This window comes from Diadema antillarum, unplaced genomic scaffold, assembly GCF_040938485.1.
Source record: "Diadema antillarum isolate AM-2024a unplaced genomic scaffold, OU_Dant_1.0 scf00000003, whole genome shotgun sequence".
NCBI lineage: Eukaryota > Metazoa > Echinodermata > Echinoidea > Diadematoida > Diadematidae > Diadema > Diadema antillarum.
In genome coordinates, this window is record NW_027270892.1 from 1921691 (window position 1) to 2065869 (window position 144179).

The window sequence follows — 144179 nt, forward strand, 5'->3', positions numbered from 1 at the left end:
CTTGTTTTTCACATAAGCCCCGTTGTACACACAGTGCTGGTTTCAGCACGATATCTTGGAATCATTATCTTGGAATCAAATGTCATAAGGGTCTTTTTAAAAAAGAAAAAGAAAGAAAGCTAAACCAAAAGAAAAATCACATGACTTAGGGACTTCTACATCATTGGTGGTTGCCATGGTCAATAGTGATTCAGGACATTAAACAGTATATGTTCACATATCAGACCTTATAGCAAAACTCTTTCAACCTTCAGCTTTACATCTTTGCATACACGATTAATTTCTGTATTATTGTTATCAATCACGGGGCATTTATTAATGCTATTACAGAGTCCAACTATATCACAGCGCTTACAAGATAGTGTATAGAAATAAATGATATACATAGAATTATTACAACTTGGTGAGGAATAAGACATGTTTTCATTTCTTAAGAGTGTGTACTGAACGTGCAGAAGTTGGTTCCATTGGTTTTTTTTTTTTGTTTTTTTAAATTTTTTAAATAGTGCAAGTACGATACCCAGCTTTACTGATACGAATTCGGAGACAGGAAAGATGAAAGGTATCGGTACTAGAGAACGTGATTCCTTCTCGCAGAGGACTATAGAACAATTCAAGAGTTTTAAAGGCGATGCTGCATGTGTTTTATCCTGCATTCATTAGAGCTGTATACACGTGACTATACAGGGAGGCTGTATTATTCCTTTCCCTCTTGTCGTAAAAATGCAGATATGAAATCGAAATCAAGACATTGACGTTTAACATACCTCTGCAACAGTTATCATTTTATTTCTGACAGTATTTACCTCTGACATTTTTGACTTTGGTAATCTTACCTTCGCATTCCTACATGGAACCTGTAATAGACTCGCAACGATACGTATAATGCCCATTTCATATGTCTCATTCATGGCCGGCGCAGCCGTGGGGGCCGTGCATAGGGGCTCGGGCCCCCACACTTTTTGTGCGCCATATACAAAGGAATACATAAGGTGTCATCACTTTGGGCCCCCACACTTTTTTTAACCCGGAAGTACGTAAGTGGCACTAAAATAGAAATAGATAGAGATCTTGAAGTATGGCGGCGGTAAGGTTATGTTTTTTCTCTGAAGACCTTTTTTTCTTTTTTTTGCTTGTCAGGTGAAAACACCCGGAAAGGGGAGAGAATGAGCTGAGGACCATTTTTTTTTTTTGCTTGTCAGCTGAAGAAACCCGGATTCCTTCTCGCAGAGGACTATAGAACAATTCAAGAGTTTTAAAGGCGATGCTGCATGTGTTTTATCCTGCATTCATTAGAGCTAGAAGAGATGAGCCGAGGTTTTTTGTTTTTTGTTTTGTTTTTTGTTTTGTTTTTTGTTTTTTGGTTTTGTTTTTTGTTTTTTTGTTTTTTTTTGCTTGTTAGCTCATGAAACCCGGAAGTGGGCCCCTACACTTTTGAAAACGCTGCGCCGGCCCTGTCATTATATACACCTCCTTCATTTCTCTACAGGCAAGTGGAGACCGAAATCATTGACAATAAGTCTTGTACCAATAGTGATTTTTCGGTAAATCACTCTTTTCCATTGTATCGCTGTTTACTAGTATTTTTTGCCACCATTGCAAAGCATGCATTGTTTCTCTCCTCACGAATTCCTTATATTTTGCATTATACGTTTTACAAATTGTTGACCAAATATTTTGTCAAAATAATGTATATACTTTGTATTATGTATCACATGCAATAACAGTATTGTTGGGTAGAAATATAGTGTAACGCCCCCCCCCCCCCCCAAAAAAAAAAAAAAAAAAAAAAAACACGCCCCAAGTCATCCACTTTTTCTTCTTCTTTCTGCCGGTACGTGAGGTGCAAGTCACCAATTCATAAAGTATGTTTTCATGACGTCGCTTTCACATAACATTCTCTTTTGATTGCCACCTACATTTTGCCAGTCGTCAATTTTTATATTTATCATGCGTTGAATATTTTCGTTGCGAATTATATAATGGTATGAATTTTGATAGCATCTGTCTTCATGATTGCCTGCGCTCACAATAACGCATCGTACAAGAAGACAGTGGGCTTTGTATGAGGAGAGTTAATGATGGTCATTCAATAATTAGTCCGACAAAGACTTGTTGCTATAGTATGGAATCAAACGTGGATGCTTGGGCGTAGTTTAATAAGGTCTTTCTGAGAAATAGGCTATTATGGCATAATTTGCCTCGGCGGAAACCACGCTTCTGTTGCGTGATAGGGCCCCATTTCATAAAAGAGTTGATATGATAGCAACTCTTGCTGGAATGGCAATTGACATACTCGAGTATAGTAACAACAATAATCTAGCTTCCTGATTGGCTGTTGCTATTGGAAGTTGCCATTCCGGCAAGAGTTGACATCCTAACATCTTTTATGAAACGGGCCTATAACCACGGAGCGTAGGTATCATTATGGGAGGCATGTATGGGGCCTTTTCCTTAATACATTGTACTTACTTTACTCGATATTTCGCCGAATATACAAACGTGACAAACCAGCATAGTACAAAGGGATAAAGACATTCAAGGTGAGCTTAAAAAAATATACTATCAAAGTGCGTTTTCACTGGGATGCTTAAGAAGACAAGCTAGCCATAATCACGTTTTATGAGCTAAGTCTGTCATCTTTCTCTGCTTACACAATATCTCCCGGTCATCATGAGATGTTGATTCTCTCTTGAAATAATAATGATAATCTTTTGCCCATCGTCGCCACTTGCTTTAACCTTCCTGGATTCCACGTAAAGGCTTTCTCTCCCTCCTCCTTCATACTCTCTTTCTCTCCTATATTTTTCTATTATAATTTCTCTTTCTTGAGCACAAACACATTATGACCATAATTGCATTTGTGATTGACGTTTACTTTCGTTTCTTTCTCCGCGCATTCTTCAGAGTGGTCATCCCAGGACGAGACCGACATCCACGAGTCATACAGACCACGAGTTCGACATTGACAAAAAAAAAAGGTGGGGGGGGGGTCCGTGTTTCATACAGCCCATGCGTTCGACATTAGGCAAATAAGGCCCATGAGTTCGGCATTACAACACGGCGCCTAATGTGCCAGTCAAGTGGGTCCTGATTGCTTAATGTCGAACACATGGGCTGTATGACTCGTGATGGGCTGTACGACTCGTGGGTGTCGGTCTCATGACGTGCACCCTTCTTCAGAAGTGTAAGAGTGCATGAAGGATTCCTGCAGTGTGGATGATAATGATTGAAACACATGAAAGTTACCTGCATAATACACTCATAATTTACATACATTTACTTCAGGAAATTAAATAAAAGGATAAGTCCAGAATGATTCCCACAAGCCATTGGGCTGACAAGCTGGATTATGATTGTCTGATTATTACGTAAGTCTACAAATTATATCACTTCTACAAATATACAACGTGCCAAAAAAATTGCCATACTGTATGCAGTGGCGGATCCAGAGGGGGCGCACCGGGCTCGCGCCCCCTCTTTATTTGTTGTTCAAACAAAAGAAATAAAAAGAAAAAATAAGATGAAACCCGAAAGTAGCACCAGTAATATTGTTTGCGCCCCCTTTACGGAATTCCTGGATCCGCCCCTGGTATGCACCTCATGGCATATATATACGACAGCTTAGACTTCGACTGGCTATTGCCTTGGAGAGAAATTATAGGTTGTTTCCCCACTGGCGGGTCCCTTTAATCATCGACGGTGGCAGTTAATGCCAGGAGGTGAATATACTCAGTATGAGGTTTTGGTTAGCCGTCTTCAATTAGTTCTTTCGTTTATTTTATTTTAAGAATAAAATATGTTTTAAACTATACTTATTACTAGAAAATAATCAAGAAAAAATAGCTAAGATTAGATTATCAAAGGCATAAAAATGTGGCAGAGTTAAAAGGTACAAGAAAAAAAGGCAAGAGATGAAAAAATAATAAAAAACAGCGAAAATGCAAGATGCTAAAATTCCAGAGGTGTAAATATCAGAGGTAAAAAGAGGGTAAAAGTGAGAAAAGAGCCAATCGTTGAGATCACAGGGTGCAGTGCATGGGGTGGTGGTGGGGGGGGGGGCGTTTGTCTCCATAACTTAAAAAATACCTCAAAAAGGATTTGTCTTTATATAATGGATAGACGTTTTCCTTAATAAAGGGCATTTCCTTTTCTTTGTCTATCTCCATTTAGGGGTTCTATTTCACAAGATATATAGGTCTTTGCTATTCAGAGAGGTAAAAATGTAAAAGAATAATAATCACTTATTTTCCACGTGTTTAGTCGATGTTTAATCCCATGGTGGTCATCTTCTGTTATTCGACCTACTCAGAATGGTTCGTGCAATTCTGAGTGCATTGCAGCACTAAAACACGTATGCAGCCTGTATACTTGGCCTTCTCATGGATGCCATAATGTATATGGATACTTCATGTATACCTCATGTATACTTCAATGTATTAGATATCCATTAGCCCGCAAACAGGTATTTTAGGGCAGGAAAACCCATGTGTTTTGTCAAGCCCTTTACCGGAGAAAGTACACACCATAAGTATTATAATACTCTATTTGAAATCTAAATTAACATAGCTCTGCAAAGATCATTACTATTATTAGATCTGATAAAACATGACATCTATTCGTGTCTAAGTGAATCCCTCATTGCATATCAGGAAAGTGTTAGACGTGTTAGTTTGTTGTTATTTTCCAACTATTGTAAAGAGCATCTATTCAAAACGCCATTTAAGGTGTTGTTACGTGTTAGTTTGTTGTTATTTTCCAACTATTGTAAAGAGCATCTATTCAAAACGCCGAAGGTATTGTTTATTGGCCTACTTGGTATACCATAACCAATTTCGCCATTATGGGTATATAGCCTATACAATGTGATGCCCTGATGGTGACGCCATTTTAGGGAATGTATTGAATTTGAAGGTGCGGCGCCATTTAAAGGGTGCAAATTTAATGTGCCCTATTATACGCCATTAAGGTACATTATGCATGTGGTGTTTGCACCATGGTCAGGACCGCGGTAGTATGTAGTTGACCCCCACCCCCGTGGTAAAAAGCAAACTGTAATTCTCCGATTCCAGTTTTGTTTTGTTTTGTTTGTTTGTTTGTTTGTTTGTTTGTTTGTTTGTTTGTTTACCTTACAATTATTTTTTTATAGTATCCGTTCTTTCCAACTTACTACTCCAAGTCTAGACATGATAACATGCTGGATCACCAAAGCAACCTTCCTTTCGACCGATAGCAACTGCAATGTGAGAATCAGTTGCTGGTATGTGTGGATCTGTGTGCAACAAGCATCCTGTAGTTTTTCTCAAGGGGGGAAAAAGCTTCACAGGAATGGTATATAGGCATTCGGACAGAGTTGCATGGATCCAGTTTTTCAACTCGTCGTGTCATGCCACGTAAAGTAATACCATGCAGTCGATTTTAGGCATGGACACTCACCGAGCTATAATTATCCACGAAAATGTTTATATACTTTCCTAAAATATCAATAATAAGGCCTATATTGGGTATGAATCAATGAAATTGTTGTCGGTAATTTTATTGAATGTATGTTAATTTTGTCAACATTTCTCTCTGTTCGTGTAAATTCTGGTACAGCATTTTCGTGGGCAAATATTTTCTTGATTGCATTGATTATATACTACATCTTTTCTCTCCCTCTCTAATCATCCCTCCCACCCCTCTCTCTTGTTGTTGTTGTTGTTGTTGCTATGACTATCAGTCCTCGTGCGTTCAGTACCGTTAATGACGTTTCCGAAAAAAAAATGAAGGTGAAGGACGAAGCAGTTTAAAGCTATAGAACGCCATTGCAGATTCTCGCTATGTGTGTGAGGGGAACTTTCAGGCCACGCTGATAATGCTGATGAGGTCTCGCCTCGCATACGGGTTCTCTGATTCGAGTCCCGGTGGAAATAGCTGACCCAGTTGTTGTGTAAGAATAATTCCGCACCTTCACAAGTGAAAAGAAAGAATACTCTGCACCCCGCAGCGAATAAATCTCTTGCGATACAGAGAATGAAGGGGGTGGGAAGGAAAAATAAACGGGGGGGGGGGGGGTTGCGGGAGAACTTAGAAATTGATAATTACGTAATTGAAATTTCCGATGGACGGGATTCACGCCTGTCCCCTCGTGACTCACGTTTAATCTCTTGCACAGGATTTGATACCACTGAATCAGTTGTCGCTTTTAGAATCTTAAGGGGCCGGGATTTGTGCCTTGTGCTAACATTCAACTCACTTACGAGTGAATAGCAATTAACTGCAGTCCGTCATCTTCTAATGAGTTCTTACAAATTACTACGCACGTCTTAAAAGGAGCTCTTGCCCTCATACAAAGACCCTATTATTATCATGGAACTGGTATTGGTCATGTCTTCTTTATTTTTTAAATAGACCCACTCTCGAAATTATATCACAGCTATATAATGACCTAATGACCCTTTCTCTCCCCCTTCGACGTTCCAACTTTCCATCTCTTGTTTCCAGTCCTCTCTCTCCCTCCTCTCTCTCTCTCTCTCCCTCTCAGACACACACAAACACACACACACACACACAAACAAACAAAGACACAAACAGCGCGTGTACACTCTCATAAAACACACACGCAAGTATCACGAAATTTGCCTCATGTTCTACATTAAGAAATCAATAAGTATCCAGCAATAATCACTAATCTGTCATCTGTTGGTAGAGTTTAATGTATTCCTGTATATATATATATATATATATATATATATATATATATATATATATATATATATATTTTTTTTTTTTTTTTTTTTTTTTTTTAAAGTAGGGCTACAAGGTCCTATGGCTGAGATTCTTGTTTCTATGTTTTGTTTGACACTATGTTAGGTTTGTGCGGGTGTAGTGTACCTGCGACTTTTGTGCAATATTTCATGCAAGTGGCACAATTTCTTACTTTTACTGATATTAACATTTGCATTTGATCCTTGATCTGTATTCTTTGAATGTCATTAGCAGGGGAGTATCTCTTGGATTCCCTATTGTTGTCGCACTGAATGAAAAGTTTCCCAAAGTTTCTACATAGTTTCAAGCTTAGTGGGTGAGGAGCTGAAGGGTGATTCGAATGATAATTTTAGCACTGATGACCACTCGTTTCCACATCTTTATGCATAATCCCTCCGTCGTATGATCTTGTTTTCTCTTTTTACCTGTTTGTATGTCTGTTTGTCCGACTGACTGACTGCCCCTTCCCTCCAGTCCATCCATCTCTATCATACAAATATAAGCCTACTTTGAATTGAGAGTTTCTGGTTAAAACTATGGGCAGAAGTGACTCCAAAAGAGCCATTCCCTGAGGAGTACCGAGGCCTATTGTTTTAACAAGAAACTCGAAAATTGTTTTATATTTTGGGTTTCAAAAAGACAAAAAACAAAACAAAACAAAACATAACATAACGAAACAAAAGAAGGGGGAATGGGTAAAATGAGAGACGAGACGTCGTGTGGTGAGGCGCACGATGTCAGAACTGCTTTGTGATGTTACTACAGTACTTTTTTGTTTAAAAAAGAAAATTACATTTCACAGAGTGACGGTACAAAGATACTATTACTTAGTATGCGCAATGTCAGATTTGCTTTATGACGTCACAATTGTTTTTTAGAAATACATTTCACAGAGTGACGGCACGAGCAGTGTGCAATGTCAAGATTGTTTTGCGGCGTCACAATTATGTTGTTAGAAATTGTTACATTTCACAGAGTGACGTACAGCGAAGTACGCGATGTCAGAATTGCTTTGTGATTTCATAATTATTTTGTTAGAAATTGTACATTTCACAGAGTGACGGCACGAGCAGTGTGAAATGTCAAAATTGATTTGTGACGTCACAATTGTGTTGTTAGAAATGCCATTGTTGCATTTCACAGAGTGACGGTACAGCGAAGTACGCGATGTCAGAATTGCTTTGTGATGTCACAATTATTTTGTTAGAAATTGTACATTTCACAGAGTGACGGCACGAGCAGTGTGAAATGTCAAAATTGATTTGTGACGTCACAATTGTGTTGTTAGAAATGTCATTGTTGCATTTCACAGAGTGACGGTACAGCGAAGTACGCGATGTCAGAATTGCTTTGTGATGTCACAATTATTTTGTTAGAAATTGTACATTTCACAGAGTGACGGCACGAGCAGTGTGAAATGTCAAAATTGATTTGTGACGTCACAATTGTGTTGTTAAAAATGTCATTGTTGCATTTCACAGAGTGACGGTACAGCGAAGTACGCGATGTCAGAATTGCTTTGTGATGTCACAATTATTTTGTTAGAAATTGTACATTTCACAGAGTGACGGCACGAGCAGTGTGAAATGTCAAAATTGATTTGTGACGTGACAATTGTGTTGTTATAGATGCCATTGTTGCATTTCTCAGAGTGACGGTACGGCGCAGTGCGCGATGTCAGAATTGCGTGGTGTTGTCACAACGACACGTGCAGTGGGCAAGATCAAAATTGATTTGTGACGTCACAATTGTGTTGTTAGAAATTGCTACGTTTCACAGAGAGATGGTACGGCGCAGTGCGCGATGTCAGAATACTATTGCTTTGTGATAACTTTAACACGATTGTTAAAAAAGAATGTTACATTTCACAGAGTGAAGGTACAAAGGTGGGTACAATTTCAGAATTGCTTTGTGACATCATTTTGCGAATAGTATACCACACTATTTGCAAAATGTGGTCATAGAAGTGACGGTATATATTTTTCAAATAGTACTTTACGGAGTGTCAAACATGCCAAACATGATATAGCTGAAAACACCTTTAATCAATTAAAGCTCTTTCAACAAATCACTAGAGGATAAGTTTTATATTAGTTAGCTCTGTCAAACTAGCATTATGCCTTGGATTGTATTTACTGCCTAGTTCATTTTAAAACAAGATTGATTATACTTCAGTAGGCCTATACCCACAAAGTATCTTATACTGTAAGGTTTCAATTATTGTTCTTTACTCTCTTCAATTCATATTGCCTGATTTACATTATTTCTGTCACGAAAGAAAACGAGATGTATATTACGTTATTGTCGAAAAAATGAAAATAAACTTGAAGTTCAAGAGCAAAAACAACAGAACATATTTTGAAATTCAACGTAACGTTCATTATTGATCTCCATCGACAGTAATCAAAAGACATGAAAGAGGGGAAGTGACGCATGTGACTGTAAATTGGGTGACATTCAATGACGGGAGCCATATTTTGGTAGTGTAAACCACAAGAAGAGCTTTTAGGGTCGGCAAGAAATCTTTCATGACTAGACGTCACTGTCCTAAAACGTGTGCACAGTAGGCCTATAAATTTATCATACAAATCAAATACTTTCATCTATGACATGAATGTATGATATGATAGATGATACATTATAATCGTTTATCTATTTATGTTTGCATTTCAGGTCTCGACACTCCTGACACTAAACATAGCGGTGGCCCGCCGGTCAACTACTGAAAAGTGAAGTCGGCAACAAAAAACAAACAAAAACAAAACAAAACAAAAAAGGTTATCTTTAGATGGCCCGACCGGTCAGCTTTAGATGGATTGTTATGATTCCTTTCATATCGGGCTACTACACTACTTAACCCAATTTCAAATTCAAAGGTTTAAATGACCCTATAAATGGACCAGCAGATAATAAAACTAGTGTCGACTCCCGCATAAGTAGAAAATGCCCTGCCACATGATGTAATATAATAATATGAGTGTCAAGAAGGTAGGTCAAAGGAAAAAAAACGCTCCAAGAAGTACACAGGAGACCTTAATAGAAATGTAGCATAGTATCACTGTTGTCTTCCTTTCTTTTCCTCATTAAAATATCTCGCATGGCAGGGACATGTTTTGTCTCTTTTTTTTTAAAGGGATGGTATAGTTTCGGTTGAGATGGGACTTCAGGTTGTTGTTTCCAACTTATTTTGTGAGATAATGAGAAATCTCTTATGAAATATGAAAACAATAATGATTCTACCAGAACGTCCAAGTTTATTTAATCAAAAATGGTTTTGAAATGGTCGAGATATCCAAAACAATGAGATCCTATATGATAAAACGTGGGACCCATCTTTTAATAGGATTGCTTTGTTTTACTTTGTTTGGGGATATCGCAGCCATTTAAATACTAAATATTTAAATACCGATTTTCAGCCATTCGAATACATTGTAGCAATTTTGACCCTTGTAGAGTTGTAAGATCCGTAACATTTCAGATGTGGTTTCTAAATATCTCGCATGAAGTTAAAGGTTGCAACCTCATCTCAACAAATACTAAAAACCATCCCTTTAAGCATGCGTGCGACGACGCGAATAACAACGATTTCGTCCATTAATAACCTAAATATTATCAAAACACATATTATAATGTCTGACTTATTAAATGTTGCTTCATCATTCTAAACCCTCTTAAGCCTTAATGTTCGTGAAACATATTTCCACTTAGACCAGGAACCGGCGGTGTAAGAATAAAACAGATTTTTTTTTTTTTAATGCAACGAATTGTGATTAAACCAAATGGATCAACAAGAAAAAAAATATTCCAACGAACGAAAGATGATTAAAGCAAAAAGCAGCGATAAAGAATAGATTGGCAAGTTTGCCCAATCCGGTACGTATAATAATTGTCGAATGCGATTTATGACAGTCCAGTCTAAAATTATGTGCCCTTATAAGCAAAATCAAGACATTATACTCCAGTCGTCATATTGTTATTGCCTCCTACCTATAGTTCTATACTAATTGCTTGACGTCACATTTCAAGTGTTTTTGCTGCAGGGATGGTGCATTTCAAGAAAGCGTGATGATGTAAAATCTGAAACCTGATCAAATGTTGTTTCCTCGATGGGTTTCGAGTCACGTGGGCAGGACATAACATCCACTTCCATCCATTTCCAGTCCGCTTGGACACTTGATATACGAGAAGGGAAAGGATGAATATCTGGGAAAACTTGATTATATATATGAAGAGTTTGTTCGCAAAAACCGATAAGTCCATTTTTGAAGATTTTGAGGTACGGTCTCTGTCATAAAGTACAAAATAATACCTTTAAAATGATATATTGGTCACTACATATTATAAAGGTATATTTTTGAAGTTATGGTCAAAAGAAGCAAAAATTTTCTTATCATTCTCTTTATTTTTCTTGACCTTTAATCGCAATATCTCCATTTGGCAAATATGGACTTATCGGTTTTTGCGAACAAACTCTTCATATACAAGTTCTCTTGCGTAACATATACACTGTAGCTATATACTATTCAATCCTTTTTGAATCACCATCACACTCCATTCGCTATGTATAATATAGTCAGCTCCAATTCTATACGATCTTTATCATAACAAAGCATGATCTTCTCATTGCATTTTTTTTTCTGGCGAAAAACTCTGCTCAAGTGTTAGTATTTATAACCTCCCCATATTATAAGAAGGTGGTAATTATCAAGAGACCAAGATACTGTACATTAAATTCTCCCCACCGTATATTGTATTTCCTCCTTCATCTTGTTTTCATCCTTTCATTATACACTGTACTCAAAACATATCACTGTTAAAGGGGACCTCCGTATGATTTTCAGATTTTTACACTTGAACAACTATAAACTAGTTAAACTGAGTACAGAGTTTCAGAATTTATAGTGATTGGGATGAGGAATGAGAATGTTTTCAAAATCTATAACGAATCGCAATGAACAAGGATGATGACATGGCAGCCTCACCATAAGAATGTGTGAGTTGGGGCTCAAGGAAGCAGAACAAAAGAAGAAGGCATGCATAGATTTTTCACAGGTGAACTTGTTGAGCAAGCGGTATTGTAATGGAATTACCCTGCTACATTTCTGAAATATATGAGGCTCTGATGTCATCAACACTGTTCAATGTAAATTTGTTTAAAATTTTCAATTTATTGGTTTCTCTGATCGAGGACCACAATAAATTCCAGGAATCTATACACGGAGTTGTCGATTTATGCACTACATGATGTGAAATTATGAAAATCGTCCGGAATGCCCCTTTAAGGGATGTTGCTGATGCAGAAGATAAACATCAAGAGGATGAATTAGGCAGAGGACTGGCGTTGACATTCTGTATCTACATCTACCCAAGATGCCACGTAAATGTCACGCATGACTATCATACCTATTAATCGTGACGCGCAGATTCCCGGAGCAATCCGCTCGTGCACGGTAGATCCTTATAATGTATGAAAAAATGAATATTTTCCGACGTTTATAAAGCTTGTTGCTTTGACATTGCACTGAATAAACTTTGTCAGTTTTTTTTTTTATATTGTCAATTGCAGAAAGCAATAGACTCCCTCCCCGCAGATTTGTTCCCAGGAAACATGGATGTTAAAACCTTGTCACATTAGATTTAAACTACAATGTAAGTACAGTGTAGCAGGAAATCGCCACATGATTAGTGTTACCAGGGAGATGAGTTCACCTCCCTGGTGTTACTGAATCACAACCCGCATAATAATTATTCTCGCTCCCCACCTCCCCATCCCCCCCCCCCCCCAATAAAAGTCTTTGTACCTTCACAGGACAAGGTATTCATATAAGTAGGGGGAGAAAACAACATCATGCTAAAAATAGGGGTATTTAAGACTATATCACAAGGGTTATTCTCTGTTTACCTCCATACACACCGGCAACGTGGACGACACGTGTAGAGATACAAGCTTCAGTGTTATCTGTGCATGTCCACGTGTGGCGGAGCGTGAGGGTTACTCGATATAGTTGTGACCGCCTTGTTCCGATTTTGAAACATTAAGATCAGTGCACCATAGTTACATTTATTGCAACAAAGTATTCAAAAAGAATGGACTGATACATATACCATCGATTTAGTGCTAATGTTGAAGGGAACTATTCTTCACCTTTCCTCATGGTAAATACAAATGCATGATGCGCGCATCATCACACACACGATGGTATGACTATGCTCATGGAGTTCTGCAATAACCAAACATGATTACGATATTAAATCTTATTGATCAGTCTGGTGCGTAGGAGGAAGGACAATTAACCTTCAAGCATTGCATCTTCATGTTTTGACGATATATCACGCCAGGCATATAACGAGATGATGGAGGTTTAGACATCATCCTTCAATCCAGAAGATTTTGTTATTGTCAACCACCAAAAAGAAGTAATAGTTTCATGGCATGCTATATCATGGCACTAGTCAGATTTAATCCATGTTAGACTGAGGCGTATAATGAAAAGATAGTAAATTGAATAATAGGATAGAATATTATTTACTGCTCTGTCGCCATATTAAGATAAACAGAAATCACTGGATATGCATAGGGTCTACATGTCAATCTCGAAAACGAAGTAATTTAGTCCCCCCTCACCTCTCCTCCCCCCCCCCCCCCCCAGCCCCAAGTGGTTCGGAATTGTGGTATAGCTTTTTATTCTGAATTCATAAGTAATAACTGTTGCTGGTTGCTGAGGCCTTGCTGGTTGTCGACGCCGTTGTCGTTGTTGTTTTAACTGCTTAAGCAAGGGGCCAGACTTTACTAGCATTCATGTTATTTTCTGGTTCCTATTTTCCTTGCTTTTCTGTATGTAACTGAATATGGCAGTAAACGTGCATAAACAGATTATTTGCTGTATTGGATGATAAAATTCCTTTATTAATTCCTTCTTTCATTCATTCATTCTGTCATTCAATCATTCATTTTTTTCATCCTTCATAGAAATGATGCCATAATATTGAGACGTCTGTCCAAGACATGTCGATGGTACTTCCTCCCAGTTTTGTGTATTGACAAGTCTGAAACATTAAGAGAATCCGAAATCCATGATAATCTGGTATATATGGGATTCAATTCAATTTCCAGAAGTCGATCAAGATGTATATAGGCCTAGATGTTTGTCATTAATGGTACTCTTCCCTCTTACACTTAGATTTATCGTCATCTCTATATTCATGATTGACAATACAGTAATTATGTGTTATATTCAAATGCTCTGAGAAGTGCTTCCATTTCATCATGCATCAAATAAAGATTTCGTTTCCCTGTTCATAACGATTTCAAATCAATTAAATTATCGGGTAAACACATTGATAAGTGGTTCTGAACAAATACACGGCAATTTGCACTAAGTGGTCATCGATCGATCAGCGAGTTCGACAATCCGTGAAAAATTGAACAAGCAAACAAACAAACAAGCAAGCAAGCAAAGCCGGACAGGTAGCCAGATATACCACCCAATTCGCAATATTCAGCATGCTTCCCATCAGATGAGGCATATATACACCTGCACTTCTTCTCCTGACGTCGTTGAATATCGCCTTCGACGATATTTTGGCGATGTTTATGAGCGACCTGGTCTACGGAAGTCGCTCAAAGACCAAAAATGACACAAAAAAAAAAGCCTCGCGGAAAACAAATCGTGCGCATGGATTATACAAATGAATATTCTTTCCAGTAAATTGCAAAAAAAAAAATCAAATAGTATTTGTGACACGTTGACATATTTATATTCTATATGTTCAGTTGAATTAATCAAGTTAAGTTGAATAGGCGACCTACCTGAAGAGCAAAATTTTTCCTCAATGTTTGTTAGAAAATAATCATACTTGTCCTGGAAGACACATTGGATCCTATAATTCCCCTGTTCATTATAGTTTTAGTAATTACTTTTACAGCAGGCCCTTCATTTTGGAATGAGTTATGTCAACCAAGTCCTCTGTGTTCCTTTGTTCAGAGCCATTTAAAAAAAAAATCTTTATATACGTTTAATTGTTACCCTAATTTGATCAATGAAAATATCTTTGTGTACCCATAATGAGGAAGCCTCATTCTGGTTGTTGTACCAAATTGTTACTAAGTTTTATTACAGTAGGTTCAATTATGAACACTCTATAACGTTGTATTTTTTGTTATTTCTTTACTACTCTATCGACATTTTGTGTTCTCGTATGTTTCGACATTTTTCGTCACATTATACATTCTGTAAAACTCCTCATTACTATGGAGCCTACATTCTGCACGCTTCTACATTTATTATGAGGTTCTACACGTTATTCATACATGTATTTGTTTATAAAATCCGTCTCAAATTGACTATTTTGTTTTGTACTTTCTTGATGATTTATCAAATTGAGTGTAAAATTGTATGAAATGTGGATAATGGAAAAATGGATTTAACAAAAAGGAGGTCAGGCTGACAATATTGGGATTTATCAAACACCTTGTGTACAGCTCTTGCGTAAGATTCTTGCTACCCGATTGTGCGGCTGGTCGTCATATGTAATTTACTGAATACATTAAGTACCTGTCAAAGAATTAGAATAATAATGCTTCTCTTTTCGCTGTAACACTGTATTAGTTTATCTTCACGGATTGGTTACACGTAAATCCACTACAAAACATTGCTTGTGCAATCCACGTTGTTGGATTTAAATGTTAAAACATCTTGATTGAACCAAATTAGAGAGACAATCTTCTCCATTATAACGGATGTGAGATGATACATTTCCTTTCAATCATAACAGCATGTAACTCCAACTTTTCTTTGTGTGGCATAATAACCAATCACTGATGTAAGTACATGACCCGGAATTGCATACAATTTTGTATATGGGGCATTGTGTTTTTGATCATGTTTTTCAATTAAAAAAAATCCTCATTGTGCCAGTCTCCGTCTGTCTCCGTCTCTATCAATCTATTCTTCTTTTTTTTAAATCTCTCTCTCCCTTTTCTTTCTCTCTCGCTCTCGGCTGCATTTATGACTCTCTTACACTGTATATAAAGATAATCAGACCTTTATCGGCAATTGTCAATCTACTGTAAGTTTTATTTTGTCTGTTATGTCTATTTCACCCTCGGGAGTGATTGTAATGTATCTGTGGGTGACCCCCAGGTCTTTGGGCACCATTACGTCCGTACTGTGTGTGTGTGTGTGTGTGTCTGGCACTATCTCCGTCCCCCCCCCCTCTCTCTCTCTCTCTCTCCAATTTTTTGTACCCCTTTCGTGTGACTCTGTTTATAGTGCAGGGCTTTATACACAAGTGTTTATTGTGCTTTTGTTCGTACATGCATTCAAATGTAGTACTAGGTGTTACAAAAACATTTCCCACTTTTGATTCTTAATAGTTCAAAAACTTTGTATCAGATTAAAACTGTCATTGATAAGAGTAATAGCTGAATAGTGTACAATTTAGTTTGAGGTGATTTGAATATGAAAGGCTATACAACGTATTAGTTTCATGAAATTAATGATTTATTTCAATGTTAGATTCCAGATTTTGAGCAAATTTTAACCTTCTGTACAAAAATTGAACTTTATACAGGAACCAATCATGTGTATGTGAGTGTGTGCTTACAATGACCCCGAACAATGGACATGGCTACCACCTGTTCAGAGCTCCTGCTGCAAGGCACATGAATGCTTTATTAATTATTCATGTGGATTGCCCTAAGCACTGCTAGTCTGAATTCATGACACAGGGTGAAATGCATGCACATGAAAAAAGTAAGCACATGTTTCCATGTTTCCATGTGCTTGCATACACCGTATTTCAGAATGAATAAAGACTAGGTGTGATGGTGGAATTCCTCATAAATATGTAATAGAGCATTCCAATCCTGGCCATTGTCCAGGACCATTGTCTGGGTATCAACAACACACTCCTATCCTATACACACCAATAACCCCCTGTGCAAAGTTGAAGTTTTGTACAGAGGGTTGAAAATAGAGCAAAATCTGGAACCTAACTGAAAAATTAATGCTGAATCTAATGAAACTGAACCATGCTTTCATTTACCTCCAACAAAATTGTACACTATTCAGCTATTGCTCATATCAATGTTAGTGTTATCTAATAGTTTCTGAACTATAAAGGATCAAAAGTAGGAAATGTTTTTTGTAACACCTAGTATTTTAGGGGTTGAACACAGGTAAACTATGGAAACATGCAAGGGCATGCATTAGTGCAATTGCAACCTTTTCATTGCTATAAAAATGGATGAGATTTGCTTTGGTTAGTTTTCAATACATTGTAGTACATTGTTCTGTACTTCATGCGGAAATACGTACACTAATCATTTGAGATCTATTGTCAAATCTGCATAAATGCACTCAATGCAGTGTTGCGCGCATGCCTGTGTGTGTGTGTGTGTACATGTGTGTCCATTGGTAATGAAGAGGTCACTCAGAGGTTACACCATAGCTTTTATCACTTCACATTCATTAACCATCTCTCACGTACAACGGATATACCGCAAAAGTTGCTTCCGTAGCAAGCTTTGCTTCATTCAGTTCACTGGAGCAGTCATCAACCTGTTCACTCTTACAACTACATTGTACTGAAATTCCTACACGGCCAGGTACATCACAGATACTGACTCGAGAATGACTTGGGAAATTAGAATGATGTGTTATTGGATACAATAAACTGCTACAACCTACTTAAGAGGCAGAATAGCACACAAAACACAAAAATAGTTCATTTACAGGTGCAATGTACATGTATATATTTATTTCACATCAAGATAAAGCTAGCATATTACCAAATATACCCCTGTACACATCAATGTCTCTACAGAAAAAAAATAATATAATCCATCCATGATGAATGACATCATACTGTTTACTCCAAAATTGTCCTTCCAAAGCTGTCATGTTCCCAGTCCAAATCCCATCAAGATTTTTATGATTCTCACACAAATGTACACTAATGATCTTTTACACTAACACAGATGTCACCTCTTCTGATTAAATCATCTTTTCTCATTAGTTACCTCATTAAAAGAAATACAGCAATAATTGCTTTTTGTTTTCACACCTTACAGGTCACAAAAACAGCTGGAATTTTTTTCTTCCTCTTTCTTTTCTCAGGGAGGCAACATTTGTTCGTTCTTTCTTTAATCACATCACCTTGATTCTGTATGTACAGACTGTACAAATGTAACAAATAACAACAGGCATGTTGACGATGAAAATGATTCACATATCTTTGATGTATACATTTCCTCATCTTTCATTTACCTCTGATGGTCATGATAAGATGTCAAAAAATATATCTATTTTTTGCGATATTAAATGGAGCATAGTTTGGGGGCAATGTACCCTGTAATATTCTTTATTTTCTTCTTTCTTCTTCAAACACAAGTTTTCAAATGCATTTTACAGGAAAAATTGGGAAACATATATATAAGTTATAACAACCAAGAATACTGATAAGGAAATGATATGAACTTGAACTTATGTCATCAACCCACGGGAGCCATCTCAATTAGTAAGGCATATGCACAGGGTGTGTGGTATTGTGGTGAGCTTTGAAAATACATGTACCCTTACCCGAGAAGCTTTTTTTTTTTTATAAAAGGGGGACAACTCAAAAAAATATAACCACTCTCCAGCTGCCCACACCTCTGATCAATAGTTTCACCACTTCTTGCCCTGAGGTGCACAGAAGTTTCTATCACAAAATAGACTCTTCCTGTCTCCAAATAAGCTCATAGAACTCTTTATTTATACAGCAATCTTATTTACACATTATCTGTTTTCTCAAAGTGAGGTGCATTGTGCATGGCAATTATTGTTGTTTACACAACACAAAATCCTTCAAAGATAAAAAAACTAACAAACAAAGTGAACATTCAAACATGTAAGTCTCTGATGAACAATGTACTAACAATCCTTACTAATGTGTTACATGTACTCTGAGGGATCAAGAGGAAAGTTAATCCACCAGAAACAGTTGGACGTACTGGTTCTCAATGCAAGTCCATGAAAGTGTGATGATGTGCCTTTTTATAAATGACAGAGTAGGATTGGTCAAATCAGAGCATCTAAATTGCCTAACATGTGTGTCAAGTTCTGCTTCTTTGGAACAATAGCTCTTTCTTTTCTCTGATTGTGCTGTGTATATGTTGTCTCTTTGATGTTGCAATTGGTTCTAGTTTTTGTATCTCTAATGAAGATGAATGCCTCATCCCATTCACGGTCATTGTTTCAGTATTTCTTAACTCATCAAGTCGTATTTACAACGCTGCCGAATGGCACACACACACTGAAATACTGTTTGAAAACAAAAATATACTTAACCTAATATTCTACTATAGGTGTAGATTTGAGACGTCCGATCCCAGCACACTACACCACCAAGGCACAGATTTACTACAACCACAAGATCTAAAGTCACAATTTCATCATCTGAGAACAGCCCAATGAACCAACTGATGACCAACTTTTCACAAGTTTATGCATCAGTTCTAGCACGAGAACAAACTGCATGAAACATAAGTGGCAGAAAATGAGATAAAACAGTTCACTGCTTTTGTACATTCTTCCTCAAACTGTGAAGCACGACATTGGAGTTACACTTTCAATTCTTAACATGAATCATTTACAAACAACAAAGCTGGTGGAATTGTTCTACAAAATTAAAATATCTTATCAAAGAAGAATTGGACAAAAACTGCACAAGAGAGAGAGAGGGAGAAAAAAAAAAGGAGGGAGTTGTAGCGACTGTATACAGAAAGGACATGATGAAAAGAGAGCAGGATATGCATGTACAATGCTGTTGGAATTGTGTAAGAATACAAAGTTGTATATTGCTTGTCTCAGTAAATGATATGAGCATGCCTCTATCTTTGATTGAACTGGTACGATGTTAGGATTGTCATGGCAGCAGCGATAGAAAAGGAAAGTTGCCATGGCGGTACAGCAGTCCATAACAATGAGATAATTCAGCATTGTCACAGCAGCATCGTCTGAAATTCAAATGCAAAAAGGAACTACATGTACAATCTCCCATGCAGCACAATGTACCTTAATAGCAAAGCACTACCAGTCGTTCTTCCAAGTGTTAAAATTAGCTCTTCTATTTCTGTATTTGAGGGGTCACGTTCATGACTACTGTGCAGCATTGATTTTGGCATTATACGTGTAGTAAAGCACCTGCACAGGGAGGTCTAGCTGGCAGTCTGCACCACCAGGAGAAAACCTAGCTTTCCACGTCAATGAATGGCACCAATACATTGTATATCTCCCACCATGAGCCCCACACGCTCGTGAAAATGGAATGAACCGGGCAGAGTGCTTCATGCCACAGCGACTGCAAAGGGGTGGATGCAGGTAATGTAAGGACAGGAGAAACAAAAGCCACCCTACTGTGCTGTAGTTCTCGGCTATCTTTTGTGACTGACACCTTTATCCCTATCAACATCGACTGCATATGTGACATGCCAAAACATTCCTATATTATCTGGACATTTATTGAAAATGACAGACAGATACTGGTATAGATCTTGGTTAAGGAGAAAGGGCAGAAAATTAAAAAAAAAAGAATGGAAGATACAAAGCCAATTCTTATCAGAATAATCAAGCGTAGGTACACAATGGCACCAACTCATAAATTGTGAGAGCGAGGTTTTAACAGATCACTTTCTATCACATTTGTACACTGACACATAAACACCCATCAGCAAAACTTGGGTGTTAGTGGCAAAATACACGTACCTTCAATGCGTTGTGATTGGATAAAATGTGCCGAATTTGGGTCATCAAACAACAGTCACATCACACTTCCATGAACATCAGGCTATCCAACAAATTATGGACTTGTACAAGAAGACTCATTGGCTATTAAAGATGTATTCACCATGTCTACACAATGTGTGCTTTCACTTCTGTCATAGTCAAAGAGCAATGCTCAAGTCCTTCTGGAATTGGGTGATTGGTGCACACATCTACAATCGGGGGGAAAAAATCTGAGACACCCATACCACACATTAAACTAACTCTACAGCTATCAACATTCACTATGGTGACGTGAATATCTAGTGTATATCCTCATGTACACATACGGTAATCAGAAACACTGAATTACCAAACCAGCTTTATGCAGGGCTATATCAAGCCGACACCAAAATTGTCGGACACAAGTCTTCCTAAATTCTTGGGAACACGAAACAATGTTCTGCCAGCTTACAACAGAAAAATAGTACCAATTTGATTCACAATCTCTGGCAGTTACCAATTTCCTGAGCATTAAGGTGCACTTGACAAAATGTACCACATTACATGTATCTATTTACAAGTGTGCAGGTGTGCATCTCTATAACACTTGATTTATGCTCACTTACTGTGTCTCTCCGCATTTCACATCCATCATCACATCAGATATTTTATCTCCAACCATAACTACAACTCTCTGAAGGACTGCTTGTAAAACAAGCTGTATGAATGTTGTTGTTGTTGTTGTTGTTGTTTCAAAGGGGCTACAACAGAAGGGTGGGGTTGGTAAAGACAAGATGAACATGTTCTATGTCCCTGAATGTGTTAATACAGTATTAAAGGATTTTAATACCGTTATTCTGTTTCCTGTACTTCTTTCTTCTTCATTAACCTGGGCATTCAAATTAAAGCATACTGTACACACTGCAAATAAAATGGCTTGTAAAACAATGCCCATGTACAAGACTGCTTTACTGACAATCCCCTTTCCCTCTTTATTATTTTTTTCTTTTTGCTTTATTTTATTTTGTTGCAGGTAGGGGGAAGGTGGTGTGAGGTTACTCCTGGTCATGTAAACACCAAACACAGATACTTGATTACAGTGTCTGTAGGTACAAAGTATTTACACTTAACACTTTTCATGTAGCTCTCTGACACCAGATTCTCTTGGGTCCTCAAATACTGGTCTGACATTAGCTGCTGGATGAATAATAATGAAATTTTTAAAAAGAGCATTACATAACAGCCCCAACTCCTCAACCTCCCCCCCCCCCCAAAAAAAAAGCAAACAACCCGGCACAACCACATATCCAAATGTGATGCATTTGCATTGTTGAAATATCTTGCTTCAGTCAAGTACAGTTTCCATTAGAAGAGGTTTCAGCTGAATATTATCCTCCCATAAAACTGCAACACAGACTGTGACATACTTCAGAAGCAATACGCATTTGCCATCACAGAAGCTTCATAGCACATTGATAATATGTGTACTGTAACTTGGCTATGTACAATTAACTGCAAAGCACAAGGGAAAATCTTGCTTTTCTGATACACTGTACAATTCGCAGCTCTTTGTGCACTATCACCTCCAACAATCAAGTGCAAAGCAAAATCTTACAAATATGCACATATGTATACACATACTGTATATTCATCGGCATACCTGTAACTCCTGAATGGACATCTTTTTTGTTACAGTTCAAAATCTCACAATAAAAACCAGGAACTTTCTCAAACCCGGCACAAAGACTGGACTTACGTGTAGAAGTTGCAAAATTGAACCTGCTCACAACATAGACGAGTGCTCTCATCTACTCTCTACATTAATCTTCTTTTTTTGGGGGGTGGGGGTGGGGGGGGGGGGGTGAATTAGAAATGTGTCTTTCCTGATATGGACACATGCTAATATGCATTCACATGTGTCAAATGGTAAGACAGCACTTTCTACAATCTAATGACCAACCAGATGCACCAAATAAAAAAAGACACAACTGTGATGCAACATTACGTCATCTTGAAAATGCGTCAACAGGAGTGGCCAATCAAAAATGCAGGGAACTTGCACGCTGGAATGGCATGGGATACATCATTGTACATGTGTAAGTTTGCACACATGATGTGGCTCCAAATTTAAAAAATACCACTGTCTCTTTTTCACAAATTTGTATTTGGTCTTCGCAATAGGTTCTAACATCAGGAAGAAACAAAAACTAAAAAAAAACTGCCTCTGGCAGAAAGCAAATGAGTATCATTTCATTTCATTTCTTACACGATACTACAGTGGAATACCTACATGTAATCTAAAAATGCCCCCTATTAGTCTTTACATTCTCCACTTTGATCAAACTTTGGGGACTTTGTACGCGTGTATGTTGTAAAACTTTTCACAACTTCCCGGGGCAGTCTGCTCACATGGAAATGCTTTGAGTTAAAAAAACAACAACAAATATAACAATATATTTAACAGAAAGGGAAAGAAAAGAAATTGGTGGTGTTCACAAATCTGCTGGTACATGCAGTACATGTAGAACGTGTTGTTATCAGTTAGCCTCATGACAATAGGGCAGGAGACTAAAAGTGCATGGGAGATGTAAAATGTGTGTGATTTGTCTAAATTGTAACTGCCCAATGTGCAAGATTACTGGTGAAACTGGAGTCTGAAGTACACAATGTATTCCGTGACCAGGTGATAGTTGACTTGGTCAGTGGTAGGACAACCATCTCACTGAGATATGGCATGTGTTCATGGACACTTAAGCACTGTCATCGGCTATGACTGTCCAGCATACCAAAATGTCACAAGGGAGCAGCGATCAGCTCTCACAAATTTGTAGGACTACGTAGAAGGGTAATACGTATCCAGTCATCCCGTAAAAAACAAGAAGCAAATTCTGTCTGGAGCAAAGCCTATATGTTAGCTGCATTCTTTCTCAGGATTCACTTAGAATGAAAAAGCGTAATCCAAGAGATTATCTTTCACTTGCTTGTGAGAACTGGGTGCAGATAGCTACCAAAACGACAACTCTTTGGTTGACATAAAGTACACTGTGCTACAGCAATGCTAGTCCATTTTCATCATGTTGAGGCGCTTCTCGTACGTCGCAATTATCTTCTTCAGTGTGGAATTTTCCTTTTTCAAATCGAGGATATCTTCCTTGAGGGCACCATTTTCTTTCTCAAGGTAAGCTGCTCGGATGACGATTTGATTCTCCTTGATGCGGCGGGCGTCCCGTGACCTCTTAGCTGCGATGTTGTTCTTCCGTCGCCTCTCCCAGTACCGCTCGTCCTTCTGTTCATCAGGCACGTACACTTTCTTTGACTTCTTGATCATGGGCTGCGGTTTCAGCTCCTCCTCAGTGAAATTGCACTCCTTGGGGTCAAACTTATCCTGACCTGGAGCTGTGGCCAGTGCGACATCAGTGTCGGTCAAGTTGAATTGCACGTCTATGTGAACTGGACTGGGATCTCGCACAGGACTCATTCCACTTGGGATGACAACTGCAAAGTAGTAGCAGGAAGAACAAATTAGCCACCAGTTACTAAAAAGTCTCTCTCTTTTAAACATATTATGTACAAATGATACTTTTTATCAAAAAAGTAAATCAAACATGTTTTTCGATTGATTATCAGGGGCAAATTTGAAGAACAGTAAGTATCTGGATTCAGATGCTTTGGTTATTGACAAGTTTCTACGAAAATCACAGTGGGCATGCAATATCAAGCACTGCCTTTTGTCCCTGAACATTGTAAGATGATGTTATTGTACATGGCAGGCATACATTGTATGAACACTGTGCTACACACAGCAGTGCAACAGATTTCTTTGTTAATAAAAAGAAAATCAATCATGGGAGAATATGACTTTTTTTTTTTTTTTTTTTTTACAAGGAAGTTTGTATGATATCAGGAATTCATCTTTTGGTTTTAGTGTACATACTGATAAACTCACACTCATATTGTAAGGACATTATTTCAAGACAGCAGAATTTTGTGAATGATGTTCACATGCATAAAAATACACACATTACATGTACACATACAATGTACATGTGTACACAAGCATGCACAAGTTTTGAAAATTACACTGTCACTATCAAGGAATTTATGAACATACATTACTGTGTAAAAAAAAAAAATCTTGGCTAATTGTTCAATGAATGCTTTATTCTACCACATCTGCATTTGGGAATACCCTCTAATGAACATACAGTGCAGGGATGCCAAGTTCAAAAACATTTTATGAGTGAGATTTTCATGACTTGGCATCTCGGCGCGCTAATGTGCGCATGAGAGAGGGTGTGGGAGGGCTTTTTCCCCCCTGTGGCCTCACACGGTAGGGAGCTTTCTCAATTTTAAGCTCTTAATGGTGTGATCAGGTGCATACTAAAAAGTGACTATTTTTTACTTATTTTGAAAGACAAAAGGGAAATACACCTCCGATTGCAACTATCACTTTAATCTTTTGAGCTATGCTCATTATCATAGGCCCAAGTTGCAGACTTCGCCCGATGCGTGAGAAAAATGGGTGCCATGTGTGAGATTGTGAGATGGCACCTAAATGCTTGAGTCTCATGCAGAATGCGCGAGACTTGGTAGCTCTGACAGTGTAGTACAAGTCTGAGCACTCACAGATGTCACACTTTTTTAAGCAATCAGCATTTACAGTACTTAGCTTAAATCCTACTCCTTGTTTTTTTTTAAGCCTCTTTTAAAAACAAAATACATGTATCAGGGAATAGGGATACTGATTTCACGACATGTATATGTACTTAGGTACTATACAATGTAGGTACTTTGGTAGGTGGACCATGCAGCTCAGATGTATATTTTTGTTCACACAGAAACCCTCTTACACAGTACCTTTTAATGCATCTCAGAGAAATTGAAGAGAAAATTGAAGAGAAAGATGAGTGTGAAACTGACAGGCATAACGTACTTTGTGACAAGATCCCTCTTTTGAAAACATGGGGAACATTACAATGCACATGTTCCTCATGTAGTATGCTGGTGACAGCAATTTATGGTGACCAGCCCTAAACGAGTCTGACCTTACAAGAAATTACCTTAGATTCCACTATGAGTGAAATTAATTCACTGGCATGCAACGGTATTGAGACACATCATAACAAGACATGATCTCAAAAAACAAAACAAAAACAAAAACAAAAACTGCTATTCTTGCGTGCAACAAGATATAATTTCAAAGTCCATCAAACTGCTTAAATTCATGTTGTGTAACACAGATGAAAATGGGAGGGAGAAGAATTCTTAAGCACCAAAGAATTTTTACTACAAAATGTATATACATTTGTATATCAAACAAGTTGGATATTACATGTACATGTACAATGTACATTGTAGGCCCTACAATATGTATATCTTATGCAAAAGCGCTGCCAATGCAGTATTACTGGACATCAAACATACCTTCTGGAATACTGTCAGGAGAGCTAGGGGGAGGTGGACTTGGGGTGGGGGATGGGATGTTCAAAGCGGCCTGAATGGACTGAGGGGACGGCTGATCGATCTCGGGGTCTGGTGATTGTGGTTCCTCGGTGGGCAAAGCTCTTTCCTCCTGAGACGACTTCTCACTGTTGCCGTTCTTCCCGTCCATAACAGATATTCCATTTTCGGTCAGGAACTCGTCCAGGTCCATGTACTCTAGCTTGAGGTCGTCGTACGGTGTCTTTTCCCAGAGTGAGGGGCCGAGGAAGGCCGCTGCCATGTCTTCTGAGCAGTAGTCGAAGCTGTCGAGAAGGCCAGCCTCCTTGTCTTTCTTGCCATCTTTGTCCTTGCCTAAGACACAGGAAAGGAAAAAAAACATGAAAGAATACGGCTGAAAGTCTCTGTGTGAAGAACAATCATGATATGAAGTGGTCAAATTTTGTAAAAGCAAAGATGACTGTACAATGATACAGGCATTGTCATACAAAGGTAAATGTATTTCTTGGCATTGCACCCAGTACTATGGTACAGACTGCAGTATGAATTGTACCTGTGATGTACAAGTGATTAAATTCCTGATTGTAAAGTACAGCACTGAACAGAGAAATCTACATGTATGTGTACATGTCATGCAGTTTTGAAGTTTGCAGTGCACTGAGCACTGTAGGTGGGAAGCTAGTACATCCTGATACATTGTATTCATTTTTGCTATAATACAAATTGTGTACACTATATTTCACATTTAGAATGGGCCTTATACATTGTACACTGTAAGTAACAGGGCATTTCAAAAGTAAAAGTGTACATGTACAATGTACATTTCACTATATAGGGATGTCAATTACAAAGATGATGTGTAATTTTCTGTTTCCAAGGTACTGTACATGTACAGTACATTGTACACCCCCATATGTTTTCTTTTAGAACAGTTTAATGTCATGAGACTGAGAGAAACAGATCTGTAACTTTGCCCAAAATTTTTGCAAAGAAGCAATTAGATTTTTCACGAAAATGAACAATTTGGGGTAACATTAATGATTATGCAATGCTAGACAGCCATCTACAAGTTGTGTTGACATGTATCATGTACATGTTACTATGATGGTCACTTTAAATAGAGAATGCTCTTTGAATAAAACATTGTTGTTTTTCAACTGAATGGCCTATTATTGATTAGAAAAGATAACAGCTCTAAAATACCATTGAACATTGTGTTTCATACCCTTTACATGGCCAGCAAAACCGTGGGGGCCGTGGGGGCTTGGGCCCCCACATTTTTTGTGCACAATACAAAGAAATGCATAAGGTGTTATCACTTTGGGCCCCCACAATTTTTTTAACCCGGAAGTACGTAAGTGGCACTAAATAGAAATAGAGATCTTGAAGTGTGAGCCCGGTACCTAGGTTATGTTTTTCCACTGAGGACCTCTTTGTGTGTGTGTGTTTTTTTTTTGCTTGTCAGCTGAACAGTGAAAAACCCAGAAATGGAAGGGGAGAGATGAGCTGAGCCGAGGACCTTTTTTTTTTTTTGCTTGTTACATTGTAGCTCATGAAACCCAGAAGTGGGCCCCCACACTTTTGAAAACGCTGGGTTAAGCCTGCATGTACAAACATGTATAACTAGACAAAACTGACATACACAAGTGTGTAACCATTGCATACTTGCCAACATTTTGAAATCCTGAAGAGGTAGATTTTGCGAGGGAGCGAAGCGACCAAGCCCGAGCACGCTTGCGCGCGAGGGGGGGGGGTGTGGGAGGGGGGTGTCCCCCCTCCCGCGGTGTGGACTTTTTTTGTTTTTCAATATCAAAATATGAGATTTGGTGCACGCTTTTTAACCTTTTTAAAGGATTCTTGGTATTGATTAAAAAAAAGCATATAATCCATGTAAATCTATGAACTATTTTGTAGACTATGAAAATAAAATCAGACATATTGGTAAATAACTTTTGTAGGCTAAGCATATCAATGTGAAAAATCAAACATATCGTTATCACAAGTTAGATATAAAAATACATGTACGTTTAATACAATCACGTACAATGTACGTACACGGCCGGCCGGCTGGGATCATGCCACGCCGTATGCCGCATCGGCCGCACCACGCACACGTGAGCTACCAAAACATTACTATTAAAGCATGGTTCTAGCTACACGTACAATGTACACGTGTACAGTAAGTCTTGCACGCACGTAGATATGATAGACTAGTGCGCCACTGCAGTGTGCATACATGTGTGCATATTAGAAGGCTGAATACGGCGTTTTTGAGAAACGAGTTCCTTGAAATTATTATTAGTATTCTAATTACAATGTACTACAATTTTTGTAGCTTATTTTAGGGAATCAACGCACAATGAAGGGAAAATATGACTTCTATTTCATTTTATGGTAGGTTTGCTACTAAATCGGTAGATTGGAAGAGAAAATCGGTAGCCGGTCAAAATCTCTAAAAAAGCGGTGGTCTACCGCCCAAAGCGGTAGAGTTGGCAAGTATGCCATTGAGTCAAGGGAATATTAAAGGTTCTACTGTTGAATGGCCCTCTACACCAAGTCTTAGACTTTATATGACATCATCATACAAACATGTACATACAGTAGGTATTTTAAATTCAGGTGGTGTCTAGGTAATGATTTTCCTGGAACCGAGTGTAAGCCGATTGCCTGCAATGCATTTTGTGATAGAGCCCTTACGCCACAGTAATTGCTAATTTGTAATTGTATTTGTATACTGACTATGACTTCTGCTTTACAAAATTTCATTTGCATATGGGTAGCCATACTGTCCTGTACTAGACTCCCGTTTGTTCAAGCATACATCATATACAATATAATTATGTTCGTCGACTACTGTATTTCCTCGCGTCGCTATGCTACATTGAATCATTTAATACTAAAACGCCGTATCTGAGGCTGGTTACTCAGTATGCAGTAGGCCTAGGCAGGACGCCGTGCGTGTATGATGCGATTGACACACAAGTGCGTGTGTATCTGTTATCATCAGCTACCCGCGCGCGCGGTTCCTAACTACACACACCTTCCTATACTGAGTACCCAAGGAGGTACAGTGTACTTGCCTAGTACCTCCTTGCTATACCATTATCACATGTACACGTTTAGCGCTTCAGATCTTACGTACCGAGTGTTCTCACGTTGCTGGCAACGTGATTGATCGCGACTCCGCATAGCGCATGCGTAAAATGCAGACACAATTTCTACGCAGTGTACAGTATCCAGTAGTACGAACGTACAATACACAATACGTATGGATCGGCATCATAAACAAGTAGGTTTGAAGCATGAGACCGGCCATGCCAAAGTACAGGTGCAGGTACGAGCGAGCGCGAGCACTTGTACTTGCAAACATAATTCACACTTCCAATTCTGGCTGGTACAATTTATAACAGAACCAGGCACTACAATTAACATGCCCATATAGTAAGCAGAATCATCCCCTTCGCATAAATGCAGTGCACAGTTACACATGTATTTAATACTTGGCTTGATAATCGTAACAGTGCTGAATCGTAATCGTATCTCATCAAACTCCGATCATCAACTTGAATGGCGGTAATATTTAATCAACACAGTAACAGTCGATCAGTCTACAGCTGTATGTAGATACGATTGAGCTCATTTGCTATTTGCTTCGCTCTCCTGCTCTTTACTTGGCATTCACCTTACCAAAATTAGACTCGGATTAAAAAAAAAGGATAAAACAATTAATAAAGGTCCTATAGATCTATAACGTGAAACATTACTAAAAGGGAATTGAGAAGCTACTTAGTACTGTAGATCTACCGTCAAAACGACAAACGTTATAACTTTAATAGCGTGTTGGACCTCAACCACCCGTCGCTGTAAATTTATAGAAGTCGCCCAACAACTGTCCAATGACAATACGAAATGTCATCTCTAACGTTAGCCCGACCAGACACTGTTACGCTATGCGAAAACAGAGTCTGACGAGCGCGGCATGCAGCCTCAAAGTGAGGAACCTCAATACAACTACAAAACTTAGGAAAATGTATACTTTTCTTCTTTACACAGAATACTTTACTCACGTTAAATGCATGTTTCTATTACAAAAGAACAGTTTGCCACACTGGGTCCATGGAGACAACTTGCGAATAGTCCGAGGAAAAAATAAATGACACTTTCTACCGCAAATCCTGACCATCTCAGGTTCGTCGTTGCAGGATTCAAAATGGCGCATTGACCTCTGCGAATTATGCGCATGCGTGACCGGAAGTGCTCCAGAGCGAGCGCGCGGCGTGTGCGTTGAAAGTGTCAAACAAACCTTGGCGTCTGCTACAAAATTAACCGTGGTATGGAGCTCAATGCTCCTCGCCCGACCAGACGCCAGCCGCCGTCGTCAAGCCCAGTACAGTTTATAGCTGTATAGTGTTGTACTAGTATTCTAAACCGTGCTTCGCATTGCGTCTGCATGGTGGTCGACAGCAGGATGACAGTCAGCAGTTACCATGCTCCATGCCATGCCCCACGCCGTGCAACTTTGCATTTCCTGTAAAAACGCGTTCACGCCGAAAAATGGTGGTTTTTACAGACATAGAGTGACAGCAGTAGCGTCCCCACGGACGTTTACTGCTGTCTATCGAAAGCCACATCATTATCATCGGAACGCTTTCATTTGCAGGTCATGCTACAAGTTCCTGATCCCTAAAACGCGCCCTGTGAAACCCGCGAAGGCAGGGAGCAAACGGGGTCATCGGAGGACATTGAAAACTCCAAACCCACATGGTGAGGATAAATATCACGGAATTCTACTAGACCCGTGTGTCAAAACATGACGTTAATTCCAGACCCTATATATAATTGTCATGACGCAACCATTATCCCAAAGGGCGCATTTGCATTTCCGTCAACTGTTTCGATGCACATTATATGAATGTTTTTTTGAAATAGAATGAAAACAAAACAAATCTTCCTTGCCGAAGATGTAGGCCCTATTGCAAAAATTAATGAGAACTCTATCAAAACATGGGTTCACGCTTTTTTCAACACTAATTCTACTCGTATAGGGGGTCGTGAGCTCTTACGTTATTTCGCTTAGATATGAGCGCATCTCATTTCACGTTGTATGTCGAACTACACTGTACTCTCATTCAAGACGGTGGTAACGTGGATATTTCGCCCCATGATGAGACGGAAGGGGAGCCATCCAGCACTCCGTCAGCAAAGCGGCAAGCATTGTTCCCCACACCGGGTCCGCTTCTCCGTTCCCAAGATCGCCAGATGAACCCGCTATGCCCCGTTGTGCCAGGTATACTCAATACCTTAATTATTCCAGTACTAAGACATACTAAAATTAAGACCAGCAAACACCACCCCCCCCCCACACACACACTAAAATAATAATGATAAAAAACAATATATGTATATTTTATGTATATAAATCAAAACATCCACACAATGTACCAAGACCGTGTAGGGGGAGTGCTTGCGCCCATTTTTTTCCTTTTAATTTTGTTTAAACAAAAAAAAAGGGGGGCGCGCACGATGCCCCCCCCCCCCCATCCGCTACTGCTCAGAAACAGATTTTCTTTTCCCTTGTTTATAAGACACAGTTTAAGTTACATTTATGCAAGAGAATTAACGTTCTAAGTCATTGTTCTCAAGCCATTTGTTATGGGGAATTCAATAACAATCAAAATCACTTCTTGTGTATGTAAAAAATACTCTCAGAAGATAAAGATGTAACAATAACAAATAGAAGAGGTGGTAATAGGGCCTATATTATGAAAGAATATAGCACCTACCATATCTGCAGTTAAAGGGAACGCAAACCCAAAGAGTGATGTGGATGGAGTGAAAGCAGCATTATTAGTAAAACACGTCAGTGAAAGTTTGAGGAAAATATAACAATCGATGCAATTGATATATATATATATATATATATATATATATATATATATATAAACGAGAGTATTAAGGAGGCGGTAGACGTTGCTTAATTGAATCCTCACAAGTGATTTTACTTCAAGCTTTCGGGCTTTCTGCCCTTTGTCAAGACTGAGGACAAATCGGACAAAATACAAAACATGGATATCATATATACAAACAATAATGATCAAAACAATAGTAAAAATAATGATAATAATATTTTTGTATATGTAAATATACAATACTGTATATACAGAAGCAACGTCTACCGCCTCCTTACTCTCGTTACACACATTCCAAAAAGATGCGACGACCCAGGGGTTCAGTAGCTGAAGACGCACGTCTCACACTATATATATATATATATATATATATATATATATTTAAGTTTTGGTGTTGGAACCGCTGTTTGAGGAGATAAGAAAAGGTTATGACGTATGAGTGGACAACAAAATACAGAACATAATGAAAAATATTCAACAAAAATTCCCTTTTTAAGTACTATGAAAGAGCACTCCACTATTTACGCTTTCAGAAAGCAGGAAGAATAATTAATACCCATAACATATGTCAGTACAGCAAGTTGATGGAATTTCTAATTTGCATGAAAACAAAATTGTGGGATTTTCTTTTAATTTCCTTATTTTGTTGTCTACTCATACGCCATAACCTCTAGTAGTCTCCTCATCCAGCTGTTCCAACAACAAAACTTCAAAATGTGTTACTTTTGCATCGATTGTAAGATTTTCTTCTGATGTGTTCTATAATGCTACTGCTTTCGCTCAATCCACGTTGCTCTTTGGGTTTGCGTTCCCTTGAGCCTACACTAATCTCGTCATCAATTAGATGCAGCCTAGATGTAATTACCAGAATTGTAGGCCTTAATTGACAAGCGGTAGAAGGGTATCTTGAATTTTCCCGACTCTCTTCTTTAATTTCATTTCATGTATTTTATTTATTTTTTTGGTGGGGTGGGGGCAAGTTTCACAAGATACCTGTATTCTTTAATATGGACTACACATAATGTGTTTGTTGTTGAGAGAGTGATGTTCGCCCTAAGAAATAACGATAGAAAAATCCTAGGAATGGCATCATTTTGGTCTTCGCTAGTTTTGATTATAGTAGACTAAGCGCCCAACGAGATAACAACATCGAGCTGTATGGTGCCATTGTCGTTATTTTTGTTCTTGAGCTGAGATTAGTCTCCATTTAGGCACATACGATTTCCATAGCCCAGATCATACTGGCTAAAAGCGACAGTGATGCTGAAGGTTTGACATTAATGCTATTTGTCATCGAAAAGTCCGTGGCGTATCTGCAAATATCCTCACCTGATTTCGATCTTATACAGACCAAAGAAAACAGACAGTTTTCAATTCTATTGTCTGATCTACTATTAGCTATACGAAAGAAGCATCATCTAGCATCAAAGCGCATCAAGGCTTAAATTCGATAACATGTATAAAGATGTATTTAGACATGTATTAAAAGTAGAAACATTACAGAATCAATCTAGACAGCTTATTGAAAATCGTTGTGAACATGCATAACAAACGCCAATTATCAATTTCACAACAGATGGCGAAATTGCCCACGAGAACGTAGGTCCGCCGACTTCACCTACAGCTCTTCTTCAAAGAAAACAAAAAGATGCCGGCGTGCAGACAAACTATCCGCCCTCATCATTTCTTCCACACGATGGAGAGCAGTCACTCAGCAGTGAACTGGACGATGATCTTCCTTGTCTACTACCTGAATGCACCGCCGGACCAAAAACGCCGAAAGAGACGGCTATAGACTACATCGAAGTATCGAAGTATCGGCTTGCGTTTAGACTCTTATGTTTGAGTTACCCAGCGGCAAAGAAGGCACTGTCAACAGTGACGCAGGAAATTATAAAGGAAGAAGTAAGAGCACAAAATAAAAACAAAGTGCTACTGTATAGTCAAACAAATTTACATGCGTCTCATTTTGATGAACATGCACAAGACAGCAATACTTATTCATTTTGCTCCAGTCGGCCATTTCTTTTCAGTCAAGAACATCCTTGTCATGGAAATTACATTCATAATAATTGGAATTCTGTTTTACGTGAATTGGGTGATTACAAGATTGTAATGATTCTAACTTCGGTCATGTCATTATTTGGCTGCAATTTAGTGAAAATGGTACTTGCCCTGCCGTTTGTTTGTATTTATCAGGTTGGTTTTTTTTTTTTGGACATGTTTTATAGATGTGGTAGGTTCCTACGTGGATGTAGTTTGTCTTAAAAACAAATACTTCACTTAATAGTTGATATAATAAGTCAGTAGTTCACAATGGCAGCTCCCATTCAGTATGCTTTCCATATTTTCACCGACGTCAATTTGCTTCTTCTTTTTTATTCTACATAGGTGAAATCCATGAAGCGAAACAACCACAAAAAGAGTGGTTTCAGCCAGCCAATATCATTGGAACGGGTTGAAGAATTCCGTTGGGAGAAACTCCTTGATGAAACGGAAAAGGTCATGCCGGTTGCCATTAGCTCCATGTCAGCCATGATGCCATCTATCAAAGAGGTCAAGGCAAACAACGGAAAAATCAAAGGAAAGAAAGGCGCAAAGAGGTAAAGAAGAAACGATAGACAAATCATATAAACATGTAATTTAGTGTGGATAACAAATTTGTTATTATTATTCGCAAGGTCAGTTTTAATTGCGTTAGCAAAATCATTATGTTTATGTATATTATTATATATTTGTGTGTGTGTGTGATAGGGAAAAAATGATTCTTGCATGGATATGCCAAAAAACCGCTTGCTCGAGATATAAAATTGCAAAGCACCTTCCAAATGAATTCGTTATAAAGTGGTGACACATTAAATGAATTATTCAGAGTTTCAGAAGGCGCAATGAAGGATGAAAACTGTGACATGCCGTTTCATATTCTGCATTATCTCGATGCACATACAAATAGTTGTTATATTCGCAACTTGCTGTTCTCTACTTTGCCCCTAACCAGAATTTTCAAGTAATTATACTCTTTTGCGAATTGATCGCCTCTTGTACATAGTTATTAGTAAACGAAATGTAAATTAGGGAAAAGAAAACAATAAGGATATAAACAGAATGGGGTGCAATATGAATATTATTTAATGAGAACTTGAAATGCGCGGACGTGAGTCCCCAAAGCGCAGTGCAAAAAAAAATATATATATATAAAAAAAAATAACTTCAAAATTTCGAATCTTCACATTCATGCATAAGAAATAAACAATAGGAGGAACAAAATAACTTTTGTTTATCCACCAAGGTGTGTTTCTGACGATGAAGCCAAGGTATTCATTACTCGACGACTGGGTCAAATGGTAGCAATCGGAATGTTCTCGCAGGCACCACGCATATTCAAGTTTGTGCAGACATGCATGGGCATCGAGCTATGGCGGCAAGGAGTGTCCCAGAAGGTGTTCAAGACACTGAATCATAGTGGTATCACCATCAACGCAAATACCGTGAGGTTACACGTGGATGTTGTCGCGCAAAATCATGACCAGCAGCTGAAAGAGTGGAAGAAGACGGTCGAGGTGATGCGCTCGTGTGTTCCATTATTTTACACTCTTGTTTCTAATTTAGACCCAATTGTTTTACAGCTAATGTTAAACCAGGGAAGTTGAAAGGTAACGTTGAGAATGCACTCAGGAATCCCATAGGAAATACTGAACAAATAGCAACGTACATCTACCTCAATTCTTGGAACTTTGGACTACAAGTACTACTAAAAGGGGCCCAAAAAATAATAACGTAGAATACTAGAATGAAAAGTTTGGTATTGATCAAAATTACCATCCTTAGTGGATAGATAATGATATATTACGCTCTGCCTATATTTTCCCCGTTGTATTTTACCAGTTGCATGTTGAAAATATTGTTATTGCGTGTTTCAAGACCTCCTGTCCATGCGTTACGTGATCCACTGACTCAACTCATGCACATACATGGTATTTGTTAATTTACTCCACAAAAGAAAAGTGAAAAAAAGGGGAAAAAAATGTATTACTTTTAATTGGCAAAATATCCCTCCACACAGGAATTGCCAACGAAGACAACTCGCCGGAAGCTAAAATTCAGTCCTTCTGCTCCAACGTTTGGGCTGTGCATTGATAACGTGCAGAAGGGAACAGAATCAAAGCACCAAGGACTGACACGGGGTAACAAGTTCTTCCTGCAAACCATGTGCTATGCGGCCAAAGACAGGGTGCCACCTCCGATGTCTTCATCCACAGTGCTGGATGCCGAAACCCTGGACCCCTTTGTGTTCTTGCCCTCTCCGGACGTCATGGCCAGGCACCGAATGCGCCTAGTGGATGTAGTGGCCAGCATCATGGGGAAGCATATGACGTACTTGGAGGATTTATCACGCCACCTCCCCATCACCCAAGAGCATGAAGAGAGTGCCGCTATGTCGAAAAAGTCTGAAATGGTAAGGGAATTTGTGGAGGCCCAAGCTCCATCGATATGATTGTTGATATCAATAAATTGAGAAAATTTCCATAAGTTATTAATCAAGGTTTCAATATTGGTTAAAAGAAGAATCAAAACATAGCTTTCTGGCATACATTAAAAGACAAGCTATTCCTCGATTTAAACAGTAGGACGGCGTGCCCCTCAACCACAATAAGAAAATTGTCCGAAGATAAATTTAAACTGTCAATTCACTTTTAAAATTGAAAAATTATATGACAATACTTTGAGGGGACTCATATATTTGCCATTCGGGTAATGTAAACGTCAATTTTATCCCTGTCCTAGGTGACATTGGGTGTTGTAAACGCTAATCCCAGCACAACACAAGGGATGGTAACAGTGTTACAGCATCTGCAGCAGTATGTTCCCGAGAAGAGGGGAAGCCCCATTCAGACCCTCGTCAGCGGCGACGGATTGACCATCGAGCGCATCCTACATGCTCAGCGGGCGAGATCGAATGGAGAGAACTGGAAGGCCCGACTGGATGCATTCACTCCGGCACCCCAGGAATTTCACAAGGAAATTCTACTTCTGCAGGTATGTCTAACTCTCGTGAAATAAAAGCTATGAAAGAATAGACACGAACAACTGATTAATTTCACCATGTTATTTATTATCTTCGCTCCATCCAAGCGAAGAATGATTACGTAAAGCCTGCATTGTACTGATAGTGTACAAAGTTGTTTGGCCTATGTTTGTTTTGACACATTATGATCAAAATGTTATTGGTACTACAAAAGCTGCTTCATAACAATGTTTTCTGAAATTTTTCTTTCGAATCAAAATATAGACGTTACCATAAGAACTGCTTCCCACATTATTGATAGACAGATATTTCGTGTCAGGTCCATTACAAGTAATACTCCGATCTACGTTACACAACTTTGATATCATCAGTTTGTCTGTACTATGTGACATTTCCCAGAGACAATCGAGAAAGGACGAATGAATAATACCGAGAACAATTATGTCTGTTCTTTAACGAACACCGGCCACGCGTTGATACAGCTACGAAGCATGATACACAAACAGATGTTAAAGTCATTATATAGTTTTGGTAGAGAACTAACTTCAAGTTTCTAACATTTTTTTGGGCGACAAAATGCGAAGCAAATTTTGGAATATAAAAGAGCATGTAATTCCAAGAGAATTTACGTGTTTTTTCATGAAAATTGGTCATTATATGACTGAGTCACCACAAACAGCAATCCTAATAAAAGGTGGGATGGCTTTGTTCTACGTTGTTTTTGGATGTCTCAGCCATTCCAAAACAGATTTTGATCGAATGAACTTTCAATTCCTCTTAGACGTAGATATACTCTGTACTCTTTCGTGAAGTGCATGATTTCTCGATATCTCGCAAAAAGGTGAAAGCCCAATCCTCAGTTCCACCAATATGCCAAACCATCCCTTAACAGAGTGACTGTTTCTGCTAACTAATTATTCAAAAGAACCTATCATTTCAACATAATTTCCTCCTTGTCAAGGACTCAAACAACGTCTTCTTTCGAGGGAAAAGCATTTCTGCCAAAGGGACAATCGCACAGTTGAAGTACGATTACAACCACAACTCTTTCCGGAAAGACGTTATGCAAAATGTTCAGCATACCTGGGATATGTATGAGGTAAGACGTTTCATAATTAGCAATTTTAGAGTGGAATGTAGGGATGACAAGACAGGGATAGGTCACAACCTGTATCTATAGTGTGTAATAGAGGGTGACAGTGTATTTTTGCTCTAATTTCAAAGAAAATGAAACATAATGAAATGGATGCAACGGAATTTATATAGTATACTCAGTATAGTAAAGCGAGATTAATGATGCATAGGGCAGAAAATGGGGAATCACAAATTTAATGAATGGTAGCATCATATTGCATTGTGAATGCATGATATACGCGTAAAGTATATTCATTCTTGTGCCAATTTTCGTGCTGAACAGTTCGTGACAGAGGGATACACGCTCCTTTGCGCCCTTAAGTTCTGTGGAACATCGTCTCTAAATGAGGTCCCTTACACTTTTCCGGTTGACGGCAGCAAAATGGAACAGCTACAGTGGGTCAAGGGTGTGGCTCAACAAGTCGTGGACTTCGTCTACCATGAACCAGACAAGTCATCAATACAAGTTGCAGCAGAGGCGTACAAAGATGACGTGGGAGAAGAAACAGAGGATGCTCTGGCGTACTGTCACTGTAAAACTGGTTAGTACCCTATGGCAGTACTCCTACTATAAATCACTTCCCCACCATGATTTAAGGTTTGCTTGTTTTGTCATGTAACGTTAAGTTATCATTCAGAATAAGGATAAACAACCCCCCGCCCCCCCCAAAAAAAAAAACAACAACAACAAACAAACAAACAAACGAACTGGTTAGTACCCTATGGCAGTACTCCTACTATAAATCACTTCCCCACCATGATTCAAGGTTTGCTTGTTTTGTCATGTAACGTTAAGTTATTCAGAATAAGGATAAACAACCCCCCGCCCCCCCCAAAAAAAAACAAAACAAAACAAAACAAAAACAAAACAAAACCAAAAACAAACGAACGAACAAGCAAACAAAACAAAACAAAATTGAAAAAAAGAAAAAAATTCCATGGCGACCGCAATACATCCACTACATATTTATTTATTTATTTATTTATTTGTTTATTCATTCATTTTTGTACAATACACACTGCCATTGCCACAGGAAGGCGACAATCTCAAATGAACGGCAAATAAACAATATCCGGTACACTATGATATTGTACACAGATTTTCGTGACATTGTTGAGCGGCATAATATGGAAACAGACAAATCTAATTACATGTATTCTCACTTGACCGTTCTGACTGCATGTATATGATCCCAAACTTTCCATGTATAATCGCTGAGTGGTAATGCATGTATGAATTCCAAGTCCAACAGGACTGATAAGCGTATATATTCATTTTTTTTTTCAGTATATGGAATAGCGTCACCCGAGCATAAGCTAATCCAATTTCGATACTTTGTTAACATTGACGTAAGGGCTCAAAACTGCTCTTAGATACATGAACGGTACATTCAGGTACCGCATTGTAGGCATAAAGCGGAAAAATGAGAGGAAACAAGTAAATGTGCTCAGGAGTGTACTCTTAGTGTAAATATTTCGATTGAACCGCAGTTTGCATAGTTTACAGAAAAATTCATGTATAATTCCGGAATAAGAACATACATGTACTTTGAAACTTACATCATATCGACATAGAAAATCTGGTAATTGTTCATGTTTCTAATCTTCTCGCCGATTTTGATTATGTGACATGTGCATGAATCCTTTCTCAATTATCTGTGTAGAGAAAGACGAGGAGATGGTTCAGTGCTGCAGTTATGCATGCCACAAAGCCTGGTTTCATCTGGGTTGTGTCGGATTAGCATCTGCTCCAGATGACGACTGGTACTGCAGCGCCGATTGTGAAAGCAGTCCAAGCTACGTCTACTGTGTGTGTAAGCTGAAAGTTGATCCAGAAGGCGGTACAAGAATGGTACAGTGTGCTTTGCAGCGGAATTGCAAGGGTCATGAATGGTATCACTACAGATGCGTTGGGCTCCAGGTCACCGATGTACTACCGGGTGAGAAGAATTATGTTCGTGCATAATAAATGTGGAGATCTATGGACGGTGCCAACGATTTATTTACAAGCATGAGCTGTTTGTCTTGCGAACTGAATCAGGTAGAAAAATTCTCTCATTACAGCTTATTATCAAATATGCGATAAGTATTCAAGGATGGTGTTGTAACACGCTTGATCTAGTACCCATTAAGGCCTATGGAAAAAGGTAAATACTATGTCATTTCACTGTTTCCTGAGACGTGATTTTTTATTACTGTAGACAAATGGTACTGTGGAGAAGCATGTGCCCTTGACTCTGAAGACGACGACCATGTGCTGAATCACAGTAAGGCTATCACTCTGGAGGGACTGCGTCATCAGGCAAGACGAGCTGCAGTGCGGGCTGGAAATGGACCCGTCATGGTTGACGACTGGAAAATTGATCTCCTATCGTTCTGGTCAAAGAGGCATCCGAAATACCTCATCAACGCCCACTACTTCCTGGCATGTGAGTCTAGCACAATGTTTCTGTAATAATATAATACAGACAGACATATATTTGAGATATTCAATCACCAGAGGAAATAACAGTTCATTTCGGAGAAACTACAGGCCGAGTCTCTCGAGCAGAGATTGTTTTTGGAAAATGCAGATGACTGTCAAAGAGTATTTCAATCAGATTTTAATATCTAGAATTTCATTCATTTTTTTTATATCTATTCCAGGTGTAGGAGGATTTGCTCCCCAAAACACACGGACTAGCTTGATCTGGAATAGGGTGATCAACGTTGCTGGAAGACGTGGAGGAAACATTGGAATGGACCTTGCCACTGAGCACATCAACTTGGAGTACAAAGGTATTACGTGGTAGATGTGGGAAAATATGTGAAAATATGTGTGATTAATAATGTGTAATTATTTTTCTACCGATAGTGATACGCGATCTTTCACCATGGAGACGGTACTGTGAGCTGCGTGCATGATTTCGAATCAAATAGGTTAGTGAGAAGAGTCGTCTTGCCGGTATCGGTCATTTTTGCAAAAGCATGCCCGATTCTGAAACGATCCTTTCCTATCCTTTTCACCTTCCGCTCCCCGGCAACTGATGAAGAGGGCGGTGTTTTGGGACTAACCTGTCTTTCAATTTCAGTTTTGTTTTGTTTTTGTTTTGTTTTGCTAACTCCTGACGGGGTGTCGCCGTTTATTTTGGCCAATGTTTTGGTATTTCATTTATATATAATTATATATATATATATATATATATATACAAACACTATATAATATGAACATATTTATTCATTAATTTATGCATGTATTTCATATTCACCTTTTTTTTTGCAGAGACGATAAACCATTGTCGTGGAAATGTGACAGAGAGGCATGCCGACCGATGTGCCAAGATGTCTGGCCCTTTCGGTCGGTACCTGGACGATATGTTCAGTGACGCCGGGATCGTGTCTATGAAAACCCCATCACGAAAAAGGGCAGAAAACCTGTACAAGCAGGACGTGCTGTCATTCGTCAGTGAGAATCAGCGAGCTGCGCTATTTGAGTACTTGCCCTTCAGAGAACACGATGGTTTCGAGGGTTTTGATGGCAGACATGTTGTGAAAGCCCCGTGTAAGCTTGGACAGAAGTTGAAGGCCCTTTCCAGAAGAATGGATGCACAACGCCGAACTGTACAATTGTGTCGGAATACAGACTCTCACTAGGAAAGACCATGTTAGTGATTCACGGTGTCACAAACTGAGCAGCAGGGACCCACTTGCTCTCTCGTCTGCTCCATGCCTGGTACAAACAATGCTTTTAATACAGACTGCCGGATGCAGCATGACAATTTGAGGATGTCGCTCATCTCATCATCAAGCCATCTCTTGTTGACGGAGCCTGGTGGAAGGTACATGATTGCTCTCCCCCGTCTTCCGTCACGGCCACAGCGTCCCGTCTCCTGCCAGTAACTAAGGACGTCGCTTGGCGGTCCCCAGTGAATGACAGTGTCCACATCCGGAACATCCACTCCAAGCCCGAAGGCAATGGTTGCGATCACGCAACGAAGTGTAGAGCCCTTGGAAGAAAAGTTCATGCTTATTCTTTCCTGACTGTCTATGTCCGTGGACGCATGAAACATTTCAGAGAGTCTGTTGTGCACAGTACATGGCTGTTCAGAACCTGTAGAGTGTCCATCTTTCTGCAGTGATTCATTGATCCAGAGATAAAGTTCACTGACGTGGTCGATATGTCTGTAGGAACAAAACAAAATGATGCCATGTGTCAACATTAAAGCAATCTATTTTCTTCACATTTTCTAATTATCTTTTCAAACATAAATTATTGGTTATGAAGAAAATCTAATTTTAAGAAGAAACTGATTTTTCTTTCAAAGTTGATTTTCAAAAGATGTAGGGCCTCAGGTGTAGGTCTTCATGCATTACGGTTCTCGTTTGCTTTATAGAAATTGTGGGTACCATATTAATGTATTTTCTGTTTATCCAAGGTAATGTGCCAAGTATACATGTATATTGGGTATTGGTATGGTCTTCATAATTTAGTTGACGTCGATAAAACGTTTAAAAACTATTTCGGCACTCATCTTTAAACACCGCGCCACCAGAATTGATAAGTCATGCAAACAAAAATCGAAGGCTCGATTTTTAGTTTACTTACCGAGCATATATGATGGTTTTCCGGGCCCTGGTTCCTTTTTGCTTCAGTTCCTCGATGTACCATCCTAGAGCCTCTTGCTTATTGGGGACTCGAGCTATTTCTAGGTGAATGTTTGGCCTGCAATATTTGATAAATGGTATATTTATGAGATGTAATATAGGTGTTCGTGAAACAAGTCTGAAGAAAATCATATTTCATAATTACTGTGATTTACAGCGTAATTGACTGGCATTCAAATGTATCTATCGGAATCAAATCTCCCTTCAAGTTTACCAGGCCGAGTTCTTGCAGTGGTAAGTTTTCTCCCTTTAAAGTAAATTATAATTTATATCAATATAAGTTATAGCTCATAGGAAAACGGGTTGTAATTTACTCTAAACCCAGATCTGGATCATGAGAACGAATGATGACTCCTTTTCATATCAGGGAAAATATAATCGACCGGGCGAAAAAGAATTACATATAGCTTGTAGGCCTACATGTATTCGGATACATGAATTTCACAAACTACATAAAGACGGAAATAAATATTTGGAGAAATGAGTCGTTGTTTGTAGCTTACGGTATTAAAGGGAAGTAGTTGGCTAACAATTTAGAGCCGCGTGATAAAAACACACCGTGTGCATGTGTTCCCGCTTCAAAAACAACAATACATTGCATTAGGCACAACTGAGCCCACATGTTTTCCTTATGTATTACACAGGCGGCGGTATATGATAGGTGGGAGAAACCTTTCTTTTACCAGTTACTACGTTGGTCGTGCAGGTTTTATATGCTCCACGGGACATGTGTCGCTGACGTTCAACTTCAGTTATCTGTCTTAACATCGTGTTCGTGATGAGTGTTATCTGTGCACCGAAAACATTACATTATCATAGCTATAGTGTATCCACTACCAGTAGTAGGAGGATTTTGTTGTGCACATACGTTTGTGATTACGTCACCTGCAAGTATACAGCCATGGCGAAAGAAAAAATAAATGGGGTATAAAATGCGGAAGTTCCACGTGTTGTTTTTTTCTAAAATCCGTGTCATCGCGCATTGAATTGTTGTTGCTGTTGTGTTTTTGTTTGCGTCTCAAAACCACCGTCTGATGACCACAGATGATTTAGTCATAGGTGAAAGTTGACATATTGGTATAAGCACAGCAGAAATAAGAATCGTTCATCTTGCGCATAACTCTTTAGCTGATTTTAGCGGGTATATGTCTTGAAGAGGAGAAGCGAGCAAAAGCCTTATACATGAAAGAGAAATATCGGCTGGTATTAATGCGATCGAAGTATCGGGAAAAGGGGAGGCGTCTGTCCACTTGAGGGCTATGAGCGGAGTAATTTACATGTTATATTTTTGGGACACTGATACATTTCATTTCAATGGATATAGTAGTGTTTCAAACTGACATTCGATGCCTCACATGCATGTGACTTGATCCCTGAGAACGAAAAAAAAAAGTATTAAAGGATTTTTTTTTTACTTCTGTTCATTACCAATAGATTTATGACATTCCGCGGATGTAACTAGTATGAATGAATGAGGCGTCGATGTTAATAAATACCTGTCTGGAGATAAAGCGACGATTTTCACTTCCTCTCGTCGGAGACTCAGATTTTCGCACACAGCAGTAACCATTCTGTCAGTGCATGTAGCGGACAGCATTAAGACAGGGCATGTTAGTCTTGATCGCAAAGTATGAACTCTCAGGTACTCCTCTCTGAATGTCAATCCCCTGCACATACACGACAGTTAGTCATAGATAGGAAGAACAGTACAATAACAATATTTTACTTCCGTTAAGAAAAAAGAAAGAAAGAAAGATTATGTCCGTATACAAGACAGAATGTAAACGGGTCTGATGATTTATCGCGTGTTTATTTCTGTAATGACTGTAGTGTGTACATGCAGTTACAACAAACATATAGTTATAATCAAAAATCCGGCGATCAGTTAAATGTCCTAGCCATTTATCAATCAGAGCGCTAATAGTACAGAATATGTTCTATATAATTCTTTCATGTAGTATGCGTAGTTCCTTGCTTAGTTTGGTCACTATAGGCCCATCCTGTGCAAAATTCTAATGTCAAACATCTAGCAAGAAGTGAATCTCAGAAAGCATAACTACAGTTCCCTCTCACGTGCGCTTGTTTGAAATTTTGATATGCTATAAGGTCATCATCTAACAAAAAAATAAAAAAATAAACAGTTGCATGTTCGACCTCCCCTATATCAAATCAAATTTTAGCTAAATAATAACTATTTCGACATTCGCTACCCCAAAATCACCCAAAGAACGTGGATAGAAAACTTTCCTTTAAATCAGGGCACGGTATACAGCCGATAGTTCTTCGGCAGCTGCGTGTTTTAATTATCTAGTCGTCCATATTCTGATTAGGGCCTGTCCCGACATGTCCATGTCCGGATAGGAGAGGTCGGACTGTATATTCTTCAATCTTTTACCTCAGCTGAAAATATGGAAATACTTTATTTCAGTTTAAATTGGGGTGTCTAGGACTCAGGCATTATGTTCCCATAACATCGCAAAACCATCTCATTTGATTCATTATACATGTATCTGCAATAAGTATGTTCATCGAGTACGTTCAATTATGGTACAGTTTGAAAAATTAATCCAGTTAAGTTGTCAGCAGTTTTATGTATAACATTGCACTTTGGAAGGTATAACGTATAAACTTGCCATTTTGTCAGACAGTGAACTTCGTCAAGTACAAGCAAGCAAATCCTTTCTTGGAACTTCCGCACCCATTTCCACCATTTCGGTGACATGATGGCCTCTGGGGACGTGAAAATGAGATCTCTCTCTCCGTTCATTAGATCTGATGGGTATATAAAGCGAGAAGTTGAAAGTAGAACATAATTCAAACATGCTAATCTACCATCAACTTATATCCCGATTTAGTGCTCATTAAGAAACGATTATCTTTATAACGTACACTGTATAATGGATACATAACGATTTCAACATTGATATTACGTGTTTTCACTTTCAAAACATATCGATAGATTTTTCTAACCCGAACTGATATCTAGTTGCTGATTATGATCATTCTATACGAGAGACAGTTTGATTCACCTATCCATTGCGGAGACTAAAGGCTGATTCCGGATTAAACTTGTTCGACAAGAGTACAACTGTTTTGTACAGGCATTACGGGAAGAAGCGAGATACTCTTTGTGTGTATATCATACATGGGAAAGGGGGGGGGGACAAAGGGTGCAAATTGTCAACAATTATTAGAAAATCGAGAGCAGACTGGGATCAATGAATTTGTTCAAGAACACAGGAAACTTCCGGTAGTTTTCTGAATTACCATTTTCTGTCAACCGGTCCATATCCATCCCGGAATGACCGAGAATGGCCGCAGTTCTTATTCCATGTGACTCCCACCTTCGCATCTGATCCATCATTAGACTTTTTAGCGGACTGACCACGAGGGTCATGTGTCTTGTCTCTGGATTCAACTGTCAAAAAAAGAAAAAAAAATCTACAATGAGCGACAATGACATTGAGATACTGTGACTTTTCATATTGCTGTTATATTTCTATACATTAAAAGTAATGTTAAAATATATAGGCCTATATGTCCATATGACTCGTTATAGGGATAAACTCTCTCTCTCTCTCTCTCTCTCTCTATATATATATATATATATATATGCACCTAGTAGTACAAACTGTTTTCTACTTTATACCTCCCATACACAGCTCCTTTCCACAGCGGTCCTTCCTAGGATTTATCGAACCAGTCACATTGTCACTTTCATAATGCTTATCTTCTTTTTTCCCCTCTATGATAAATATACGCTTGATTATATATAATTCTATGGGATTTTTCTCAATACGAATTAAAAGGGGGATCAGCACACAAATAGATTGATAAGTTTGTATCATCATTCAAATTAGCATGCCATAAAAATTTATATCATAATGTATAATAGGTCTATTAATGTAATGAATGAATTATGTTGCCACTGTAGTGAATTAAGGTTTTGTAGGTAGGCCCTTTGGGCTTGTCAGATATTCAAGACCTAAAGACCTTTCCCTTATTCATTCATCCGTATTTCAGTAATTCAATGAGGAAATAATGATAACCAATAATCATCGACTGCGAGAGCGCGAGGTGTTTATCAAGCCGAGCCGCAACTTGCCAAAGGCTGATAGACACCTCAAGGATCACCGATCGAGGTTATGTTAGATTTTATCCATTACCCGAGAAATAGATGATTATTTGCTTTATATCCAACATCGATTTACAAAGTCGAACGAGATATGATTAAAGAAAAATATTCCATCAACCGTGCGGAATATGTCTACAACTCAGGCATGACAGGTTGCACCGTAAAACCACGGCAATCTGATAAATTAGAGTAGCGTCAATGTACACACACACACACACACACACACACACAGAGAGAGTACACACAAAAAAAACAACAACGACAAATAAACAAAACAACACCTGCCTTGTCCATGAGTGGCCCAAAGAGAACGTACGGGATACTTTTCCCGTATGCGGTAGGCAAAATGGCCAAGGTGTGACTTCCTCCTGCCAGACTGTCGATTATCTCCACTTGTTTTGTTTTGAGTACGAAACTTTCACCGAACATTTCGGTCGCTACTTTACGAATACAAGACTGATTATCCATGTCTAAAATGAGAAGAGTATGTGAGAAGTATACACAAAGGACGCAGGACAAGATGAAGAAGAAGAAGAAGAAGAAGAAGACAAGGGACCGGAGTGGACAGGTGTACGTGTACGCTTGAGAACGTATTACACAACCTATGGTATGACGTAAGTACTGCCTAACGTCGTCTGCTTGTGGAGAGATCTTATGCGTGCGTGCGCGGCTTGAGTGTAGCAGCACGGTCGGCAGCGCGACCTTTTGAAAGGGCATTCACATCACGTGACCACCCGATATCTGAATTTGGCCTGGCGTGAAAGATTGTGTACCGTGTGGACATGCTGGATATGATGATCAATTTCGGTAAGTTTCATTACGTACATTTGAATACTGATAGCATCAGATGTAGAGTAAATATTGAAGAGTGTACTCGATGAGTTTGAGGTGACAAAAATGATCGTAAGTATCAAAAGTCAAAGCTATCGTGATACGATTACGTCGCTCTCCTAGTGGTTGGTGGTCGCACTCGTACAGCCCTGTCGCGACGTACCATGTACAGCGACTGGGCTGTGTATAGTTACTCTAACGTTAACATTTATTTGTCTGGAACTTGTCTATTCCGACAATTTATTGGTCAAGGTGGTTGAAACAGAAGAAGGCACTTAGATTGCCGATTTTTTTTTCTTCGTCTCACCTTTTTTCGAATCATTGTTGCCCGATGGAGGCTGCAGAAAACTCGGATTTTCCAGTAACGATTTTAGGGTTATCCCACGAATGTCGCTCAAGCGCTCTTCCATTCCCTCCATTAGATCCATGACTGCCAAAATCCGTCGATCAGACTCGTATTGTATTGTTCGTCGTTAGTAGTTTCTAGGTTGATGTCTGGCGCAATGACGTCTTTCTTTAATCCTAGCTGGTTACGCTGTAGAAAATCATTTGTTTCTCAATTCTAACTGTTACAGAGGACGAGGTAAGAAGGCAAAATCACCCGTTTCTCGTCATAAAGATAGCTAGAAACACCAAACGAACGCAATGGATCATAAAACGCCCGCGGCCGCAGCATCAGCTCAATAAACTGCTTGTGTTGTGGGTGCACGGTGGCTTCCAGTCCTACGTCAAATGTGTGTAAACGACACTACATGTACTGTCCGGTGCGGCACTATCTTTGCGCGAGCGACCTCTCATCCGTGGATGGGATACAAAGGCAATACATGCAAAGTGGTCGTTTGCCGAGTGTGTATGCGAATGGTAATCAATAAAATCCGTACTACTCAGTATAATACGTAAACAGTACACATCTGACAGATAGGGATCGGAGAGCCCGAACGTACCGTTGGTATTATGTGTGTGTGTGTGTGTGTGTGTGTGTGTGTGTGTGTGTGTGTGTGTGTGTGTGTATGTGTGTGTGTGTGTATGTGTGTGTGTGTGTGTGTGTGTGTGTGTGTGTGTGTGTGTGTGTGTGTGTGTGTGTGTGTGTGTGTGTGTGTGTGTGTGTGTGTGTGTGTGTGTGTGTGTGTGTTGATCTCCGCTGTGTACGTTGGTAGGTGAGACGATCGTAACCTGCGCATTCACTGCGATCTTTGACAACACTCCCTGACGATAACGCCCTCCTTCAAGCTGCCCTCGACTGGTTTATGGCATGTATCAACAAAGTTGGTAGAAAATTATACACAGCAGGGACTCCATGTCATCGTCTTGTATGTGCATACTGTAGCAGTACGTTCATTCCCAAGCAAGAACTATGCATGTCAACTACGTGATTTCGTTTACTGCTGGTTGTCGAAAAAAAAAAGTTGAAGAAAGATACAGCAAAGGAAATTGGAGAAGAAAAAGGGGATGTTGATGTAGAGAAAGATAAAGATGAGGGAAGACGATGTAGAAAATATAGACTTCAGACGAAGATGACGGAAAGGATGATACAAGATGAAGAACGGAAAATATGAGTAATGAGAAGAGAGACATTATAGCTTGGTTGATGCTTGTAAATTTAAGATATACCTAGCCTTTGCCTTTTATAATATACAAACACAATTTTCAAATAAGGACGTGATTATTTTATAGTGTCAAGCCTGAAAATATTACCAATTGCTTGATTTGAAGAATAGTTTTGGTTGAGACGTAACTTCAGGTTTTTAACATTTTTGGGTGAGATAATGAGGAACCTCATATGAAATATGAAAGAGCATGTAATTCCAAGAGGAATTCAACAATTATTTGATGAAAATTGGTCGTGAAATGACTGAGATACCCCAAACAGAGCAATGCTAATAAAATATGGGACTCACATTTTATAACGATCGCTTTGTTTTACTTTGTTTTTGGATGTCTCAGTCATTCTAAAACCGATTTTCATCAAATAGATTTTGAATTCCTCGTAGAATGTACAATTTCATGGTTTCTTGGTATCTCGGTACTCTCTTGGTATCTCTCTTAAAAAGTTCAAAAGCCAAATCCTCATCTCCACCAATACTGTACCATCCCTTTAAGTATATAATTATATTACTTCCTGATGAATAAAAGGAATTGAGAAGGAAAACGGAAAAGTTTGCAGGCATACCTCATTAATTCATAGTCAGAATGTATTGTGCTTTTCATCTCTTGTACGAGAAGGTCTGCCGTGACATTGCCCATTAATTGTGCAGACCGCAAATGTCACACATGAAAATCAGTAGGAGATGTGGCTGGGGTGTGTAAAATATCCAACTGTGTGATATAGCAATCCTGTGTTATACACTAAAGGGACCGCGGAACATTATTATACTACTACTAGTAGTATATAATCCGGTATGTTCCCTTTTCCTCTCCTCCTCCAGCCCCTTCCCCATTTAATGGGAAGAATTATTTTGGGAAGTCATTTCTCGGGTTTCTTTTTTCCTATTTCTATTTTTTCGTGGGTTTTTGTTGTTGTTGTTTCGAGAGAAAAATATGGGGGCTGTATAGCCCCCCCCCCCCCTTGTTCCGTGGGCTATGACAGGGAAGGCGGAACCGGTGGGGGGGGGGGGGGGCTCGGCCCCCTTTTTTTTTTACCAAACAAACAAGCAAGCAAGACAGCCACGTACTGTACAGCGTATAAGCTTTCACGGAAACACAAAAGCCCCACCCCAACCCCTCACCGCGCTCCCGCCCCGCATCGGAGATATCTCTGGCGAATGCCAGCGAGCGGCATCCTCGCAATGCGTGGGTGCACGTGACAAAGGCAAACACTTCTTGGCACATTGACCGGAACGTGACAAGTTGTCTAGTCTATGCAACCATACCCATTGTGAATAGAGATAAAGGTTATGGAAATTAGACTACCTATCCGAACGTTGATGGCGCCAAGCCATAGGCCTATATGAGTATATCATTGACGCCACTCGCCTCAAGGATAATCAGACAGTACTCAAATGGAACCTTAGGGCCTACTGTACACGATTAGACCTTGTGGGCTCGCTGACAGTACCAAGGACACAAAGGTGTCACTGACATTATTGCTAGGCGGTTTTTTAACCTTCATAAAAATCGGACACAATGAAAGATAGTTCTATTATATTTTCAATGATTTCCGATTAACTTCATGTGTTTTCACGGAACACTGATCTGGACATTTACATTATGCACACAATGATGTGACCATGAAATAATGCTAATGTGCAGATGATAATTATGACAAATGGCGATTGTCATTATCTCTCACGAGTCTTTCGCCTGCACAGAATCGCATGACTATAATCATTGATGTTTGTTTGATAGATACTTTGTTTTCCGCAAATCAATTACACATAAGTTACATAATCATGAACATGTGGGAAATATACAAAGTAAATTTGAAACAGAGTCGTTTGACTTGCATAAACAACGATATAAAAGGAAATCAATGATATATTATACAGTACGCATGTCTATGCGGCAGGGATTACAATAACAATATTCATTGTAGTTAAGAAGCGATTATGCAGATAGGGCCGCCATTTTAAGCATTGCTTGAAAAGATGGCCGGCCCGATTGTATGTGCGTACTAATATCTTACACTAAATATAGATTTTAAAATGGGGGGGGGGGAGGTTTCCTGGGTGTTTTTTTTTCTTAATCCTAAATGCACATCTACTTGTCAATAATTGGGTTGAAACTTAAAACCTATTTTTTTATTATTTACTGCTTGTTTCATTGATTTTACTCAAGTGATCAAATTAATAATTTTTAACATAGGGTGAATATTATTAGGTTTTATGATTATCATGTAATGACATATTACATACATGATAACTCTACATGCCCACTTGCAAAGGTTAATGCTCACCTTCCTTGCACAAGAGACGAAGAAAAAGAATTATGTTAGAGAGCTAAAAACATCAGATATAGTTGCATGATGGTTATATTATACGTTCACGTAAAAGATGATGATGACTGCATACCTCTTTTTATTAACTTGTGGTACACAGGGTTCTGTTGATTGGAATCATAAAATTGATACGATAATGCCTGTAAGCAGGTTTTTATTCTTCTATTTATCATTCTCTATAGGAGAGTCTACGATCGGTTGGATCGCAGTTATTGCAGGCACAATATATCAAGCGAATTTCTTGGAAATAGTCTTATTTATGCCCTTGATACATAGAGAAAACCATCAAGCCTCAACTGATGCATCCTACGTCAACATGTTTGCGTTGTTATGCGAACTATGGCAACCATGGCAGCATCTCTTTATAAATAGCTGACCTGTGGAAAAATCTGTGCTATGAAAAATGATAATTGATCACAAAATTACGTCGTAGAGGGAGTAGTTCCGAAGTTTGAATAAGCCAGTTCGGAGTCGGCTCATGCTCACATAGTAATAGGAATGGGTTAAAAAAAAGGGGGGACCACCACGGGCCCCCTTCTATTAGATTTATCATGTATTGTCATTACTTACAAAGTACAAGTCCTATAGTAATTCTGCTCTCGAGTATATTGTTATTCAGTTAAGTATCTTTCTTTTTGAAGGCAAACAAAATTTGCTACTACAAAGTACCGGACACAGTCATTTTCACAAAAAGTGCAAAATAATGACTTTTTTTTTGGGGGGGGGGGGAATTTGTGACATCTCTCCTGTAATACCAGTTTCAAAGATTTAAAGATGCTCAGAAATGGTAGAAAGCAAGAAAATCTTAAATAATATAAACAAAAGTCACGCATCAAATTAAGGATTTGTAAATTTTATTTTTATTTTTTTTTTCACCAGTGAATCTAAAGAATTAACTCCCTCTTGTAAAATCTTGGTGTCCTGAAAAATGCTTACACGAGGAACCTTAGCTCCTAGGAAACACTGCTTTTTGTGTGCTAACTTGCCTCATTTATGGTTTATAATCTTCGCTCACTTTGAAAGGGCTTACTAAATATTATGAAATTAGACTTTTAAACCTACGTTCAACAAAAGGCTGATTTTTTATTCTATCGGCAAAGTAAGCTTGTCACAAGATGGGTACCTTATTTATGGAATTACCCGAGTACAAAATGCCGTGCTTTTGTTTTTGTTTTGTTTTTTTCTCAGTTGGTTAAACACTTCATTCGTTTTCAACCCGACTCAATAAACATAACAAGCTTACATGCCCGACGTAACAATAATCATTATAAAATTCATTTATAATGTTCAAACGAGGAACGAACCTGCGGGGAACAGGTGACCAGAGTGGTCCATCTGGAAGCATTCATTTCATTATTTTGCATTAAATATGATTAACTAAATCTCTCTTTTCCATATTGCCAAATACCAAGCTCGCTCTTGGGTGGAACGAGTGCTGGCAAGCACCACTTAAATGGAATACATGAATCATCATTATAATATTACAGATGCTTGTCTCAGGAAATTTAAAAACCATGCAGCATGCCTGTTAGTATACAATATAAAAAGAATGGCCCTTTTCTGCTCATGTTCAAATTTAAACTCGGACTTGGCTTATCATAGCCATGGAGGTGGAGATTATATGATTCTTCAGAGAGGTGTGGCTCAGTCGATACAGCATATATCTGGCTTGCAATCAATACCATGATTCAGGCTTCGAGAGACGGTTCGAATCTTTGTAGTGAGCCTTGCTGATCAATGTTGTGTGATGCAATGTCGTATACCGTCCAGTCCCCTCATTGACGGCAAACACTCTGTCATTCAGATAGGACATAAAATGGAGGTGCTGTGTGTGGCGGAGTCACAACCCACGCACCTACAAAGATCTCGTTGCAGTTCTTCTATTCATGGCAAAGAACACAATTGTACATAATCCGATGAAATGGTCCTCTCCAAGTGCTTACAATTAGATCAGTTATAATAGTGCAGCTGAATATAAGCTTTCCAGCCATCTTGTCAAATGGAAAATGAAAACAAAGCAATAAAAAATCTTTGTAATCTTTGTCACATCAGTAGGCTCAACCTAAACAAACTAAGTGTAACTTGCTGCAGAAGTTATCTTTTATCATTATTTAAATTGGCATCTATGATTTTGCTGAACATTAGATAGGCCTATTTGAGAAAGGTTAGATGGAAGAATCTAGTAAAATCTGCACAAGCACATACACACACAACAGAAATATGATGTACAGTCATAAATTTAAGAGAGATATATAAACTTAATACATTCCTTTAAAAACAAAATCCGTTTCCAACTCAACAATCACTTTAGGAAATAGTAATAGTAATAATGATAATGATAATGATAATAATGATGATAATGACAATGATATTGATGATGGAAATAGCAATAATGATACTATTACTAAAATCTACTATACTACTACTACTACTAGTATAGTAGTAACAGTAGTAGTAGTAGTAGTAGTAGCAGTAGTAGTAGTAGTACTATTACTAGTAATGATAATGATGATAATAATGATAATGATAATAAAAGAAACCGAACCAAGCCAGAGAAATACTTATGGTTAACGAAACTTAATGACACACAGTGCAATCACATGCAAATTTCCAAACGCTTTGAACTATAATAAATATGTTATTATGTTGGCCTTTGTCCTTGGGGCCTTTGTAAAGTATCTCCACTGAAAATTTCCTTTTCAACATGAAATCAAGAAATTCACCAGATGCGAACCGTTGACCCGATCACCTGCCAAACCGTGTGCAATCCTGTTTCTTTGCTGAAATATTGTAATGGTATATAGTGTTGATTCATTAACATCAATAAGGGCTGAAATAGTGTCGGTTTAGGTGAGGATTCAGCTTTTGACTTATTGCGAAATACTTAGAAACCATTGAGTTACGAAATGTTACAGAGCATAAAATTCTAAGAGGAATCAAAAGTTTACTTGATGAAAATAAGTTTAGAAATGGCTGAGATATACAAAAACAGAGTGAAACAAAAGAATACTAATAAGAAGTGGATCCCACCTTTAATTAGGATCTCTTTATTTTGAATATCTGTGCCATTGCAAAACCAATTTACATCATAAACTTTGAATTCCTCTTTGATATGCTCTTTCATATTTTATAAGAATGGATTCACATTACCTAAAAAGCAAGAAAAATCATCAAAACTAAGTTGGAAACCTGAAGTCCCCTCTCAACCGAAATTGTACCATCCTTTTAGACATTAGTGAATAGTTGTATATCTTGTGGGTATCAGTGTGAAATTTTGTACAAGTCAACTGTATACTTTTTCTTGTTTGTTCTTGTCTAGCTTCGCCATACATCCCCCATTTTATTTCCCACCTCCCGTTGTTTCTCCTGTGTTTTTCCTTTGATATGTGTATTTAACGTCAAAGCCTTTAATTCATTTATGAATGTAAATACGTGTACAAGTGTATTTTGTTTTCACACTGTTGTATGATGGATCTGTTTTTACAACTCGCAACCCACGTGAGAAAAAGAGCGAAAGAACAGATCACCTGACAGTTTAATGCTGACGACATTTGTATCATGTGACCGCTTGACGTGTTGTGGTTATCCCCCACCCACAGAACCGCTACACACCGAGAGTTCTGTGTTCCCACCACCACACGATTCATTGCTTGCCTTCATTGCACTGCGTGCGGCGGAGCTAGCTAACCATTACAAGCCAACAGGGTACATACAGGGCACGTATGTTGTGTGTACAGCGACTGTGGATGCTTTCATCTTCTGGCTGGTCGTCAGTTTGGCATTGCGTTCCAGTAATTCACATTTCTTAGTACTAGTGTCTAGTTTGTACCGCGTGTTTTATCAGGATGGCTGCACAGGTATGTGTATATGAAGAAACGTGTTTGTTTTAATTTAGACATGACATGATGTGTTTGCTGCCTAGCCCGACCAGACGCTGTCGACAGTGTTAAAGTACTTACACCAGGTCTAGAACTCTACATACAGCGACTGGGCTTTGCCTTTGACTTTGTATAGTCTAGTTATCTGCTGCCATTGGCATTGCATTGGCATTGCCCAGGCCATGCCCATGCTGGTCTGTGACAAGACCAGTAACGTTAGTGTTCTTAATCTATGTTTAATTGTTAAATTTACTTCTGGATCTGTCTTTTAAATTCACTTTACCAACTGACTAACTAGACACCTCGCTTGAACTTGAAGAGTCTAGAACTAGTCATCATTTGTAAATAATTTACATAATGGTCTGTAAGTTGTACATGTAACGTGCTAGGTCACGCTATCAAAGTATTAAATTTGTAGTAATAAAGATAAATATATATTTGTAATCATTTGATTCATCATTATGTCTCTTGAGCATGGTCATGTTTAGGCCCTATCTAATCTTGAATTGAATACATTGAAAGACTGAATAAAGTTGAAGAGGGACACTGTGCGAACAGCAAGAGTTTAGAAGCAATTGGATTTTTCCCAAACAGAGGCCTCGTACTAGTACTGTATTACTAAGTAGAGGACTTCAAACGACTGTCTACAACCAGTCACATTGTCAACCATAATTCAGAGCCCCATCGCGATCCCAACGTCAACTAGCAACTATAGAAGTATACTGAACATCACTATATTGCTGTGGTCTGACATTTGTATCCTTACACTACAATGTACTAGTTATCAGGAAGTGATGACGTGCTGTGATGTATAGATTTAATTGTGTAGTGTGATTAATCACATCATAGGGGAAGAGACAATGGAGCCATCTTTGAATGTATCAAAATTTTGAATCTGTTTAATATTACTTGGCAAAAGTTACATAGACCTATATCTTTTAAACTTTGTTGGCTAGTATGAAATGCAGTGGTTGAGCACATTGCTTGATTTCAACCAAATTTTCAGACAAAATGGCTTGCCTGCTTACAACAAACAGGACATCGATGCAAAATGTTACATCAGGGCCTAGAGGTCAGTGCATTTTGCATCGTCACATTCCAATGAATCATTTATTGTTGTTGATAAACTCAAACACTTATCAAATGATAAGATCACTACCTTTTGAAATTCCTATTGATACTACAATTATCTAGGGTGTATTTGCAAGTCATTTTATTTGTGGATGGTACCAGTTGTGTATTTTGATCTCTTTCAGAAGTACGAGTTCAAAGTTGAAATGACTTGCGGTGGCTGTTCCTCTGCTGTGGAAAGGGTACTGGGTCGCATGGAAGGTCAGAAGAAGATTTCGGATTATCATTATGTGTGCTGCCTATATATCAAAGTTTAAAAATTCAACGGCATTTATCGTTGTATACATGGGAGGTGAAGTGAAGGATAGGATGATTATTATGCTGTCAGGCTTCTGTTGGATTTCTTTTTCTTTAGTTGAAAAGAACAATGTACAATTACAAACGTATTTCATGTAAGAGCATGTGCATGTTTATTTCTCCTACAGATGTACATGAAGTTGATTAGCAGCGAGATGGAGAAAGATTAAGCAGCTTTTATTCTCCTTTAATATGCTGACATGCAAGTGTACTGTACAATGTAATCTTGAAGAATCCTAGTCGAAAACACTTTCTCTTTCAATGATTTTTTCATGTCAAGAATATCACATATCATTAATCCAAGAATATGTTTAAAGGAAAATTTAAAAGGTCAAGGGTGTGAAGCTTATCACACATACATGAATGTGTTTTTTAGCTTGCAAGTAAAGGGGTAGTGCCAATATTTGATTCTATTTCACGATAGTATTTATTTATTATGAGCTCCTTCATGGAGACATTATAATTATTAGCATAACATAATTGTATATTTAATAATAATGTTTGATTTGCTTATAATGTATTATGGTCTGATTTGATGTCGGTATTGTCTGGGGCAAATTATTTTTAGATAGGGTTTCATTTTTTTTTTTTTGGTATGAACACAACAGCAATATTTAATAGAAAAAAGGGTCCTTTACAATGACCTCACAGTTTCAAAATGACTCTATTGTGAAGAACATCCCGTGTTTGTGGATACATGTGAAACAAAATGTTAGCATGCCCAATTTTTGTCTCGCCCACCGGACGTGAAAGCGAGACTAAGGGATCCAAATGGCGTCCGTCAGTCGTCCGTCCGTCGTCCGTCGTCCGTCAAAAATGTTAAAGTTTACCTGCAAGACTCTCTTATGATGCATAACTTGGCAACTGTTACAGCAATGGCAACCACACTTGGGTGATAGAAGCACTAGGGTATCTTCATGTTATGGTGTTGTCAGAGGTCATGTGATGATGTCAAAGGTCATTTGAAGTCATATATTAAAGAGTATGTGCAAGACTCTTTTCTATGTTAAAGTTTACCTGCAAGTCTCTCTTTTGACAAATAACTTCACATAAGTTGCTTGGATTACAACCTAATTTGGGTCATAGATGCACTGGGGGTACCTTCATGTTATGGTGCTGTTGGAGGTCACAGGATAAGGTCAAAGGTCATTTGAGGTCATACGTTAAAGTTTACTTGCAAGACTCTTATCACATTTAACTCGACACATGTTGCTACAATGGCAATCAAACTTGGGTGATGGATGCACTGGGGGTACCTTCATGTTATGGTGCCGTAAGAGGTCACATGATAAGGTCAAAGGTCATTTGAGGTCATACGTTAAAGTTTACTTGCAAGACTCTTATCACTGTAACTCAGCACATGTTGCTACAGTGGCAATCAAACTTGGGTGATGGTAGATGTCTCTTGGGAAGTTGAAGGTAACCACAAGGTCAAAGGTTACAGACGGGTCAACGAACTTTTAGGGCCCAATGTGAAGTTTTTAGGGCGCATTTCATTTATGGCTCATAACTTTTGATCCCTTTGTCCATTTGTGACCAAACTTGGATGGAAGATGTCCCTTGGGGAGGTGAAGGTCGTCACAAGGTCAAAGGTCACAGACAGGGGTCAACAAACTTTTAGGGCCCAATGTTATGTTTTTAGTGCGCGTTTTGATTGTGGCTCATAACTTTTGATCCCTATGTCCGTTTGTGACCAAACTCAGACAGTAGATGTCCCTTAGGGAGTTACAGGTCACCACAAGGTCAAAGGTCACAGAAAGGGGTCAACAAATTTTTAGGGCCTAAAGTTAAGTTTTTATGGCCCAATGTTAAGTTTTTATGGCGCGTTTCGATTATGGCTCATTACTTTTGATCCCTTTGTCCGTTTGTGACCAAACTTGAATGGTAAATGTCCCTTAGGGTGTTGAAGGTCACCAGAAGGTCAAAGGTCATAAGCAGGTCAATTAACTTCTGGGAGTTATAAAAAATATTAATTCCTTGTACGCGAATGGGCGAGACACAATTTGGCGATTGCCTTGTTTGTCAATGTATGAAAATATCTGACTGTCATAAACTTTTATGAAATTATGATAATATCACCAAGAATCGCTTCCAACTCTGTGGAACTTGTTTAAAAGTGTTGACAGATGGATGGATGCTCTTTACATTTCTTCTCTTTCCAGGAATCCAGGACAAGAAGATTGATCTTGAGAAACAGAGGGTTATCGTGGAAACAACTCTTCCAAGTGATGAAGTGCTTGCTGCCCTGAAGAAGACTGGAAAAGCCACAGAATTTATTGGAACATGCTAGGTATCCACGTCGTAATGAATAGCAATTAAATTCCTCTTCTGGTGTTTATATGAATAGTGTATACAGGTGACTCCTATAAGTACAAAGTCCCTGGGACCGGCAGTTTTTCTTTCGTTTTATTTAAATTTCCCTATAGCCAAACAATAAAGCATATAAAGATAATAAATATTAAGTTCTGGACACAATTTTTTACTTTGTTTGTGACAAAACTTTGTTATAAACTTGTTCGTTATAACGGGAGTACACTGCAACAATGAATGCAGTATTTTGAGCTCTCTTTAATCTTGTTTCGCTTTGTAGATGATTATTTGATTAAAGGGAGAGTCCAGGTGATTTTCATAATTTACATTATGTAGTACAAAAATCAACAGCCCCATGATTAGATTTGTAGAATAAATTGTGGTCCTTAAGCAAAAGAAAAACAAAACAAAAGAAACGATATCCTCAAAAACCCAGAACAATTTCCACTGCACAAGGTAGCAGCTTCACCATAAGAATACATGAGTGGGGGCTCACCATAAGAATGCATGAGTAGGAGGCTCACATAATTCAGAAATGTAGCAATGCAATCATTACAATACCGCTGTGTTGAATTCATGCATGCTTTCTTCTTTTCTTCTACTTCCTTGAGCCCCCACTCAAATGCATACTTGTGGTGAAACTGCTTTATCATTTTTCATTGTGATTTGTTATATGTTTCATAAAACATTCCTATTCCTTTTCCCAATATGTATGTATATATATATATGATATATATATATATATATATATATATATATATATATATATATATATAACCAATTTATAGTTGTTCATATGTAAAAGTCTGAAAACCAGCCACAGTTCTCTTTTGAGTACAGTATGTGTGAAAGTCTTTATTCCAGTGAAAGGCAGCGTGGGAGGAATATATATTATTAGAAGATATATATATAGTAATAATAATGAAAAATATAATAATAACATTATTATTATTATTATCATTACTTTTATTGTTATATTTATGATCCTTATTATTCGTACCACAATAATCATTATTTTTGTGATTATCATCATTGTCATAGAATATACTTTTTTTCTGCTCTTTTTGGCACATACTATTACAGCACCTATGATATAGCAGCGTTTTGTTTTTTTTTGCTGGATGCATCCATATGTTTTATTTTTTATCTTCTATTAATCAGCCAAAACCCACAGATGCCTAGATCCATTCTCATGGACTTGAAAGGATTATAGATTTCATTTGTAACATGTCACCTTAGCACTTTAATTCTTGAAAGATACATTATAACCTAAGGACAATATTTTCCCTCACCTCAATCAACGTGTCTTTATGGGAACTGAGAAAAATACTTATGTATATACCAAAGAAAAATGTTTAAAATTTTGATTTTTCAGTTTGTCAGGCTGCAATAAAAAAAGAAAAATCTTGAGCATCACTTAAAGTATGTTTTGTACTCAAGCAATATTAGCATAGGCAGGGTTTCATTCTTTTAATGTGTTGTTTTTGTCTACGTGCACAACACTTTCATCTTGCTCATTTCCTCATATATTTCTTCATCACAGAGTTGACTAGATACCACTACGTCCATTCTCCACAACAACTGACTATCACAAGGAGCCATAAAAGTGAACACATGGCACCTCCCCCAGGGTCAAGCAAAAGTGATGGCATATTAAGTATCCCATGATGTTTTGTGGGCATTTTCCCTTAGGTATTACCTTTCTTTCTTTTCTTTCTTTTTTTTTGGGGGGGGGGGGGTAAGGAAGAATGATTAATGATAAGACAAGGGGGAGTACTTGTCTTGCAGAAGTATACCCATCGTTGCTTTTAAATGTGAATCAAATACAAACTGTACTGGCAGATGGTACAATTCAACCTATGATGCAAAGCAATATGCTGCCATAGAATGTCAGCAGTGTTATGCTTATTTCTTTGAGGTACCTTGAGGATAGCAACACACACACACACACACACACACACACACACACACAAAACTAAAGTGAAAATGGTTAGAATGTGCTCGCATCTCAGCACATGTCCAAAAGGCAGTTGTTTTATGCCGAATCTTCAGTAAATTGTTTTAAAGATGAAAGCTGACATCTGCAGATGAAATGATTTGACAACAATGGAAGGTTTCCGGTGATAGCCACCTCTGAAAGAGGGATGACATTCTTAAGATGTATTGTCATAGCTCCAAAAGGATCATGTCATGTTGCACAAAGTTCAATATTTACACTAGATGACTGTCATTCATGTGTAGAAAAATGTTATGAGGAAAAAAATACTCATTGTTCTATTGAATGTGTTTTTGCAGGGGTTTTGCTATTTGCTCTGTGGAATGTTGGAGTTGAAATTAAAGGAATTCAACTGTGGCGGAAGAGTGATTATTCAAAGTACCCATTGTTTATGATGGGAATTCATGTTAATTTGGAATTTGAATTAAAAAAACCCCAGATGAAAGAATTCAGGAAGTCAAATGCACACAATGCCCTGTATGATGTCATGATCCTATTTCTAGATGTCTGTAATACTGTTCAAATAAACGTTTGCCAGTTGAAGGAAGTTGTAGCTAGTATGGCAGATCAAATCAATGAATCTACCTGACCAATATGACATCAGATAACATGGGTATTTGTGTTGGGGTTGTGGGCTGTAGCTCTTTCAGCCCCCATCATCCTTTCCTAGACATTATATTACAATGTATTTCATTTTTTTTAAATACGTGTACTTCTATTTGTTCAAGCTTGTTTGTTACCTGTGGTTTTCTGCGACCTCTACTTCTTATACTAGTACAATAAATCTGTAACTGCATGCTTGCTCAGTCTAGTCTTGCGAAATGTGCTTTGCAGCTCCAGAATAACATGTACAAAACCACCTTATAAACTACTTCATATGTATATATTGTGTATCAGGGCACTTGTTTCTAAGAGGTTGATGGTGTTTTCTGGGATATGTTCTCAATGATGGCGGATCCAGGGGGGGGGGGGGGGTGCACTTAGTGCATGCCCCCTTTAATTTTTTTTTTGAAAATAAAAGAAATAAAAAGAAAAAACATGAAAGGGAGTGCATGCCCCCCCCCCCCCATTTAATTTTCTATTGTAGTAACACCAGAAAATTTGCGCTGAAGCCCCCTTTCTTTTTTTTTTAGCTTGCCAGCTGATGAAACCTAGAAGTGGCATGAGAAATACACAAATTTACACGGGAGCCTTGTTTTTTTTTTTTGTTTTTTTTTTTGCTTGTCAGTTGATTATTCCCAGAAGTGAAGTGGCACCAGAAATATTTTTTGTGCCCCCCCCCCCCTTTACAGAATTCCTGGATCCACCCGTGCTCGAGATAAAATGTAATAACTGTTTTGTTTACTCTCATTTCTCTACTACACTGTGTGTCTCTTAGTACTGGCAATCAAGAGGGGTGTGCAACACATTAAATGTTTTATTTTAAAGGGAACCAAAACTCCATGAGCAATGTGGATTGAGAGAAAGCAACATTATTAGAACACATAATGAAAGTTTGAGGAAAATTGGACAATCGATGCAAAAGTTATGAATTTTTAAAGTTTTGGTGCAGTAATCACTGGATAAGGAGACTACTTCAGTTTATGACATCATGTGTGGACAACAATATAAAGAGAATATAGAGAAAATTCAACATGCTTTTACTTTTCTAGCGTAATGAAAGAGCACTTGACTAACCTCTTTCAGAAAGCAGGGGGAATGATATTACCCTTAACATATGTCAGTAACAAGTTGATGGAATATGTAATTTTCATGAAAAACGAATTTTTGTGGAATTCTTCTTTTATTTTCTATATATTGTTGTCCACACATGACATAATGAACTCTAGTAGTCTCCTTATCCAGTCATTACAACACCAAAAGTTTAAAAATTCTTAACTTTTGCATCGATTGTCCGATTTACCTCAAACTTTCACCTGTGTTCTGCTAATGTTGCTGCTTTCATTCAATCCACATTTCTCGTGGGGTTTGGTTTCCTTTAAGGTGAATTCACTCAGTATAGTTTTCGAAATCAACGTGTTAGCTAAGTTACTATTTAATAATGTTTCAAGTATATTAAAAAATATCTAATAATGTTTCAAGTATATTAAAAAGAACAATATTGGAGCTACATGGTCCTAAATGCCACTAGTATCACTGATATTGTGTAAAACTGAAGCTTCAAAAACAAACCAGGCTTAAAAGTGGTTGTTATTATACCCTGGTAATTGTTCAAAGAGGTACAAAAGCTGTGAGTGAGGAGTGAGCAGATCTACGTTACTTGATTAAATCCATAGATAGAAAGGTTTCAGCAAAAGTGTAATAGCGCGTTGAAATGAGCTGATGCTATTTACTTGGTGTGATCTCAGTTAAAGGGGATGGCTAGTACCTGATCAGTGGGAATCAATGGGAATGCTGGGGAATGATTGTTCCAATCCTTGTGGGATTCATTTAAGAGTACATTATATATCTATTGTTGTTTGAAAATTATTTGCTTCAGAATGGTCTCATATTGAAGTGATGTGCAGTTTAATGTTTCCAGGTTAGCATGCCTGTACAGTGTCGGGGCGATCGTTAACGGGCCGTTAACTATCGCCCCTTCACTGTACAGGCATGCTAACCTGGAAACATTAAACTGCACATTACTTGAATATGAGACCATTCTGAAGCAAATAATTTTAACACATAATGTACACTTGAATGAACCCCACAAGGATTGGAACAATCATCCCCCAGCATTTCCACTGATTCCCACTGATCAGGTACTAGCCATCCCCTTTAACCTGTCATTGTACGTGACTAAGCCACTGATAAGTGTTTTACTTAAAACTGTAAGGTTGTCTGTTATTTTGTCTTTCCCTCTTTCTTTGATGGAATACCCTGTATCAAGAAACAATTCGCTGTGTGTTTGACACGATATCAGCTACTTAGTGAGGTTTTGTATAGCATGTGAACAGGGTATTACAGAGACTCCAACTCTCCCGTTTTCGACGGGAGATCTCCCGCCGAAAACCCACTTTTGCAAAATCTCCCTTTCTATCGTTTGAGATTTGATTCCTCCCGCCCTGGCTCAATGTCTCCCGTTGGAAAGGATTTCTTACTTATTGCTATCGTATGTTGCAAAAATAAGCCTTAGATAGCACCAGAGAGCATCTATAACCCTATAGGAACTTCGCGCTTCGCACACATAAACTTGGGTCTCCTGTTTGCTAGGGGTTTCAGGCGGGAGAATCTCCAGTTCAGAAGGTGCTTGGGGTTGGAGTCTCTGGTATTATAATAATATGAGTAGTCATTTTCACTCCACAGGTGCAAACCAAGTCTGATCAATGATAGAAATTAGTTCTACAGCTTGACTACATAGATGACAATTACACTAGCTGTGTGGAATAAGCCAGTTAACAGTTCCACTTTTCGCATTAGCAGAAAAAAAGGTTATCGTACCAACATGCATGTCAGTTTTTAAATTCACTGGGATAAGCGTCTGTGATACACTGTATAATGATTAGTCATGTACTCCTTATAAATGCTGCTTGCCAGCACATTCACCTGACAGCAAAAGTGGTATTTGGCAATACCAATAGAAAGAGATTGTTAATACATTCAATGCAAAATAATGAAATGGATGCTTTCCCAAGTGTTATTATTGACGGATCATTCTGATTATCTGGTCTACGCAAATTCATTCTTTGTTTGAACAGGATTGATCAGAATCCCATAAATTGTTACCTATAAAGCTTATGCATTATGTCGCTCGGAAAACGAGTGAAGTGCCCCTATAACTGATTGAGAAAAATGAAAGGTCATTCGTACCAACGTGACCATGAGATATATTGTATTTAAAGGAGACCTCCGGATGATTTTCAGATTTTTACATTTGAACAACTATAAATTAGATGTACTGAGGACAGAGTTTCAGAATTTGTGATAATTGGGATGAAGAATAAGAATATTTTCAAAATTTAAAACATAATTGCAATGAACAAGGACGATGACATGGCAGAGTCACCATAAGAATGCAGAGGTTGGGGCTCAAGGAAGCAGAACAAAAGAAGAAGGCATGCATAGAGGTGAACTCACAAGCAAGCAGTATTGTAATGAAATTACACTGCTACATTTCTGAAATATGTGAACCTCCTATGTCATCATCCGTGTTCAGTTTAATTTGTTTAAGATTTTTCAAAGTATTGTTTCTCTGCTCAAGAACCACAATGAATTCCACAAACCAATACATGGAGTTGTCGATTTATGTACTACATGATGTGAAATTATGAAAATCGTCTGGAATGTCCCTTTAACTCCGGACTGGCTTATTGCAGACATGCTGGCCACATTTTCACTTCGCGGAGGCTCATTTTGTTGTCATTTTTTGCCTTCCTGAGAGAACATTTATCGCGCCAAGGTCAACCTCGCACAAGTCAAATGATAAGCCAAGTCGAAGAAAAACTCTTTCGGGATTCATATAAAACATGTTTTAATTCTATTGTGTAACTCGGAATTTACTTACACATACAAATTGTGTGTCGAAGAATTTTGTCTGATCCCTTTGGATTCATTTTAGGCGAGGTTGACTGTGTTTGGACATAAATTCCCCCAACGTCTCTTGTTATGAAGAACTCTGACTTCAACAACTAAGTGATTTCTTTCCGAAATGTAACATTCATTGTTTTTGCCTCCCTAGAAAAAAAAAATCAGATGGAGCAAAAATAGTCCATATTAAGAGGTTATTATAACGTGAGACTACTGTAATGGAGTAAGGAACCAGGGTTTTTAAACTTCGCTCGTATCGTATTGTACATACAGTAAATGGTCCCGGAGCGACCAAAACCTCAAAGGGGTGGGCAAGTTACCTCCGTGGTGGGGGAGTGTCCTTGTAAAATAGAGCTTTGTATGTGTCGCATCGGACTCGTAGTACTTACGTAGTTGTAAAAAGCTGCGTGAGTGTTTCTTTTGATGTCAATATTTCAATATTTCAGACATTCCGTATGTATCGCGAATGTACACGACATATTTCTCCAAGATTAGCATGCTTTAGAAAGATATGAATTGGTTCCGAAAATTGCATCTTGCTATCATTGAATTGTGATTGAATGATGAAATGTCATTTTACTCGTAATGTTACTGTGGCAAATTATGACCTGGTATTCAGTATCTTTGTCATGTTGTAATTGGGTCATGTATAGTGCTAGAATTTAGTAGGTAGCAACGTCTCGATGTAAATTGTTTGAGTCAGTGGTTTTGTTTTCGTATTTTTTTTCTTGCCTGAGAGGACTCTTGTCACTTCAATAAAAAGTAATTGAAATATTCCGCTCAACTCGCAGTGTGTGCATGTGAAGTGTTCATATACATTGTACCTTCCAGTACAAATATGTCTAATACCAATTGTATGTATGTATATATATATATATATATATATATATATATATATATACTGTATAACGTATATATATATATATATATATATATATATATATATATATATATGCAAGGTGATGTGTGAAAAAATGACAATAACTGCTACAGTGACAACCAAAAAGTTTAGAGACTCGAGTTCGTTGCTGGAGGATTTGTCAAGCTCTCATAGATACATTGTGACTATCATAATCATTGGGCCTTACTATAGGAGAGGAAAGAGCATTCATTCTTTGATCTTCATACACGATGACTTCTTATTTGCAGCGATTAAATACAGCCCAGATGAATACAGAAGGTAATCTGTGCAAATATGTCAAAACATTTTGATCTTGTTTGAGGTTTGGTTTGAAGAATCCCAAGGAGGTCCATATACCTAATCCTTGGTTTGATGGCACCCAAACGACTGAACACCGGGCTCCATCATAGATATCCTGTAAACATCTGTGACTTTCATGTACGTGGCGTATAACCTAGTTTGGCGTTCAGGTCCTTCTCGATACTTCACTGTAACTCTGCTCATGAATACTATAGTGTACATGCAGGCAGACTTCATGTCTGCCCCCCCTTTTTTTTTAACTCCCAAATTATCCTGTTTTTTGTGTATCAGCGGTGATACAAATGCAGTCCCTTAAAATCTGACAAAAAACCAAAAACATCCCGAGCCTACCTAGTGGAGTTTGAATTAATTTTTTATAGAGGAATATGCTCACATGAACTACAGCTAGCTATTCCGAAATCATTCTTTTTTTCTTTTTTTTTTTTGCTTTTGTATCTTTGTTGAGACCACAAAAGGCTGAATTGAAAATTACCATTATGTTGTATGCAGAACGAGGCTTATAGTGATGCAAGAGCAGAGCAGTCCCCTAAACGTACACACACACACACACACACACACACACACACACGCACACACACACACACACACACACACACACACACACACACACACACACACACACACACAGGGTCTCCCCACTAGACAAACACCCGCGAGTCATACAGCCCACAAGTTCGACATTTCGACACTAGGCAAAAACAGCCCACGAGTTCGACATCACAACACGGGGCTTAATGTGTCGGTCTCGCGGGCATTGTTTGCACAGTGTCGAACTCATGGGCAGCATGACTCGTGGGCTGTGTGATTCGTGGGTGTCGAACTCGTGACGTGCACCCCCACACACAATATGCAAGATTGAAGAATCTTCAGGATCGGAGGAGGCAGATACGAAGAAGAAAAGAAGGGGGAAAAAAAGAGAAGAAGGAGGGGGGGGGGGAGGAATAGAAGAGGAGACATACTCTCTTTGACTTTTCGAAATGAGTAAAATTTCATAAACTGAACTCAAGTTTCAGAACTTTTTCACTGGGAGTAACCAACCCAAATGACACTACTACAAAGTTGATGCAGTCACATCTATGCGTCGTTGATAAAAATGTCTGAACATTTCTTTAATAATAGTATATTCAAAAAAATTACATAGCAGTAATAACGGTAAATATTACACAAATATTTCACGTGAATGTATATATTACACATATTTTCAGAGTACGTAATTTTACTGACGGTATGGAAGACCCTATTTACTGTTTTACACGTAACATATGGCAGAGATTGTATCCTACAATGTTGCATCACAAATTTATGGCACACACAGGTTAGATGGTTTTATTACTCTAACATCATTATTCATCTACTATAAAGCAGAATATTAGGCTGAATCCAGACAATCTCGCACTGTGTACCGATTTATTATATTGCAAATTCGTGACAGTCGAGTATAACCTATGTACACTGTACCCATATCGAGGAAACGTTGAGTTATGAATACATCACCCATCTTGACAGATTTCGCCTCATTGGTCTGTTGGTAATTATGAGATTTAGCTATCAGGTAATTACTGCATGGATTTTTTTTTTTTTTTTTTTTTTTTGGTCTTCGTTCCTACTTGCTGTAAGGATTGACAAAGCGCACATTGGAACATAACAAAGTTTAAACTTAACGTGTATGGATAATGACCTTTTTCTTCATTCATACTCATAATGAAAGAAGAGCGTACAGATATATATTGATTGCCATGGCAACATTGAGAAACCTTTCTTTGACAGCCATCCATCGGGATCCGTTATCTGAACACTCTGTTCCCCATAAACACCCTACGGCATAACAGCGAAACATGAAGCATGGATATCTCAATAATCAAACCCTCGAAACCAATTATTCGCTGCGGTAATCTCAAGATATGTTTGTCGCTGTTAACTTCAAGGTACCCTTCACTAATCTGCACCGTCTGAAGCATGTTTTCATTCTTGCGTGAAAAGCTATATCGTTCGAGTTACCATGCCGTCTCCATTCGGGAAATAGAATACAGCGAACTTGACGTTTAGCTTTAACCCGAGCGTAAACCATCTTCACGTCATAGTGCACGCAAAGGTCACAGTTTTCAGTTGACCTTCGACCCTGCTTGTAATTTCAGAAGTGACGCGTTTTATGACTTGAGATAAAACAGATAAGAGTAAGCACCACAAGAACGACATAGCACTGACAAGACGATTTCAGAATTTACAAAAATTCTAGTGCAGGCGCACATTTTTTGCGTGCGAAGAGGACCAATCCAACCCCCCCCCCAAAAAAAAAAAAAAAAAAAAATGATGATATTACATGTATGTAAATATGTATATAAAGCTATACTTATTCTCTTGGGGAATTTTTGTCGAATTTTTCTTTTCACTATACATCTGCTGCCAATATACCTGTCATGTTATCATGTTTAGCTTGGGACAAAGTTTTTAGATTAAGAAAAAAATACAACAAAACAGGAAAAAAAACTTTTAAGCCCTGCAACTTCGGCATGAGTATAAAAAAAAAATCACACACACACACACACACACACACACACACACACACCAAGTATATAGAGCAATGCTAATAGCCTGCATGTCACAAATACTGTCCATTAGATTTGGTGAATACAGACCACAAAAGAAGGACAAAATAATTTCTGGCGTTCATCACCTGCAAGTTAAGTACTTGCGCTAATAAGCGAACATTGAATGTTGGCAATTTGTTAAAACAACGACTGGATGATAAAGTAAAACAACAGTAAAGTAGCGCGAAATTGATTTCAAATTATATCACAAACTGCAAGAAAAAACAACATATTACCACGTGAGACGAACACCTTTTTGTAGCACATTCTTATATTGTGTTATCAAATAAACATAATTATGATATATATTTTACATTATAAATGCACCTTATCAATGCTAGATACAATAAAATTTGACAGAATGTTAATCTTGTAACGCCATGTATGGTGGCCATCGCATTAATTTCACGTACGAATCACTTAAATCACGGCAGGGTCTTCAGGGCTCTCAAAAGGTCTATTTTGTAAACACGTTTCTGAAGTGCTTTTAATTCGTAAAACGTGTTCACGAGTACTCAGCCACAGACATAATATCATGAGTCCCCTCTTCAGTCGCTTACTGCAAATTATATCACATACTGGCAATCAAACACATGCAAGACTTAGAGCATAGGTACTTGTTATGTGCACATCATGGCGGAAGTGAATAAAAGGTCACGCTAGCCCAAACTCGCTGCGTCGTGTGGAGGTCAAAACATTCAGATTGCAAACGTTTATTTTGAGAACAGCTGACACTTAACCCATTCACTTCGGGAACCTGGTGGTTTGTGTATTAAGTCTATGGGGATTTCAGAATTCAGTATGGAACGGGTTAACTGATGGCATCACATAAGGCAAGACAGTTCTTACATTTATATTCTTAGTGTGAAGATTGCCAATTATAGAATTAAAAAAAAAAAAAAACAGAACAAGAAATGACTCTTAATTTCTGAATCTGGGATGCGAAAATCTGTTCACATCAGCAGAAGCCAGCATGGTATAAGATTTCACAGGACCGGACTTGAATGTCAAATGGCCCTTTTATGACAGTCTTCCGTATTTTTTTCTGGGATTGGAGTGCGGAGGGTTAGTGTGTGACTTCACGTAGCTCAGAAGTGCAGACTACTTACAAAGTATATACCATACCATTTGGAAGAGAAGCATCAATGCACAGATACGTTTATCTATAATGCTGCGTTGGTGATTGCACGTTTCAAAAATCTTGGTTTCAAAAGGCGCTCAATCTACATTGAGAGAAATTGAGAAGAGGCAAGAGGATATTACATATCTTTCACTTTTTCAATTGTTAATATTGACCTACAATTTTTTTCTTTTCACGTACGAGCTACTAAAGGGCCAACCATATTTCCCCATGCTCACTAAAATAGCACGTTTTGGAATCAAGCTCTAAATCTATCTTATGACAGGTGTTTACACAATGCGCTTTGAACTTATCTAAAATAATGCATTTTAGATGCCCTTCATGCAAAGCTTTATCAATGAAATTTGAGCTTAAGATTTATAGGCGAGTGAGAGAAGCGGGAATGTGAATCGTAATCACAAGGACTTGTTAATATCTAGCTCCCAAAATATGATGTCAAACTTATAGGATGAAGCATATACCCGTCCAAACATTATAGGATGATGTTCCTCCGAAGAATAACATAAGTTTCAAACTTGGTCGCACAAACAAATAAGAATACGAGTACTCTTGTCAAAATACATGCTGCTGTTGAGTAGTATAAAGCCTTTATTGTTGGACGCATCATGCGAATTGTTACTTAAATAGATATCATTTAATTTTTTATACTATATACAATATACAGAATATATATGTACAAGTATTTACACAAAGGCGACAATATCCTATCAAGTATCTCATTGACGACAGCCGAAACAACAACAAGAAAAGTATGCAAGTGTGAGAAAGCGAGAGAGAAGGAGAGGGAGAGAGAGAGAGGGAGAGGGGGGGGGGGAGAAAAAAGTTAGATCCTCTTTTCCAAGAAGTCAAAAGTCCCAGTATATATTGCGATCAAGGTTATGTCTCGTTTTCTTTGTTGACCGCCCTCCTCTGTAAACCGATGAACAGCCACATGGCGGCGAAGAGCGCAAGAATGGCGTAGATGTAGTACTTTGAAACGTGGTAAGTCGTCGTATGTTTTATTGCCATTTTCCCAGCCATTCCGTCAGGCGTCGACGCCGTCTCATGTTTTCGTCCAGCGGAAATCCCTCGGCTTACCGCCGCGTGAGGCCCGGCGGCGATGTCCTCCACACGCGCTGGACCACCGGACGATGACGGCGTCCCTCCGTGGTTGTTCCTGATGTTGCCGCTTCTTAACCTTAGTTCCGCTCCCTTGTTCGTCGACACCCCTCCCTCCAGCTCTCGTTCCTCGCCCTCGTCCTCGTTATCTTCCTCCTCCGCCTCCTCCTCCTCTTCCTCCTCCTCCTCCTCCTCTTGAATGGAGGCGGACCTTTCGAACTTTCTAGCCTTGGTTGCCATATTTCTCCACTTGAATTTTGCCCCCTGTGGTGGTGGTGGTAGTAACCGAAACGGTTCCATAGGAATAAATTTTGTTTAATGATAAAGACACGAATACTGCCGGATTGCTCAGCACGACAATTTCACTCAATTGTATACCTCTATCAAAAACCGTTTGCTCAACAGTTACTCAAGTATTATACGAGTATTCAAAAGGATTATCTCTTTAACCGGAAACTCGAAAATGAGTGTTACAACAAGACACAAAATTTGTTGGGCACATCAAAAAGTGATTGTCTTAGTAATGCAGTGCCTCTCAGTGACAAAACCACAATGGCGACTGGCCTTGTTTTCGAAAGTTTTAACATCGAAGTAAAGGAATTTAATTTGTAATAGGAAGTGCCATTGATTCATGCCGATGATTCAGTTTGTTTTCACCTGTCGCCGCCCACACTTACACGTATATAACGCATACTGAGTATATAACAAAAACAAAAAAAAAGTGATATGCAAAATAACACTGTCATGCGGGGAAAGAAAAGGCGGCGAGGTGTGGATAATCACTTTGAACGAAGCAGATGTGGAAATTGAGTTGACTGACAGCGAAGAGAGAATATTCAATGCTTTTATTCGACTTTGCCATCGACTTCGCGTGAGCTTTCCCTTGATCGCAGAATCATTAACCAGCCATCCTTCTACTCTGGTGATGTTCGTTTTCCGAAGGTTTGTTAATCCGAAGAGGAAAAAAGGTTCGTCATTCCGAACGTTCATTATTCTGAAACACAGACAAATTCCCTCCACCTAGATGTTTGTTAGTCCAAAAATGTAATAGGATTCGTTAATCCGAACATTATTTTGTGGCGTTATTCTTAAGATTCGTTAGTTCGAAAATGAAATTATTTTTGCTATTCTGTTGGTTTATTTCATTTTCGGATAAACGAACCTTCGGAATAACAAATCTTAGGGATAACGAACTGTAACCTGTATAATATACTCACATTTGGGGGTGAAGCGTGTCTGCGAGTCGTAAAGAGGAGACAAGCTGTGGCCTGGATGGATATATTGGAGAGAGCGAGAGAGACGAAGAAACAAACACAAACATAAGACAGAGACAAAACACCGAGAGTTAGAAAGTCCAACAGAAAGATATCAAACGAATGATGTGTATGGAATGAGGATAGTCAAAAAAGGGGGATCGAAATTGTGTCATTAGTTAATTCTGATTGAAAAGGACAAAAGGAAAACGGATGTAAAGAATACGCAGATAACCGTGAGGTGAATGTCAACTGCACGTGACCAATGGCAGAGAGAAAGTTATGTAAAATAGAGGTAAATTATAAGACAAAATTTGTTTGATAATGGACTTGGATATTGAGTTACGGCTTGTTACAGAAAACTGTAGATTCTCTAGTGTATACATTCGTTACGTTCGTTAATCCCCATTATTTTCAAACTTGCCGATTGCATCACACATTGACCAAAATGACAAAGCGCGTATACATCAGTCGTATAATCTTACAATCATCTAAGGGATTTTCCTCTCATTTTTTTTCTATTTTTTTTTTGCCCGTTAGTTTCATGGACATAATAACGAATGCAAATGTTTCCGTAACCCACGGTATAAGGCCTTTATTATGACTAATGTGGGCAAAGCAGTTACAGGGGTGACTTGATATCGTCGTGAGGCAATGAGTCCCGTCTTATATTTAGACTATAGTTATGATCGCACCTTGCACTTGCAATTTGCGCTCATTTTCACTACCATAGCAACAGCCAATATAAATAAATGAATACATTGTATATAGATAGAAATATAAATTATATATATATATATATATATATATCTTTTTTTTTGGGGGGGGGGGTACTTTCAAGATGCTAAAACCGAAGTTACAACTGATGTCGTGAGTTGCGGTTGTCATGGTTGTTGCGGGTCTTTTTATTCTATACGGAGCACAGGATGGGATGCGCCACAGTGTGAAAATTTATAACCAGTACAAACTTATACGTATAATACTTTAGAGTAATATTTTCGTTGCTGTCATTCCAAGATGAAATCAGCTCACCTTCGTTGCAAGCTCATCCAAATATTTCAACTGAGCTGGGGTGGGGGACAATTTCTTTGCTTGGAAGATGAATGAAATTGCCTGAGAATGGCAGAAGAAAGAAATGATAAAGATGTGGTCAAACAATGGAAAAACAACAAGAGATACACATACTTCGGCGAGTTTGTCTCTGAAATGTGAAGGCAGTAACGTTTTTGTAATTCAACATTCTCTTTTTATTCTGCGAACAGAAGGCCAGCGTGTAACGAAGGCAGAAACCTAGAAATGTACCCCATGACCATAATGAAAAGATTTGATTAATATTTCATCTAGCGAAAGTAAAAAAAAAAAATCGTTTTCACAATTGTGGATGCATTGTTAACTGGCATTCCACTTGACTGCACAGAAGTGAAATTATTGATGTCAATGTGTAAAACCTTCAAAACAAGTTTTTAAACTGAATGTACTTTTCTTCCATTGACTGTCAAATATTATACCTTTAACTAGCATAGCTTCTTTACGTTTCTTCTTTCATATCTCTCATGGCTTATCTTTTCAATTCATCATATTTCTTTATTCAATTATCTGTCCATAATTCATATCTCGATGAAATAAGCTTATCTACACATCGTCAGTTGCTCAATGACAGATTTTCATTCAAACGCTTCTCCGACAGTCATACGACAGTCATGTCCTGCAAACACTACTGACAAGGGGGACCAAATCAGTATTTCACGTGCACAATATGTCAACATCTTTATTACCTGCATGTTGTAACCAAGGGCAACGGCAGACTCTGCCCCTCGCACGGTGTACTGGACTGCCTTCTGGACATTGTTAGCCTTGCGCCAATGCGTCACGAGTTGTGGATACACAGATTGCAGAGATTGTTCTCCGCTGTTGGAAGATATACTATATAGACAGCGAGCAAAAAGAAAAAAAAAAGATGTAGAAAATAATACATGATGTGATCAGTGTAAGAGTGTACGAGCCGGTACGTGTAAACGTTACAAGAAATGAAAGACTTTGTCATCAAAATCTAAAATTGGTGCTGGTGTGTCGTCAGTCGGGGGTTGATGAAGGTAGCATGATTATGTTGGAAAAATGCTTAGCCGAGGATATAGATATGCTTTAGGATTAGAATTAGAGTTTACTCAATTTATTACCCTAGGACACCGAGATCAACGTTACCCTAGCTCTTACCCTAACCCTAATCCTAAAGCATATTCATATTCTTGGCTGAGCATCGCTCCAACATATGCTACCGTTGATGAAGGCAATGGATTTCAAGTTCATATATAGGTACGTTTACACATGACATTACAATATTAGAAAGATTACAACAGACACAGCACACACACATACACTCAACAACAACAACAACAACAACAACAACAACAACAACAACAACAACAAAACTGTAGAGAAATTGTACGGCTTTGCAAGCAAAGAGCACTAGCTTGAGAACAGCAACATCAAGAAGACACAAGCGAAGAGTGCTTACTTATTGCTGTTGTCGTCCTTCTGCTTTGATGGGGAACTCGGTCTCTTGCCTACATGAAGAAAAAGAAATCACATAGAGTGAAAATGGACACGATTTTACTTTGTTAATCAACTTACTACACTGTGTGATCATATCGTGGCAAAGCAGTCAACCCAGTCGGAATAACTTGGAGTGATACACGCTTAGTACGCAATGTCTGTAAACGATTCTGTTACATATCTAGGTCTCTTTACATACCTAGGTCTCTTTAATCTCTTTAGGAATATAGATGTACACTATAACAGATCTATGCTTATGTGACATTATCTTTGATTGAAGAGTACAACCTGCAATGTGCTGTTATTATAGTGGCTCCTCTAGACTGCCACTTTTCTGTTACCAATGAATGTGTCATTCATTGACACATTAATACAAGTACCTGGGAGTGACAATCACTCAAGACTTGAGCTGGAACAAGCATTGCCAGAACATCAGACACGGAGCAAGCAAGACACTTGGGCTTCTCCGCAGATCACTATCACTATGCACCAAGGAAGTAAAGGCCAGAGCCTATACTGCACTTGTCCGGCCCCAACTAGAATATGCATCAGAGGCCTGGAACCCACACACAGCAATAATGGTAAACTCTATCGAGCAGGTGCAGAAAACTGCTGCTCGGTTTGTACATGGAGACTACAGGTATTCAACATCTTCCTCAGCGCTGGTCTCAGCTTTTGGTTGGGGTAGTCTTCACACACGACGCCTCCTTCCACAGTGCACCCTCCTTCATAAGATACACTACTGTCAACTTCTACGTTTACCACATGTGATTTTCCCAGCTACCTACATAGGAAGGCATGACCATAAGCTCAAGTACGTAATCCCAACAGCGACCATAGATGTCTTCAAATTTTCCTTTTTTTCCCCCGAGCTGTTACAACCAGGAACCATCTGTCAGGACCTGTGGTCGCAATTACCAACCCATTAACATTCAGAGAGGCTGCTCTTCCAGTCATCCGAGTGATGCAGCCTCCTGTTGGGTCACACATGCTTTAAGCAAAGAGGCATGTTTTTACTTGCACTATGCACAGTCACTTTTATTGTACATTAGTGACATTTAAAATCATCCTGTTCACTATGTCACATCTCACTGACGCATGACACTTCTACCATCCCGGGATAGTTTCAAGGAACTGCTGAATGGGATTACTACTTCAAGGTTCAAGGTTCAAGGTCATAGCAACAGTATCTTTGCGATCGTATTAATGATACATTCCTTGCGCAATGATCAATGTATTATCAGTAAACCCTACTGGAAAGAACACAGTGTCCCACAGTGTATTCACAGTGTGTTCACAGTGTGTTCACAGTGTGTTCATTTAGTCGTCTATATGAAAACACTCAAATTCAAAAGTGTGAAGATGATTTCACACTGTGATGTGGTTTTCCCAGTGTCCACATAATAATGCTTCGTTTCACACAATGAATTGACGACTTACATTGTGTTCACACTGTCAAAACGCTCGAATTTAACAGTGTGAAGAGATTTCACACTGTGTTCACAATGTGTTCACACTGCGGTTCTCACACTGTGTGACACTGTGTTCTTTCCACTTCTATGTTCTTTCCAGCAGGGAAGGGCATTATAGTTACTGACAGTCACACAATCTCGAAAGGCCTGTCACTTAAAATTTAGTCTTTAGGCAGCTTTAATATCGAATGCCAAGAGGCAGAACGGCGTAAATACCAACGTCTTAGCACTGTGCTAAGGCGCCCCCTTTTCCCAATTAACAAATTTAGGTAAACATGGTCTCAAAGTATGAAGCCCCACCCAACCAAAAAACAAACAAACCACAAACCAACAACAACAACAACAACAACAACAACAACAACAACAACAAACCACAAACCACAAACCAACAACAAACACACACACACACACATACACACCGACAGACAGACACACGCACGCATGTACAAATAAAAAAAAAAAAACTAACGAGCGAGAGAACGGACGAACGCACGAACGAACGAACTAACGAACGAACGAGCAAACGAACGAACGAACGACCGACCGACCGAACGAACGAACGAACAAACCAACGAATGAACGAACCAAGTAGCTTCTTGACACTGCTACTCCCCGTCTCCCCGTTGCGTCTGGCAAGATGATAGTTCTCCAGGAATGTGGCGTACTTCTCGTGCAGCTTCCGTCTCTGTTTCTCCAGCAGGAGGGCATAGGCCGTCTCCTGCAAGGTGATGGACTGAAACCGCAGCCACCCGCACCCGGCCGTGCTCCCTCCGGACGTCGAGTCGCTCCCGCCCAAGCCACCGTAGGCGAGGACGCCGGCGGACTGGAGCGCCCCGATAGTCGGGTGGATCTTTTCAAGCGACGCGTTCGGCATGAGGTAGGCGATGACCTCGGGCGTGAAGGAGGAGCCGACCACGGACACGATCTTGACCGTGGTGCGCTGAAGCTCAGGAAGACGGTCGATGAATGCGATCATGCAGCCTGTGTGATTACGATTTAAAGATCAGCAAATCAAAGACTTTTTTAGTAAAGTCATCGTCATCAATTTCGTCAGCTTGCTTCTAGCCCAAAGTTTTGATCTTCGCATTTCTCGTGATGAATGGCTTCTAGAATACTTTAACTATTATAAGAATTTAATAAGATAGACATTTATCACAGCTGCACTTGCTTTCTCATAAGGATACATGGCTGTTGATATCATTGTATAGTCTGTGACTAAGTGAGAAAGAGAGAACCTTACGAAGGAGAAAGATAGGGAGCGAGAGACCAGGGAGGAGACGAAAGATGAGACTCTGTGAGTCGTCATCGTCATCATTTTCATCAGCTTGCTCCTGGTCCAAAATTATTTTCATCTTGGTATCTCTCAAAATTAACTATGAAAATATCATTGAATGTAATAACATCATAACGTCACTTAATTGCTATTTTAGTAAGGACAGATGGCATTTGATATTCTGTGAGAAAGAGCAAACAGAGGAGAGGGAGAGAGCGAAAGAGGAGGGATGAAGAGAGAAAGGAAAGGAGGAGCAAACTCCTCACCTCGTAATGATGGTGGTATGTCGAGCTCCATGAGCCTCACACCTTTAGCCACTCGACACTGGGGGCAATCGCCGGTTGTGTCCAGTTCTAGCTGCCCGTGGTGCAGCATGTTGAAGACACACTGCTTCACCCACGACGGGTTGATGCGAGCCGGCTGATGTGACGTCAGCATCCTATTCATCAGGAAACGAAAAGTTTCAGAGGCTTTTATTGTAAACTTAACCGTTTTCGTCAGCGCCCCTCATACGAAACAACACATTCAGCAACTAACAATCAACCCAGAAACAAAAGTAATAACAAAACAGAATCAAACAAATCCAACGCCTCTCCTTATAATGATGATTCTCGTAATGAAAAGAAAATAATTCGTAAGGGTTCGTTCTAACCGTATTAGTTACAAAGAGAGCGCACCGTATAACGATGTTTCCAACGATAAAAATTAGAGCTTCATCACTCACGTGGTGAGTTCCCTTGGGACGTTCTCCATCTCGAGAAGCTGGCAGAGTAAGGGCTCCATGCAGCTCGGCTCCAGACCCTGTAGCTTGATGTTGATGGTGTTCTTCGACTGCAGGATCCGCGTGGCGGTCGGGGGAATCTCAGCGTCCCGCCGAAAATTACCCATCCCTGGGTCAGACGAAAGAGGGCGTTACCGAGAAAAGAACTTATTGGGGAAAGCTAGTAAACTGAGCTGAGAAATTCAGACTTGGTCGATTCTTAGGATTGCACATGCATAGACGACGTTGGTTCATGAATTTAAAATCATTCAGCATTTCGAATACAGAGTGATTTAGAAGTTCCTTAGTGTTGGAAAGTCAAGATAGAGTAGAGCCATTGATGGAGAAGTCTTCGGTAAACACAAAAATGGTTGAGATTTATACCATGGCTAGGACCTTCCTATCATTCTGCATTATCTGTAAGAAATGGGCCATAACGCTGCTAAGATTTGACATCAAACTGCATTATTGTTCAGCAGTAGGAAATTGGAAGGCTATGCACTTAATCTCTTCATCGTTATTTGGTCATTTGAAGTCACATTATAGAGGATTTGGAGGACATCTGAAACATAAAAGTTACTTTGAATCAAAGTTGTTAGTGAGCTGGAAGTGATTGGAACATGCTACGAGATCACAAAATTAAATGAACAATTTTAAAGGTGATTTGATTTATTCATCATCTGTCACTGACGATGTCGCCAACCTCATCAATTCACTCTTTTGATCTCGGGCTGCATTCATTGACTCTTAGCTAAGATTTTCACTGACTTTGTTTGTAAGGTGTACAATATTGCTTCAGATAAAAGGTTTGATGCGGAGGAACGAGACGAGATGAAATATTATTGGTTGACGTTATCCCTGTCAAAGTTAATGTTAAAAGGAAAGTTAGTGTTCTCGGAATTTCTGTGATCGTACCCAAAGTCACGATACAATGTTTCGACGGCAGTGCCTCCAGGTACGTCCACGAGTCCTGGTCGATGTAGTGTGCGTCGTCTATGGCGATCAGGGTGCCCGTGCTCTCGCGGTTCATGGTTTCCGATACGATGTAGGCAAGCACGGCCTGTCGGGCACGAGTACGTTCCCGCTGGGAAAGTTCGGCAATCTCGTCAGTCACAGGAATCTGCGTAGAAAATTGGTTTGGTTTGGATAGGTTATCATTATAATTTCTGAGAATACTTGGGTTTACATGGGGAAGGAAGGAAAAAATGTGAAGGGAAAGAAAGTGAATGGGAGAAGAGAAGAGAGAAGAGAAAAAGAAGAAAGATGATAAAAGGAGGAATGGGAAGAAGATAATGATGAGGGAGAAAAGAAGATAAGGATGAGGATGAAACGAAGGACCAAGAGAAAGAAGAGAAAAAGAGGAATAAAGAGAGGACGAGGAGGAAGGAAAATTATCTTGAAGAAGGATGAGGAGGAGCAGCAACAACAAGGACTGGAGGAGGAAATGAAGGAAAAAAAGAGTGGTATTAGAAGAAGAAGAAGAAGAAGAAGAAGAAGAGAGGAGAGGGAGGAAAAAGATCATGATGATGGAGGAGTGATCAGGACTGATGATGATGATGAGTCATAGCATTTGTATAGCGCCATATATCTGTTGTAGAAACATTCAAAGGCGCAGACTCCTCCAAGAGAGTTAGTAATAAGAATAAAGAATGCCTGGTGAAAAAGGTGAGTCCTCAGTGAGGCTTTAAAGTGATCCAGTTTGTCAATGTCACTGAGAAAAGATGGGAGGGAGTTCCATAGGCGAGGAAAGATAGACAAATGAGAGAAGGAACAGGAACACACACACACACACACACACACACACACACACACACACAAGTAGAGGACGAAGAGATGGTGAAAAGGAGAAGAAATAAAAATCGATACTCTACCTGGATTCCGAGAAGATCATTGAGGAGGCAAAGATGCCAGAAGAGTTCGGTGTCCTCGAATCGCTCCTGGAGTCTCTGCTCCCTCTCCTGGGGACTTCGGACCTCCTGGAGGTCCAGTAACTGGAGCACCACGGAGCAGATGGTGTGGTAAGGGGTGCTGGACTGGCCCAGACTGGGTAGACAGGTGATCACACTGAAAGAGTGTGACAGACACAACGTTATGTCATCTGAACCACATCTTATGTTTTCATAGGTACCAATAGTCGGGTCGCTTAACGTCAAATTTTTAGATTACCGTTACACGGCGGACAAAAGCACCAAATTTGGAGAGATGATCCCTTCAGAACCTACTCATTGATATTAGAGTGGGAGCCCTCTGCGTTTATTTTTTTTTTCTATTTCATGGTACAAATGCTGAATTTCATTTTGCAGAAAATTTCGCGTGCGTGAAACAATTTCGCAAATTTCGCGAGGAGTCAAGATTCGCGAATGCAAATTGCGCACGATTCTAAACAACGCCTTGAATGCCATTGACAATTCGCGGAAGTATCTTGCAGCGAAAAAGAGCGTCGGCTCTAATTCGCGAAAGTTTCATGTCGCGAAAATAGCACCGTGCTTATGTATCTCAGGTAGTATAGTCACAAAAAAAGAGGTTCAGATTTATCCGCCGTGTAACCGTGATTTCACTAAGCGACCTGACTACAAGGGGAGAAAGGGTGATCACAAAATATGACATTTCACACTCAAAGATTGGGGCTTTGTTATATGCCAAGATCAATTTTCAACTCACGTCATATTCAAGCCCTTTGCGGCGTCGATGATGGCTCGCATGAACCGCGTCTTCCCGACGCCGGGATCACCACCGACGACGATAAACCTGGTTAGGGCGTGGACACTCGGCGTCGGTGTGGACGTCGAGAACATGTGCCAGAGAGCCTTCCAGCATCGTTCGAACTCCTCCACGTATGCTTACAGAGAGAAAAGGTTAAAAGGTCAAGAGACATACAGAAAGACATAAACAGTAGCAGACACCCTATTACGAACGAATTCTTAACTCGGAAATACAACAGATAATTCAGTTACATATCCCATGTCTTCATGAATCTTGATATTAATAACTGATATTCTAACGTTCAGTGCTAAAGCTGAGAGTGAGAGTGCAGTGAAGAAAACACACAAATTTTCACTGTATAATAACAGTGATTTAGTCATACACTGGATACTTAAGGACGGAGCAAAATACGATTGTATAAAAACGAGTCTTTTTTTAATATTGTGATGAAATCTGCATATATTCCGGAGACGAAAAAAGATTTTTAAAAAAAAGATAAAAGATGTCATAGACTTACCAAGAAGCGGATATCCATATTCAGGAATAGAGTTATCGATATTTCTAGAAGGAAGATGAAAAAAAGAAACAAGGGTCAGAGTTGTTGCCTGCACAACGACAAAAACAAAAGGAGCTCAAATCGAAGATAATCATAACATCCAGGTTAGAATCATAACATTCTAGGATTTCTGTGGCCTACCATGTTTCCTTTTTTTTTTTTAGTTTAGAACCGATGATCTGAATAAAGCATACTCAAATATGAGTCCCGATTTTACTTAATTCACTTTATATTAAGTGTTTGGCAAGCGAAATTCACTTCATATTAAGTGTTTGGAAAGCGAAATCGTGTCTCGATACCATTGATGTGATTAAGCTGCTAAAAGCATTGCTATGTTGTGTATTCTTCTATCAGAAGCCATTTCGTAACAAGCCAGTTCGTAATTAGCCCATGTGCACATTAATTTAACTGATGTTTCTTTTTCTCAGTTGGATAAGGCAATTCACTCGTTTTTAAAGCAACATTAACGCATATAAAGAATGAAATTGCGTAAAGCGAATTCTGGGAATGTCACTGGCAAAACTTTATAAATTCCATCTTCCTCTTAATTTTCCCTTGCACTGACGTTATTCAAAATAAAGTCACAGCGTTACAGTCTAAAATTTTCTCCTGATAGTTACAATTAATGGCCGTCATGAAGTGAACAGACTGGTAACTGAACTCTCCTTCACCACAGAGAAAATACTTAAACTTATTTAGCGGTTGCGAAAATTAAAGCAAGATCGCAGTTCGGCAGTTCAAGGAATTGAAATAATGAGACGCCAAAATTAAAACAATACTAACAAACAAACGAAGCTGTACGGCCTCTTGTGCAGAATGCTACCTGTAATTAATTAGACGAATTCCCGGCAGGGTTTATTAGGTATTGTTAATGTCTAATTGGGGGAAATGAGACTTTGACACTAGTTTAGATTGATGATACCGCGCCTGTCCTTGCTCCTAACCGTGTCGTCTCATTTATGTTCAAAGCAAAACTCTTGGGGCTTTGATAGAATGCTGCGTGGATTACTCCGCCAAGTTGATTAGGCGGGGATGACCTAATGTCACTGCTTCAGCACTGAACTTTCTGGAGATGAATAGAAGACAAAGTTTGCTTACTACTCTGAATGTCTCCCTTGAAACCACTTGCAAAGAAAGAGAGTAAATTGCATTTAGAAGCCGTAATTCTCCAATCCATATCTCCGTTCCCGTTCTTTTTAATTTTTTTCCCCTCATTTGCTGTTCATTGATTTCGCACAGATAAACGCATGTTTACAGCGAAGTAAAACCTGTACATGCTTTACTTGCTCATCTAATCTGTAGAGTATTGGTATGGATATGTGACATTGCGTTATGTTGCTGTAGATATCATCGCATTTACATGATCAAATGCATACATCTTTACAGATTGTGTGTGCGCACGCGCGTTGCTGCAGCTAATTGAAATACATGCAGTTTAATGAGAGGATCAGGGAGAGCGTATGAATTGCTGTGGTAGTCACGAGAAAGTGTTTCTTGCGGCAGGCTCAAGCACACAACACAACACTGATGTTAACTTACCCACAGATTCCCTCTGCATTGTGATACTCCGGTGAAGAAAACAACAACTTCGTCAAGGTGAAGTAAATTGAATTTCTTCGATAAGGCACAGTGGTGAAACGCCAAATGTTTATCACATGATAATTATTGTGGCTACAAGATTCAGGGTTTTTGTTTTTTTTCAGTGCTCAAACTCAGAAGAAGTATCCAAAAGTCCAATAGGAAATTTATTATGTAAATGTATCAGGGGTCAATCATGGGTTGTTTCGGAGATTATAGGCGAAGCAGTAGGCTAATAAGTTTCTACTATACGGTATACGGTACTATACGGATGGCTTGAATTTTGGTGTTTTCAAGTTTTCAAGTCAAAAAATGTGTACTATTTGCCCCATGAACGTGCATACTCCGAAATATATTAACGGGGGTAACTTTCCTGTTGTTACCCCCCCCCCCCCCCCCACCCTCTCCAGATTCTTTCCACCTCCCTGCTGGGACCATGATGGACCCACGTAGATCCAAGGTACGAGAAAGGAAACCGCGACATTCGCTAACCTGACAGCTGACGATGGTGGCGGGCTTCAACATAACAATGTCAGTGCTTTTTCTTTGCTAGTGATGTATGTTTTGTTTTTGTTTTTGTTTTTGTTTTACTTTTTCTCTTCCTCCTTTGACAACCGCTGGTTTTATCATCAACAAGACGATAATGTGATTGGAATCAACTCGCAATCATCACGATGTTTTTTGTTTGTTTGTTTGTTTGTGGTTTTTTTTCGTTATCTATCAAATTTACAAAGGTACAAAGCTATGCCATCTCATAATACTAGTACTCGATTTCACAAAGTGTTTTAGTCCATGTTGCTACGGACAGGAAGGTCATGAAATCCCAAGTTTTGTACGATGATCATTATGTTGAAAAAAGATGAAAGTGGATACGATTCTCGAACAAACATGCTACTTGCAGCTATTTCGTCGCTTGAAAGCTTATCGTTTTATCATACCGTTAAAAAGAAAATCACTTAACACACTCCCTCCCCTCTTGTTTTTCTTCTTAAAGCCATAAAGCGCCCAAAGCATCTTTTAGGTGGATAGTTGCGCTTTAGAAGTGTTCGCTATCATCTATCGTTACGTGTGCGTGTGACCTACCCTGCCCCTGTGTACTCCCACAGTGTGCCGGGGTTGTCGATCCCTTTCAGCTCGACGTCGGGCACCCTGATGAATCCGCGCGAATCGTTACGCGATCTCTTCTTTGTCTCCTCATCACACGACACTTTACCCGTATAGTGAGTCATTAGTCGGGCCGCCATGTTCACTTTGGGGCCGATCACTGCAGTTGTGAAAACAACGCAATTGTAGTGTTCAAGAAATAAAATTGACACGAATAAACAAGATTAAAGACAACTTCTTCCACTATTTTCACATTGATTATGTTTATCATCACCGTATACCATTACTACTACAGCTGTACAACAACAACTACTACATAATACTACCACTACTACTACTACTACTACTACTACTACTACTACTACTACTACTACTACTACTACTACTACTACTATACTACTACTACTACTACTATACTACTACTACTACAATATATACCACTTGTTATACTTCCGTAGCTATTGAACAAGACAATATACTCAATAACTACTTCAAATTTCCACTGCACACTACATTAAACAGTTAAGGACCTTCATTGGAAAATTGTGTGAACACTTAACTGAGGACTTCAAGTTCTTCTCGGAAAAATCTTTCTTGCCATTCGAACCACGGACCTACTCACCAGTGTACTCGTGTCTCTCCGCATGACCGACGACCCCGCAGAACACTTTCCCCGTCGTTACACCGATTGAGATTTGCCTAAATTTAAGAAAAGTATCACAAATAGGTAGCATTTTCTTTCGAGTTGACGGAGATCAGCTAGTTAATATCAAAACAATTATGACATAGATCAATAAACAATTACTAATAGCTACAATATGATATGGTATCAAAATTTAACGACATAACCCCTGATGATTAAGTATAAGCGTAAATATTAGGGACTCGTAGAAGGGTTTTCATTTCTTCCTATCTCCCCCTCCCCCTCTCTCTCTCTCTCCATCTCTCTCTATCTCTCCCTGTCTATCTATCTCTGAGTATCTGTAGTATGTATATTATGCGTATGTACGCATGCATTGTGTACGTACATAACTTTTTATCTTTATATCCATCCATCCATCTATCTATCCATCTATCTCTTTATATTCCTCCATTAATTTATTTATCTATCGATCCACCAAGCTATCAATCTATATCCATATACCTACCTCTTTCCCTATCCATCTGTCAATCCATAAATCTATCTCTATATCTATCTAGATGTCGATCGGTCTGTCCACCTAATTATCTATCTATCTATCTATCTATCTATCTATCTATCTATCTGCTATCTATCTACCTATCTATCTATCTATCTATCTATCTATCTATCTATCTATCTGTCTATCTGTCCATCTATCTACTTATTAGTGTCTTGCCTCAGTCATGTATCTCAGATAATAAGATCCATCTCCATTCCACTTTTTTTCTTTCCAATCTATTTCTGGAAAGCTTCCATCATTACTCTTCCAAAAAGCAAGACTCGGCGAGGCCTTTGAAAGGAATAATATACGCTCAGCAATTCAATTTCATTAAACGACCATGGAGGTACGTCAGCTCCATGGTGCGAGTGTATTCACCACTTTCTACTGCTTAGGTAGAGCTAGTAGCAATACGCGTATCCACGAATAAAAGAAGAAAGAAATCTTTATGTAGTAGGCCTATGTGGAAGGACGTGCAAGAGTCGAGGACAAGCTCTTGAACTATAAAACGAACCATGTGAATAACTTCTTAATGGCTCGACATGATCGTGCACCTTCCTGCTATTCAAACACCAAGGGGATAATCGTGTCGATGGTTACCGGCTTGCACCTGTTATCTACCTCCCCGTAGACGCATGAGTTCAAAATAAAGTTGAATAGTTTCAGAACAGAAAGATGTGGTGGACTATATAAAACATGTCTACTGCGTCATATATTATTTAGTATTTTATGTAAATCAACTTATATTGGTTCGCGCCACCCACCAGCCTCTAACCTTCTTCTTTTCCCAGGGAACTCAAAGGTAACTTAACCCAATGACGACTAATCCCTTGTATACTCGAGCAGGTGTCTATGGTAAATGTGTGTTACAGCAAAATCAGCCTGTCCTCAACGGATTAATGAGCCTCGTTCATCTCGTAAACAAAACTACTGCATGTATGCGTGGCTATGCAGGACTAACAATAGGAAAATAATCTCATGCGCAACGGAGTGTATGAATTCATAAACTTCCAGTGGGATGAAATTTGAATGAGAATTCATCCTCATCAACTTGAGCTTGCTACATGGTGTAGTTGTGAAACTAGACTCCCCCATCTCAATTCTCTGTCTTTCTCTCATAACAAGCATTCCCAAAATTTGCCACGAATATTAATTAAAGGCTCTGTAAAAACACTAGCTATGATTCTAAAGGTGAGAGAACGTATAATTATGCTTCAGTTAGAATCTGTACAGGGACATGAATAACTTTGTGCTGGCATCTGTGTTTTTGTTTTTATTGTTGTTGTTTTTTTCACCCGTTTTCCTTTGAGGGGAGATGTACGTACTTGACTTCGATCATGGCGCTGACGACATCTTTGATCTGGCCTGCACACTGCACGGCATGACACGCCTCGTGTTCGTGTTTGAATCCCGGGAGGCCGAACAGCACGAGGAAACTCGTTCCCTTGGAAACGAAGACAGAGAGAGAGGGGAAAAAATAGACAGTCGTCTGGCATGACTGATTGTCTGACATGATATCTGATTCTTTCTCTTGATTTTCGCAGGAGCTCATGCTTAGTGCGCATCCATCTTATCATTGCACAGGAGTCGCGCGCCTGATCATACTATTAGAGGTAAGACTGCGAAAATAATGTCAACGACAACATAAAAGACGGCCGCGTTATCTCCAACTGTCATTATGCGAGCTTTAAGCTTGCTATCGTATAACATATCAAACCTGCATTATAAACGGTGATTTGCATATCAACAAACAACAAAAGCAAGTTCAGATCAAGCACAATCCATTGTATCATGCTCAGGAAATATACGGGTATATATAAAATACAAGTCCGCAAAATCAGATTGTGCCGGGTAGACTGATAAGCATAAGGGTATACACACGAATATCGAAAAATCCGCGTCCTTGAACGTCAATCAATATATTCATGAACAATGAAGTACTTAGAAAACACACACACACACCAACACATAATTAATATTGATGTGATAAACAGACGGCTTTCTGGAAGTCAATATTATTGATGTGGCCATTATACCATTTTCTTTAATTGATTAGTGGTAACTTATCAGAATATCCCTGATCTCAATTCCTCCGATGAAAGCAACAGGGAGAGTACTAGTCCAGTTTAAGTGGACTGGCGATCCAAGTGACATTATTTTGTAAAATGTTAATCAATGAAGCACTGGATTCCTGCTTCACTCTCGCTGGATATGATTTGTCTTCTATCAACTTTGCCTATCAATTCCCCCAAACTATCAATGAATAGTTAAGAAATACACATGTGCTGTGTCATATACACTTCAATATCAGGACATTAAAATCAGTTTTGCTAACAGGTGATATTCAAACCTGATATCACTCCTTAGCAGGCGCGCCGGAAGCAGTTTTGGATTGGGGGGGGGGGGGGCAAATATTGGAGGGGGCTCACGATAGACCATTAATATGTTACACAATATACACATACACACACACACACACACACACACACACACACACACACACACACATATATATATATATATATACATATATATAAAGTGGCGTACGATGGGTCGAAACATTGGGGGTGGGCACCTTGTGGAAAAATAATTTTGACGGTGTGTATGCTTGTGCGTGTGTGTGTGCGCAATAATGGGACTACAATACATTACGGAATGTGATACATTCAACAACGCAGTCATTGAGCAACATTGTAAGTTTTCCTTACATGGATTATGGAATGACGGTGTGAAACGACAAATTATGTACTGTCAGCAACATCAGGAGAATTGCATAACAATAAAATGCGAGCGAGCGGAGCGAGAGAGCTTGAAAATTTTGACATTTTACAGTCCCAAAACTGCCGTCTGTAGCTATATCTTTCGCTTTGGAAATTAAGGGAGGGCATCGGGCGCAACTGCTGGCAATTACTGGCGGCAACATTAGGAGAATGGCATAACCATTCAATGCGAGCGAGCGAAGCGAGCGAGCTTGAAAATTTTGACATTCTACAGTCCCAAAACTGGCGTTTGTAGCTGTATCTTTCGCTTCAGAAATTAATGGGGGCGCATCGGGCGCAACTGCTGGCAAGTACTGGCAGCAACATTAGGAGAATGGCATAACCATTCAATGCGAGCGAGCGAAGCGAGCGAGCTTGAAAATTTTGACATTCTACAGTCCCCAAACTGGCGTTTGTAGCTATATCTTTCGCTTTGGAAATTAATGGGGGGCGGCGCAACTGCTGGCAATTACTGGCAGCAACATTAGGAGAATGGCATAATGATTCAATGCGAGTAAGCGAAGCGAGCGAGCTTGAAAATTTTGACATTCTACAGTCCAAAAACTGCCGTTGTAGCTATGTTTTTCGCTTTGGAAATTAAGGGGGAGGCGCACCGGGCTCAACTGCTGGCAATTACTGGCTGCAACGTTAGGAAAATGGCATAACGAACAAATTTGACGATTAATTTTGACATTTTACAGTCCCCAAACTGCTGTTTGTAGCTATATTTTTTTTTTTCGCTTTGGAAATTAAGGGGGGGGGGGGCGAGCGAGCTTGAAAATTTTGACATTCTACAGTCCCAAAACTGGCGTTTGTTGCTATATCTTTCGCTTTGGAAATCAATGGGGGGCGCATCGGGCGCAACTGCTGGCAATTACTGGCAGCAACATCAGGAGAATGGCATAGCGATTGAATGCGAGCGAGCGGAGCGAGCGAGCTTGGAAATTTTGACATTTTACAGTCCAAAAACTGCCGTTTGTAGCAATGTTTTTTCGCGTTTATTCATTTATATACATATCTATCTTATTTTATCTATTTTTATTTATTTGTTTATTCATTCATTTTTTTTTTGGAGGGGGGCTTTTTTGGGGGGCAAAAATGCGTTTTGCCACCCCACTTTTTGGATTGGGGGGGGGGGGGGGGGGCGGCCGCCCCCCCCTGCCCCCCCCCCCCCCCCACTTCCGGCGCCTATGCTCCTTAGCCTCTAAGTAAAGACGTAAAAGAGACTACTATGTGGAAAAAAAACTAAAGAATGAAAAAGAAACCAACTTTTCAGAGGGAGAAGATGAGAAAGAAGGAGAAGAAGGAGAAGGAGAAGAAACAGGAGAAGAATAAAGAGGAGGAGAAGGAGGAGGAGGATATGAAGAAGAAACCCGAGAGAGTCAAGTGGAAAGAGCTCGAGTTACCCCTCACCGTCTCTCCTCCAACCCTTCCCCCCCCCCCCCCCCCCTGCAAATCCGTTTTTCCATTTCCCCCTATAGGCGGAAGCGGAAAGATCGGCGCGGTCAAATACACTCGCTACCACGGGGGAGAAATAAAATCTTGCCGCTGTTCTAAATATGTACATTTTCTCTGAAATAGTGCCACACTCGTAGGGGAAAACGTCCCACGGGAGGTAAGAAATGAAAAATGAATACGTATAATATATGACGACGACTTCTCCTTTTTCATTCCATTAGCGCGCGCCAAAAGAAAGATGCGGTGATTCGGGAGCTAAGCTGGACAAGTGGACTGAAATCGATTGTCTGCTACGCAGAAGAAGAAAAAGGAAGACTCATACACTGACAGATGTGAGCGCTACAAATAATAAAGTTCGATATCTAGTTATCTCTCCCTCTCTCCTCTCTGATTACACGTATAACATGTATGTATGTCATATATATATATATACATGGGGCCTATTAGTATTGACGAATTTCCTTTTATCAGCTGTACATTGCAATGGTCCTGTGGAACTTGTTCACTGTGGACTCGTCGTCGCAATGTCGGGTGGGCCTGGGCGGGCTTTTGGACTGCCAAGAGTTATTTTGTCCTATTTTCGAAATGGAATTAAATAATTTACTATGTTAATGAAAAATACTCTTGTCTGCGCTACGGAGGCGGGCTGGTCATAATCAGCTGCTTTCGTAGGTCCCTGGCGAACCACTTTTGGTTGGATGCAGCCATTTGTCTGCATTACTGTGTACCCTTGCACGCATGATATAAATAAACATACTAAAAATAGTTTTCGGTATGATATCCATCGGATAATAAGATAGCATTTATGATGAGTTTATGTATTGTGTATTGATGGTAGGAAATATCATAATTATAGTATATCCCTTCATTGTATCTTTGCTAGTAAGGAGTTACTTGAATATTTGAAAAAAAAACATGAAAAACACAGATAAGTGTTTCAATTGTTTGTACCAAAGAAATGGCTTTATATGGTGTTGAAGTAATAATTATGTAGTTCATCCATCCTCTGTATGATTATGTTGCTTCGAGAAATCAATAAATTCTATCATTTGAAAAAAAAATATATATATACAGGGTAGTGGAAGAGACCTCTCTTGTATACATATATACATTTATCTTTATGCATTTGTATATATACATTTAAAGGGTTGCACACATACGCGTATATAGATAGATAAATAGATAAATATAGATTGATATATAGACAGATATATATACATGATATATATATCTACATATACATAATATAGAGAGAGTGAACGAAATAGACACAGATAGACAGACAGACAGACAGACATGCGAGACGGAGATTGAATGCACGAAGAAGAGGATGAGAGGTTAAAGTCAGAGAGGAAGGATTGCACGGATTTCTTGATAACGATTATGAATGGACACGCGTGATGGTGAGAGGTGGACCGGCTGGAATGGGCGGAATGAGAGTGTTGTGTGAGAGAGGGGGAGAGCTGAGATCAACAGCAGGTGAGTTGATGAATGGTGTGGCGTGCTGCTCTAGAAGTGATGGCACACAGATCAATCTACCTCATCAGGAGTGGACATAGTGGGTATCTATTTTTTCGCCCAGAAAGAAAGATGGGGGGGGGGGGGGGGGGAGGGTTCTCTTGCTGTGGCAAGGTGTCAAGCAGCTGCTATATCTAAAGTGCATGCGACATCTTGACCCTCCAGATCACGTGTTCATCAGCTAGTGAAAGCTGATGATTGGTTGAGAGTTGATATTGAAAATTATCATGACGATACAAGCAATGCAGCCTCATACCCACTTGAAACAATGCCCAAAACAGGTGTTATCACAATTTGGCGCACATTGTAAGTTGATATCATAATTATGGCGATGGATGATGATGATGATGATGATGATGATGATGATGATGATGATGATGATGATAATGATAATAACGCAAATGATGCTACATTTTCTAATGATAATGATGATTTGGAAAACAATAATACTGATAATGACGATGTTGTTGTTGATGATGATGATGATGGTGATGATGATGATGACAGCATAAGGTACATTAAATTGATTGAATTGCCCTGCGATTTTTTTTTATACTAAGCTAGGCTACTGCTATTGTTTACTTATATCACAACATCCGACATTCTATTTTTCACAACGTCATGCTTTTCGGGCACATCGTCATTTCGGCAACTACAACAGATGTCTATACTGCAATAAACATCAAGAGCTTTCTTTAAGACCATTAGATACTTTAATCATCCTGAAATAACATGACATTAATTCATTTTTGTTCTTATCAAATCTACGGAATCTGGGTAGTGTGCCTTTGTTGCTGGTCTTTTTTTTTCTTTTTTTTACAATCACATTTCGTATGCTTCAACAGATATTATTGTTATTCCATAAAAAGTCTTTAACGGCCTATGACTGCTTTCGATAATGCCAAGTGGCCTAGGGACGCTGTGTGTTCAAAATAAAATCGTCTGGTAATCTCAAGGGTTGCGTCATTCTCACATGATGATACCCTCCGGAAACGAGGGTGGACAAGAGCGAATCAAATCAATAGCGACCCTGGGAAATTCGATGGGACCCCTTGAATTTTCCTGACTCCTGTGCAGCTAGACACTTTACCCTCCTCCTCTTCCCCAAACCAGTCCCTCCCTCCCTCCTTATATATTCTTAAACTGCGGTACTTGACTGGGTAGAATATTTATCTATCTATCTATCTTTCTATCTACCTATCTATCTTTCTATTTTCGTACAATCGGCGCATTATACAGCCGCCTCAATTAACAGTGATGCATATATGCACATCATACATAACTATAATGCCTATGAATTACATCCATGCGTGTGTGTGTGTGTGTGTGTTGCTGCTACCAGTGATACTCAAACAAAGGTACACGCAAACAAACAAACAAACATACAAATAAACATACAGACACAAAGTAAACAAATAACTGCATTGCTCTTACAGCGCGCAACCACTAAAGAACCCGACAAAGGATATATGCACAAACAAACAAACGTTTTCATGGCATGAGTACATTTTGATCACGTGGTGTCATACTGAAAAGGAAAATATTTGTAAGGCAGTGCTCATCATTCGTAATGAGTGAGTGATAGAAAAGCATCAGTAATAAACACACGTGTAATATAATAATATGGTCAGACATAAGTACCATCTGCAGAGTCGGGTTTAAATTACTTGCCGTCAGAACTTCGAGCCTCTGAATGAGTATTCATTAGTAGTCGCTATATCCTATACAATGCACTCCCTCGTAAAGTCAAGAATTGCACGTCCCTCCATTCTTTCAAAAAAACATCGCAAAGCTTTAGAATTTGACTTGATGTGATCGGAAGTAACTGCATTTCTAATTTTTTTCTGCTTTTGCTGCGTTCATGCAGTTTCTTCCCGCTTTTACTCTTATGGTATTTGATATTCTGACTTTGTATTTGCATGATACATGTATATTGCTTGATTCACACTCTAGTTGTATAAAACTTTATTTGTGTAGTTCATGTATACATAATATGTTCCAAGTATTTTCATGATGTGTGCTTGATTCACACTCATGTAAAACTGTAGGACCCCCTTTGGAAGGCAGTTTTGTACAACTAAATAGGCCAACCCGGAAGGATGATAATAAAAAAGAAAGCAAATAAATGAATACATGAATACATTTGAATTGCTTTTTAAATTCTTATGGACAACAGAAATGAGATAAGTGACAAATCTGCTTACCTTGTCAAACTCGAAGATTTTGTTGATCATCCCTGTGAAAAGAGCAGAAATGACAAAACGATCTTTTTTTTTTAGCTTGGTGAACAGTTAGCAGCAGGACAAAAGACGAACAAATTTCAGACCAAATTGAGCGGAAGATCTCGGACTTCGAAAGATAAACGGGTTAAGTAATTTCCATTTGAAATCAAAGTCCGGATTCAATGGTATGTAATATGAAATAGAATAGAAATAAAGGAAGGATTTTTCTTTCTCTTTTTTTTTTCGCAAATTGCCACTTGTCAGATTGTCTGCGTCAGAGGAGGCAGGGTGGTGTGAAAGAAACGGTAACCTTGACATTTTCTCGCGCAGAGCAGTGGCCCGAGCTTTTGAGCTCTCTCGTCTCATCCTTAGACTCAATAATAATAATACCTCCTCTTAATGGCGGCAAAAAGTGAAGCGAAACCATCTCCCAGACTCCATGGAGGGAAGACAGAGAGACAGACAGACAGATAAACAGACAGACAGACAGAGATAGACAGAGGGGGCAGAGAGTGAGGGAGCGTAGGGGAGGGAGAGAGGGGTAGCGAGGTAGGAGGAGAGGGGAGGGGGTGGGGAAAAGAGCTGAGAAAGATGTATACACACCGATGTGCAGTATGCCGTGCAAACGACAGACAACAGCGTAATGCCGTGGCATCTTGCAACAAAGAAATTGATACAAAAGATTGAAAAACATGAAAGCATGGTACGTATGGCAGAGGAGCATCCATGCATCATTCTGGCGTAGACCTGACTGTATGCTAGTGGCGGATTGTATGATGAAAAAGGTCGGAGAGCGCAGTACATTATATGCATCTCAGTATTATTAAGAGTACTTCAACATTTTATCGATATAAATTAATGTTTTCAAGGCTGCCACCGCTATGCGCTACCTACTGCACTTGCTGCGCGGTTTCTGTAGTTACTAATGCTTTCTTCATTGTGCGCAATGACAAGCACTGCTAAATTGTCTGGCTTGAATTTAGCTTAGATCATAAGGGGGTAGTGATACAATGTACCTCCTTCGGCTGTACAGTGGCACAGAATTCACCATGACAACTTTGGTGGTTGCCCCGGTCTTTGTTTTTGTAGTCGTTTTCTTTTTTAAAGGCTTGTCCAGCAGAGCTATGATGCACCTAATCAACCTGAGTGCTAATTATCTTTAAACATACTATTTTGTTAATTAGGGAAAGAATGTTATCAGATGATAGTACTAATTACCCTGTCCATTAAGTGAGAAACATATCACTGATAATGGAATATATATATATACACACATATAGAGGTAGATGATATGTAAATAATGATAAATAATCCACATCTGTGTCATATCAACATTACTGGCAGTCGACTTACAAATACCTATACCGATGTGTGTGTGTGTGTGTGTGTGTGTGTGTTTGCGTGTGTGTGCCTATATAAAACACACAATTATTGTTCATGTGGTTGAACCCTATGTTCGTTCATTATAACATTGTTTCCAAAAGCCTCTTAAGTGATTTTAATATCTAAGTGATTCCTATAATTGATTTTAATATCTAAGTGATTCTTATAATTGATTTTAATATCTTATATATAGGGGCTGCTGTAAACGAATAAGCATGCTGGCTTGTCCGGTACCTTGGAACTGGGAGACGGAGGTGTGTATCTTGTCGTAGACTGCCTGGAGGCAGGACGAGTGTTCATGGGCGGCGTCGAGATGGAGGCTGATGAAGACCACGGTGACCTCTCTCATCTCGCACAGGTAGTCCAGTGACTGATGCTCGTCGAACTGCGAAAAATAACGCATCAGTATATAATTACTTTTATTTGCGAGATAATACGTAGAATGTGGCATTGATATGGTATAGTGGATGAGACTCTTGGCTTTGAAATGGAGAGTCCCGAGTTCGAGTCCTGCCAAGTACTTTACGTCCTTGGACGAGATGTTTTCACCCACCATGTCCCAGGTGTATCATAATAGGCCTAAATGGGTGCCTGGCAACACTGCATGGGGTGACAATAACGGCAGGGCCCTCTATAAGAACAGTGCATGCCTATACTAAAGGGGCTACCTTGGGTAAACAAGACTACATAACTATTATTGTTATTACTATTATTATTATCATTATTATTATCATCATTATTATCATCGTCATTATTATTATCATATATACTATTATTATTATTAGTAGTAGTAGTAGTAGTAGTAGTATCATTATTACTATTATTATTATTATTATTATTATCATTATTATTATTATTGTTATTATTATTATTATCATTATTATTATTATTATTATTATTATTATTATTATTATTATTATTATTATTACTATTATTATCACCATTACAATTACACTCTGCCGAGGTCCATATTATAATACAAGACGCACAGTATGAAAGTATTATGCCAAAGATTCAGTCCACTATAGAATTTTTCCGCTCACATACGCAATGTACTCGCATAACCATGATTGATCGTGAAAGCGCTGTCTCCAGGGATGGTTAATGATATTTCTTTTCCTGCTATAGATATGGCCTAATATTTCCCTTTACCCGGGCCACAGTCACTTATCATCTTATCCTCTTTCAATAGTGTTGGACTATCCATATTGATGTTATCTAGATTGGCAACAGCCAATACTTGCTACTCTCTAAAAAAATCGAGTGAAAATATTCACTCTTAAAAGAGTGAATACATAAAAAGAGTGAGTTTAGAGTGAAATTGGAGTGAATTTTGAGTGAAAATGTTCATTTTTCACTCGTTTTAGAGTGACCTCAGGGATCACTCCAAAATTTTCGAGTGATCCCTGAGGTCACTCCAAAATTAGTGAAAATGAACATTTTCACTCAAAATTCACTCCAATTTCACTCTTTTTTGTATTCACTCTTTTAAGAGTGAATATTTTCACTCGATTTTTTAGAGAGTAGGCCTATATCGTCATCTGCTCACTTCAGTACACAATATGAAGAATGTTTTGTAAGAGCTGGCGATGGTGGAAGGGGTGTCTACCACGCCCCCTCTCGAGTGGGTGGTTCTATTTTAGTAGTACAGTTTGATTTGGCTGGCGATATCTGTATGACGACCACACAACTTTGACTCTTATTTCCCAGTCCTGCGACAACCCATGTCGTTTTACATTATATTTATTAAGATAAAATGAAACGATTGGAACACGAGTTCGAAAAAGAAAATAAAACAGCAAAATCAGGCAATAAAAATAGCTGTATGGACTAAATTGCTCCATGGAGAATGGCAGCTGTACAGCGCATGATTTGTGCATTTGCGATCATAAATCAATCCCGACGTTTTATGCAGTCACTTTAAAAGAAAAAAAAAACACTCACACAGAGGAATAGATTATGACAGAAAAACGAAAATTAAAACGCACAACAAAAATAGCAACGACCGCAGTAAATAAAACTGATCTCATGCTATCATCTGCCAAGACTCGACGCCAGCGCCTGGCGCGAGTCCATCGCCACATGCTCCGGCCGGGATAAACTGGAGACCCGTGATGGATGGGAGGTCAAGCAGGCATCCGTGTTTGGGGAAGTAACAGGACACTCGCCATTTCCTGAACTTGTATTTTTTTACGAGAGTGAGTGCTGCCTATATACGTAGTGCCAGTCCGTTCATTAGTTTGACATTGACACGCGTTTAGCAGCGCTGAATGGCCAAACAAGAAGATGATTAGTTCACCGTGCGGAGAGTGGCTTCAACGCTTCTACAGAGGAAGCAATAAAGCTCTAGTTTGTAAACAACTTGAGGGTTTCGAAAGAGTATTCGCTATAACTGTGTCCTATATCTAGACACAAGGCAGTGTTCAAGTTTATGATTGTAAACACATCATCCGAGTATCTTTCATCCAATTTCTCGGATCTTCAAGGACAATTAGAAAGAAGACTTTCTCCTCGGTGAATTTGGACGAAATCTTACGCACTGCGCAGTGCGCGGGGAGATGCGATAAAAACAAAACTGCTTATCAATTGATAAGGAAATGAACTTGAACTTGAACTTGAAGAGGTAAGGAAGTGCTACGGTCTGATAAAGTTGTTCTCTCTCATCAGACTCATCAAATTAATCTTGTCTGCACTTTTTTTTTCTCCAGGTTCTCGATAATTAAAGCGCTCACGTCGAGTCACCTTGGATAGCTAGGGCAGAGTGGCGAAAAGGTGATTGTCCCACTTACCTTGCTTAGTACAGGTGGTGCGATGAAAGGTCGCATCTTACATCTATGAACGGAACTCGTCTTGATTTGTCGTATTCTTGGGTGCAGCTCAATTCTCTGTGTCAAAAGAAGAAACGTGATTATACAAGTCATATATAAGGACCCTATGTGTTAGCATCTCCCTTAAGAAACAATCCACACACACACACACACACACACACACACACACACACACACACACACACACACACACACACACATACACATAAAGAAATTAACTAAGATAGTCGCATGGGCCATACACAACCAACGATATCTTATAGAATATTTAGAATACTTGTCTAAAGATTTAAAACCCTGTTGTGTGCAGATTACAGAATTATTTGTTGGTTCAGACTTTTTTAAAGGCTCCGTCGTTAAATTGTGTTTTTAGATATCAAAACAATACCTATATAGGGCATGCGTATACCACATTATGTTCATTACAAAATGTATTCGTTTCATCAAGGGTGTAGATAAGGCTCAGAATGGAGAAAATGTTTTGAGCGATTTATACCACCCTCACTGTGATTTTATGCTCGGTGTAGGGAAGAGATATTTCCATTACACCCTGCCCCAGCTTTTGTATCCTATAACTATTCAGAAGGTATAGCATTCATTATAGCTTAGCTTTGCAAAATCGACAACTAGCCTTACGGGATGACCTGTTCATCTATCACGTCATCAAACTTATCCTGATCATTGAGAATGAGTCTTTCGAAAGTCGACCATTATTCGCGTAGACTAAAAAACGGCAGATTTAGTTTGAATTTGAACCACATCATTCGACACCCGGACGACATACTGATGGGTATGCGGTTAGAGTGACACTTTGGATGGTTTACAAATTATAGGGGTGTTCTTCCTCTAAGTTGCAAACTCAAGGGATACACACTTCAGATCTATTATGAGCTCAATTCTATAAAACTGACAAAGAGCATGCGACTGGTCTCAACTGACATCTGGGTGTAATATTCAGTTGAATTTTGGATGGATGAGGTCTAGAAATTGTAAAATAATCATACGGTTTTATTTTCTCCTCGTCCACAATTTCACAGTTTAAAATGCTGAATAATAACTTATGCGATGCTATGCTTGTGTGATAAACGTTGCTCTTTGCTTCGTTTGAGAATTAAGGCAGATCTTAACCACTTAAAGCTTGATTGAGGAGAAGGAAAATGGAGAAAAAAAATCGACAACAAATACAGACTGCAGCCATTGGTATTACCTGTCCAGCCTTTCTTGAATTGGGCGCCTGGGAATCCTTGCGTACTGCGAAAGTTGACAAAGGAAGTGTGCTTAGATTGGCAATGGCGAAACGTCCCCGATGAAGAAAAGGACGAAGGGCAAGGCAAGAAGCTATCGAGGGATGAAATATGTGCGTGGGCGGGTTGTCTTTTGTGTGTGCGTGTGCGTGCGTGCGTGCGTGCGTGCGTGTGTGTGTTTAAATTTAAAAAAAAATACATACCGGTATCTTGTACTGTATGTTAAATTTCAGCAGCACTAGTGAGAAGAATCAGCTGCATACTGTGGTTCATAATGATTTCATTGTGAAAATGAGCCTGATTATGTAGAATGAAATTCAAACAAAGAATATCATTAAAAAGCGTGTGTGCGTGTGTGTGTCTGTCTGTTTGTGTGTGTGTGCGTGTGTGTGTGTGTGTGTGTGTGTGTGTGTGTGTGTGTGTGTGCGTACGACGGTGGTGAAGAGTTCGCTTTGATTGTGTGGACTATGAATGCATGATTGTATCGTATTCTAGTCATTATACCATGTGCGTGTACGTATGTAAGTGTGTCTGTCAGTGCATGTCTCCATTGCTGCATGAGTTTGTATGGCTGCAGAGATTTAAAGCATCGGGGAGAAAGATCCCCGCACGCAGTGACTGTGCAATAAAGGATGTAGATTAGACTTTCACCGAGTGTGCATGCAGAGTAATGCATTTCAGATGATGTGGTTTGGTCTTGCCAACTTGAAAAAAAAAAAATATTTTGTGGATATTACAAGCGATGATGAATTACGACAAGAGTGAAATTACTGTCAAATCACACGACACAAAAACCCAAACTTCTACGTAGATGCAAAACTGTGGCTTTCACACACCTGTTGCTATGAGTAAACCATACCCGTCTTTAAACAACGGTTTTTAAGCAACACTTTTTTTTTTTAATATACCAGGCTTAACTTCCAAACTCTCTGTCTCACAAACATGAGCGTTTATCAGAGCGTTTATCAAATGCTAATGAAGATCTGACTTTAATCTTCCAAATTTTAATGACTTTACTCTAAAACACAAGGTGGATAAAACAAGTGAAAGCACAAATACGATGCTCCATGATCGCACGCATTATTAAGTAACATGAATTGTCATTCAGTTTTCTTATGATTACTATCATGCAGGATGACCAACGCGGTGGGTTGAGACCACATTAGTCATCATCATGTGTGGTGAGTAGTCAACCGCAAATGCGAAGAGGTATTCACGTATAAATATAGCATCGGGCATATCCTGGTGCACGGTCTGAAACTAAATTCTCGATTAGTATAACGAATAGACTGGTTGACCAACATATCTTTATTAAGTGCATGGCAACACAGTTTGCCCCTGGCAACCGAAAGACTTGTCGGAGTCCTGCTGGATATTATAGCGACAACGTGTGCATGCAAATTGGAGCTAAGATAACGGCATCTTTCTACAGGAGCATCAGGTGAATGATTGATTTCTACCATGATGATAGATCTCTACCATGTTTTCGAGGGAATCATATCCATTAAAAGGATGGTATACTATTGGCGGAGATGAGGATCGAGCTTTTGACTTCTTACGAGATACTTCATAAGAAACCACTTATGAAATGTTAAAGAGCATATCATTCTAAGAGGAATTCAAAGTTTATTTCATGAAAATCGGTTTTAAAAAATGAAGTAAAACAAGGCTATCCTTAAAAAAAAGGTGGGTACCAACTTTTACCAGTATCGCTTCGTTCTGGATATCTCCGCCATTTCAAAACCAAATGTCCCAAAATGAACGTTGAAATTCCTCTTGGCATTACATGCTCTTTCATATTCCATAGGAGGTTTCTCATTTGTCAAACCTGAAGCCAGGGGGGGGGGGATTTCATGAAGCATTTTGGTCGGATATTTTTCTGACAAACCATTAGAAGCTACTGAAATCTTTGCATCTGATTGGCTGAGAGCAAATTTGTCCGATAACTTTGTCAGACAAAATGCTTCATGAAATGCCCCCCCCCCCCCCCCCGGTCTCAACCAAAACTATGCCATCCCTTTAAGTTGGGTGCATTAGCAAAGCGGCCTATATTACAATGAATCTTGGTTTCACGCAACGCTATAAGAAAACATGACACTATTACAAAAATCACTTAGGCCTATGGGGAATTCCAACATACTCGACACATGTTGTAGATAGGAGGATTTCTTATATTTATACAGTAAATACATCTTGCATCATATCAATATATACATGACAGGAAGCAAACGAATAAAATGTGGTATCTTACCTGAACTAAGCTCTTTGTCCGCCCAGCCTCTGTCCACCGCCAACAACTGTGGAATATAAAAAAAATAATGTCCATAATACCGCTGCCATGGTAACCATCGTAGATTGATCTTGTATAGATGATGACATAAGTATGTACGTGTATGTATTTAAAGAAGGACAAAGAGATATTTATACATACAAAATTACAAATAAGTAGTATTATCCCAGGTGCGCTTTCAAAATCCTCCCATTTTTATGTCCCTTAATTTATTCAGGAAAATCTCATTCTGACAGTACTACACTATATTATTATATCATACTTTATGGAAAATTGCCTGGTCAATTCTAAAGAAGAATGGGAGTTATCAGCAGAAATGCCATGGATGATTCAGTATGGCAATATAGCAGCTGCGTTGTGACTTCCCATGAAAACTATATTGTTGATGATAATATTCTTTGTGGGGGAAAAAAGAACGTGTATATGAGTAATTTCCGCCTACGCCATGTGTCATAGAGCATAATATTATCAACTATGGAAACATCATTATGATTATCCTATCCGCGCGTCTCATGCTCTAGCTGCGTAAGAAGTGAACATCACTTGGAGTAAAAAAAAAGAATATACATATGCAAATTGACTCTTACATAATGTTGGTAGTAAGGGGCGTGATCTTAGTGAAATATTCGGTCACATCTCGTTATTCCGAAGGTTCGTTGTTCCGAATTTCATTTTCGGATTAACCGATCTTGAGAATAACGAACCTTCGGAATAACGCCACAAATTTTCGGATTATCGAACCCTTTTTCATTTTCGGATTAACGAACCTCTAGGTATAGGGAATTTGCGTGTTTCGGATTAACGACCCTTCGGAACAACGAACCTTCGGAATAGCGAACCTTCGGAATAACGAACAGCACCCAAATATTCGGAATCTATGGCCATGCATTGCTACATACCCTCACCAATGTCTAAACACCATTCTACTGATAACGCCACCGGTGACAAGACATTTGCTCCTGCGACAATCGCTCCTGCCTTATTTTATCCAATGACTTCTAGGGTTAGAGTTAGGGTTGTGATAGGGTTTTCGGTTTAGTTTGATGAGAGGATTAGGATTGGGTTAGGGTTTTGTAGGTGGGTTTATGTTTGTGGGTAGGTTTTATGTTTGGCTTAGCGTGCAGATATATCATGGGAGCAATTATCGCAGGAGCAAATGCCATGGAACCAACGTCACCACATGTTTTTAGTTTCGTTTGAATTTCTCTTCTTCTCAGAAGTAATATCCAAAGCATGACTTGAGCTGACCTGTCTTCAAGATCGAGTCCGCTTTGGGAAGAAAATATCCGCAATCCATTTCTTGTCAACTGGCTGGGCTCTTCAAAAAATCAAACAAACAAACAAACAACAAATCGATCATAGAACAATCTGAGGACCACCATGAGGTTTCTCTTAAGAAGTTTGAACAAACCTTCATCTCGCTGTCGCCACTGGGTATTTCTTCCGCCGTCAGACCGGACCTATCGGGGCAGGCCTCCCACGCCCCGGGGCTAAGCACGATGCTGCCTCGACTGCAGCGCTTCTCGGTCCTGTTGGCGTCGATGACGGCCGGCCCGCTGGTGCTGTAGTGCCGACAAGAGTTGCTACCGACGTACGTGATGGAGATGGGACCAACAGACAGGGCTGTGGCGGGTCGTTTGTAAAGTTGAACCCAGCAGACAAAGAAATGCATAAAAATGTCTCAATCAGTGAACCCTCAAATGCCACCACCGGGAAGGATCATCCAAACATGTCAAAGGTCCATCTTCATTTGGACAGTTGCCACTCAGATAACATGTTATCACCTAGGGTATAACCCCTCCCGTTCAAACACTCACACATATACACGAACACTTGATTATTAAATTACTTGTCTACCAATAGTGTGTGTGTGTGTGTGGGGGGGGGGGTACTTTTCCTACAGACCAAATTTGAAGATGAACAAATTACGAGAACATATCATATTCAACTACAACTGCGACAACCTGGCAGCGTTCATAACACTTGTCAACTTATCTTATAGGGAAGGGATCAATTCTTATTTGAACTGTAACGATGCTATTATAGGATGTCACAAAATAGAACACACTATGAAGAATCTACTTACGATATCGTTAGGAAAGATTTGTATTTTATCTTAAGATGTTATTTTATTTCACAGCAGATGAAACAAGGCATCAATGCCAATCCCAAATCTGGGTTTGACAGTTGAAATTACGATAAAAGGAGATGTAATCATACGGCACTGGGAGTATTACATGAATCAATCAAAGCGGCAGGATTAAAGAAGTAAACATTATTTTACAGCGGATGAATTGCTTTCCGCCACGTCATACCTATTTTTAGAGCGAGGGAAACACCCGATTCGGTCTTCCAGTCGTGACACTCCCCCTGAATTTGGCGGGCGCAGCGAATGGCTCTCGTCATAGCCCCAGCCTCCCCGTAAGCATCGGCGTCCCACACCACAAGTAGGGCATCCCCTGATAAGGAGGACAGGCGGTGAAGTTAAAACGCAAGTTGATGAACACGTACATCTTTTCACAACACAAAACCTCTGTATAATACAGACGTCAAGAGACTATTTTTATAGATTTTTTTTAACGCTATAGAGGTCTCCAAGAGGAGGATGTTTTGAGGGAAAGTCGTACTAGAATGAGTTAGTTTGGAGGCTGGTGAACAGTAAATATCCAAGTTCAGTCGGATAATCTTTATCGTTTTATCTAGACCTTAACGTGTCAATCGCCACGAGCCTCCCTTTATTTCTGCAAATCTTTCCGAAGGAAGTATTTTTACAAGGCCGCAAAAGAGACACATAAAACAATGTTTTATGGAAATATGAGCAAGCTACCAACGATGGATGGCTTTAATCCCCTTGGAAGGAGTAGGTATTTAGTATGTTTAGGATAAAGTACCTTGCCTAGAGGGGCACTATCACTGCAACCAGGAGACTTGAACCACGGACCTTACGAGTAAGAGTCTGCGGTCTCACCCAATGGAGCCACAACGGCTAAATACTACTGTCTGCACCAAATCCAATGATCACAAAACTTAATCTACAAGACTTTAGCTAGCTTTTGAAGACACGGCATTAATATTTATATTATCATGTGAAATGCTATATGAAGGGCCATTAAGAATTAATGCAAGGCCATCAAATTCTTGAAAAAAAAACCTGGCTACCTGATAGTTACCCGATCAGACAACTAAGATTTAATGTGGATTTTTACGTTTTTTATTTCGGGCAACTTCGCTTCTTTGGGGCCACCAGAATTTCAGATTTCATTATTTTAGTGGCCCAATCGGGCCACAAGAGAAAATAGTTAGTGTCGAGCCCTGCTGTATATGACTACATAAATGGTTCTTTCTCCGCAATTTAATGACTGATAGTCAAGCTGCATGGTGAAGTCCTCGGGAAGGACGGGGAACATCAATCGATCGAACCTGCAAATTCGACGACGTCTCCGCCGTTCTTCAGGATGGCGTTCTCGATGTGTCCGAGGTAGTCGTTCAGGGTCTTGGTGAGGATGTCGACCCCGAGGTTGAGCTTGGTGTGACGCTCACAGAGAGCAGTGAATCCTGGATTGGATGGTCATCATTTGAAAGAGAAGAAAAACAACACAAAAAACAAACGCAAAACAATGACAAAATTCAACTCCGCTAAAGAGGGTCTGAATTGGAGCCGACACCCAATTTAACCCCTGCTTCTAGGATAGCTGTATAACTTACTGTTTACTCGTTATTGTACACGATTATTCAAGAGTTGTTGTTCTTGTTGTCTTTGTTTCATGTTATTTGTATTTTGTATGAGAATAAGAACAGTGTTATGATACGGACTCGATATAATCTTTTTTTTTTTTGGTCAAAAAAGATTTATGATTGAACACTTTATATTTTATTTTTCGTGTATACTCGTAGAAACAAAGTAGAAACAAAATAAAATCAAAATCAACTCAAACAAAGGCAAGATCTCACATGGGAAGGGTAACAAACAAATTTACACTCGGTAACAAGCAGAGAGCAAACATTTCATTAATACAGTGACGGTTGCCCTAAATCAGCATACTAGTAATAACAAGGTAACAATCGAGTGACAATGATGATAGTGGCTACAGAGAGGAAAATGCATGAACGTAAGAGGATATTAGGTACAGGAAACTTGAATCTTTATGAGCACTTACATCAGTGCAGTGGAATATGGTCTATTGCAGCCATCTTGTCAGATAGAGAATGAATTAAGCCACACAAAAAACCTACCTACAAAATAACCTTAAGTAAAAGAGTACAAATCAACGTAGAAAAGATGATCATTAACTTGTTCAAATACGATTAACAAAAGAAAAGGGTGTTACAGAAACACAAGCGAAATCCGCTTGTAAAATGGAAAGTAGAAGAGGATCGGAGTTAGGAGCTGATGGATCGAGGCATTCGATTATACAAAACTGAGTACAAAACGAAGAGCGAAAGTCCTGCATGAATTGTAAATGGTAAAGGAAGTGACAGCCGAATATTAGACAGGAAAAACGACAGGAAGCAGTGTAGCAGTGTAGCAGTGATGGGAAGTAATAGATATCATTACAGTTATGTTGGCAGTGAGAGCGAGAAAGGCTGCCAATGACAAAAACTGAAGTAATGTAAACTGAAGTTTATGAAAAAAAAAAGAAACAAGAAAGAATCACGAAAAGAGTGGGCCAGTGAGAGAGTAACTAGGTTCTTAAAGAAAAACCCATTTGTGTGTACTTTTCCTCTTTTAAGGTATAGCACATGATGAACACTATAAATCCATGCTGTTTGGGCTGTTATCGAAGTTAGATATGAAAACACAATATTATGTCCCCCTCTAAGCCTAAAGCTGTACTGTCCGCCAAGCTCAAAGAGATATTGATATCCTTTTAGAAATAAACCGACTCATGTCATAAACATGAACTCCCTCAAGTTCCCCGCTATTTATGAGTGCGTCACATGTTGGCGTTCATGTTATGACCTCCTGGCGAAGCTCAATGGAAAAAGAAAGACTGAAGGAAAAATATGTTAGAGCATCTTTAAACGTGGCTGAAGGAAGAACGGGACTTCCGTCAGGAGAACGTCATCGCTGTTGTGAGATATATGTCGTCAAACAGGACTAAAATTTCTGCACGGCTGTAGGGAAAGTGCGATGCTAACAACAAGGCAGGATGTGTCTCGAACCGAATTTTCGCGCCGAAGTCACGCCAACATATTTGACGAGTAATCGTGTTTTTAGTCTCGAGTTTCGTTAGCTCGCGAGGAGCCGTAAACTACGATAAAAGACGGTGTACGGCGCGTGTGTATATAGGTAAATCTTTGAATTTATGCCAGCAAGCGTGGGCATTATTGTTAGCACAGTTCGGTCAACAGGAACACAGACAGAAGAGCACCGCAAAAGTTTGGACATGTTCTCAAGTGAGGCCCCTAAAATGCCGAGATTCGAATTTAAAAAAGGGAGAAAATAGCAAGATCTATATTACGTGCGTCATTCTTGTACAAATTTAATGTAAAGAAGGGCAATGAAAAAGAAAAACTAGAAAGTGGTTTCTATAATCTTTATGTTTGAAGGCAAAATTTTCTAGAGTACATTTATACAGGTTCAGAGCATCTGAGCACCTTACGCGCATGCGCAATTTACTGACTAAATGCGTCGTATGATGGTGATAACAAAAGCGGATGAATCGCTTCCAAAACGATATCAGTGATAGTATGGTATTTGTCTATATAATACATGTCAGCAAGTTTTGGACGGCAACCATCCTGCGGATAAAATATGCCCCAGAAAAAAACATTTCATGACATTACTTCTGATGGGTGTAGGTTCATCACTCGTGGAATGAAACGCCTCGGCTATAATTTTCTCGCAGGGTAATGGACAATTAGGTATATAGCCTAATGTCGGGTAATAGGAGATTTTTTTTTTTTCCTTCTGGTAGCTAAAAATTCTATTATGGTTCATTATCAGCGGGTTGGTTATGGCAATGCAGTATATACATACAGAGGAAAGTTGTTCGAATAATATGAAGTCAGGTAAAACGACCAGGAGCTATATAAGTATCTATCCGCTACAGCTCAATGATTGAAGAACAACAAGAAGCATACGGAACAGAAAAAGGATACGAAAAACAATGATTATCAGAGCGAACAGAGAGAAAAGAATCGAAATTGTGCTATTGCGAATACTCCCATAACTGAAAAGTAAGAGTTGTGCATGTCCGCGTTTTGTTTGGATGTATGTAATGTTGCGCTTATACCGGCTCAGACAGGGTCGCTTATTTAGTAATGACCAGAGTCAGGAGTGGTAAGTTTGGTTCAGTTTTGAATCAAGTGCTTTTGACACACCGACGTCACGGCGCAATCGGAACGGAAACATTGTAGAGCAATACATCTAACGAACTCTGCGTCTCTGAACGTACTCCCCTTTATGCCATGCATGGATGCTTGAAATAAAAGATGACAAACTAGAGCGCATATAACCCATATCTCACCTCTCTCTCTCTCTCTCTCTCTCTCTCTCTCTCTCTCTCTCTCTCTCTCTCTCTCTTTCCTAGGGTGTGCAATCATTATCAATATCGGTAAAATTTAACACACAAGATAAAGAAAGAAAATGGCAAACACTGCCTTTCCTGATCTTGTCATTAAGATGTTGATTATAATTATCATCCCAGCGTTGTTCGTATAAACCAATCATGTCACATGCATCTAAGAGACATCCATTATGGGTTTTATAAAAACAACATTCAAAGTGTCTTCAATGATAAGACATTTGGACTGCACGGGTGTATCACTCACTTTACAGAAGAATGCATCGAAACACAAACATAATCTTTCTCTCAGCACTTTACATTTCCATCCGTTCATTTTGATTTTGTATCTTTTTACCTCCTTGCTGTCATGGCTGTTGAAAAGTGGTAAAAAGGGGATCAGGATTCGCAAGGTCACATACAGGTTCATTCATAGTCTCCCTCTTTCTTCTCCGCGTCGTTCTTAAGTGGAAGAACGCTTTGAATATTTCACTTTTGATCAAACCGCGTTGAAGCCGTGAGAGGAAACATATAATGATCGCGTTGGGAAAGATACCGCCTCAGGCCTAGGTGGAGTTAAAGTCTTTTGTCGTCGACAGACATTTGTATCGAAGCAGTGCGTCTTAACCAAGAATATTCTTCGGAGAAAACAGCCAAAATAAAACCCTTCATCCAATAAACGCAGTTTCCATTCCAATTACATGTAAGTAGTTTCCCATTACGGCTTAATCCCAAGACACTGCCAGCGGAACAACAACAAGGAGATGTCTTTGTGTTTTTCTAACGCTGATTGTTCAGACCTGTCCACAAATACATTGACACAGTTATCAGCGCAACAGACGCGCACGCCTGCATTTCGTGCAATTTTCGTTACAATTTGGCAGACGACAATACTTGGCGTCTCTCCTCGCCAAACGACTGCTCGCTTTGCACATTGCATCGTCATCAGGTGCTGGCGACTGAATCGATCAGGTCACGCTGTGTCATTCGAAAAGTAAGATAATATCTCCCCCCCCCTCAAAAAAAAAAAAACAAACACACAAAACAAACAAGCAAACAAACAAACAAACAAATAAACATATTTGTGGGATTCAAATCCCATGTTTCTCATGGCTAAGCCTAACCAATGTCTTCTGTACAATGAGTTGTGCTTTACGGCTAAAAAAGAGTACTGCAGCACGAGAAGATTTCTTGTACAAATGTGATTATCTGAGATGAATTGATAACTTTGCGAATAAATGAGATAGGTAACACATATTCATAAGCAGGCCTCGACACTAACGGTGGCCCGGGGCCACCAAAAATGAAAGCCGGGCCACCAAATTTCAAAAAAGGGCACATTTGGTGGCCCGCCTCGGGCCACCAAATTCTTTTAAAAAGTATGTCAATAAATTCGTAACTTTTTGCGCCGGAAATTAGCAGTTAAATTTGTTTAAAGGATGGATGAAAAGGACTGAATGAGTGCCTGAGAGTGAGTGTTGCAAGTTTGTTGAAGTTTATCTATGAGTAGATAATCATGTCCAACTTCTAATTCTTACTATCATAAAACTTAAATATTTAACTCATTAAAAAAAAAAGGACTTGTAATGTTTTTTATTGTTTTTTTTCGGGACACCAATTTTTTTCTCTCGGGCCACCAAAAATTTGAAATTTAGGATTTTGGTGGCCCCATCGGGCCACCAAACAAAAAAGTTAGTGTCGAGCCATGTCATAAGTACATATACATAATCATATATGCATCCTCTTCATTGTTTACCATGATCTTACAGAGGTCCCAGGTATTATAATCATACTTTAGCACTGTCAAACACTCATTTTCGGTTACAGTTCGTTATTCCGACGGTTCGTAAATCCGAAGATAAAGTAAGGTTTGTCAGTCAGAACCTCATTTCATTTTCGAAATCAGAACCTTCGGAGTGACGAATCTTTATTCATTTCCGGATTAAAGAACCCACGACATAACGGACCGTATTTCATTTTTTGGACTGAGGAACCTCCTGAATAACGAACCTTCGAAATAACGTCACAACAACGTCTGGATTCACGGTCCCTATCTTATTTTCGGACCAACGAACATCTAGGTATACGGAATTTGTGTGTTTCGGAATAACGAACATCACCCTCACCCCAATAAGCCAGTACGTAATTCGCTCATGTACACGTTGGTACAAATGACCTATCTTTTTTCTCAGTTGGTTAGGCACTTCACTAGTTTTCAAAGGGGGCATAATGCATAAGTTTGCCCGATGTAACAATTTATGGAATTCGTGTTCAAAGAAAGAATGAACTTGCGTTTAGACCAGGTGACCAGAATTGTCCGTCGTAAGTTGACATTTTAGCAGGCATCCATTTCATCGTTTTGTATCGAATGCAGTACAACCTAATTCTTTTGATAATGCCAAATACTAGACATACTGTCAGGTGGATGTGCTGGCAAGCATCATTTAGATAAGGATCACATGAATAATCATCACATCACAGATGCCTATCTCAGTGAATTAACAAACCAAAATGCCTGTTAGTACAAATTACCTTTTTCTGCTCATGCGGAAAGTGGAATTACGAACTGGTCTATTTTCACACCTTGGCCGAAGGAAGGCATCAAAAATAAAAACATATCGTCTAAAGACGTAACCACTTTGGCAGGACTCAAACTTGGGACATTTTATGTTTGAAAGTCAAAGAGTCCAATCCACTACACCACAGTGCCCCTCTGTATAGATAAACACATTTATTTGACATTTGTCTTTCGAGTTTGGGCATCACAGAATGTCAAATCATCCTTTCTGCAAATTCCATTCAGATGAAAACAATAGATTCTTAAAAGTGATCATCTGTATGGCCTTATAATATATATTATTAAAGGGATAGCACAGTTTCGATTTTCAAGTTGGGGGTTGAGGTTCCCAACTTTTTTGATGATGATGATTTTTTTTTTTGATAATGAGAAACCTCTTATGAAAAATGAAAGGGCATTATAATTCAAAGAGGAATTTAAAGTTTATTTTGATGAAAATTGATTTTAAAATGGCTGAGATATTCAAAACAAAGTGACCCTAAGGTGGGACCAACCTTTTATTAGGATTGCTTTGTTTTACTGTGTCTTTGGATATCTCAGCCACTTCAAAACCGATTTTCATCAAATTAACTTTGAATTCCCGTTAAAATCGTTTGCTTTTTAAGATTTTTTTTTCTCAGTTGTCTTTCTCAGTTGTCATATCTTTTTTCTCAGTTGGTTAGGCACTTCACTAGTTTTCAAAGGGGGCATAATGCATAAGTTTGCCCGATGTAACAATTTATGGAATTCGTGTTCAAAGAAAGAATGAACTTGCGTTTAGACCAGGTGACCAGAATTGTCCGTCGTAAGTTGACATTTTAGCAGGCATCCATTTCATCGTTTTGTATCGAATGCAGTACAACCTAATTCTTTTGATAATGCCAAATACTAGACATACTGTCAGGTGGATGTGCTGGCAAGCATCATTTAGATAAGGATCACATGAATAATCATCACATCACAGATGCCTATCTCAGTGAATTAACAAACCAAAATGCCTGTTAGTACAAATTACCTTTTTCTGCTCATGCGGAAAGTGGAATTACGAACTGGTCTATTTTCACACCTTGGCCGAAGGAAGGCATCAAAAATAAAAACATATCGTCTAAAGACGTAACCACTTTGGCAGGACTCAAACTTGGGACATTTTATGTTTGAAAGTCAAAGAGTCCAATCCACTACACCACAGTGCCCCTCTGTATAGATAAACACATTTATTTGACATTTGTCTTTCGAGTTTGGGCATCACAGAATGTCAAATCATCCTTTCTGCAAATTCCATTCAGATGAAAACAATAGATTCTTAAAAGTGATCATCTGTATGGCCTTATAATATATATTATTAAAGGGATAGCACAGTTTCGATTTTCAAGTTGGGGGTTGAGGTTCCCAACTTTTTTGATGATGATGATTTTTTTTTTTTGATAATGAGAAACCTCTTATGAAAAATGAAAGGGCATTATAATTCAAAGAGGAATTTAAAGTTTATTTTGATGAAAATTGATTTTAAAATGGCTGAGATATTCAAAACAAAGTGACCCTAAGGTGGGACCAACCTTTTATTAGGATTGCTTTGTTTTACTGTGTCTTTGGATATCTCAGCCACTTCAAAACCGATTTTCATCAAATTAACTTTGAATTCCCGTTAAAATCGTTTGCTTTTTAAGATTTTATAAAGTGGTTTCCGATGTATCTCGCAAGAAGTAAAAAGCTGAATTCTCACCTCAACTGCAAATCAAGCTCTCATGAATACACAAATATTACAATACAGAGAAATAATTATATAATATTGGATGGCCTTGAGATTAATACAAGGAAATATTGGACGAGCTATGCACAAATATTGGACGAGTCGAAGACGAGTCCAATATTTTACTTAGCGAGTCCAATATTTCCTTGTATTAACAGAAAATAGGACATCCAATATTATCATTATTATCCTACAGAGGATTTTAGCAAAGAATGTTTTTACTTAGGCCTACCCTTTCTGTCTCCGAGTGCTGTATGGTCTCCTACTGTACTTGATCTTGACATGATGGGGTATGGTACATGTACACTCTTCAGTGCAAGTTAATCCACTTCAGTCTATGTATCTATGTATCCAAGGTAGCCGTAATGTTACTGTTAGGCCGAGATCTAGCTAATTTAGACCAGAATTAGATGTATTTGTATCCGAGATCTGAGACACAATTCACGTCACATCAATCGTAGATCGTGAAAGATCGAATTTGCTACTGTATGTAGTCCTACTGTATTTAGTAACACGTAACGTTACTGTAACATGCATGCAAATGCAAGCGGCGGCCGGCTACATGTATAATATCGCGCGCGGGCTACTTGTATCTAGCAGTAGCGTTGAGCTAATCAATCGTCGCCTGCATGCACACACACACACACAAAATGCAACTTGTTTTCATCAAACCTAAATTTAATTTCCTGTTATGAAAGTGATATTTTGAAAAATTGTATGAAAAACAATATCAACTAATTGATATATGAAATTTGTTTGTATACACACAGAATTTTAGAAGAAACGATATTTTAGTTAATTCGTGATTGACCAATCACAGACGTTTTTACTTCATATTTCAGGTCATCTCGTATATATCTCAACCAATCACGGTGCAGTTTATAAAAAACTTTGGGGAATCCCCCACTTGCCGTCCAATATTTTAAATATTGGTCGCCTCGGAAAAAAATATTGGTCGAGTTCAACAAACTTTCTAAGTGGGTCGGAGGTTATGAGGTGCGTCGACAAAATAACACTTGTATTTGGGCTCTAAAAATCCTCTGTATGGATAATAATTATATAATATTGGATGGCCTTGAGATTAATACAAGGAAATATTGGACGAGCTATGCACAAATTTTGCTTTTGCTTAGCGAGTCCAATATTTCCTTGTATTAATCGAAAATAGGACATTCAATATCATCATTATTATCCATACAGAGGATTTTAGCAAAGAATATTTTCACTTAGGCCTACCCTTTCTGTCTCCGACTCCGAGTGCTGTTCCTACTGTGTAATGATCCTGACATGGGGCATGGTACATGTACACTCTTCAGTGCAAGTTAATCCACTTCAGTCTCTGATAAAACGGTGATCTATGTATCCAAGGTAGCCGTCATGTTACTGTTAGACCGAGATCTAGCTAATCTAGACCAGAATTAGATGTATTTGTATCCGAGATCTGAGAAACAATTCACGTCACATGTACCGTAGATCGTGAAAGATCGAATTAGGCTACTACTACCACAACTAGTCCTCCTGTGCTGTACATAACGTACTTGTACACACGTACGTACATGTACAGTAACTGCAATATGCATATCGCGCATGCAAATGCAAGCGCAGCGGCGGCGGCCGGCTACATTACTAGTATATCGCGCGCGGGCTATCTAGCAGTAGCGCTGAGCATGCAGAGCTGTAGAAGAGCAATCGTCGCCTTGCGCCTGCATGCACAAAAAAATGCAACTTGTTTTCATCAAACCTAAATTTAGCTTCCTGTTATGAAAGTGATATTTTGAAAAATTGTGTGAAAAACAATTTCAACTAATTGGTATATGAAATTTGTTTGTATAAACACAGAATTTTAGAAAAAAACGATATTCTAGTTAATTCGTGATTGACCAATCACAGACGTTTTTACTTCTTATTTCAGGTCGTCTCGTATATATCTCAACCAATCACGGTGCAGTTTATAAAAACTTTGGGGAATCCCCCTCTTGCCGTCCAATATTTTAAATATTGGTCGCCTCGGCAAAAATATTGGTCGAGTTCTACAAACTTTTTAAGTGGGTTGGAGGTTATGAGGTGCGTCGACAAAATAACACTTGTATTTGGGCTCTAAAAATCCTCTGTATGGATAATAATATGTTATAATGTATAAACAATTCATACGCTCCGTTTCACGTCTAATGAGATACTCTACTCACCCCAGATGTCGAGGAACATGACTACGCTCTCCACGTGTTGCACGGCTGGATAGTCCCGGATGTCATTACTGGCGCGCAGTACTAGGTCGGGAAGGTGAGCGGCAAGCTCAAGGATATCTCCTGGAGAGTCAAGGGGAGGGGGGGGGGGTTGGAGAAAAAGAAACAATGAGGACAAGGAGAGGGCCATGTACAGTGATAATTATTCCTACAACAGCTTACATCATAGAGCATGACGAAACAGTGCTGTTGCCTATAAGCTTTGCAGCCATTGTGAACACTTATACCACTGAATGCAGAAACAGCGTATACGAGCATGCATTAAAAATCGATTGCCGTGATTGTATGGTAATGAATGAAAAAAAAAAGAGAGTAAAACTTCAATAAGTCTATGATGTTAATTCTCTAAGTTGGGATTGATACTGAGTTAGATATAGAGAATGCACAGGTGACATAATGAACACACACACGGGAAAGGGTGGGAAGGTGGAACATCATTTTAATCATAACTGAAGATTTGTGTATATTTGTATTACGATTTGTGTATGATTCGATTTTCGAGGGTACATTTTCTTTTAGCAAGCCTGTGGCTTTCGCTGAATTGTTGACCTGTTAGACTTTGTAAACATTTTATACTGTATATCCAAACGATTTTTATTACTTAATTAATGTATAAATTGAATTGAACTGAACTGAATTGAATTGAATAAAATTTCATAGAGGTTTGCATTCAATAAGGAGCTGAGACAATATATTGTATAATTATTATATCGTATACACAACTAACTAACGAAATCAAAACAGCAGAATATAAAGTAGTAACACCAGAGAAACTGTAAAACACACAAGCACACACACAGACACACACACTCACACACAAATACATATATAAATGCTGAAAACCATCGCCGTCACACATTTTTCTTTTTTTTTTGTAGCCACACCTTTAGCCAAAGCTTAAAGAGTGGGTAGATATTTTCACTTCGACTAGTTTTCCCCGGTTCTCTAGGTAATAAACAATTAGAGCAAGAGTCTCATATTGATCGTGAGCAATTCGAAGACAGACCCGTTGATTCACGCTTCCTTAAAATAGCACGCTCTATATACTTGATGTATTTACCACAAAACATTCAAACTGAATACAAATAATACTTGGTCAGACACCTTTTTTTTCTGTGTCATCCCGTTCTCTGTTTCTTTTCAAACTAATCAAAAGTCAATATAGACTGCACTTTCCAGGATGTACATTCCTATTTGATTAGCCTTCCACGCCAAATTTGGAGTCATCTCTGACGCACTATGTTGTCACAGAAACAAAAGTTGATTCGTGCGTGTGTGGAGGTGCGTGTGTGGAGGTGTGTATGTGTGTGTGTGTGTGTGTGTGCGTGTGTGTTTTGTGCGTGTGTTTGCTCCTGTGAATAAGCGTGGTGTGGTGGAGGTGGTGGTGTTGGTGTGTGTGTGTGTCTGAATGGATGGATGTTTTAGAGGTTGAAATGGAAGGGAGGACGAAATATCGACATTATTTGTTTCGAATATACAGCAGGAAAAAGTTCTGTATAGCTCCAAAAAGCTGGAAAGGTACATAGATACTTAAAAAAGGAACAAGAAAAAGAAAAGAGTTATGCCTACAACAAAACCCCATATCACTGCCTTCGATGATCTCATGAGTCGCCAAACAGGGTCGGTTTCCCATTTTCCAATTTGTCTGACAGCAAAAAGACACGGCTCTTCCCGTCTTTTATCAAATTATGCGATACGCAAGCATGAAACTTTTTCGATTGGCGAAATTCGAATATCACACCAAGCATGTCTGAGGCATTTCTTCACATCACGACATTTTAGAAGAGTAAGAATAATGACGTTATTATCATTATTATTGCTGAAAATATCAGCATGATCGAAATAAACAATATTTTATTGTGCAAACAGCGGCAAATGATTACACAATACAATAATAATGTTTAATGAATATGAAAATGATTATCATCATCATTAACATAATGTACAATACATGTAGTGAATTGATGATGAAGTTTATCAATAGACGAATTAAAGAAAGAATATAGGAACATGAGCATTTTGTAAGAGCTATTTTATTCACCACACAAACACTGTCACGCATTTTCAAGCTCGTGATATATGAGGAATGTGGATACAATTCGACAGGTGTCTTACAAAGCAGCAAAAGGTTATAAACAATGTCGTTACACCCTTTTATGATAGAATTTGACCTGCACAGGCCTTCATATAGAGATGCCATATCGCATCCTATCTTCTTATCGGATTACACTAGACGAATAGCAATAAACAGTGTATTCTGCCATCTGCACACAAGCAGACAAGGCGACGTTATAATCTGGTCTGGTGAAAATAGAAAGACGAATTTTGCCTAAGGCGCTGATAATTGTGTTTTGAACCTTGAAAAAAAAAATATGTCGTTAGCAATCATCTTTCTTTCTATCCTTTGAAAAAATAAAAAAAACAAAAGAATGTCTTTGTGAGGCCATAGCATTGTGCAATGTAATGAAACCGAAATGAAACCTTCATCTGTTTACCCAACTCATCTTCCTTTGCTTATCATTTTCAAATGAAAATAAAAAGCGATTTTTTTTTTTCAATTAGATATCTTTACTCTTTCATGCAAGGAAGGTACGTCCGGAGCTTTTAGAGCACAGTAGAATATACCTTCCACGTAGCTTCCGCGTATCAGAATATCTGTTATCATTCATGATATTACAATCTTCATTGGGTAAATCGCTGTCGGAGAGCTACCATGCCGTTTAGTTATCGGAGCACTATTCCCTTTTGCAACACAGCCCGAAGGACTGTTTGCGAGTGCGGTTACTTGTAATACGAACGTAACAATCCGGGAGGAGGGGGGAAGGGGGGTATGACACTATTGTGCATGGGAGGAACATTCAAGAGATCCTTCACGATCCATAAACCTCTCTGTTCACCTCTTTGAAACCAAATTCGGCATGTAGTATCATGTACGTGATAATATAAGAGCGTCAACCTCCTTATTCCCATAGTGATGATGAGAAGACTTTCATAAGGGCCACAAACACTGTCTTGTGTTGTTTGTCCTTGTATAAGCAAGGTCACTCGGTCATTTCTCTGTTTCTAACGTCACTATTGGACCCTCGATAATAGTATCTGTTGGGAATGAATATGATACACCGATGCGAGTATCAAGACAATGGGACCATCGTCAACCAGCTACGTTGTGGAATGACGCGTGTGGCTGTCTATACGGTCAGCTTCCTCGTGTGCCACGCAGAGACGCGGGCAGCATTCAAACCGTGGGAGTTCTTCTCGAATCTCCCGACGGATTTACTTACGTCCTCCTGCCCTCACTTATGTGCGTAAGGGCTCCCGACAGAGACCTCGATACGAACTACTTTACCGCTTCCGCTCAATCCTTTCATTAAAAAACAAACAAAAACAAAAACAAAAAACTTTTTTCCTTGCGAATGCATCCTCGCGAATGCACGGAAGAATATAGATAGCACTTGCGTTTTCGTATCAGCTATACATGTCTACATATCTTATCTGATAGTATAATGATCGCGTTAATTCATCCATTTTTGTTTCTTTTAGGGCTCACAGATGACGCAAATGCTCACACAAGCTGTAATGTATTATATCCTTAACTCATTCTCTTACTTAACAGGATAAAATCAATCGGCGGGCGGGAGTGTAACCTGCAGGTGAAATTAACATTTGCCCGTATCTGGACAACAATTGTCTCCTGGATGATTTTTCAGCTTACCATAATGTAGCCTTCCGGTGAAGATGCAACCATGAACTTTCACTCTTCAGAATAATCATCAAAATGAAATACCGTTCTACGATCTCATTACATCACGGACTACCACCGCTTTCCATAACAGTCACTCCTGGTGTATATTTGCTAGTTTACGTGGCTAGTGGCTCTAATTCATTCCCTCTGAAGTTGTCATGTCGGTTGTCATGTCAAGATGTGAGTGTCTATAGGGGGTAACCGTCCGAGTGGGATAGTTCGCGGGGATAGTTGTCATGGGGGAGTCGTCCTGTAGAAGATGTCGTCCCATAGACAAAGCAGGGTATTCGGTGTTATCCTTGAACATAGAAGAAGTATAGCAAACGCTGCAGGTCTAGCAAGATCATCATGAAGATTGCTAGTATACGTGAGATGGTAATATCGTCTCACGCATAATTTTCATTGTAACGACACCCTGGTGTAACCATCTTGTGCTGAGATACTATCTCCACACAAGGTGGCTATATCAGGGCGTCGTCACAGTGAGGTTGTTGCGTGCATTAAAGTGAGCAGTCTCCTCTTGTGCGCTGTCCCATTATCATTGGATTTAAAGTTACGATCACAAAAAATTAAAGTTCGTACAAGTTCGTATAGAAGTTCGTAAAAATTCATCAACTGAAGACCTTGTTGAGAAACGAAGTGATTTTCAGTTATACAATGGCCTTAGAAATCGTACATTTTTCGCAAGAATGCCTTGAGTTCTCATTTCGTTATACTTACGGCCATCCGTACAGTTGTTGCAAGATAGTCGTACGTGCAGCTCACGGCATTCTCAAGTCATTCGTAAGAAGAGCTTTTGAAGTTTTGCATGTTTTGTCCGGTTGCAAAAATACGCTGCCGTGTACTATCGACAATTATACGACTATTGATTGTCCCGTATTTCTTTGACAGGAGATGCTTCATCGTCAAACACATGAACAGAATGAGGATTAGAACTTCGCGGGTTTGGCTTCATACTCCCTAATACTCAACACTTGCACAAACTGTGTATGTATTCCCTACGAGCAGCTAACGAAAGTCTTGTCAAGGCCGTGAGTCGCTCGCATGAACGCCATACGAATCTCCGTTCGTAAGGCTTTCTTACGAACGCCGTAAGAGCCTTCTGTGAACAACAGCGGCGAATTTACGAACGGTTTAAAAAAAGGTTTATATACGAATGCTGGTTTCGTAGGGCCTCCCTTGATAAAAAGATCTTGCTAAATGCAGAGACTCCAACCCCAAGCACCTTCTGATCTGGAGATTCTCCCGCCCGAAACCCCTAGCAAACGGGAGACTCCAAGTTGATGTGTGAGAAGCGCGAAGTTCCTAGGATTCTAGATTTTCTCTGGTGCTATCTATGGTTTTTTTTTTCAACATACGATAGAAATAATTAAGAAATCCTTTCCACCGGGAGACACAGAGCCAGGGCGGGAGAAATCAAATCTCAAACGGGAGAACGGGAGATCTCCCGTCGAAAACGGGAGAGTTGGGGTCTCTGTAAATGGTCTAAAATCGTTCTTACGGCGTTCCTAGCAGTTCGTAAAGGCAGTTGTGACCGAGCCTCTAGCTATAAAGGCGGCATGCATGAGAGCAATGCAAACGGCAAGTGTCGAAATCAAAGGAAACTAAAACCCAAATTAATGTGGATTGAGTGAAAGCATCAATATTAGTAGAACATATCACTGAAAGTCTGAGGAAAATCAGGCTATCGATTCAAAATGTTTGAATTATTTTTAAAGTTTCGGCGCCGTCATGGCTGGATAAGAAGACTCTACAGTTCATGACGTCATTAAGAACAAACAATATAAAAAATGAAATAATAACAGCAGAGAGAATTCCACAACATCTCATTTTCATGAAAAGCGCACATTCAATCCACTTGCTACTGATATAATTTATGTTCAGGGTAATATTATTATTATCCCTGGTTTCTGACAGAGGTAAGGAAAGTGCTCTTTCATGATGCTAGTCAGTATACATGGTATATCCTAGGTCGATAGACTGAAAAAGAGGACCCACCATTATTGGTATGGGATCATCACGACTGAGTCTTTGGAAATCTTGATAATTTTCTGACTTGCCCCTGCCTCACGTCCGGTCGCTGGCGGTTTGTTCCTCTATTCTACAATATTCCCTCCATTTCTCTCTCCCCTTCCCCCCCCCCCTTATTTCTGTATAAGCTTTCTTTCACGAGCTTCGTGAAGTTGCTAATGCAAATCAAGGCTTTACCAAAGAAGAAAGAAAAGGAAAGAGAGAGAAAAGAAAGAAAGAGAGGAGAGAGAGGGAGGAGGGATTGATCAAAGGAAAGGAGAATAACGTAGAAGGCAAAGGGTGGGGAGGAACTATGTCATGATTAAGCAAAAACATTAAAACCTGGATATCAAGACACGAAATCCCTTCAAACGTTACAGAAACCCAATCAGGGGAAACAAATAAAAATCACAATTTGTGTAAGCCTTCGATTTTTGTTTTGTGTTTTCACCCTTAAGCTTGATGCGATCTGACCCAAAACAGCGCTCACTCTCATATCACGCGCTTCCCCGACGGCTTTGGGCAAATACTGGACGGAAAATAATTTTGGGGAAAAAGAGAGCAAGAAACCTATCGAGACGGGAATCCGAGACTACAATCGATGCACAGTCGGGGACGAAAGCTGGGACTGGGGCACTTTAGATGATTAGAATGTAAACAATTTTAAAAAAGAAGGAGAAGAAGAAGAAAGAAAGAAAGAAAGAAAAAGGAAACTCGCGCAGACCATCAGCCAAGTTCTCGTACTATCAAACAAATCTTCGTAAGATATTTTCCACTTTAGTAGAAGCAGGTAAAAAGAAATTGGAAAATACTGATGACGTGTCACTTTTAAAACAAAAAGGTGAGGGATTTGAAAACTATGAGGGGAAGATCCTCCATTCTCTCTTTCTGTCTCAGTGTTTGTATTACACTTTCTGCTCATCTGTACACCCCATCGTTCTCAGAGGTGTTTATAATCGATTAAATTACCCCCCTGGTAACACCGATATCTGTCTTCATGACGTTCAACGAGTGATTGCAACCTCCTCCCTCTCCTCCTCCTCCTTTTCTTCTTCCTCCTCCTCCTCCTCCTCCTCATCATCATCATCATCATCATCATCATTGTCATCATCATCAACTTGGAATCCCACTTGAGATTCACACAGTGATAAATGGAATAGAGAAGGAATTCTTAAAGGGACAAAGGAAAAATCTAACATTGAGGGGTGGGGATCGTGACATACGTTTTTGTTTAACATTTTCACGGCGTTTTCACCGCTCCTTATTCATTGGCATTACCATGAGCAATGATGTACTCCCTCCTTGCCACAAGCAACAAAACATGCGAAAGATGTATAACGGGCGTGAGTTTGTTTTGATGTTGTTGTTGTTGTTGGGGTGTTTTTTTTATAAGTCTAATTCAATCTCATGAGGAGAATTGACTCAGTGGATGACGCACGTGACTGTCACATGTATATGCCAGGGTATCTGGTGCGGGTTGCTCAAGGGATAGGCGAGAACTCGTCGCACGGGTGTGCGACACCAGCCTCCAGTGTGGTTTACAGGCGTTGACTGGCGACAACAGAACCGCATCGTTCAGGGACAACGTATCAGAGATATAAAAGATAGGATACCTTGTTTCTCTCTTTAGCTGAAATGTGGTGAAAATTGTGCGGGATGCCTTGTGGCGCAGCGGAGTGTGCGCCACAAGATTTATATGCGAGACGCATACCCCTGTTCGGGTTTCTCCATTTTTCAATGCTTTGTATTTCCTCTACGGCTCTTATCGATACTGTTTCCACCTGTGACACAATGTAATCAGGTGTGGGCCATAAGGTTCGGAGATGCGCTATATCGTTTACGCCAAATCTTCTCGTTCCATAAGGATTACGGTCTCCTACAACCTGTTTGTCAAAGTTCATGATTAAATTCCAAACTCCGAAAGGGGTATCTCTTGTATTATAGGTCCCTGCAGAATTTTGTGTGAGGGAAGAACATCCTTTGAAAAAAAAAGCACACACACACACACACACACACACACACACACATACAAAACAACAACAACTGAAGCGACATCGACTCTCAAATTCACTCATAATGACAGTCTTCCTTCTAGGACGAACTGCTTCGAGTGAATGCAATCTATCATTCGGTGTTTTTCAAAATGCTCTATGTCATTTCTGGGGGGAAGCACGTTTCAAAGTTTGGATTAAGAGCGAGAAGGATGAGAAGGAGAGATGGTCTATAATGGATGAGTGAGGACTGAAGCGAGGAAGAGAACAAACTGTGCGCAAGTCAAGAGCATTATTATGATGCAGTGGAAAGTATAAGGACGGGTCTTTTTCTATCTGCGGGTAATGCCTTAGCGAGAAAATCTCTCCCCCTCTCCCTGTTGATATTTTCGTTTTTTTTTAAACTTGTACACTGACGTATCTCTCTCTCTCTCTCCTTTCCCCTTCCTCTATCTCTCTATGGTCTACCCCTCCCCTTCTCCATCTAGGTCCCTGTGTCAGTGAATAATGTGGGCATATGCTAGGGAAGAAGAGGAGAGTAAGTGGGGGGGGGGGGGAGGGAATGGTGACTTCGGCTGTGATTTCGATCTTGATTTTAAAGATATCAGCGCTTCTTTCGCCGCTGGCTTCGCCGCTGAGCAAGGATTAAAGTTTAAAAGCCCTGATCTGTTTAGCTGTCTCAATAAACTGCCATTCGGCTCCTCTTTCATGTACGGTACAGAGGGAGAGAAAAAAATATCCCTTAGCAATATAGGAAAATTGATGGTAAATAGGCTAATCGCATAAGATATTATATAGAACTGATTATCTTTCTGCTGTATGCAGGTAACATCCAATGTGGTTTATGGACATCGGAACAACCTCAGGAAAACATGATAGTTTCTTAAAAGAAGATCGTAAAAGATTTGTTTGTAGTTCTTGAGATATTATATTTGTATAGAAGAACGGGGCTGTTTAAGAGATTTCCCCCCGAAGTAGGTTGCCTTATATTTGATGCCCGTTCAGAAGCCCTTTGTTATCTCCTGTACCTGCATCTTTTTTATACGATCGACACCATGCGATTATAACCTGTAGTCAGTTATGACCTATATATCCTTTAAAACGATACAATAACTACAGTTATGGAAAAGAAAGTATTTTATGACAATACGCAGAAACCTGTCATATACACTATATATGTTTTACATCAAAGATTTGGTGTCGCATATCCCTGCAAATTACGAATTATTTCATGAATTTACGAGAAAAACAAACCCGTCTACAAAGAAGTGTAAATTTGAAGCGTTTTAACGTATGTTTTTTATGCTTTTTGAAACATTTCATTTGTATTTGGGCATTTAATCAAGCGGCATTAATGAGCGTATGATAACAATATCAATTTTGTGAATCTGTTACATTGTTTGTTTGTATGAATTACATATTTCTTGCATGAAATTTCGTTAAAAAAGTACACACACTTACAACAACAACATCAAGAACTGTTAAGACTGAAGTGTCATAATAATTCAAGGAGCAGATTTCTTTTTTCTTTTTTTTTTCTTTTTTGTAGAGCAACAGGTCATCCAAGATGTACTTGAAGTGTATGCTTGCTTTGCTTCTGGATATAGCGATTTGCTTCCATCATAGTCTCTTTACACCCATTTTCATAACTTGAATTCGTTACGAACTTGCCAGTGCATATGCTGGAAAATAGTGTCAGCTTTTCCTTTTCACCCATAAGTTCTCATTCTTTTTCTTTCACTTCTTTTGCTCGTTGTGCCTTGCTATTTTAGCTTTTAGACATGTCCTTAGTACTTATTTTGAGTCCCAACTCCATTGTGAGAGGTATTCATATCATTATATCAGGGCTCGACACTAACGGTGGCCCGGTGGCCCGGGGCCACCAAAAATGAAAGTCGGGCCACCAAATTTCAAAAAAGGGCAAATTTGGTGGCCCGCTTCGGGCCACCAAAATTTTTTTGAAAAGTATGTCAATAAATTCGTAACTTTTTGCGCCGGAAATTAGCAGTTAAATTTGTTCAAAGGATGGATGAAAAGGACTGAATGAATGCCTGAGAGTGAGTGTTGCAAGTTTGTTGAAGTTTATTTATGAGTAGATATGTCCAACTTCTAATTCTTACTATCATAAATCTTAAATATTTGACTCATTTAAAAAAAAGGACTTTTAATGTTATTTTATTGTATTTTTTTCGGGACACCAAATTTTTCTCTCGGGCCACCAAAAATTTGAAATTTAGGATTTTGGTGGCCCCATCGGGCCACCAAACAAAAAAGTTAGTGTCGAGCCATGATTATATGTTCCCTGGAACCCGGCAGTTACAAGTTTTGCTTTTGGGGTTCCTTTGTAATTATTTCACATCTGGTTGAAACTAGTCTTTTATGTATATCTCGTGTACAGACACACTTTCTAAACTTATTAATCCAATGCTTATTTTCATTTTTGTATACTGTTTTGTTGTTATTGTTGTTCAATACCTCAATGTAAAGTGAAATATGAAAATTGATGAGCTGGAAATGTCCACTTGAAATCTCGAGTATAAGACCGGTGCAGTTTCAGTAATCAAATCAAATCAAATCTGTATAGATGGCAGTACATATCATGCAAGGCAGACAGCTTGTGAAAAGAGTCAAATGTGTATCAGCGAGTTACTGGCTCTTCCAATTTGGAAGATATCGACGCGGTATTGAATGCAATGACAAATGAGAAGCACTTCCAATAGATCGAGTGTGTATTATTGAGAGCACAGCCGGGTGTGCTGATATATCTTCGTATACACTCCGGGCCGCTGAGCAAACCTTGAGTGACTTACGTCTGATTGGTATACTCTCATGGGAGACTATGTATGTATGTATGTATGTATGTATGTATGTATGTATGTATGTATGTGGCTGTGTATGTTTATTTTCTTCATTGTATATACCTCCCCCCTCTTGCTTTATGTATATGCGAACAACGAGAGGGTGAAGGGGAGCTTCTCCGCTTAAATGCTTGCCATGTGTATGTATGTTTATATCTTCATTATTATCTACCTCTCTTTTTACGAAGGTGATGTCTGTGTGTGCAGACAACGCGAGAGCAATAATAGAGAGCAAGATTTTCTCTGCTTCCTTTTCTATTTGTAAGATAATTAATTACCGTTATTTCTTCATATATGTACCCCCTCCATCTCTCCTCTCCCCCCCCCCCCCCGTCTCTCTCTTAGGGGTACATGTGTTCCGATAGTGATGGAGAAAGAAAATATCTGCTGTGAGTATCGACAGTAAAATGATTATCATAGAAACATAATCAGTTCAGCTGAATTTATATCAAATCGATGATCTGACTGCTTTTGGTTCATTCATTGTGCTTCTCAGTTTATTACTGCAAGGTGAATGTTGTGTGTATATCTTGTCGTGCATGTGGTGTATACAGATTGTCTCTATATTTCTTTCTAACATTATAATCAATGACACGAAAGATATACCTCCACCAGCGAGAATGAAGCACAAGCAGTTTCGAATCAGCAAGATACGCGATATGGGAAGGATGGTTAAATCAAAGCGAAAAAAAAAATAGACCACCAGTTAGCCAGTATACCTTCAATACAAACTGCGTCTGATTTTAAGTGAATTTGGGACGCATGCAGCCCACGTTTCGTCTTCATTCTTCCATCAGCACCGCCTTGCCATCTCGTAAGATTTGACGTCAGAGGCCAACCTTAAGCAAACGCCTGCCTATCCACACAATTGGAATGTGATGCTGTGACGTGGGGAAAACATGCCTCGTTTTCACGAATGACTGGCGCTGCCATGTTGAAACCTCACTTTCACTTGTGTTTTGAGGACCATGCCGATATTTGTGCGAAATGAAATAGAATGAAAATGACCAGACGCCAACTTTGAATTATCTTTCTTTCCAACATCAATGGTATCCTCCTATATACTCAGTCATGTCAACTTTCTCTCGATGCCAAGAAAACTTTGAAACAGAATAATTTGACTTTTTTTAATCTACTCACATCAGTTATGAACGTCTTCTGTATAATGACGATGATAATGACATCAATAATAATGATAATAATAACAATAACGATATCATTATCAACGATGTTATTCTTATTCAAATTTATGAAGTTCTTCCGTCGTGATGTTTTCATTGCAACTGATTGACAAATTGCCCTACATCGACGTAATCAGGAGGTCGTGGGTTCGAATCCTGCTCGAGTATGTACGCCCATGATTTTTTATCATGGCTACTACTAAAACACTGATCAATTCAGTGCTTATTTACGTCGATGTAGGGCAATTTGTCAATCAGTTGCGATGTTATTCTTATTGTTATTTTAATTATTATTATCATTATTATTATTGGTATTGGTATTATTATCATTATTATTATTATTATCATCATCATCATCATCATCACCATCATCATCAACATTATTGGGATTATCATTATGATGTTTGCATTGATAACCAGGAACGACAATACGCATTATGTTGTAATGTTAGCCTATACAGAGCCCATTAACGACTAAAGTGATATCAGTGTAGCGAATGCTTGCATCAATATGCAAAGCAGAAACTAGCAAAGACCTCGTCAAATTTTGACGTGTAATATTATGGTCTGAGAATATTGTAGAAAGAGAAAAAAAACCCTCAATAAACAACCCTCATCTAGAAAAGAGTACAGTTCTTCTCTTGAACAGCTGACGACTGCTTTAGCATCAGGAGACACAGTGTGCAGAGGATGTGTCTATAAATAGATGGAACGTGCTTAGGACTATAGACGACAGGGCCAGCTCAGATCTCTATCTGGGGTGATGCATGCGACTTTGAGCACACGGAGGAAGTGGACAGGGGCGTAAAAAGGGGAGGGGACGTTAAGGGGAGGGGCGTTAAGGGCACTGCACTCTACGCGTAAGATTTTAAACATTTATTTTTATTTAACAATACGCATTTGAGTGGTTATGACGTAAAATTTGTACGAATTCGCAATAATCTTTCAAATAACGTTATTACAGTATACCAGTTGCCCTCTCCGCGGTTGTGCAACATGTTCACATCATTCCTAGATCGCATTCGTAGTGGCTTACGTACTATAGATGCTAATGTCGCCCTTTGGCGAAACTTTACGACTGATGCTATATGCAAACACAATGCACGTGGAATGTAGTACATGTTAAGAGGTAGACGTTGTGTCCCTAAGTTTGGACTCTCGTATAGGGGTCGGGGATGGGCAGGGTCGCGGGGTGAAATTTGCTCCTTGAAGCTTAACCATCTGAAGATGATTCGATAGAAACCACGCGAATGCACGAAAGGACGCCCGCGGTCACCCGGGTGATCTGACGACCAGTCTGTAAAGGGACAAAGGAACTTCAAAAGGACCATTTATGTCACATCTAATTTGCCACTTCATGCTCAATACACCACACAGACTGGACAGACATGGGTCATTAAATACCAAGAGGCTAGCTGGACGACGCCATGGGACACTGCACGCAAAAAGTTATGAATGGAAATAAAATCTATAAAATTTCTCACAGCGAAATGATCGGGCAACTTCGCATTCCTTGATGATGATGATAATTGGTATTATGGTTTTCTTCATCAAGGGTAGCCTCTTCAGTGTTGCCACTACTCCATGAGAGGGCCGGGCCTGCCATTATTATTACACTAGCGTTCCCAGGTCCCCAATTATACGCCTGCGTCGAGAGGGACATCGTGGATTAAAACATCTTGTCCAAGGACTTAGGCGCTTGACCTAATTCGAGCTCGGGATCTCCGATTGAAAGTCAAGAGTCTTGTCCACTATATGCCACTGTGCCGCCACCTGCCTATGACATAATACAGCTGTGATTGATTGCAAGTGATAATGTTTGGGTATACTTTTGGTGGAAACATGAAAAATTCGCGAAAAGATCAGCTACAGTGAGCAAACGAAGAAATTCTTTGTTGTTGTCGTTGTTGTTATTGTTGTTGTAAAGGTCGGTGTCGTATATGGATGGATCTTGTTCACCAAAACTTACAAATTGACAAGCAACAATCAGGTCATAACAACGAGTCCTCACCATTTCTTTGGGGATTTTCTAAATTACTCTATACAATGTAGTGATAGAAGCATGATATAAGAATTACCTTTTCCAGGGAGACAGGAGCAAGGCCCTTCTCCTTAAATCCCTATAGCCCCCTCCCCTTCTCCACCAAGACATGGGCGGACACGCCACGAACATGTCATGCATTTATGCGTGCGAGGATTCATGTGCTAACACTACACAGTGTGTGTGTGTGTGTGTGTGTGTGTGTGTGTGTGTGTTATGTTTAACATGCTCAGGTTTTCCCCAAATGAGAAAGAGAGAGAGAGAGAGGGAAAGGCCTCCCTGCAAACCAGAAGAGAAAAAAAAAAGAAAGAAAGAAAAAAGAACCCTCGAGAGTTTGTTCTACGTGATCGATGGCAGGCAACTGTTCGGCATCGTTAATAACATTTGGATTCCACGTGTTTAGGTGCTGCATAATTCATTCTTTCCTAAATCAATAAGCGGGGCATTATAGTCCGGGAGCCAGCGGGGGTCAGCCTAGCTGAAAAGGTTACCAATTTTTATGTGTATAGCAATTTAGTACATATGCCCCTGAGTATGGAAATGCACGTCTGGCTGGTCATCGGTGGTGGGTGTGGCCGGGAGGGCCACAAAAAGGACCCCCCAAAATTAGGCTAGCCTAGCTGGAAAAGTAACCTCATGAAAACAACTGGAACTTGTTCGTTACACTTACAGGATAAATGAATGACCATTGCCAGACGTTTTAAGTGGTGGGGGGTAGCCGCCAGACGCTCTTAAAGGCCCAACTCCAGCTAGGCTAGCCTAGCTGAAAAAGTAACCTCATGAAAACCACTGGAACTTGTTCGTTACACTTACAAGATAAATGAATGACCATTGCCAGACGTTTTAAGTGGTGGGGGGTAGCCGCCAGACGCCCTTAAAGACCCAAATTTTTCCAGCTAGGCTAGCCTAGCTGAAAAAGTAACCTACTGTAACCCACTGGAACTTGTTCGTAACACTTATAGAATAAATGAATGACCATTGCCAGACGTTTTAAGTGGTGGGGAGTAGCCGCCAGACGCCCTTAAAGACCAAACTTTTTCCAGCTAGGCTTGCCTCGCTGAACAAGTACCGGTAACCTTGTGAAACCCACTGGAACTTGTTCTTTACACTTACAGGATATATGCATCACCGTTGCCAGACGTTTTAAATGGTGGTGGGGGGGGGGGGGGCATGCGCCAGACGCCCTCAAAGACCCAATTTTACCAGCTATCAGACTAGCCTATATATAGCTGGAAAAATAACCTCCTGAAACCCACTGGAACTTGTTCTTGTGATACACTCAAAGGATAATTGAATGATTGTTGCCAGACAATAGCCGCCAGACGCCCCAAAGACCAAACTCTTACCAGCAAGGCTAGCCTAGCTGAAAATTAGTAAAGTAACCCCATGAAACCCACTGGAACTTGTTCTTACACTTACAGAATAAATGCATGGCCGTTGCCAGACGCTTTAAGTGGTGGGGCGTAGCCCCCAGACGCTCTCAAAGACCCAATTTTACCAGCTATAAGGTTCACATATTTCAGAAATGATAGCATTGTAATTCCATAACAATACCGCTTGCTTGCGAGTTCACCTGTCTATAATCTATGCATTGCCTTATTCTTTTTTTGGTGTGCGCCTCCATAGAGTGGTAGCCTCTCCCATCTAGGCTCTGAAGTTTGTCTTTTTAGGTAATGATTTTGTTTGTATTTTGTCATCTATTTTTGATGATTGATATCTTATTGGTCAAGGAACATTGTAGACAATTTGTAAGTATTACTTTGGTCTAATTGTTGTGTATTTTGACAGATAATTTTGTCATTGGTTTTATATGATTTGCTCTGCACTGCCAATACATTTTGTACATGTAGTGCATACATGAGTGGCTCTGTTGTCAATCCTGTTGCACTCTCCATCACTCCATTGACTGTGTGTTCTTTGTATTCCAGCTGAATTGTCAGCTTGGCATTCCTGCTTCTTTTGTGCATGCCTGACATGGCATATCATGACAATGCTGGGTACTAGACTTTATATGAAAGTGCTCATTTGCATTACACTTGTTACATCCGTTCTAAGTGTTGACAGTGATGTTGACCTGTCTCTTGCATGTAAGGAATGGTGGCTAAAGTCACAGCCCGCTACTAATAACAGGTTGAAGTTTTGTAGTAAGCCAGTACTGTACTACAGCAACACAACAGCTTGTTTTCATCTATGTTCTTTAACTTCTGGTGATATTGAACCCAATCCAGGCCCACAACAACCCAGTGCTCATCGTTCTGATCTTGTCCACGACCCTACGTTTCATTATACACATACTGATGTTTCTTCAAATCGTATTTGCTATAATGTCAATACCCTATATCAGTTGAACAGCCAGCCTTACCAGCTGCTGCCTCAGCCTGTGTGGAATAGGATTTGCGAGCTTGGTATCGGCTGTCAGCGTCCAACTCACCGCGGACGTAGGCGTAGGATCCCAAGGTCGCAAACCCCTGTATCTACCACTGTGTCTCCAACGGGCCTCCAACTTGGCCTGTGGAATGCACGGTCCTTGACCAATAAGATTCATGCAGTTACTGATTTAGTTGTAGACAATAAGCTTGATGTCGTGGTCATAACTGAATCATGGCTCTCTGGGGATAGCAGTAGAGATGCTTACACTTTGGCAGACCTTAGATCATCTTTGCCAAATTATGATTTTACTCATCAACCCCGTGTATCCTCTAGAGGTGGTGGCATTTTTGTACTTTATAGATCGACAGTACGGTGCACTGTTAATACAAACCACACTTTTTCTTCATTTGAGTTGCTTGATCTAACACTTAACCTTACTTCATCCTCTGCAGTTAGGTTATATTGTATCTATCGTCCTCCTCCTTCTACAAGTAACAGTTTCTCAAGTCGGACCTTCTTGGAAGAGTTCCTCACTCTTCTTGAAGGCGCAAGTGTTAGTGATTACTTACCTGTACTCTTAGGTGATTTTAATGTGCATGTAGATGATCCCAATGATAATTTTGCAAAGTTTTTCATGGATCGAGTTGATTCTCTGGGGTTCAAGCAGCATGTCCAAGGTGCCACTCATCGCGCCGGTCATACGCTGGACCTACTTTTCACTAGAGACTCAGATTCTGATATCATCCGCCGTGTCAGCATGTTATCTTCGCTACCTTCAGATCATTCTGCAATTGTTGCCTCAGCAAACCTCACAAGGCCGCAGAATCCCAAGAAACAAGTGAGCTACAGAAAATTTCGCAACATCGACATGGACTCTCTACGTAGTGACATTGACTTGTTAGTCAGTTCTTCTCTTGATCTGACTTGTCCTACTGAAGTTGCTAATCATTACAACACCTTATTCCGTTCTCTGCTAGATAGGTACGCTCCTCTCCAGGTGCGAACTGTAACGATCAGACCTCAAGCACCATGGTTCAATGACGAGATTCGAGAGGCAAAGAGGAGACGACGCCGGGCAGAACGTCGAATGATCAAGTCAGGACTTAGTTTTGATCGGAAACAGTATCGTTACGAGTGTGAATCATACTACGAATGCATCTTCAAGGCTAAGTCAACTTACCTTAAGAATCTCATCGCTGATGCTGACACCAAGAGACTCTTCAGTCTTGTGAAATCACTCTCCTCATCAAATCACTCACTGATTCTTCCTGAACGCTCGTCGGACTCTGAACTTGCAAACAAGTTTGCAAAGTTTTTTGCTGAGAAGGTAGCCAACGTTATATCTGCCTTCCCCGACTCTGTTCCAGTGTCATCAACCGCAGCTTTGATTGGTCCATCTCAGTTTCAACTTTCAGAATTCTGTCCTGTATCTGATCTGGAAGTTAAGGAACTTATTGCATCACTACCACCGAAGTACTGTAAACTGGACCCAATACCTACCTGGTTGTTGAAGGACACGCTGGATGATATTCTTCCTGTCATTACCAAGTTGTTCAACCTTTCTCTGTCCACTGGTCTCGTCCCAGAACCATTTAAGTCATCTCTACTCCTCCCTCTCCTGAAGAAGTCTTCACTTGACCCAAATGAACTCAACAATTATAGACCCATCGCTAATCTTCCATTTTTGGGTAAGGTCTTGGAGAGGATTGTGTCATCACAACTCAAATTTTACCTTGAAAGTTCTGGCATGTTTCCTATTTTTCAATCCGCATATCGAAATCATCATTCGACAGAAACTGCCTTGGTTAAACTTTTCAATGATCTTCTACTGGCAGTAGACAAGGGAAATGAAGCAGCGTTAATACTTCTGGACTACACAGCTGCTTTTGACACTATTGACCACAGTGTGTTACTTCGCCGCCTTGAAAAAGACTTCCTGATATCCGGAACTGTTCTTGACTGGATCCGTTCATATCTTCACAGCCGTACTCAACGAGTCATCATCAATGACACGCTGTCTTCACCATTCCCCCTGACCTGCGGGGTTCCGCAAGGTTCTGTGGTTGGGCCACTCCTTTTTCTTCTATATACCAGTCCATTGTCCAAAGTCATTGAATCTCACCAAGGCGTTCAGCATTTGGTGTATGCTGACGACACACAGATTTATGTTACACTCAAACCAAATGAGACGGCTGAAGCAGCTCAAAAACTTCAGAACTGTCTTCAGGACATCAAAATCTGGTCCTCAAACAATAAGCTTTGCCTCAATTAACAAAAATCAGAGATGATCCATATATATTCCAAACATAGAAACACCAATCCATTCCCAGATTTAGTTTCTGATAATGTTTCTTCCAAGTGTAGTGAATGGGTACGCGATCTTGGTTTGATCATTGACAAAAATCTTACCCTTCAACACCACATTAAGCACATTTGTAAGGCAGCATCTTTTGGATTGTTCAAAATTGGGAAGATGAGGAAACTACTTGACCGACCTACAACTGCCAAATTAACTCATGCATTTGTTTCTTGTCATCTAGATTATTGCAATTCCATATTTTCTAACCTCCCTCAGACACATATATTCCCACTTCAACGGGTACAAAATTCTGCCGCAAGACTTGTCTCCCTCTCCAGGAAATCCGAGCCCATAACTCCAATCCTCCGTTCTCTCCACTGGCTTCCCATACATCACCGCATATCTTTTAAAGTTCTTTTGCTTACGTACAAAATTCTGAATGGGCAAGCCCCCAGGTATCTCACAGATCTTGTTTCTTTACGTTCCATTACTTCCTCAAGACCCCTCCGTTCCTCCTCTACAATGCAATTGACTCCTGGACCACGTACTTCCACAAAATACGGTGATCGTGCTTTTTCTACAATTGCCCCTTCTCTCTGGAATTCTCTACCCGCCTATATACATCAAGCCACTTCCGTTAATCAGTTTAAGATTTTGCTTAAGACTTATCTTTTTAGTAGATAGTTCTTTGGAATAGTCCAGTTGTGGGTCGGTCAATGGAGGTGCACACTGGTTTTGATTTTCATTATTTATCGTAATTATACTCTGTATCTATTTTTTTTTTCTTTTTGGTATGTTTGTACTTGTATTTTGGTATTTTTGTATTATTCTGGTATAGATATTAATTTTCCGGTAAACTGTGCGCTTAGAAACATCGGTATTAAGCGCCTTATAAATGTATTGTATTATTATTATTATTATTATTCTTTCGTTCTGCTTCCTTGAGCCCCAACTCATGCATTCTTATGGTGACTCTCCCATGTCATCATCCTTGTTCATTGCAATTTGTTCTATTTTTTGAAAATATTCTTATTCTTCATCCCAATTATCACAAATTCTGAAACTCTGTCCTCAGTAAAACTAATTCATAGTTGTACAAATGTAAAAATCTGAGAATCACCCGGAGGTCTCCTTTAATGGGGGAGTTTCTTGAGCGCACAGGGAAACATGCTTTGAAATATCAATAGGGCAAGTGTTGAGACGAAATACTGTAGAAATATGAAAATATACAGTGCTGTGGTTTTGGTAGAAGAAATAGGGTGTCTGTATTTGTCCTCAGTGATAACCAAAAAACTTATTGCGAAAGAATAATAGACATCAAAAAAGAATTGCCCAATCAAACATGTCGGGATTTTTCCCAAACATTAGTGTTCTCATTTTCTTTGCAGTGTAAAACAAAAATGAAAAACAAAAAACAAAAAAACAAGGCAAGGCCGGGTAGGCCTACAGTGTCCGGATGGAAATTGGTGGGATGGGCGTAAAACCGCGGGTATTATAACATACTGACGTAAAAAAAAAACAAGACCAAAAACTACTTTCTTTCTGTGCCCTGGGGAGAAATATTCATCAATTGCATTTTGGAAATGTTGAAAATCACAACTTTTGATGAAATTGTGTCCTACATTATCTCTTCTTATATGAAGGCTTTCTTTATAATTAAGTTTCTTTCCTCTATGACCATGATAAAACAAACCCCTGATGATTAAAACAAAAGACAATCAAAACTTGGCAAATGAACTCTTTGGACATTAGCAAAAGGGAATACATTAACAGTTTTTGCAAACACTTTACAATTGTCTAATACTCCATCAAGCTCATAAAAATACAATTCTACTGCAACAAGAAATCCATTCAGTAAGACTCGTCCTCGGTGTACATAGCTTAAAATGCCAACTTTTTAAAAATAATGCCCCAGCTCTTAAATTTACTTTAAAAAGGGGAAGTAAAGCTCAACACCTTTGGCCTATGACTTTTTAGGTATCGTATCACCTTACTGTTGAGGAGATGGGTAAAGAAAAAATATTAACGAAATAAAACTTATGGGAACATGCTTCACATGACCTCACCGTTTTCTTCTCTTAAGAAAGAAACGAAATCTGAAAATTGTTCAAGAGTGTTTTTGAACATAGTACATTGCAAAAGCAGAAAAAATCAGTGTTTTAAGAAACATAACTCACAACAACAAGGAATTCCTGTCGTGTCTAGTATTGCACGTTTTTGGTTTGGAGGGTTTTGGATGCTAATATTTCAAGACAAGTTTATGCTCCGGCACTTCAATGAACTTAAATGTAAAGTAATGATCAACTTCTCTTGCCAATAAACTCAACAATTGCTGTTCTTCAGTAAAGCATATTACAGAAACATATGAGAAACATGTCTAAAATTCATATGAATAAGCTCACAGCAACAACAAAAATATTATGTTATCTATAAACTAATACTGCATGTACTTAGTTTCGAGGGATTAAGATGCAAAATGTTATAACAAAAGCCCCTATACGTGGCTACCAGCAATTAAACATCCTTCAACTTCTTTAGCAAATGAGCTCATGATTGTGTATCATCTTCCTGTTGAGAAGACGAAGATGAGTAATGATAAAATAACCAAACTTATCAACTTTCCTTAACATGTTTTACATGAAATCATTATTGCCTTCTCGTAACGAAATTGAAAAAACCAGAACATCTGAAATTGTTCAAAATCGCTTCTTGATAACGATGAAAGCAAAGGAAACTTAGTGTTTGTAACCACTATGACACGTGTCTACAGATCTGTCATGCTCATAAGAAACGTAACTCACAGGAATATAATTTTATACAGTATAAGTACTTGGTTTGGAGGACATTTAGATGCCAACTTTTCAAGAATAATACACCAGCACTGACATTAACTGATGAAAAAAAAAAGGAATGCTCAGCTTCTTTATCCAATTAGCTCATAGGTAATTCCTTGTAGTTGAAAAAAAAACCGAGCACACATAAAAATATAGACTTCCCGTAACATGTATCACAGGTCATGATCTCCACATTTGCTCCTCTTAACTTAAAAGAAATAAATATATATTTAAATTTGTTTTAAATGACCTTTAAACAATATGAAGAAAACAATTCTGTGTCTGCAAAGGCTTGACACGTGTCTAATACTGGGTCACGCTCATATTAAACGTAGCTCACAGGAACAAGGAATTCACGTGTGTATAATGCAGAGAGGGTGCAAAGTTGAACCCTTTATTGAGGGTGCGAAAATGTTCCCTTGGGTACATCTCTCCACCCACACTAAGTGGTGCTAGATTGCACCTCTTCTTGAGGGTGCATCTTTCCACCCACACTGAGTGGTGCTAAGTTGCACCTTTCTTGAGGGTGCGATCTTGCACCCTTTACCTTTCGGCGCACCTTTGCACCCCGTGTAGCCTTTACATCTTGGTGCAACTTTACATACTTTCGTGAGGGTGCAAAGAAACACCCAAAGTTCCAAGATTGTGCCTTGTTTTGAGGGTGCAATCTTGGAACTTTGGGTGCTACTTTGTACCCGCAAGAAAGGGTGAAAGTTACACCCTCGGGAGCAACTTTGCCCCCTTGAAAAACGCGCAACCTCGTACCTTTAGGTGCAACTTTATGCCCGAAGGATGCAAGAATGTACCCTCTCTTGAGGGTGCAATCTTGTGCCTTATTGGTATGATGTTGCACCTATGCCGTGCTTATTTGCTCCATGACTGCTGCAAAATTGCTCCTTTAAAGGAGCAAGTCAGTGTCACTGCCTGCTCCTTTATAGGGGCAATATTGCCCATCATCTCAAGGTGCAACTTAGCATCACATAATCGGGTACGATTTAGTTCCTTAACTACTCTAAACCTTGAATAGTGCGAACTGATGTAAGCCTATTTGCTCAGTATATAACTTATGTTGTTGTTGCACTCTGCAAAGTAAATAGGATTAGTGTAACTTGGATCTTGTGAATCATGAAATGTGTGTGCGTGTGGAATTTGTGAGTTGTGAAAATGTTAATGTAAAAGTTAACTTAGTTGTGTTTGAATAATATACTGAAACCAAAAATTTACCCAATTACCTTTTCAATAAGGTGAGCACTATATCTATCAAACAGTTAACCTTCTCGGCAAGAGTATACATCTGCATGAAGGAAGAGGTGAAAATATGATATGCAGTTGTCTGGATACGTTTTATTCAAAACGTTCTTGAATGCGTACTTATTCACATAATCTATAAGAATAACATATGCTTCTTACCAGTACTCAAAGCCTCTAAAACAAGAGCATGCTTCTTACACTTCTAAAGTATACACCATATCTTAAAAACAAAATGTAAGAGGATTTAAGAAGCTGTTTGTATGCATTCAAACGAATCCATATTTCTATCTAAAATTTAAAACGTGTCTTGTAAAAGGGGAATTCGTTTTATAATGACGATGCCAAACCGTTTTGTCTTAAAGTCCTTATCTCGACATGTCTTGGAGTGCACGCTTATTGAAAACATGAGATTCTTGGCACGTAGATTACAACTATGGTTTAAAGAGTTAACTGAGATACGCATATCGTATACGGGCATTTCGATGAAAACATTTAAATACAAGGTACTGTAAATAATATGAAAGTCAAACTTGATACCAGCCCTTATCGGCAACCAATACAGACTATGGAGGACTGCAGTTATAATTGTGTTCAGATATTGTTTTGGGTGATACACGCATGCCGACTGATTTGGGATCAATTCGAGTCCCTCGAGCTGAGATTCCGGAACTGCAATGAACTGCAATGAGCCCCCCCCCCCCCCCCCAAAAAAAAAAAAAAAAACAAAAACAAAAACAAAAACAAAAACAAAACAAAAACAAAAACAAAACAAACAAAAAACAAAACAAAAAACAAAAAACAAAACAAAACAAAAAAACAACTTAGTGAAATGTCGTATAATGTATGCCCTACTTCCATTAACCTATGATCTTTGACCTTTGAATACATGGCCCGCATTTTTTCGACGAATAGGCATTTGGATGCAACGTAGGTATTATATAAAAGAAAAAAATGTTTTAGGAAAATACCTTTAACCACTTCAGAAATAATTATGGAACAAATAGCAAAATATTGACACGTTCACTTCTTCCGTAATGACATGACAAAATTTTCCTCACCGAATCGTTCTGCCGTAATTCATGAGCAAGTCATGGATATATACTTAATTCGATTAAAAGTATACATTGAGTCATTGCAAAAGCATCTAATGAAAAGTATGCTTCAGAACTACATCATTGTCATTTATTCTATAACACTAATAATATAGAGCTATTGGTCCGCCATATTGCCTAACAGGTCGTTGTCCTCCTACCACGTTTCTTTAGCAAATAAGGCACAGAATTTAATTTTGCACTTGTTGCCAAAGACTCTAATCTTCTTTACCGCTATTCTCAGACATGTATGCTGGTGCTGTATGAATTAGAAACGGAAGCTTACAAATATTCATCATCTAACAAGGCAAAAGCGAAGTGATGTCTCGTCCACGTATCGACTTTGTGATTACATAGATTTTCAAATGACATAGGCCTATATATATAATTCATTGACTTTTTGGCTGTTGACGTAGTCGGACTTCACCAATATTAGCACTTGACAGCAATCATTAGATGATCTGAGGAGTGAATTTGGTGGTCATATAGCTCAAAAGTGTGGAAAGTTATTGAAAGAACACCAGAATACTATGTCGACAGTGTTTATCAGGTGAGATACATACATAGAACAAGTTCCAGTGGGTTTCAGGAGGTTACTTTTCCAGCCAGGGCTATAGTCTAGCTGGTAAAATTGGGTCTTTGAGGGCATCTGGCGGCTACCTCCCCCCCCCCCCCCCCACACACACACACTTCTTAAAACGTCTGGCAACGGCCATGCATATATCCTGTACGTGTAAATAACAAGTTCCAGTGGGTTTCATTGGGTTATATTTTTCAGCTAGGCTAGCCTAGCTGGAAAAAGTTTGGTCTTTAAGGGCGTCTGGCGGCTACCCCCCACCACTTAAAACGTCTGGCAACGGTCATGCATTTATCCTGTAAGTGAAACGAACAAGTTCCAGTGGGTTTCACAAGGTTACTTTTTCAGCTAGGCTAGCCTAGCTGAAAAAAATTTGGGTCTTTAAGGGCGTCTGGCGGCTACCCCCCACCACTTAAAACGTCTGGCAATGGTCATTCATTTATCCTGTAAGTGTAACGAACAAGTTCCAGTGGGTTTCATTAGGTTACTTTTTCAGCTAGGCTAGCCTAGCTGGAAAAATTTGGGTCTTTAAGGGCGTCTGGCGGCTACCCCCCACCACTTAAAACGTCTGGCAATGGTCATTCATTTATCCTGTAAGTGTAACGAACAAGTTCCAGTGGTTTTCATGAGGTTACTTTTTCAGCTAGGCTAGCCTAGCTGGAGTTGGGCCTTTAAGAGCGTCTGGCGGCTACCCCCCACCACTTAAAACGTCTGGCAATGGTCATTCATTTATCCTGTAAGTGCAACGAACAAGTTCCAATTGTTTTCATGGGGTTACTTTTCCAGCTAGGCTAGCCTAATTTTGAGGGGTCCTTTTTTTGGCCCTCCTGGCCACACCCACCACCGATGACCAGCCAGACGTGCATTTCCATACTTAGGGGCATATGTACTAAATTGCTATATACATGAAAATTGGTAACCTTTTCAGCTAGGCTGACCCCCGCTGGCTCCCGGACTATTAGGTTAGCTCCGTTAAACAATGATCTTCGAGGTTCACGGAAACGCTGGCGTGGGTGATAATCATACCATTCCAACGCGCGAGCGGCACAGTTTTGACCAAAAAAAAAAATGATAATAATGTTCACAGGTGTAAAGCGTTAGCAAACATGAAGTAACTTAGTTTTCTTAGGGAAATGTTTTTCTCCCTGTTGGGTTTTCTTCACTTTTTTATTATCATAACTTCGTTTAAATTCAATAAATATCTTTCTAAATACTTGAGGTCTATTTATGTTTCAGCCACAGACACTACAATCTTCTTCTGACGTCTGTCCATCGACACAAAGCGGCAATGTAATCAGGGCCGTATGGCCAAGGTGTTAAAAATAGACAGTTGCTAACTGTGAGACAGCGGCGTCGTTTTACGGTGCCCGGAAGGGTGGGTGAAATAATTGGATCTACCCATCTCGGTATATGGGTGTCTTGGGGAGGCGAAGGGATAGGGATCTGGGGATGGTGGCGGTGGTGGTGGTGGTGTTTGTGATGGTGGTGTTAAGGGGGCAAGGTGTAACGTCTTTGCTTTAAATATATTTATACAATGTATTTCTATACTTGTATACACACACACACACACACACACACACATATATATATATATATATATATATATATATATAACATGTGTGTGTGTTCACATATACATGTGTTATTGATATGTATGTATAAATACAGATAGATAGAGAGAGAGAGAGAGGGGGGAGATGGAGAGAGAGAGAGGTAGTCGTGACGAAGGAAGAGCTAGCGGACGTTGCAGTAGTTCACTTATTGCCTTTAATGATGCCAAACTTTCGACTCTTTTACAGGCCTTGTGTACCTCTGTTTTATCAAGACATTACTCGCACCATATTCAAATCTCCGCCAGAATCAAAACAAAGTACAACAACAACGGACCCAACACACCTTAACAGTTTCATTCTAAATTCTAAATTTCAGCCTGCAGTTGACATTCAACGGGGAATAGCAATGAAAACAACAGTCCATCAACTCAGGAGTTCCTTTCACTCTCACTCCCCCCCCCCCCCCCCTCCCAATCATTTTTAAAACTGAATTCACCAATGTGCGGGGTGAAGAAACACTGTTCCCAATGAAAACAGACCATGTCAAGAAGAAGAAATGGGGGGGGGGGGCGGTTTGAAACAAAAAATAAAAATAAAAAAATGTCCCGCCAACCAAAACTATTGCAGCGGGGAGTTTGAGACTCCTGCGATCCCTCCTATCGCCCCCCCCCCCTCCTTCCCATGTCAATTTTGACGGCTGAACCCCGGACAAACAAAACCTACAACGCGAGTAAAGGCGGAAGCAGAGTTATTGTGAAACGGAGACGTCTTTGCAATATGCAGTTCGATGCAAAACGCATTTGCTCATGGCTGCAGTCGTGCAGGGTCTGTCTCCTATTCAACAGCAGTGAGATGACTATGTCTTTTGCAAATTTTTTTCTTCATGCGTCGGCTGCAAATATCACAATCCTACTCAAGGAACAAAACTACTGCGGCAACTCAATAGAGCTGCTTTGGACGGAATAACCTAGTTTCATACTTGTATTTCACTTCCGTGGACAATGAGATTACAAGTTGCTCTATTCTTACTTTTTTTTTTCTCGTCAGTCCTTTTCTGTTCAAAAAACCTTGGTACAGTGAGATGAATTTCGGTCCAGCGGGGAATCGGTGTGTATTGAAATGTATTTTCAATCTGCGAAATGAAGTTTATTAGATAACGAGTCTAGCTTCACTTGTTATAATAGGTAAAGTGTCGGAATTTGTAAATGTGATTTCTTTTGGTGGAAAAGGTTTTATACATTATACATACAGACATTGGTACATATATGTATACTATATATATATATATATATATATATATATATATATATATATATATATATATTCATTTATCTATTTATTTATTCATTTATATATTTATTTATTCATTATGTACATATTTACATATTTTTATATACATTCATACATATAACCTAAATAGAATGAATGGCCATAATCGAATTGTTGGTGTTTCTCAGACATGTCAGACGACTGCACAAAACCCGGAAATAAGGCAAGTATATCTATATGAATTATAATAAAAAACAGGTGTAATGTAGCAACAAACAAGCAAACAGAATTTCGCCGAGCATCGTACATGGAGAGTAAGGAGCTTTATCCATTACCACAAATAGTATTCACGACTCTGAATCACGTAAGGTAAGGTGTAATCTGAAATCGCGGTCACGAAGACGGACATAATGAACTATAACAGATCGGCCACGCACGATTACCGAGAGTAATGTGATTAACGTTGCTGCGCAAATCGAGCGTGAAATGCGCACCTTGAACGCTTGGCACGGCTTCATCTATAAAATTGCCCCCCTGAGGGCTTTTTTCTGTGTACGATACATCATATGTTACCATCGTCAAGTGGTATCTGTGCGACTTCCCGATACTCGCGGCGCATGTGATAATCATTACAATGCTCAACTAAAACTCCAACCCACCTCTGATTCAGTATCGAAAATGATACGTAACAATGCCTTTCCCGCCCTGCATTTCGTCCAATCTCTTTGGAAGAGGGAGAAAAATAATTATATCATGAGTCTCCAATATTTTCGCGCCTTTTATCTATCCCGGTAAGTGAAACTGACAAGGACATGACAGAAAAGAAATATGAGCCAAGAGTATACGGAATACCAGACCAATGTACGCCGAAGGGCGCAGAGTAGAAACATCGAGGTACATGTAGCTCCATGGTAGGAAAAAAAAAGAGAGAAGAAAATAACGTAACAGAGCCCGTTAGGCACTGGTAGGTCGAACATCTACAGATTGGACAGTCATGTCTTAAGAGACAGAGAGAGAGAGTATCACAACAGCCCGTGGCTATCAAAGAGAGGAGTGTTCGGTGAAGCGAAACCCACACTGTCATGGCCCAAGGAATAATGTTGCTATGGATACACCGACTTGAGTCGACTACAACATCATCACATCCGGTGTTTGCATTGGTCTGCCTGCGCCACACACACACACACACACACACACACACACACACACACACACACACACACACACACATACACACACACACACACACACACAGAAATATCTGCGAAGTTTACACTATCACAATCATATTTCACTTATGGAGCTAAGTAGACCTGCACGTCACAACCAAGTCAAGGAATTCTATTTTGAAAAACATGAACATCATTGATTCAATTCACTATTATTTTGATATGTTGATCTTTTTATATTTTTGTCACGTTACCCCGTGCACAATGTAAAAAAAAAAAAATCAAATCGATAAAATATCAGTCACGCATGACATTAATGTATTCATGTCTGCAAAAATACTGGTTTGTAAATGTAATATTCACAATACAATCATAATAATCTTCAGTAAAAACCCCGCAAATGAAAACAAAAGAAGCCTACATAAAATACATAATTCAAGACGTTTATCCTCCCTATACCCCCCTACCCCCACCCCAACCCCCCACATTCGGAGCTTACAAAATTGAAGCTTTGGTAAAGATATCACAATGAAAATATAGCTGTGGAAAAAAAATAAGTAAAGAAGAGTGCCAAACTATTGACATAACGTACAACTGTAAGGTAAACCGGGGACAAAAACACAAAAAATATCCCCAATTTCTCAAGTACACAGAAATTTTCTTCAGTTTTCAGTCCAACAGAAATATATATATATATATATATATATATATATATATATATATATATATATATATATATATATATATATATAATATAATATATATATAAAGAAAACGAAAACAAAGATGTAGAAAGTGAGATTTCCATCTTATGGGGAAAACCGACTCATTTGCAACCATAAACAATCATGTTCAATTGACTTCAAACTCGCAGTAATGATGGCAAGTGACAGGACAGAAACCAAGATCGTGCTTTCGGCTTCGAATATTGGAGCGAGTAAGGCGTTTTTCTCATGTACAATAATTGTTGTTAAACAGTGGGGGATCGGGGGGGGGGGGGGGGGCGCACCGGGCGCCCGCTCGCCCTCTAATCATTTT

General features: G+C 39.2%; 5 protein-coding genes across 5 annotated transcripts; 2 read left to right on the forward strand and 3 right to left on the reverse strand.

Moving 5' to 3' along the window:
* Positions 1 to 17478: 17478 nt before the first annotated feature.
* Positions 17479 to 48406, reverse strand: LOC139741939 (thyrotroph embryonic factor-like). Its single transcript, XM_071652541.1, has 3 exons — positions 47921 to 48406; positions 25920 to 26288; positions 17479 to 23990 (listed from the first exon to the last, which is right to left on the reverse strand). The coding sequence occupies exons 1-3, from the start codon at positions 48039 to 48041 to the stop codon at positions 23554 to 23556; spliced, it is 927 nt and encodes a 308-aa protein (XP_071508642.1). The 5' UTR covers positions 48042 to 48406; the 3' UTR covers positions 17479 to 23553.
* LOC139733162 (uncharacterized) lies at positions 31014 to 41636 on the forward strand. Its single transcript, XM_071644036.1, has 12 exons — positions 31014 to 31221; positions 33420 to 33748; positions 34235 to 34446; positions 35133 to 35403; positions 35907 to 36299; positions 36629 to 36880; positions 37831 to 37968; positions 38287 to 38545; positions 39668 to 39943; positions 40205 to 40432; positions 40650 to 40781; positions 41266 to 41636. The coding sequence occupies exons 1-12, from the start codon at positions 31014 to 31016 to the stop codon at positions 41634 to 41636; spliced, it is 3069 nt and encodes a 1022-aa protein (XP_071500137.1).
* Positions 41648 to 47250, reverse strand: LOC139733267 (ATP-dependent helicase wrn-1-like). Its single transcript, XM_071644135.1, has 6 exons — positions 47068 to 47250; positions 45915 to 46065; positions 45281 to 45419; positions 44144 to 44314; positions 42589 to 42705; positions 41648 to 42164 (listed from the first exon to the last, which is right to left on the reverse strand). The coding sequence occupies exons 1-6, from the start codon at positions 47248 to 47250 to the stop codon at positions 41648 to 41650; spliced, it is 1278 nt and encodes a 425-aa protein (XP_071500236.1).
* A 6890-nt stretch (positions 48407 to 55296) lies between the features above and the next one.
* Positions 55297 to 59143, forward strand: LOC139734498 (copper transport protein ATOX1-like). Its single transcript, XM_071645305.1, has 3 exons — positions 55297 to 55404; positions 56682 to 56757; positions 59016 to 59143. The coding sequence occupies exons 1-3, from the start codon at positions 55393 to 55395 to the stop codon at positions 59141 to 59143; spliced, it is 216 nt and encodes a 71-aa protein (XP_071501406.1). The 5' UTR covers positions 55297 to 55392.
* Positions 59144 to 71492: 12349 nt separating this feature from the next.
* LOC139734589 (adenylate cyclase type 10-like) lies at positions 71493 to 116132 on the reverse strand. The gene is made up of 25 exons (XM_071645409.1): positions 116078 to 116132; positions 114849 to 114968; positions 105270 to 105404; positions 104165 to 104308; positions 103261 to 103472; positions 101811 to 101856; positions 99523 to 99566; positions 98277 to 98372; positions 95722 to 95872; positions 94087 to 94118; positions 87473 to 87591; positions 85589 to 85665; positions 84946 to 85126; positions 82246 to 82289; positions 81687 to 81864; positions 80897 to 81089; positions 79941 to 80145; positions 78990 to 79155; positions 78532 to 78704; positions 77574 to 77973; positions 75483 to 75518; positions 74743 to 74890; positions 74000 to 74080; positions 72932 to 72982; positions 71493 to 71978 (listed from the first exon to the last, which is right to left on the reverse strand). Exons 1-25 carry the CDS (start codon positions 116130 to 116132, stop codon positions 71493 to 71495), a joined length of 3573 nt encoding a protein of 1190 aa, XP_071501510.1.
* Positions 116133 to 144179: the final 28047 nt, after the last annotated feature.

Excerpts from the sequence above, each read along its gene's own strand:
- LOC139734498 (XM_071645305.1), top strand. Across the intron at positions 56,758-59,015 it reads GGTACTGGGTCGCATGGAAG|GAATCCAGGACAAGAAGATT; the intron begins GTCAGAAGAAGA and ends TTCTCTTTCCAG.
- LOC139741939 (XM_071652541.1), bottom strand. The coding sequence starts at position 48,041 with ATGGATCTAATGGAGGGAATGGAAGAGCGCTTGAGCGACATTCGTGGG. Across the intron at positions 26,289-47,920 it reads CAACAATGATTCGAAAAAAG|GCAAGGACAAAGATGGCAAG; the intron begins GTGAGACGAAGA and ends CCTGTGTCTTAG. Across the intron at positions 23,991-25,919 it reads TCCTGACAGTATTCCAGAAG|TTGTCATCCCAAGTGGAATG; the intron begins GTATGTTTGATG and ends ACTACTTTGCAG.
- LOC139734589 (XM_071645409.1), bottom strand. The coding sequence starts at position 116,132 with ATGACTCCAAATTTGGCGTGGAAGGCTAATCAAATAGGAATGTACATC. Across the intron at positions 87,592-94,086 it reads AAATCTTCGAGTTTGACAAG|GGAACGAGTTTCCTCGTGCT; the intron begins GTAAGCAGATTT and ends TTCGTTTCCAAG. Across the intron at positions 79,156-79,940 it reads ACATTGTATCGTGACTTTGG|GGATGGGTAATTTTCGGCGG; the intron begins GTACGATCACAG and ends CGTCTGACCCAG.
- LOC139733162 (XM_071644036.1), top strand. The coding sequence starts at position 31,014 with ATGAGCGCATCTCATTTCACGTTGTATGTCGAACTACACTGTACTCTC. Across the intron at positions 38,546-39,667 it reads GTACTGTCACTGTAAAACTG|AGAAAGACGAGGAGATGGTT; the intron begins GTTAGTACCCTA and ends TTATCTGTGTAG. Across the intron at positions 40,782-41,265 it reads CATCAACTTGGAGTACAAAG|AGACGATAAACCATTGTCGT; the intron begins GTATTACGTGGT and ends TTTTTTTTGCAG.
- LOC139733267 (XM_071644135.1), bottom strand. The coding sequence starts at position 47,250 with ATGGATAATCAGTCTTGTATTCGTAAAGTAGCGACCGAAATGTTCGGT. Across the intron at positions 44,315-45,280 it reads GTTCACTGTCTGACAAAATG|GGGATTGACATTCAGAGAGG; the intron begins GCAAGTTTATAC and ends GTGTATGTGCAG. Across the intron at positions 42,165-42,588 it reads AAAACCATCATATATGCTCG|ACATATCGACCACGTCAGTG; the intron begins GTAAGTAAACTA and ends TTGTTCCTACAG.